The sequence below is a fragment of the Gigantopelta aegis genome, chromosome 4 (assembly GCF_016097555.1).
Source record: "Gigantopelta aegis isolate Gae_Host chromosome 4, Gae_host_genome, whole genome shotgun sequence".
NCBI classification, from domain to species: Eukaryota; Metazoa; Mollusca; class Gastropoda; order Neomphalida; family Peltospiridae; genus Gigantopelta; species Gigantopelta aegis.
In genome coordinates, this window is record NC_054702.1 from 94106889 (window position 1) to 94251067 (window position 144179).

The following is a 144179-nucleotide window of genomic DNA, read 5'->3' on the forward strand; positions in this document are numbered from 1 at the left end:
GGCCAACGGGCAACGATGTTAGTAAACTTCATGTCATGGGAACATATTCCTTGAACATTGATCGCATGATACAACTTGCGGCATACATATGCGTCTTCATTATAAGATGGCATTTTTTTATTCCCTGGCACAAGGGTACTTCCACCAGTCTAAACATCCCAAGCGCAAATTTTGGAAGAGTCCTTCAAAATCTGTGTGGTCATTTTGATAAAAAACCTTCCTTCATTACATCTTGAGCTTGACGATTTTTTGGAAAGACTACAAACATTTTGGATTTTGTCCATTTTGATAAAAAACCTTCCTTCATTACATCTTGAGTTTGACGTTTTTTTGAAATACAATTATTTGCCACTCGTGTCACAATTCTTGAAACTGATGGCTGGCTGATACCATACAAGTCTGCAGTCACTTGTTGGAAATTTCCCGTTGCAAAATATCTCAATGCACAAAACAGTTGCAGTGGGGCGGGTATAGCTTGTGACCTTTGTGTTGGGTGCACCAAGTCACCTTCAATCAAGTCTATCACTTGTAGAATAACATGTCGAGGCATTCGGAATCTTTTTAGCAGTTCTAGGTCATCGTACCTATCCAGTGGGTTAAAACGGTCGCGAAATATTCGCTGACGACGGATAGCTCGCCTATATATCGCCTGTTGTATAATAAAAATTGCCGCCATTGTGTCCCAGATAAGTGCACGCAATCTGTTGCGGGAGGTCTAGAACCTGCCGCAAGTTTACGTGTACTTTACGGGTGCGCGTAGAATTGCGAGTGCTTCGTGAATAGGGCGTAAATCTTAAGTGGAGCTTACGACTGACTTACATGGACGTAAACAGCTAAGTGTGCTTTGTGAATAAGGCCTCTGGACGGAGGAGCCGGCCGAGGTCAGCACAGACGTGCGCAACAACAGCTTGCTCTGAATGTGCACGTTAAACACTCTTGACCTGACTTGACCTAACCCAGTGGAAAAACGTTGCGGGTTTCCTCTCTAAGGCTATATCAGAATTAACAAATGTTTGACATCCAATAGCCGATGGTAAATAAATCAATGTGCTCTAGTATTGTCGTTAAACAAAATAAATGGTTTTAATCGGTTTTGACGATCATGGAAGCATGCAACACAGAACCGCTTTTACACTGTGTAACTGGCGTAGCGCTTTATAACTTCAAGCGTATAACTATTCCATCAATATTACAATACTATATTAAAAATACCTATCAAACAACAATCAAAATATTTCTGCAGGAAATTAATACACGACACGGGAGTAATCCCCATTCTACGGTTCGTTTTTCCCGTCAGTAGCTGAACGAAGGAACTGTCATATTTATACAACAAAGTTTATTTACTTATTTGGGTTTTTAAAAAATATGTCTGTATATTCCTTCATAATATCAACAAACAATAACATTTACTGATTCAGCTTTAATAGATAACGTAAAAAGTACTGAGTCAAATTAAAAACTTCACAATCTAAAATTTGAATAAAGTCAATGAGTGTTGAAATCAGATATTTTTCAGGAATAAATATTGTAATGGCAATGTCGACACTCCATTTGAAGCCCATCACAGCCCACGTGACCCGATCCATAGCACGTGCACAGCACCATCGAGGCAAACGTGGTTTTGCACGTGCCACAGGTCACGTGACTACAACAGCACACGTGTTTTCATCGTTACTTGCTGACAGTAGTCTGACACAAAGAAAAGGCACATTAAAACGATATTTGTTACGACCTGTTTCGGTGCCACGCCTCACAATTGTGCAGCGTGAACGTGCCGTCGGCATGTGGCACGCTGGAACGTCAGTAGCTGACGTTGCAAGGACGTTGGGTTGCAGTCGACGGGCAGTTTATGATCTGCGGAAACGAGTACAACAAACGGGCACCACAGCTGATCATCCCTGACCGGGTAGACCACAGGGAGATGACCGTCATATTGTGTTACGCAACCTCCGCAGCCAACCTTTTCATGACAGCTACAGCGAACCGCTCACCTCCACGCACGGCGCCCATAATATTATGTTGGACCCATTTTGATCCAATTTCATCGACGTCATCGTCAACTTTGGGCACAATGCCACTTGCTATGGACTCGGAGGGAATGGAATAGAGTCGTGTTTAGCGATGAATCAAGATTCACACAGCGATTTGCCGATGACAGGCAGAGGGTTTGGAGAGGACGTGGTGAACATCTTGCTCAGTGTCGTGTCAGTGAAGTTGACAGATTCGCTCAACGCTCCTGCATACCACAACCAGATGCAGGCCCAGGAACTTGTGCCCTTCGTAGCAGCTCACGGTCCAAGCCTGATCTTTCAGCATGATAACGCCAGACCCCACACGGCCATCTTGACAAGGGATTACCCGAGGAACGCGGGCATCAATGTCGTGGATTTCAAGGTCGCCCGATCGAGGACGTCTGGAATATGCTGGGAAGACGCCTGCGCACTTTCGTGAACCATCCACAGACTTTGCAGGAACTTGGTGTCTCATTAGTGGAACAATGGCGCCGTATCCCTAATGCCGTCTTTACACGCATCAGGCAGTCAATGAGGATATGTTGCTTTGCAGTTGTGGATACACATGGAGGGCATACGCGCTACTGAACCTGTGATTTTATCAGACGACCCTGCTTGTGAATTACCATTTTGACTGTGGTTTTGACGAATGCTGTGGGCGCATCGAACAGATTTTTGACTCAACATTTATTCCAATTCTTTCTTTGGACGTCATACAATAAAAAAAAATTCCTTATTTAACACGTTCTTCTGTCATATTTGCTAATTAGCCAAGATGAAACGGTTGTCAAGTTTTAATTTGACTCAGTATATTTTTTTTTTTTTTTTTTTTAAAGTATTGTCGAAAGTATTGCAAAATAAAGGTTTATACAATTATGAACGTCGGTTGTCTTAAAGGCATATGGTAAAATATTATTTACAGATTGGAATTGTTTAAAATGTAATGCAGCAAAAACATCACCAACTGAGGTGGTGAAAACAGTACCAACTGTAGTAGTGGGATCCCGAAGTGCGATGAATCGAAATATCAAATACCCCCCGCCACCCACACGTCGATATCAGTGTGGCGTGGTTATAACTCTCCGACTGATAATATGTGTATTAAATGTCAGGTGCCACACTTTTATACATGCATTGCCCAGAAGCCTTCACGAACTCCTTATATAATGTTTAAATGTCAACATTGTCGACAATAACAATTTATAATATTTACAAGGCTTAAACCAACAATCCATCTTCCATTTGACAACTGTCATATATTTGAATCTAATAGTCGCTAATTAAGCGATATGCACGAGATGCCATTACAAAAAGCATTCGTTTCTTTTAATTTCAAAGGATGGGACGTAGTCCAGAGGTGAAGTGCTTGCTTGATGCGTGGTGGGTCTTGAATCGATCCCCGTTGGTGGACTCATTGGGCTATTTATCGTTCCAGCCAGTGCACCACGACTAGTATATCAAAGGCCGTGTTGTGCGCTCTCTTGTGTGTGGGATGGTGCATATAAAATATGACTTGCTCCAAATGGAACAACGTAGCGAGTTTCCTCTCAAAGAATATATGTAAAAATTACCAAAGGTATGATATCCAATAGCCGATGATTAATAAATCAATGTGCTCTAGCGGTGGCGTTAAACTTTTCATATCTTTCCATGTCTACTTTCACTACTATACATGCACACTTTTCTTTCGATGTCCGCTCAGGGCGGACATACCACAACAGAGTACACTCATTTGTTTTTAACCTGATTACACGAACGACACAATCAAAATATGACTGCGTACCATAAAAAATAAGCAAACATATTGTTTATTGCCTTCGCGTGATATCTTGTCATGTTGCTATTAATGTGTCTATAATCTCGAGGGCGTCATTTGAATGACATACGCCAGGGTGTCCTCTTGTACCATACTCAACTGGGTTTGTCAAAATGAAATGTAACGTACTAACTTACAATGTACATGTACATGTCATTTTTAGAAGACAGATTGATGTATTCCAGATTTTATAGTTAGTCTCTGTTCCCCATCAGATGCTTTAATAAACTTGTCTGCTATGTTTGTTTGATTGCTTTTGGGGTTTTTTATAAAAAAAAAAATTGTTATCGGCGTAAACTGTGTTTAATCCATTTGTTTACAAGAAAAATGTTAACTTGTATAACAAAACCATAATACTTGAACACGTGTACAGGATTTATTGCAGACATAAAACGACTTCCCGAAACGGCTTGTTCATTGTCACTATTTCACGCCACTAATAATAGTCTGGACTGGGTCGTTACAAACACGCACACAACCTTCTCGCAGCACACGTTACCTAGAACAATAATACGAAAGAGTAAATATGAATGTATATGACAGTGTATTTGTATTAAGCCTTCCGACGCATAGACACAATACATTACGCGGCCGTGCCTCGTGAGAGTAGACGGCAGCAATTGATCACCCTTCAGAAATATATAGAGAAAGTGGTGGTTTTTGGTGTCTTTTTTAAAGCGGCCTTTTTAAAAATCCAATTGGGAAACTCCTTGATACGGATCTTGTCTTTTTGCCATATTTTTGTTCATGTCCATACATTAATGAACTTTGAAGATAAAACCTTACAAAATGTTTTATATATTAAAATGTTTTTGCTGCTTGACTGTGCACTTCTGGGTGACTGGAAACTTAAACAAATGGTAGTTAGCTTATGACAAATCAAATGGCGCGACTTAACAGGGTGCAAGTATACTACTACTACTACTAGTAGAGCAGCTAATGGCAACTTTTGCATTGAATTGTGCGTTTGGTGACACAAGCATGAAACTTGGCAAGTAGAAACTACATAGGTAACTTAACAACAAAATACTCTTAGCTACTTAAAAATCCAAGATGGCGGCTTTTTTTCAAAATGGCCACCACATCACAGTCTAACGTACCAAAATCACAATGTTTGCTCATATTAAATTATTTATGTACAACTTAAGAATATTATATTTGTTTATATAATCAAAAAGAATGAAACAATGATATATAAAACTTATTTTACCCACAGGTGGTCTATATAGGCGGTATGAGACTACCTTAAAACATGCTTGATGGAAATATAACTGAGAAAATAATGTGCATGCTATGAATTGCGTAGTTATTAAACTATCCAAGCCTTGTGTTGGGGTGTATGGGGTGTAGTAGTAGAGGTAGTACCTTTGTTAGCAGTCAGTCACATCCTGGAGATGACAATTACTGCCCCTTTTCGTACCTATGGCTCGGACACAAGTACATGTAGTTGTCTGTACATGACAACGGCAACACCCTGGTATACCTTGTTCACTCAAGGGCAAAACTAAGTGAGGGTAACATACAATTATTGTATGTAAAATATGTCTAATTCTCCAATGAAATGCACATTAGTGTCAACAGTGAAATACGCATTAGTACACATACTTCTATACAAGTGAGTTTATTGCAAGTGTAGAGAAAGCAGCGGGTAACTGGAAGAGTGCTATCAATGTACTATCAGAGCACACTGATGATATCACTGCTGTGAAATTCGGCAATGAGTCCAATACCCGCAAAGAAAGAACTTTAGTGACCCAAATTTAACTATTTAACTAAACCCCATAAAATGTTGGGTAGCCGCGCCTGAATTAACAGGCTGTGCCAGCGCTGGAGAGCCGAACCAAGGATAACGTGGTTTAGGTTATCTCAATGGTGTACAGATTGCACAGGAATTAAATAGAATTGGATGAACAATCGTACCGCATATGCAACAGTGCCTACTGTATAAGGTGGTTAAAGGATAGACCATCGACCTTATATTACAATAAAAAATCTAAAATTGACAAGCCACTACGACAGACTGACTGGAGTAAATGTTGCATCTTTCTATAACAGAACAGGACATGGTGGTTATAGGAATATTACGGATAATGTTCCTCTTTTTTATGTCATAAACATACTTCCAATACTTCTGGCCCCATCCAGATTTAATGATGGTGATGTACGTAGAAGGAATCAATCATTGTACCAGCAAACATGCAGACTGTTGTTTAACAACACGAAGCTTGAATAAGTCCTAAAAAGAAAAGCCAGAATTAAAACAGATATAGAAGAAACTCCTAGTACGTTTAAAAGAACCAAATATAAGCATAAAGAGCCAATGTGTTTCTTATGCAATAAAATGGTAAGCTCTTAACAGTTGCTAGTGGTACAGCTGCTGTGACGCAGGAATTGAAATACCACCCTACTTACCTTGTAGCTCTTTATAATAGAGATGGAACATATGTAAACACAAAACAATATGACGAACATTTTAAGGCTATGAACAATAAATATGCATATTAAACAAACCTTTCTTAAACGTGCAACATACATCACAAAAAGTAGATATTATGCTAACGATCCTGAAACATTTCACTTTATAAGCAGAGACTTGTGCAACCAGGACATAACTCACCAACTGTACATTCCACCAGGTTAAAATAACAGCTAATTTCCTATCTACCTGAGCTAGAAGCACACAAAAAGGACGAAATGTTGTAATTGCCTTCAGGGAAGATGTAAGTTCAATTCTGTCTGAAACATATGAATACAGTGATGCAAGTTGCTTCACTGGTGGAGCACGGTCAGACTTTGCCCATGCACAACTTCTGCAGTACAATAGTCATGCTAAGTTTACAAAAGAATAAACAAATCATAGACACTCAAAAGATCGTGAGATGCCATTCCCTATATACGTAGCACTGAACGTATTTGGGAAGACTAGAAAACGACAGTTGAGAGATGTTCCATGAAAATGGAATCTGTATATTCTATGATAGAGTTTTAGAAATATCAACAGAATTTGGCAATGCAGTAGTAATTAAGTATGTAGAAGGAAATGTTTTAGTTAACGACGCACTCAACACTAAGTATGTAGAAGATGTGGTATGTATGTCCTCCAGTTTTCAGAATATATAACTAGACTATATAAACAAATCCCTGTCAACATTCCCAGTTTTTTTAAAAATATATTTGTTTAAGTTAGGCTAAATTCCGATTTTACAATGACGAGCATACGAAAAGTAACACCCATGTTTCCATCTATACTAAAGTCGATGGAAACCACTGCTATTGGTTTCTAAGTATCACACTAAGTGTATAACTAGAATATATATAAATTCCTGTTAACCTTCCCAGTTGTTTTTAGATAGACTTCTTTTACTTATGCAGAAATTGTGAATGTACAGTGCCGAGGATAACTTTGATCCCCACGTTTTTTGTCTATACTAAAGTCAAGGAAATTAATTGCTATGCTGTTTCATTTTTATTTATTACAGCGAGTATATAACTAGAATATAGAGAAATGCCCTTTATGTTTCCCGAAGTTAGAAAAATAAAGCAACATTTCCTAGCATACCAGCAGTGATCTGCATGTTTTTATTTATACTTAAGTCAATGGAGACCACTGTTTGGTCTGCAGACATACAAGTAAACAAGCATCTCGATACTGTTTATGATGCATGTAACATCATGTTTCATGTAAGTTTCAACATTTTGTTAAATGTTAATTATTTTTTTCAACTTTCAGTGCAAATCAGATGTGCCTGCTCTTATATTTCCATACAGACATATGGTAATTGACATTAAGTTCGGATATAATTTTTCGGATAAGAGTAATAACAACTCACCTGAGGATGTCGATGTTGTCTTGAAACAGGATAAGATTGAATGTGTTAGTACATGCTTTCCTCCTTTCTCTGCGTTTTGCTTACATAATCAGAAGTTGACATTTTTTCATCCACATGACATGGCCATTAAATTGTTCTACAGAGAAATAATGTTTATGGTACATTTGTCATGATTCAAGTGAATTTCAACATTGTGTTAAATGCTAATTCCATTCTTCCACTTTCAGTGCAAATCAGATGTGCCTGCTCTCATATTTCCATACAAACATACGGACATTGACAATGAGTTCGGATATGATTTGTTGGATAAGAGTACTGTTGGTGCTGACTTGAAACATTGAATGTGTATGTACCTTTTTTGGCCCTTTTTTCTACATGCCATTTCTTTAAGTTAAGCTCAAAATCATAGTTGAACAATGCTGATCATACAAATGGTTATCCCCATATTTTCATCCACACTAAAATTAATGTTAAAGACTGCTATTTTGTTTTAATGGTGAAATAGGATAAATAGCTTCAATATATCAATTAATCCCTGTCAATATAATACATACACTATTATAGGAACTCTTATCTCCTAATGTCTCTAAATGATCACATGTTGACATTTTTTCATCCACATATGAAATGGTCATTAAAGTGTTTTACAGATTAATGCTGTTTATGATGCATATTATCATCGTGATTCATGTGAGTTTCAACATTTTGTTAATTAATTTTTTTCACTTTCAGTGCAAATCAGAGGTGCCTGCTCTCATATTTCGATACAGACATATGGTAATTGACATTAAGTTCGGATATGATTTGTCGAATAATAATAACAACTCGCCTGAGGATGTTGCTGTTGACTTGAAACAGGATAAGATTGAGTGTGTTAGTGCATGCTTTCCTTTTTTCTTACCATAGTTTGACACCCAATAGCCGATGTAGTTTTCGTGCTGGGGTGTCGTTAAACATTCATTCATTCTTTTATTCCTTTTTTCTGCCTATTTTGTTTTTTTCTTTCTTTTGTCCTGCCTTTTTTTCTTCCATTTTCTGCGTTTTGCTTTATTTTTTCATTCTATTTATTTTATATTATTGTATTTCTGTCTTATTAATATTAAGGAATTTGTAGTTTCTAATTTTATTCTTTAGGAAAAGAAACAAGTCTGTCCATGTTAAAAGGATAGGAACATGGAGGTCTGGAAGAAGAAACTGTTCAAGAAAGAGTTTTCTAACACAGCAAAGGGTATGTCAATTCAAGAAAACGGGTAGTGAAACACTTGTCGTAAGGACACCACAATTATCTCTCTTTTACTAGTTTAGGTTTGTGTGGTTCCTTTTTGCAGTTAACATAACATGTAAATTATTTACGTAATGCAGTAATTTTAGAAATTATTTATCATTAATCATCACTCATTGTGAGGTATTGTCATAATGTGCCTTAGGAGTGGATTAATTAATTTGTGTTAAATAATGCATATAATAATTTCCAACTTGAAAACTTCATGACTACATTCTATGACAATTCATTGTAGGATATATATATATATTTCTGGTTGCTAGCCAATTCATACTATGGTCATTTTGTACTATCGTAATTTTGGACCTAATTTGGTCGTTTCATTCTGTCGTCATTTCGTACCATTAAAAAAGTCATTTTATATTAAAGTCGTTTACCCCATTGTCAATATATCGTTGCAAAAAGTCATTTCGTACCATCATTGAAAGTCATTTTGTACCATAACATAAAAATTATATTTATTTTGTGATTATATCTTGCCAATATATAATAATATAGTGATTGCAGGATAAATTGTGAGATCAAGAAATGTATTTATTTATTGCAATTATAAACTTTCTTGGTCTGGTATATTATTTTTCTTTTCTTTTTTTACTGTTAACACAAAGAACAATTTCAGAATTTTAAAAAGTAATAAATAGAAAGCATTTTTTTTTTGTTATTCAGTTTGTATTGTTTTGTTGTTTTTCACAGTTACAATTCTTCAGAAAGGTTATTTATTTAGCAACAAAGGTTGATTCCACCCACCCATTTCTGACAGGCTTATTTGTCATTAAAATACCTAATTGTTACACTTTCAGTGGGAAAAAATTATTTACAAAACTTCAGTTAAGTATTATTTTTACTTTGAAAGAATCAAAATATCCAGATTTTGTTGACTTCTAAAGGGTATATTGTTTCAGTTTTTCATGATTATTGTTCAGATTGCTTCAGTTTCTTATAATTGTTGATCAGATATTGTTTTGTTTATCGCATATAGTGTGTCGATGTATTGTTTTCTAACCATGTGGTTGTCTAACAAGGCTGTAATGTGAGCTTCAGTTTTGGTTTTTATGTTAAATGTTCTCGCTGGTCCATTTGAGGAGGCACTGCACCCCTCTTTTGCGTTTTCCTGCCTCCCCTACCCCCTTTAGTGTTTTGCATTTCTTTCTCTTTTTTTTCTTCGTTTTTTGCATACTCAACATCAGAAGAAACAAGCCTCTATCACGTTTCCCCAAGCCAAACACGCCATATATCTCTGTGTATTAGTTGACATTTTAAGCCTTTAAATACCATCATGGAAAAAAAGGTCGGCTAATGCACAGTAAAGAAAATGTCTGAGAAGATACAATGATATAATAGCCGTTTATGAAAATGCATGAATGAAAACAATGGAAAGGGTAGTGTTCATCATTACAATTATTGTCTTGTGTGCTAAATAATATGTACACTATTATAAACATTAAACTATATTTATCAGCTAGTGATATCAATGTGATCGATTCATTTTAAAAAGATAAAAATGTTAAAAAATCTAAAATTTTATCCCACATTAGGGGATGACATTAAAACCAAAGCAAATACCCATGAATGACAGACCAAAATCTCAATAGTCAGCGGTTCAACATGAGAAATTGGGTCATCTTATACATCGTACAAGTAAGCTAAAAGATATTGATAGGCATAATAAGGGGTCAGCTTATGCACAGACTTGGCTACTATACAACCATATATGTTACCAAAACTTTCAAATGTTTGATCTTTCTTTGTTTTGGTTTTGGTCGGACATGGGTTGCACCCAATAGAGCATCTTTGGGATTACCTTGGTCTTATGTCGTCCACAAATGAATAACCTTAGAAAACTGGAAAACACAGGAGTGGAATGCTATCCCCCCCAGAAGACTATTCGCAGACTTATCGGGTCGATGAGAAGACGTTGCATGGCCTGTGTTGCTGCAGATGATTTTCATTCTGACCCCACATGCCTTCCATACCTAGATGAATTAAAACTAATCAATGATTTTGCATCCTTTTTCGTTTATTGTCATTATCAATCATCCATCTATTGCTGTTCACAACAAAAACATTTATTGCTGAAGTATTCTTTTCGAAATTCAAAAAAAATTTCATGGTGCGTTTTCAATGCTGTTCAGTATATTTTGTTTTCCAATGTTTGTTTCTGACTAAACAAGAATTGACTCTATTTTGACATTTGTAGTGTTATTAAGCATGTTTCCTTGTACTACATATGTCTGTTCATTGGTTGTGACTTCATATCTCCAAATAATGGTAGGAACCACAGGTTTTGTTTTCTTTCATTCTGGTAATGACAGTTAATTGAAGTCAATTGTATAAATCTAAATGCATTGCTTGTTCTCCCCTTCCAGCTAGATAAAGATAAGATAAGATAAACTTTATTGCATATAAACATTCCACATTTGGCACTGGATGCAAAACATGTAATATTTGTAGCTATGTTGTTTATTGACATTTCACAACCCAATATATGGACGGTGTCTAAAGGTGCATATAAATAATAGTAAGCCAAAGATTTCTGTTTGGTATAGCCAACCTTGGGTCCTGTATTGGATGCCCTGGGCCTCATTCCACAAAGAACTCTTAGCATTATCATCATAAATACCTAACATCTCGACGGTAACCTTTCCCTATGATCGCCAGCCTGTTCCACGGCACAGCGTAGTGTACTGTCGTCGTACATTATGGTACCAGGCAGTTGTAAGCCACTAACGTCAAATGGCAGTTAGATGATGATTTGATGATTTCCAATAAAGGATAGAAACTCCTTGTGTAAAAAAAAGGATTTAATATCCACATACCTTTTATAAAACTCAGCGTTCATTGAAAAACATTCTAGGACATATAACCTTCTAACTAAAATATGGGGGATTACTATAATATATGTATTATGCATTCTGCAATTATCGATTAGCAAATAAATGGGCAAAGCTACATTATGGGTATCCGATACCGAACTGTTCTAAATAGTCGGTAACAAATGTATTAACTAATTCGCACTTCTTCATACATGTGACGGAACATGCTCTTAATTTGTTTTCGCCTGTGGCGATATTAATTGTTTTAGAAGGCCGTGTGCAGTTCCAAATGCACTTAGCTAGATGGGCGATTGTTACGTAATACCTCCGCGCGACCGTACACTCTTAGCCAGGTGTGGAGGCCATGTGGCGAGTAGTTACGTAATACCTCTGCGAGTTTTTACAACCGTGATTTGGCGACGATGGCGTCAGTAAGTCTGGAGATCAAAGAGAAAAATGCGTCTCTGGGAGAGGTGGAATATCAGATGATAGGGGGAGGACCGCCTTGTACCCCCAGGCGATTTCTGATTTTATAATAAATAGCTAGTTTTTTTTAGATATCGGCGAGAAACATTTGGAAGGCGTCCAGGGGGAACGTTAGTCCGTTAGGACTTGGTAAATATCATTTCTGCTCTGTTGTATAACCTTGATGTGATTGATGTGAATTTTAAATATTTTAATACTGTATTATACCAATATTCTTTAGACAGTGTCTTCGGTCATCTGACGAAGTAAATCGTAGACTTTTTGTTCTAACATTATATGAGTATTTGGTAATATAAAGCTTAGCCAGTCATCCTAGAAGACCTAGGTAAACTGTAGGTTATTGTCTTTATTGTGATAGGTACCAGTATTAATTCTGTGTTACAAGGTTACTGAACGAGTAGTAAGGGTTAATTAAAAATTAACCAGTTAGGAATAGTGCTGTAATTCCTTTATTAATTAAGTTCTCCTGGCAGCGTTTCTCAATTATCACACGTGTGGGTGTTGTGTCACGGTGAAGTGATTCGCATATTGTGTAAACTAGACACCTAGAGATTAACTAATTACGTTTTCAGTTCTGGGTTGTTATTATTGTTGTTATTTAATTAACTACTACGGCTGTACATTTGTCAGCGTAGGTTAATACAGATTCCAAAGTGTATTGTGTTTTTGTTGTGTTTTCTAGTGAACTAAACGTGCTATAATAATATATACTTTATATAAGATCGTATCTCTGATCATACCTAGAGACGAGCCAACGCGGGTATATACTGCCTGTTACAGAGAGATCTAATAGATATACAGTTAGGAGAGATATTTGGACAATCGTGTTTTATTCAGTTACGGGTTTTATAGAATCCCCGTGACAAGAGTAGAAAATTGGGGCGCTCGTCCCGGATCTGAAACGGGACACGCATATTTAAAAAAAAGTATTGTTTGTAAATGGGGGCTTTATAAATTAATTTTACAAATTAACTAGAAGTAGCAACGTTGTTCACTAGAAAATTAATTAATAATAAGTGCGTCATATCTAAACATGGATAAGAATTTGCTGGATAGGCCTACGCTCAGTGTAGTGGAGATTAAGCGAGCACGTAAGGCCGAATTAGTTGAAATCGCAAGTGAGCGGGAAATTGATTTAACATCAGCTAAAACCTTAGGTGATATAAAGACAATTATTATCCAGGAAGTTTTTGGTGATAGGCCTGTTATGGAAGACAGTGAGATTGTTCCAGAGATAGAGATAAATGAGTTAAGTGTGGAACAACAATTAGCTTTTAAAAAGCTTGAGTACAAAAGAGAGGAACGTGCATTAGATAGAGAGAGAGAGAGAGAGAAAATAGAGAGGATAGAGAAGAGAGAGAGAGAGAGAGAGAGAGAGAGAGAGAGAGAGAGAGAGAGAGAGAGAGAGAGAGAGAGAGAGGGATAGAGAATTCCAGTTAGCAAAATTAAAAGTGGAACATGAGTTAAAGTTGAATACTGAAGAAGTTAGACGTGAGGCAGGAAATGGTTTTAACATGTCGGAGGCTTATAGATCAGTGCCTGTATTTGATGACCAGGAGGTAGATATGTTCTTCCAACTTTTTGAACGGGCCGCTAAGCAGCTAAATTGGGTGCAGTCTAAGTGGACATTGTTAGCCGTGTCTAAGTTTAAGGGGAAGGCTAGTGTAGCTTATAATTCAATGAGTGATGAGCGAGCAAGTCAGTACGACCTAGTTAAGGCTGCGGTGTTGAGGGCGTATGAATTACGACCTGAGGATTATCGTTTACGGTATAGCGAGTTGAGAAAAACGCAGGGTCAGTCTTATAGGGAGTTTGTGGCTAAGAAGGCAGGGATGTTTGATAAATGGGTTGTTTCTCATCAGGTAGAGTCATATACCGAGTTACGGGAGTTGTTGATCTTACAGAACATTAAAAATGGATTACCAGTTAGCTTACGTATTCATTTAGAGGATCGTGATGTGAAAAAGATAGAGGAGGCAGGCATAGTGGCAGATGATTACGTGTTAATACACAAAGCTCAGGCAGTACAGGGTAGCTCTTTACAACAGGGTGATAAGAAGAAATTTCAGCCAGGTTTTACCCGGGAAAGTAACTATCGGGGAGAGTTGGTCAGCTAGTCAGGCAAGGAATGCACCTGGTGGGCAAAGTAAGGATAGACCTGCATTATCAGCCAATGCACGAACTTTTCGTCCACATTGCTGTAAAAAGGATAACCATCTTCTCGGGGACTGTTTTAAAAGGAAACGCGATAATGCGCAAGTGGTCGGTTTAGTGAGGTCAGCTCCGTTAGCGAGAGAGTTAATGGTTAGTCCTATGGCAGAAAAAGTAAACCCGTATGTGTCCACTGGTATGGTTTGTGATGTGAAACAAGAATTGAGTCCTAAGGCAATATCAATCTATAGAGATACCGGGTGTTGATTGATTGATTGAATGTTTGTTTAACGACACCCCAGCACAAAAATACATATCGGCTATTGGGTGTCACAAATGGTAAGTATATGAACATATTTGTATAGACTCATGTAAAACCACAGTGTAAGGAGCTGTGGGGGGGGGGGGGGGGGGGGGGGAGTATAATACAATATATAAAATCAAGTTCAGTATATCTTAAAATTTTGTATAGAAGTCAAAGTGTTTTAAAAACTTTACAATTAACATTGGATGGAATTTAAACGATTCCAAAACATTTCTGTTGCCAAATATATCATTTCTTGTCGGCTTGAGATGATCACACTCCAACAAAATGTGCCGCACAGTCAGTGTACCCTGACAGTGTTCACACTGAGGAGGAGGGTCCTTCTTTAAAATAAATGAATGCGTCAAATATGTATGGCCGATGCGGGCACGGCATAAGACTACTTCATCCTTCCTGCATCGCCTGTAGGATGACTGCCACTCTCCCAGGACTGCCTTGACAGAATGAAGCTTATTCGCAACCGCACCGTCCCAATCATCTTGCCAAGTCGAAAAGATATATTGGTTAATATGAAATTTAAAATCACTGTAGGGGACACCAACATGGACACGGGGCAAGTTCAAAGCAGACTTGGCAGCAACATCTGCCTTTTCGTTACCCCTAATGCTAACATGGCTAGGTACCCAACACAGTATAACATCTTTATTGGCAATTGATAAAAAGACACACTTTCGTATCACCATCCCAACTAAGGGGTGCTCCAATTTCATGTACTGTAGAGCCTGAAGACACGAAAGTGAGTCTGTAAAAATAATATACTTGGATGCATATGAATCCTTAATCTGTTCCAGGGCTTTAATGATTGCCCAAATTTCAGCAGTAAACATTGATGCTGAATCGGGCAATCTCATGGAAATTATTGCGTCTGATGGAAACACTGTAGCACAAGCCACAGAATTCCCATCCCGTGATCCGTCTGTGTAAACAGGAATGTAATCACAGTACCGCTCTTGGATTTCCATGAAATGTTGTTTATAAATAACTGCATCTGTGCGATCTTTTTTTAGATGCACAAGATCGAATACAATTTTTGGTGGTTTGATACACCAAGGTGGCAAAATAAAATATGAAGGCGTTTCCAAAATGTCTGTTAAATCAATGTTGGAAACTGATAAAAAAAACTGCTTAATGCGAAGACCAAATATTCGAATCGCATTCGGTTTCGCATCAAATAACTTCATATATTTATTATTAAACACCGCATTGTGTGCAGGATGTTTTGGCATTGATTTAATCTTTGTAGCATACTGCAGAGAAAGCTTTGCACGTCTAGCACCCAAACTAGGTTCGTGTGCATCGACGTACAAGCTCTCCACAGGAGATGTTTTGAAAGCACCAAGACAAAGCCTAAGTCCCTGGTTGTGTATAGGATCTAGCATTTGCAAGTAAGACTTACGTGCTGACCCATACACAATGCACCCATAATCAAGTTTAGACCGAACTAAAGATCTATAAAGTCGGAGCATAACCTTTCGATCTGCTCCCCATTCAGTCTTACCAATAACCTTTAAGATATTGAGGGCCTTCAAGCCCTTCTTTTTTACATACTGTAAATGAGGAACAAAAGATAGCCTCCTGTCAAAAATAACCCCCAGAAATTTGGTCTCCTCCACAACTGGAACCGGAGTTTTGTCCAGAAACAGCTGTGGATCTAAATGGTGACCTCTTTTCTGGCAGATATGCATACAGACTGTTTTTGACTTTGAGAATCGAAATCCATTATCAGTTGCCCATTGTTGAAGTTTATTCAAACAAAGCTGCAACTGACGTTCAATGATACTCATACTCGACGACGTGTAGCAAATCTGAAAATCGTCGACATATAACGAGCTATCAACGCCAGGTTTTAAACACTGGATGATGCTGTTAATTTTCACGGAAAATAAAGTTACTGACAGGATGCTACCTTGAGGCACACCCATCTCTTGGGAGTGAGAATCGGATAACGTAGATCCCACTCGTACCTTGAAAGACCTATTCTGTAAGAAATTTGAGATAAAGCCAGGCATACGGCCTCTTAGGCCCATGCCATGGAGGTCTTTCAAAATCCCATACTTCCACGTGGTATCATAAGCTTTCTCTCGGTCAAAAAAGACCGATACCAAATGCTGGTTATGGATAAAAGCATCCCTACAAAACGTTTCAAATCTAACAAGATGATCGACCGTGCTACGTCTAGGCCTGAACCCACATTGCACGTTAGTAAGCAATTTGTGGGACTCAAGATACCAGACAAGTCTACGGTTGATCATTCTTTCCATGGTTTTACAAATGCAACTTGTCAAAGCAATAGGCCGATAACTGGTAGGATTTGTTGGATCCTTACCAGGCTTAGGAATAGGAATGACAATGGCTTTTCTCCAATCAGAAGGAAAGTCACCCGAATCCAGATTTTGGTAAACATATTTAATAGAACCATTAAGGATGATTCAGGTAAGTGTTTTAAGAGTTGATAATGTATTTCATCTGGTCCTACCGAAGTATCATGGGCTCTACGTAGAGCGTCCTGCAACTCCTCCAAAGAGAAGTGCCTGTTGTATACTTCAACATTTTCAGATGAAAAGTTAATAGGTTGCTTTTCAGCTCTATTTCTGACAGACGTAAAAGCATCTGTACTGAAAGAAGAAGAAGAGTTATGGGAGAAACTGCCTGCCAATGCACTGGCAATGTCACGATGAGACGTAACATCCGTGTCATTGACGGACAAATGGCGAACTGTATTATTGGATTCTTTTCCCTTGATTTTACGTATCCTATTTCAGACAGATTTCACAGATGTTTGAGAAGTCAACTTGGAGACATAATTTCTCCAAGATGATTTCTTAATCTGTCTGATAGTTTTACGAGCCTTTGCCCGAGCAATGCGATAACTATTCAGGTTATTCCCGGTAGGTTCGCGTTTGAACCTCTCGAGGGTCCTGTTTCGCTCTTTGATTGCATCTTTGCATGTCTCATTGAACCATGGTTTATTGAAACGCTTCGGTACTGCCGAAGTCTTAGGAATAGTTTCCTCTGCAATATCTTTCAAGATGGAGGTGAACAAAGACATGGGATCATCGGCACCAGTCATGGCAGTTTGTTGCAGTCGAGTGCTGCATAGATGCCGAAATTGATCCCAGTTTGCCCCTGTCAACCTCCATCTCTGAACTCTTTCAAGTGATGGAGGTCCATCATTCTCCAAAATAACTGGAAAGTGGTCACTACCACAAGGGTCTGGACAAACTTTCCATGAGAAATCAAGACAAAGTGATGGACTACAAAGGGTTAAATCAATGGATGTGAAAGAACCACTTGCAGGATGAAAGTATGTATGACTTTTATCATTAAGTAATATTAAGTCATTTTTGAGAATTAAGTCTTCTAATTGTTTAACTCTAGTGTTTATGTCATCGCATCCCCACAAAGTGTGGTGTGGTGTGCATTAAAATCTCCCATGATAATAAAGGGAGTAGGGAGTTGATCAAGAAGACCTTGAAAGTCCCTAGTGCTAAAATTGTAATTGTTTCGAGGGGGTAAATAAACTGAACAGAGAGTAATAGTTTTATGAGCCGTGACCTTTACGGCCACAGCTTGTAAAGTCGACTTTAATATGACTTCACTCTGGGGAATGTTTTCATTTACAATAATGCAAACGCCCCCAGACGCTCTGTTTTCACTCTGTTGACATTTATGGTAGAGAATGAATGAATGAATGAATGTTTAACGACACCCCAGCACGAAAAATACATCGGCTATTGGGTGTCAAACTATGGTAATGCAAATAAATAAAGTGATGATCAACATAAATATAAAAATTCAAGGTTTAAACAAAAACAGTGTAAAGAACTGTGCAAAAATACAAATACAAATATCACAGAATTTTACGGACACCGAATTTTACTCTAAACTTCAATTTGTGCTGTATTGGCCATTCTCAGATTAAATCCTCTGATGTTAATACTGTGAGTATCCTTCAGGAAAGTTTCCTGAAGACACACCGCAAGAGGATTATACTTTTGAATTAGAAGACTTAATTCATCAAAATTGGGCCTAAGCCCACGACAGTTCCACTGGATAACTTTATTTTCCATCGGGAGGAAGTATGGGTTTTATCTTTGGCTTTGCTGGTGGTCTTTGTGATCGGCAATGATCTGGAGATGAAATCTCCATATCATCATCACCGATATCAGCCAAAGTATCATACATATTGCTGATCGGGACCGAACGTAATTCGATCTTTTTCAGCCTACCAGACAGTACTTCTGTAGCTTTCTTTGGAGATTTCTTTGTGTCATTGCCTGTCTTAGGGAGACTAGTGCTCGACCTATTTGGTGAATTTTTAAAATCCAAGGACACTTGAGTTTCAATTTCCTTTTTCTGCGGTGTGATGTTTTGTTTTTGTGCTGCTTTTTGCACCTGTTTTTGCGTCTTCTCAATATCAGACAGTTTCTTGTATTTGGCTTCATCACAATGCCAAGTGAGGTCTGTGTTGACCGCAACACTTTTAGTGGCGACTTTGGCAGCAGCTGCAGCTGCATATGACTTGTCACCGACTGTAGGTGTTGCTGTCTCCACCAACCTCCTGGCATCCGTGAAGGACAGTTTATTTTGTACCTTCACCTGTTGAACTCTTTTTTCCAGCTTCCACCGCGGACACTCTCGCGAGTATGCACAGTGGTTTCCCTTGCAGTTGATACAAAGTGTATCGTTCTTACATGTCTTGCTGTCATGGTCAAATAGACCACAACGAGCGCATGTAAGTTTTCCACGACATGTGTTCTGACCATGGCCAAACCGCTGGCATTTGAAGCAACGCAAGGGGTTTGGAATAAAGGGTTCAACAGGAATATTAAGGTAACCGGCTTTGACAGATTGAGGAAGAAGGGTAGGGACGTTAAAGGTGAGGATACAAGTATTCGTCGGTAACAAGTCATTGTTTCGACGAACCTTTATCCTCCTCACCGCAGTAACACCCTGAGAACTTAAATTTTCGCAGATTTCTTCTTCAGTAACACCTTCCAAATCTCTGCATCCGATCACTCCCTTTGACGAGTTGAGGGAGGTATGCGGAGTTACCTTAATCGATACGTTACAAAAAACTGTCGACTTGAGGAGGCAAGTTGAATGCTTGTCGGTTGAACATTCAACCAACAGCCCATTTTTAATTTTTTTTAACTGATTTTGGCTCACCAGCCAAGCCAACAATTGCCTTTTGAATGGCAAACGGGGATAATTTGTTCAAGGCCCCATCATCAGTAGAACTGATGACAAGAAACCTTGGCCAATTTTGTGAAGAAATCACTTTGGATTTCTTCACACTTTTCTTTGATTTCATGGACTCCTCGTCCGAAGACAAGAAGTCCGAAACTTCGGTGTGGACCCTTTTCAGGGTCCCATCAGAATTTGTAATAAATTTTTTGTGATTAAATCCATATTTAATGAATAAAAGGTTCATGAACCATGCCCCCCACCCACCACCGAGTCCAACAAGGGAACATGGTGCTGCGGATAACCAGAAGACAGCCATGCCAGGGATACATGGTTGATATACTTGGGCATTAAGAAAACAAAATCACCCAATTGACCCTAGCCACCGCCCCAAGAGTAACAAATACATATGGTATATAAAACAATGTTTGCTCTTGACTAAATGTAAACAAAACAAAGATTGTGTGCTCTCGAGCTTGGCGTGACCAGCCGATTGATCAGGTCGGGCCTACCTGACCGCCCGTCTATTTGCACTCCGGGCCAAAGTGATGTATTGCCAGAAGTCATACCCGCAGGTATGCCCCAACTCAATCACCAGGATCCCATCATCCATTTTCACGGGTCGCACCTCACGGCAAACAAGGCGCCCCAAAAGGGGAGTTGTACTGTATTAGCCATTCTCAAGGAGAATGTTTCACCCCTGCACCACGGTGAGGTTACAGTACACGCAGGGGAGATACCGGGTGTAGTCAGAGATACCGGGTGTCGTCAGAGCCTGATCACGCAAGAGTTTTTAGCTGGTATTGAGAATTCAGATACTGGACGTAGTTTGGCTTTAACCTCGGTTACTGGAGAAAATATGGTTGTCAGGTTACATAAGGTTTTCTTGTGTTCGAAGTTTGTGACGGGACCAGTCATTATGGGTGTTGTGAAGGACTTGCCTTTTGAAAACATAGGAGTTTTGTTGGGTAATGATTTGACTAAATGTTGTCAGCCGCAATGTGACCAATTGTTAATTGAAGACAGCCCTTTACCCATAGAAGAGTGTGAGGTTGATGAGACTAGATATCCTGCGTGTGTAATGACTAGGGCTATGGCCAGTAGGTTAGCACGAGACCCAGAGGATATTTGTGATTTGTCTGATACGTGTGTGAGCCATGAAATTGGAGTGGATGAGGTTATCAGTAAAATGGTAGATAAGTCAACTGAGGAATTAAATGTGGTGGAACCTGTTGATCTCCCGCAGAGGGGAAATGAACCATTTGTGTTTGCAATAGACAAGAGTTAATCCTAGAGCAGGGGGCTGATCCAAGTTTGTTGGCAGCTCGCACTACATTGTTAACTGAGGGTGAGATGGAGGATCAGATGTCAGGGTATTATATGGACATGGGAGTGTTAATGAATAAGAGTGTGGAAAAGGTTGTGCCTGATAGTGAGGAATGTGTGACAAGATGTAGAATTGTGGTGCCCTCTAAGTACCGTCCGTCATTGTTATTGTTAGCACATGAGGACGTGTTTGCTGGCCACTTAGGGCGGAATAAAACTCATAGTAAACTTGCCTCAGAGTTTTATTGGAAGGCAATGTTTGCAGATGTCAGTAAGCATTGTATGTCATGTTATGTGTGTCAGGTTGTGGGCAAACCAAATCAGGTAATTCCTCCCTATCCCCTGCAGAAGGTTCCCATAGTTGGGGAAGCCTTTTCAAAAGTGTTGATAGATGTCGTGGGGCCATTGCCGAAAACGCGTTCAGGCAACCAATTCTTGTTAACAATTATGTGCTTAACTACGCGTTTTCCAGAGGCGATTCCCTTAAGGAAGGTTACTGCGTCGGTTGTAGCTAGTGCGCTGCTTAAGTACTTCACGTACACGGGTTTACCAGGTGAAATTCAAAGCGACCGGGGTACGAACTTTATGAGCAAGTTAATCCAGCAAGTACTGTTTATGTTTGATATACGACAGATTCGTTCTGCTGCATTCCACCCTGAGAGCCAGGGCGCCATAGAACGTTTCCACCAGAGCATGAAAATTATGCTCCGCTGCCATTGTTTCGACAATGGCACTGACGGACCAGTCAATTCCTTTCGTGTTGTTCGCAGCACGAGATGCTAAGCAAGAATCCTTAGGATTCACCCCATTTGAGTTGGTCTATGGGCATTCAGCCCTCTCAAATTGGTAAAAGATAGTTAGTTAGACGAGGATAATGCCGAAAACCTGCTGATTTATGTAGGGAGAGTTAGAGACAGGTTGTGGCAGGCGACCGAACTGGCTAGGAAGCATCTGAGCTATGCTCAGAGCAAAATAAAATCAATGTTTGATAGGAAGGCTAAGAGTCGGGAATTTAAACCAGGGGATAAAGTGATGCTATACCTTCCCATTAAACGGGGTTCATTACAGAACCGGTATTTCGGTCCCTATGTTGTGCACACACGGGTTAATGAGACAGGATATGTGATAAACACTCCTGATAGGGTTAGGAAAAGTAGGTATTGTCACATCAGTTTGCTAAAAGGTTATTTTGACAGACTACCGATAGTTCCAGTGTTGCCTGTCCAAATTGAGTGTCACTCAATTTCCTGTGATGACGTCAAGACTGCGGAGATCAAATTAACCAACAGCCAGATTCTAGCAGACTTGAGTTCCTATCTACAGCACCTTGACAGCCCGCAGCGAGCAAAGCTGACTACGTTGATACAAGATAATGTTTCCATTTGTCAGGACTTTCCAACGGTTACCAATACTTTAATCCAGGATGTGCGCTTGGAACCCAACGCTACACCGATTCGACAGCATGCCTATCGGATAAATCCTGTAAAACGTGCGGCACTAAAAAAAAGATATAGATTGCATGTTGGAACACGACATTCTGGAACCATCAAACAGTCAGTGGGCATCACCTGTTATACTGATTCAAAAGGGAGATAACAGTTTCCGGGTGTGCGCTGACCTACGTCGCGTGAATCAACTCATCAAGGCAGATGCCTACCCTCTACCCCGCCTTGACGATTGCATCGACCGAGTTGGACACGCGCAATACATCACCAAATTGGACCTACTGAAGGGTTTTTATGCCATTCCGTTAACGGAGGAAGCTAAGGACATTCTGGCGATCATCACACCTGACGGCCTCTTCCAATTCCGAGTGATGCGGTTTGGTTTGAAGAGACTGCCCCTGAATGCGAGAAGTCATTTAACCGTCTCAAGCAGATGCTCTCCTCGTCTCCCGTGATGGCAGCACCAGACTACCGAATGCCGTTCAAGCTAGCTGTGGATGCCAGTGACGTGGGAGCTGGAGCTGTGCTGTTCCAGGAAGACGAAAATGGACTGGACCATCCTGTAAGTTTCTTCTCGAAAAAGTTTGACAAACACCAGGTGAACTATTCCACTATAGAGAAGGAAGCTTTGGCCATGGTACAAGCTCTGAAGCATTTTCAGATCTACGTGAAATCGGCAGTGCACCAAGTGGTGGTCTTTACTGATCATAATCCGCTTACTTTCATTCACAGAATGAAAGCCACCAACCAGAGAGTTTTGAGGTGGAGTCTTCTTCTGCAAGAATACCCAATTGCCATTGAACATATCAAGGGCACATCCAATGTAATCGCTGATGCCCTGTCCCGAAGTTGAACGTTATGATAATGTGTTGACATTCTTGATTTCTGTTTTGTTTATATATATTTTATTTGTATACCAGGGACTCAGAGACTCAGTGTGATTACTGGTAGTCACCTTATTATTACATGTGTTATAAATGCCCGTATGCGTCGGTTAACGCACCTTTTTGTTTTAATGTAGTATATTTCCCTATTCCTAGAGTAGAGGAAATATCCTTTTTGAGGTGGGGGTGTGTGACGGAACATGCTCTTAATTTGTTTTCGCCTGTGGCAATATTAATTGTTTTAGAAGGCCGTGTGCAGTTCCAAATGCACTTAAGCCCAGATGGGCAACTTGTTACGTGATACCTTTGCGCGACGGTCGTCGAGCGTCTAATACACACCTAGCTGAGGTGTGGAGGCCATGTGGCCAGTAGTTACGTAATAACTCCGCTAGTGCTGTTTATGACCAGGGGATTGCTGGCGGAATGGCGACAGCCAGTCTGACGATCAGAGAAAAATATGCCGGTATGGTGACTGTGGAAAATCCACATGATACGTGAGGTACCGCCTTGTACCCCCAGGCGATATTCGCGGTCTCTGAGAGTTTTGAATCAATAGCTAGGATTTTAGATATATCGAGGAGAAACATTTTAAAGTATCCAGGGGAACGGACGTCGTCCACTGAACGATCTATATTAGTTCAGACGGGACTTTGGTAAATATATATATTTTCTGCTTTGTGTATAACCTTGATGTGATTGATGTGACTTTAAATATTTTAATACTGTATTATACCAATATTATTTAGACGGTGCTGCCGGTCATCTGACGCAGTAATCTGTAGGCTCACTGTCCTAAATAATTATAAAAAGCTTAACCGGTCATCCTAGAGGACCTAGGTAAACTGTAGGTTATTGTCTTTATTGTGATAGGTACCAGTATTAAGTCTGTATTACAAGGTTATTGAATGAGTAGTTAGGGTTAATTAAAAATTAACCAGTTAGGAATAGAGTTGTAATTCCTTTATTAATTAAGTTCCCCTGGCAGCGTTTCTCCATTATCACACGTGTGTATTAGCGTTTCTCAATTATCACGCGTGTGGGTGTTGTGTCACGGTGAAGTGATTAGCATATTGTGTAAACTAGACACCTAGAGATTAACTAATTAAGTGATCAGTTCTGGGTTGTTATTATTTGTTGTTGTTAATTAACTACTGCGGCAGTACATTTGTCAGCGTAGGTTAATACAGATTCCAAAGTGTATAGTGTTTTTGTTGTGTTTTCTAGTGAACTAAACGTGCTATATTACATATACTTTATATAAGATCGTATCTCTGATCATACCTAGACGAGCGACATTAGGGTATAACCGCCCGTTACATAGATAGCTAATAGATATACAGTTAGGAGAGATATTTGGACAATCGTGTTTCATTCAGTTACGGGTATTATAGGATCCCCGCGACACCTCTAAAAATAGATTAGACCTTGTCTGCTCAACGTTTTTTTCTCAGACGTGCGTGCGATTTATGAAATACGAAAAATGCATTTTGTGGTATTACAAAAACCAGGATTACCAAAAAACACTTCAGGTGAATGGAAATGTATATTCTAAATAACAAAAGGTAAGTAAAGTGCAATTTTATTTGTGAAAAAATGGGTTTAATAGCGAAAAACAACGCCGTAATGGAAAACAACGCCGTAATGGTTAACAACTAGCCGTAACTAAGGTGTGTCCCTTTAATGTTAAACATGTTTTACTACTACTTATCAGGACCAATACTAATCATAATCTGTGATTTTGTATTACAACAATTTTGGGTCTACTAACACCACCAGTGATTTGCATGTCTTACTATTGTTACTTTATGAACATTCACGAGTTCACTCTAACAGATACATTATCAAAACCAAATACACTTTGCTGAAACTAGCTGGTAGAACATATTAAAACATAAGTACAGTAAGCCAACTAAAACTAAAAATTGATTGTTTTGACTATTTTCGTTTGTGTATCCTTATTATTTGCCCTTTGTCAATTGTTAAGTACCTGAAAATCGATCTCTAATCCACCACACGTTTGTTAACACCATTTATGTGTTGTTTTAACACTGCATAATGCTTGCATTGACCTTTTCTGAAACTTCCATGTCCTGGTTAATCATAATCTTAGTACACCGACTTTAAAGATAACAATCAGTGGAAGTGTACATCATGTACTTATATTGTTTTTATGTTCATATAGAGTATGCAAGCTGGCGTAAACTAATAAATTCCATGTAATTTCTTGCTCATGTTTCAGGCTGGTTTTTCTCCAAATGAAGAATCAGCATGTGCTAGTCAAGACTCGCTTCTTCCCATATTCGGATATTCATATGGTGGGTACTACATAAATACCATTGTAATCAGATTTATCGTACAACTATTCTCACTGTGACCTGGTAACACTTGAAGTGTTATGTTTCTGCTAACACCTCCGTTGGCGTACTGTGTAACAGGCATATAAAAATTGCCAATATCAAAATGTAGTAACGTAATATAAGTATATATATAAGTATTGTTAATATTTTTAATAATGTCATTTAAATGTGAATTCTTGAATTTGTAAATAAAAATACAGGGTAAATCTTTTCAATTTCCCCCACTCTCTTGAATTAAGAAGGTGTGCCAGACTATAGAACATACTGTTCATTCCTTCAATCAAATTAATCACTTTATTTCTTCCATAATTATGTAAACATTTGTCACGGTACGAGGTTTTGTCTTTAGCTTCATGGTGGAGGAAAGCCATTACCAGATAAAGACATGACACAAAAGACAAGACAAGGAAAGAAATAACGACGACGATTAGATAATACCAAAATCAAGTCTTTAGTTCACAAATATGTTACCATAGAAACTAAAGGCAATTTGAAGGACAATAGCCCATTTGGCAAAATCTGCAAAGACATGAACTATCCAAACACAATAAAAATGAGAAAAACTGCAAACAATCATCAAGAACTATCACCTCATACAGAGGGAGGCTGATAAATCTGAATTACCTCGGACATCATCGGAAGTCAAATCAAGTAGAAAAACTGTCAATTCAGTATTACCAATAAAATCCGGAAAAACGTCGACAGACAAGACCAAACTTGTACATTGTACTAAAGGTCGGAATGTTGAAAGAACATCATTTGAATCACAGACAGTCAAAATTTGTACAGAACCTAATTCTTCTGACAGTAGACCCTATGTACCGGGCACTGGAAGTCGCTTTAGTGGATTTAATAAACAGAAGGCACATGAAGAATCAAAGGTGAAAAAATAAAACAAAAATAGCAAAAGTTTGTCATTGAAAATGACAGAAGCTAGATAACAATAAAAATTATACTAGCCATTGTTTTTGTAGTTGTAAAGATCTTTATGAAAGTGTTGATAAATCTTTCATGATTCAGTGTGAATGCTGTGGACAACGGTTTCACTGTTCCTGTTTAGGATTTCCCGTAATTCCGTTTCGAAGCAACCAGAAAGATATCACATTCAGATGTGGACAATTTAACTGTCCATCAAAATGTGTCTTTCAGTTGAAAGCAAGAAAGAAATGTTTTATTTAACGACGTACTCAACACATTTTATTTACGGTTATATGGCATCAGACATATGGTTATGGACCACACAGATTTTGTGAGGAAACCCGCTGTCGCCACTTCATGGGCTACTCTTTCCGATTAGCAGCAAGGGATCTTTTATTTGCGCTTCCCATAGACAGGATAGCACAAACCATGGCCTTTGTTGAACCAGTTATGGATCACTGGTCGGTGCAAGTGGTTTACACCTAGCCATTGAGCCTTGCGGAGCACTCGCTCAGGGTTTGGAGTCGGTATCTGGGTTTAAAATCCCATGCCTCGACTGGGATCCGAACCCAGTACCTACCAGCCTGTTTACCGATGGCCTAACCACGATGCCGGTTTCAGTTGAAAGGTGTGGATGTCAAAAAATTAGAAGTGATGATACAATGTTTACAACTAGTATGTATCAAAAAGTAAGTGATTATTTGTGTTCCACTCCCCTAAAACATCCTATAACTTTTGACAATATTAATGCATCCACCGAACAAACAAAGATGACTTCTGATTCTTAATGTACAGACAATGAAGACAATTATGAATATATGAAACAGTATGAACAGAAATCGTTATATAATTCTTCAACAAATTTTGAATATGACATTACAGACATTGGTAATTCCTCGAAAATGTTCAATCATGAGCAGAAAGAAGTATTAAGTAACACTGAAAAGTATATGAGTAATAAAGATTTCAATAGTTTAACCCTCACCCCAATAAGTGAAGAACCCAAAAATATGAATGTCAAAGATGATACATTAAATTTAGTTGAAAGTGTTTTGGACTGTACCATGCCTAAAGAATATTTTGTGTATGATGATTTACCGCAAACAGGCACTTTTCAAATTAATTCATCAGACTGGAGACGTTTGAAAAGCAACCAAATACATTTCAAGCAAGGACAGTGGCAGTATATATTTATAGAGGGAATTAAACAGTCTAATATATTTTGTTCCTTTGCATTTCGATATTATAGAGTTTCCACTTCTGTGAAAAGAAAATCACCAAAAGGTAGATTAACATTTTATGCGAAAGTATCATGCACTTTCAAAGACTGTCCAATTGTCGTTGAGTTGAATATGACGGACAACACAAATGTCAGTGTTTATTACCATGCAAATGTCAAACATCACATAACTGAAAAACGATCACGACATATTTCTGGTACAGACAGAAAGTCTATGAAATATAAATTTGCAGGTTGTATAAAGCCATATAAATGTTATCTTGAACATTTTGACAAAACTGATACACAAACAATGCTTTCAGGAAATTGTGATGGTTTTGGGAAAACACATGTTTTGCAGCAACATGGACGATTTGATAGTGATGTGGTATCGTTTAATACTGCAGATGAATGATATGAAGAACAGAGACCAATATGGATTCATTCAAAAAATATGTTGCTATCCCTATTACATTTTGTATTGGTCTCTCCACAGTGTAAAAGTATTTCACCATTTGGCTCCAAAACAAACACTATTCTGGGATACAACTGTTTTACGCAAAAATGTCAATGGTAAACATTTTTTTTATATTATGAACTGGCAGTTAAACATCCTGAAGGCAAAAGTGGAATTCCTATAGCTGCATTGCTTTCAAATGACCATAGTTTGCCTGTCATTTCCGATTGGATCGCTTGCTTTCGCCATGCGGATAAAAAGAAGTTTGGTCACAGTTCCTTGGTTCAGCCTAGAATGATTATAGATGATCAATCGATGGTCTTTATAGTGGCATCACTAAAAGAATTTAATAATGAAAATCTGCAATTTCTTCAAAGATCATTTGATATTGTCACTGGGCGAACTCTTAAAAACGACTGTCATAAAACTATTATTCACTTATGTGCTAGCCATTTTATGAAAAAAATATTAAAAAGTATATGAAGGAGAATTATAAAAGCAATATGAAATTTGGTATATATGCAGTTAGTATGTTAATGAATTGTCAAAACTCTGTGTGAAGCAGAAGGAATCCTCAAAGATATAAGCATAACATCACTTACGAAACCATCACCTCTTCCAACAAAACATATTTTGACAGACTTTGACACTCGTGTTTCTCAAGATCACAGCAACGAAGACCCACACACGTTTGATGCCTGTCATGGAACAAAAACTGTGCATCCTAGATATTACAGTGAGGAGGATTTCATAAATATTGCTACTGAGTCACCGTTAAAACAATAGGGTTTAGCCATTGTACAGTCAGTTCAGGAGAGATTGTTGTTTGAAAGCAGAACCCAATCTACCAATGAAAACATGAAAAATCCATTTCATTCCAAAATATTAATGAGGCGGATTACAGACAAATATATTCCAATATATCCTCTGTTGAGTTCACTTTTATTAGGTCAGATGTCAAAGCATTCCAGTAGTTATGACAATGTACCATCAACAGAAACAAAGGTAAGAACCAATAATACGATTGAATCAGGATTTAGAATTTTAAAAGACACTGGACTTGGTGGCAGAAAACAGAGTAGATTAGATGAATTCTCAGCTCAACTTCAAGACCAAATATGCTCTCTACAAAAGATTTCTATTCGAGATAGCTTCAAACTTGATAATACGGGAAAACCAAGGAAAAGAGAAAATAAACACTCTGAAAAATGGGTAAAGAAACAATCGCTAATGCAGACTTGTTAACAACATGGAAACATTTGAACAAAAAACAAAAATAAAATTTTCCAGTGTTGACAGTGTGTTCAACAAAAACACCTGTTAAGTCGAACCCAATAATTCATAATTTAATGCCGGTACTAACAAGTAACCAAGCAAAAACTGTTCCTTCTAAACTAGCACATAAAGCTAAAGAATCGACCTCTGCTCCGTGTGCGTTAAATTTGATATCCCCAAGCAGTTTTTGGCAAGCATATCCTATGCCAAATCTGAACAGTACAACATGTTGGTTCAATTCGATAATGCAGGCATTTTCAAATAGTGACTGATCTAGAACAATGCTTGAAATATTATCCAGGGAACCTATCTTCATTGACGTAAAACAAACTGACTTGCAAAATATCATAACCGACATTTTAAGAATATGGAAACATATGAATGATCATAAAGGAGTCGAACTACCAGATTTTTATATTCAAAAAGCTTTAACGAATGTTGCCAATTTTGGTGATGAGGCTATGGATATGTATCATCAAGAAGATCCTTGACTTTTATAACTTAGTCCTAGTACATTTAGCAGATTATAGATGAGAAGTTAATCATAGAGTAACAAATGTTTTGTTCATCTTGTGCATTTTCTAAAACATTGCAAGATAATAATGTACAATTACACCCCCCCCCCCTCCAAAAAACCCCCACCACTTTCAAACTATCTGGATAAAGTCTTTTCAAGTGATAGCTGAACATGTATGGAAATGCAAGAGCTGTCAGACACAAGGATCAAACCCAAATCCATATCCACTGATTGAAGTGGAAGATGTTAACACAAAGAATATTGCTTTAGGTGTAAAAGAATACAAAATTGTGGATCAAAATAGAAAGTGTAAGTGTCATGATGCATTTAAAGATATTTGTGTTGTATCTCTTCCAGCAACACTAATTATCTACGTTTCTCATGCCATGACAAAGTTAATTCTTATCAGTGTATGTGCCAGTACAAGGAACAAATATAATCTGTCATCCTATATAATAAAAGAGAGTAAAACATTTCGTGCTTATGATGGTTCGAAAAACCCCACAATTGACTCCTGTTTTATACCTACTGATGATGTATCATGTTATACCATTTTATTTTTTAATGTAATATCAGAGGTTTTTCATAAAACTTTTGTGCATATCGATCCTTCAATTTCGTTGGAAAATCCTCGTCTTAAATTGCAGTTGAAGTCTGCTATAGAGAAACAATTGCTGTCAACCATATTAACCCACTAAGGTGAAATGAATTTGAAAAAAGTTGTTGATGTAAACAACTGATTAAATAATATCAGTATCATTAATGTATATATGAATTACCTGGCAAGAACATTACCCAAAACAATTCATGTTGCTGACAGTGGCTTGTTTAGTCAAACATTATGCAAAAGAAACACTAATAATCCAAAGATACCAACATGCACAGTTCATTCAACAGAATCAAACATACATTGGTCAAAACAAGATTATGTTATTGTGCCCATGAATAACAGAAATTACCATTGGTCTATTATTATGTTGGACATGGAAAAACATATAGTGTATTATTGTGATTCCTTAGGCAAAAACTGTGACATACATGTAGCTGTTTATCAAATGTTGAGATATTTAACATTTGAATTTATGATACATGATCAAGAATACATAGACATTGAACAGTGGAGACTCTGTAACTACTGTTCCCTACAAAAATCCCATTGCAAAGAGATTTTTCAGCTGTGGACCGTACATTTGTTTCATCGCAAAAGCAATACTTTATAGAGGGAATTAAACAGTCTAATAGATTTTGTTCCTTTGCATTTCGATATTATAGAGTTTCCACTGCTGTGAAAAGAAAATCACCAAAAGGTAGATTGACATTTTATGCGAAAGCATCTTGCACTTTCAAAGACTGTCCAGTTGTTGTTGAGTTGAACATGATGGACAACACAAAGGTCAGTGTTTATTACCATGCAAATGTCAAACATCACATAACTGAAAAACAATCACGACATATTTGTGGTACAGACAGAAAGTCTATGAAAGATACATTTGCAGGTTGTATAAAACACATAAATGTTATCTTGAACTTTTTCACAACACTGATACACAAACAATGCTTTCGGGAAATTGTGATAGTTTTGGGAAAACACCCCTTGTTTTGCAGCAAATTACATCTGAAAGTAGGCAACATGGACGATTTGATAATGAAGTGGTATCAAGTTTAATACTGCAGACGAACAATATGAAGGAAAGAGAACAATATGGATTCATTCAAAAATATGTTGCTATCCCGCTTACATTTTATATTGCTCTCTCCACAGTGTGAAAGTATTTCACCATTTGCCTCCAGAACAAACACTATGTCATATGACCATAGTTTGTCTGTCATTTCCGATTGGATCAATTGCTTTCGACATGCGGAGAAAAAGAAGTTTGGTCACAGTTCCTTGGTTCAGCCTAGAATGATTATAGATGATCAATCGATGGTCTTTATAGTGGCATCACTAAAAGAATTTAATAATGAAAATCTGCAATTTCTTCAAAGATCATTTGATATTGTCACTGGGCGAACTCTTAAAAACGACTGTCATAAAACTATTATTCACTTATGTGCTAGCCATTTTATGAAAACATATTAAAAAGTATATGAAGGAGAATTACAAAAGCAATATGAAATTTGGTATATATGCAGTTAGTATGTTAATGAATTGTCAAACTCTGTGAAGCAGAAGGAATCCTCAAAGACATAAGTATAACATTACTTGCGGAAAACATCACCTCTTCCAACAAAACATATTTTAACAGACTTCGAAAAAAAAAAAAGAGACTGACACTAGTGTTTCTCAATATCACAGCAACGAAGACCCGCATAAGTTTGGTGACTCTCATGAAACAAAAACTGCATCCTGGATATTACAGTGAGGAGGATTTCATAAATTGTGCTACTGAGTCACCGTTTAAACAATAGGGTTTAACCATTGTACAGTCAGTTAAGGAGAGATTGTTGCTTGAAAGCAGAACCCAATCTACGAATGAAAACATGAAAAATCCATTTTTTAATGAGGCAGATTACAGACAAATATATTCCAATATATCCTCTGTTGAGTTCACTTTTAAAGCATTCCAGTAGTTACGACAATGTGCCATCAACAGAAACAAAGGTAAGAACCAATAGTACGGTTGAATCAAGATTTAGAATTTTAAAAGACATTGGACTTGGTGGCAGAAAACAGAGAAGATTGGATAAATTATCAGCTCAACTTCAAGAACAAATATGCTCTCTACAAAATATTGATATTGAAAACCAAGGAAAAAGAGAAAAGAAACACTCGGTGAAAAATGGGCAAAGAAACAACCGCTAATGCTGAGACTTGTTAACAACATGGGAACATTTCAACAAAAACAAAATTGTCCAGTGTTCACAGTGTGCTCAACAAAAGGTATGAGCAATCAACAAAAGCACCTGTTTAGTCGAACCCAATAATTCATAATTTAGTACCGGTACTAACAAGTAACCAAGCAAAAATTGTTCCTTATAAATTAGCACATAAAGCTAAAGAATCGACCTCTGCTCCTTGTGCATTACATTTGATATCCCCAAGCAGTTTTCGGCAAGCATGTCCTATACCAAATCTGAACAGTACAACATGTTGGTTCAATTCGATAATGCAAGCATTTTCAAATAGTGACTGATCTAGAACAATGCTTGAAATATTATCCAGGGAACCTGTCTTCATTGACGTAAAACAAACTGACTTGCAAAATATCATGACCGACATTTTAAGAATATGGAAACATATGAATGATCATAAAGGAGTCGAAGTACCAGATGTTTATATTCAAAAAGCTTTAACGAATGTTGCCAATTTTGGTGATGAGGCTATGGATATGTATCATCAACAAGACCCTTATGAATTCTATAACTTAGTCCCAGTACATTTAGCTGAGATTATAGATGAGAAGTTAATCAAAGTAACAAATGTTTTGTTCATCTTGTGCATTTTCTAAAACATTGCAAGATAATAATGTACAATATATCCTGTAGACTTACCAACTCAGAGTATCCAATAGAGTGGGGAGATCAGATGTTCAATTTTTACTTGATTCCTTTTTTGAAAATAATTCACAACCTTGCCTAAAATGTGGAAAATCTTAAACAGTTATTAAAAAGTGCTTGAAAACCCCACAAACACTATTAATTAATTAATTTGAAAAAGGTACACGTTTGATCCTGTTACTAAAAGTACAAACAAAATCATCCCATTGATTAAAGTTAATGAAGAAATTAATTTGACCCAACACTACAAACTGAAAGAGTTCTGTCAGTATACTTTAAAAAGTATTATACGTCATAAAGGAATGTCAACAGAATCAGGTCACTATATTACTTGTATTTCATAAGGCTCACCTCAGTTTGTTAAATGTGACGATCTAAATATAACAGGTCATGGATTTGAGTATGAATTTGAAAACTCGTGTGTTTTATTTATTTATTTATGACAAAATTAATTTTTCTATGCCTCCATTTGTTAAAATGACCCTCTTGTGTTTTGCACGGACATCTGGTTTGAGGAACATATGCACAATGTTGAAGGACATGAAATTACAAAGTAAAGATCAGTTTTACTCTCAAATAAGCATTATTAAAGATATTTTGTCACTTACATTGAATTCAGACAAAATGTCTCAAATTCTTAAACAACTTGAAATGGCCAAAGGCATAAATACAATGCCACTAGTATATTTTATAGCCAAGTTCAGTAAATATATTTCACCGAAAAATTAACACTTTCAAACTATCTGGATAGTCTTTTCAAGTAATAGTTGAAAATGTCTGGAAATGCAAGAGCTGTCAGACACAAGGATCAAACCCAAATCCATATCCACTGATTGAAGTGGAAGATGTTAACACAAAGAATATCGCTTTAGGTGTAAAAGAATACAAAATTTTGGATCAAAATAGAAAGTGTAAGTGTCATGATGCATTTAATGCATTATATCTCTTCCAGCAACACTAATTATCTACGTTTCTCATGCCATGACAGAAAGTGAATTCTTATTAGTGCATGTGCCAGTACAAAGAATAAATCGAATGAGCTTAACGACACCCCAGCACAAAAATACACATCGGCTATTGGGTGTCACAAATGGTAAGTATATGAAAATATTATATATATATATTTATGTAAAACCACATGTGTAAAAAGTATAATACAATACATAAAATCAAGATAAGTATATTTTAAAACTTTGTACAGAAGTCAAAGTGTTTTAAAAACTACATTTAATTCTGAATGGAATTTATAACATTCCAAAACATTTCTGTTGCCAAATATATCATTTCTCGTCGGCTTGAGATGATCACACTCCACCAAAATGTGGCGCAGTCAGTGTACACTGACAATGTTCACACTGAGGGGGAGGGTCCTTCTTTAAAATAAATGAATGCGTCAAATATGTAAGGCCGATGCGGGTACGGCACAAGACAACTTCATCCTTCCTGCATCGCCTGTAGGATGACTGCCACTCTTCCAAGATTGCGTTGACAGAACGAAGCTTGTTCGCAACCCCACCGTCCCAATCGTCTTGCCAAGTCGAAAAGATATATTGGTTAATATGAAATTTAAAATCACTGTAGGGAACACCAACATGGACACGGGGCAAGTTCAAAGCAGACTTGGCAGCAACATCTGCCTTTTCGTTACCCTTAATGCCAACATGGCTGGGTAACCAACAAAATATAACATCTTTATTGGCAATTGATAAAACGACACCTTTTCGAATCACCATCCCACCTAAGGGATGCTCCAATTTCATGTACTGTAAAGCCTGGAGACACGAAAGTGAGTGTAAAAATAATATATTTGGATGCACATAAATCCTTTATCTGTTCCAGGGCTTTAATGATTGCCCAAATTTCAGCAGTAAAGATTGATGCTGAATCGGGCCATCTCGTGGAAATTATTGCGTCTGATGGAAAAACTGTAACACAAGCCACAAAATTCCCATCCCGTGATCCGTCTGTGTAAACAGGAATGTAATCACAATACCTCTCTTGGATTTCCATGAAAGGTTGTTTGTAAATAACTGCATCTGTGCGATCTTTCTTTAGATGCACAAGATCGAATACAATTTTTGGTGGTTTGATACTCCCATGATAATAAAGGGAGTAGGGAGTTGATCAAGAAGACACTGGTTTTAAAATTGGAATTGTTTCGAGGAGGTAAATAAACTGAACAGAGAGTAATAGTTTTATGAGCCGTGTCCTTTACAACCACAGCTTGTAAATGTGACTTTAATATGACTTCACTCTGGGGAACGTTTTCATTTACAGTAATGGAAACGCCCCCAGATGCTCTATTTTCAGTTTCTTGACATTTATGGTAGAGATTAAATCCTCTGATGTTAATACTGTGAGTATCCTTCAGGAAGGTTTCCTGAAGACACACTGCAAGAGGGTTATAGTTTTGAATTACAAGACTTAATTCATCAAAATTGGGCCTAAGCCCATGACAGTTCCACTGGATAACTTTATTTTCCATCGGGAGAAAGTATGGGTTTTATCTTTGGCTTTGCTGGTAGTCTTTGTGATCGGCAATCATCTGGAGATGAAATCTCCATATCATCATCACCAATATCAGCCAAAGTTTCGTACATATTGCTGATCGGGACCGAACGTAGGTCAAAAAGACCACAACGAGCACATGTAAATTTACCACGACATGTGTTCTGACCATGGCAAAACCTCTGACATTTGAAGCAACGCAAGGGGTTTGGAATAAAGGGTTCAACAGGGATATTAAGGTAACCAGCTTTGACAGAGTGGGGAAGGGTAGGGACGTTAAAGGTGAGGATACAAGTATTCGTCGGTAACAAATCATTGTTTCGACGAACCTTTATCCTCCTCACAGCAGTAACACCTTGCGAACTTAAATTTTGGCATATTTCTTCCACACTTGCTCCTTCCAGAGGTAGGCGGAGTTAGCTTAATCGGCACATTGCAAAAAACTGTCGACTTGAGGAGGCAAGTTGAATGTCTTTTGGTTAAACACTCAACCAACAGCCCATTCTTAATTTTCTTAACAGATTTTGGCTCACCAGCCAAGCCAACAATTGCCTTTTGAATAGCAAAAGGTGAAAGTTTATTCAAGGCCCCACCATCAGTGGAACTGATGATGAGAAACCTTAGCCAATGTTGTGAAGAAATCACTTTGGATTTCTTCACATTAGATTTCATGGACTCCTCGTCCGAAGACAACAAGTCCGAAACGTCCCATCTAAGGTTGATAAATTTGTTTTACCCATATTAGGTTTAAAAGGTTCATCAACCATGTCCCCCACCCACCACCGAGTGCAACAAGGGGACATGGTGCTGCGGATAACCAGCAAACAGCCATGCTAGGGATACATGGTTGATATACTTGGGCAATAAGAATAACAAAACCACCCAATTGACCCTAGTCACCACCCCAAGAGCAACAAATTCATATGGTGCATAAAACAATGTTTGCTCTTAACTAATGTAAAGAAAACAAAGATTGTTTGCTCTGGAGCTTGGCGTGACCAGCCGATTGATCAGGTCGGGCCTACCTGACCGCCCGTCTATTTGAACTCCGGGCCAAAGTGATGTATTGTCAGAAGTAATACCCGCAGGTATGCCCCAACTCGGTCACAGGATCCCATCATCCATTTTCACGGATCGCACCTCACGGCAAACATTGGATGAATTATCAGCTCAACTTCAAGAACAAATATGCTCTTTACAAAATATTGATATTGAAAACCAAGAAAAAAGAGAAAAGAAACACTCGGTGAAAAATGGGCAAAGAAACAACCGCTAATGCTGAGACTTGTTAACAACATGGGAACATTTGAACAAAAACAAAATTGTCCAGTGTTCCAGTGTACTGTATTAGCCATTCTCAAGGAGAATGGTTCACCCCTGCACCACGGTGAGGATAACAGTACACGCAGGGGTGGATGCTTTAAATTTTTCCTTTTAAAAAATATTAATCAAAGTGTGCATATTTCACGAACATATATTTTATGATGTAGTGACTTTAAAATTCGAAAATAACGAGTGTTGTTAAATATCCGTTCATTCATTCATTCCAATAAATCGACCTGGTGTATTAAGGCTATGGCATCAGTCAAAAAATTGAATGCATTGAATGGAATGTCGCATAACACATCGCGTCTGTATTGGCGCAAACTACAAATCTTCACGGCGCCTGACTCGCCTAACCCAAAAATGATACTACCCAAACACACCTGTTTTTTCCGACCATCTTTTATGTTTACATAAATGTCGATCGTTAACACAACTTAGTAGTAGTACTTGTATAAAGATTAAAGGGACATTCCTGAGTTTGCTGCATTGTAAGATGTTTCCGACTAATGATGTGTTTCTACGATTAAACTTACATATTAAATATATTTTTCAGCATAAAATATCAGTGTCTGTATATTCAATGTGTTTCTGGTCGTCTTAATATTTGTAAGAAGCCCAAACTGGATACTGTCTTCAAATAATATTGTACGTAAGAAAAAAATAATCTATTTTAGGAAATAAAATAAAATGTAACCTTGTACAAATATTACAACGATGAGAAACACGTTTAATATACAGCCACTAATATTTTATGCAGAAAAATGTTATTACAATCTTTAAAAAGTCTCTGTTAGTCGATAACATCTTAAAAATTGCAGCAAACTCAGGAATGTCCATTTAATATGCAGTAATAGTAGTAATTCTGCAAGACAATGCGGTAATACGATTTCAGGGCCGTATCTCCGCATAATGCAGAATCGAATGGCTATTTGGCAAAATAGTGGTCGATTCCATGAATCTATGTCCATTGCCACTTCCAGACTAGTTTACTAAATCATAACTAGCACAGGACAGAGCTCATTAGAAGAAGTACAACCGTGATGTCATCCACCCATGAATCACTACTACTACTAATAGTAGTAGTAGTAGCAATTGGTGGTTCTGGTAATAGTATTAAGTCAGTCATTATTAAGAACTGACAAACAAGTGGGGGCGAACTCGTACACCTCTACCAGGACCCATCACTGACCAGATACAATGAAACAGCCAGACCATAACCCAGCTATTTAGTATATAAATCAGTTACAATGAAGCAAAACGCAAATCAATAAATTATATATCTGGTCTTTATTAGTTAAACTTGGTATTATACATTCATGCATGCAGTAATGAAAACATGGCTAATTCTCAACATTTCATATTTCCAATAAGGCTATTCAGAGTCACAAGTCAATACCACTGAGTTTTGAGGAAATGAATGTATTTTGTTTTTTATGCCAAACATAGGAAATCTTCATTGTAATCAGTGTTATTGTTTGATATTGCAAATAGTCCCAGTTATACGCGTGTAGATGTGTGTTTTTGGAGAGGAGAGTACATGAAAACAAGGTGACTACATTTCTAAAGAGTATGTGCCATTTTATTTTAAATTATATTGCACATTAGTCTTCTTTGGTCCTGGGTCTAAACAGTTTGTGTTACTTGAAAGACCTGCACAGTCCTGTAACAGAAAAATTAAAAACCTGTTATACACTATATATTTGATACATACAAATATGCATTTTATTCCTGTATCTATTATAAATATTTAGTTTTTAAAGTGTAAAATATTGTCTATTTTTATTATTAAGAAGATTGACACAGCATAACAATCGGAGAATGTGTCCAGAGGTGGTTCGGTCCTATGTGGGGATGGGTGGGTCAACTGGACTAACTCCTCGAAATATTTTCACAATGTATGTGTATATATATGATATATAGATGGTGAAAAGATTTCATTTTACTAAATTTATCCCAAGGAAGGAAAAGAAGAAGATTAAATTCATCCATACGGGATACATATTAATGAAAACAAATCCCCAAAACCGCAAACATCCTCCCCCCCCCCCCCCAAAAAAAAAAAAAAAAATAAATAGGGTCGGCCCTTTTTTTCTAGGTAGGGTCGGTTTTCCGGAAACACACAACGTGTATAATATTAAAGGGACATTCCTGAGTTTGCTGCATTGTAAGATGTTTTCGACTAATAAAATATTTCTACGATTAAACTTACATATTAAATATATTTTCTTGTTTAGAATATCAGTGTCTGTATATTGAATGCATTTCTGATCATCTCAATATTTGTAAGAAGCCCAAACTGGATTTTGTCTTCAAATAATTTCGTACGTACGAAAACATATTTTTTAGGAAATAAAATGAAATTGAACCTTATACAAATACTAGAACGATCAGAAACACGTTTAATATACACCAACTAATATTTTATGATGCAAAATATAGTTGATATATAATTACAATCGTTAAAAAGTCTCTGTTAGTAGATAGCATCTTAAAAATTGCAGCAAACTCAGGAATGTCCCTTTAAACCATTCAGTTGCTAGTAGTATCTTTGTGCTTGAAAAGTTATATTGTCTACACAAGGATGGTAACTGATGCGTAGTGAAATTTCGTTGCCTGTATAATACAAACGGCTGTTCAAAATATAAGATAAAACAAAATATCAACACAAACCTTTCTTTCCAAACTCATCAATACTCCCTGGTCTTCCTGAACAGTAATTACCGAATCCACAAGGGCAGGTCTGCACTACACCAGGAGGGGGTGTGGCCGTGTAGGGATCCCGTACATAACAAACTGAAACATAAAAAACGTTACCAATCAAATGAGATGTAACAATTCACATGCATGTTACAAAATACACAAATTAACGGTCACTATCCCAGTTGTAAACCGTTTGCCAGATGCGCTGTCGGTTTAGGATCGAGCCCCTCAGTGGGTCCATTTGCTTATTTATCGTTCCAGTCGGAAAGAGACCAAGAACTGGTGGCAACGGGTTTCCTTTCTCATTATGTGTGCCGTTCTTCACAATATGTCTAAAATAGGTCAAAACAACACAAACATTACACTTATTAACAACAAAATTGTCTTCATTCTTTGCACAATGACTGGTTTCAGAGCCGCGGGGCCTGTAGCACAAATAACAGCGGAATGGAATGAATGAATGTTTAACGACACCCCAGCACGAAACATACATCGGCTATTGGGTGTCAAACTATGGTAATGCAAACAAATAATGAATGAATGAATGAATGTTTAACGACACCCCAGCACGAAAAATACATCGGCTATTGGGTGTCAAACTATGGTAAATGGAAACAAAACTAAAGTGATGATCAACATCAATATAAAAATTCAAGACAAACAAAAACAGTGTAAAGAACTGTGCAAAAACACAAATATCACAGAATTTTACGGATACTGAATTTTACTCAAAACTTCAATTTTGTGCTGTATTGGCCATTCTCAAAGAGAATGTTACACCCCTGCACCACGGTGAGGTTACAGCACACGCTGGGGACAAAAAAATAAGGTGATGATCAACATCAATATAAAAATTCAAGATTTAAACAAAAACACAGTGTAAAGAACCGTGCAGAAACACAAATATCACAGATAGATACTGACTTTTATTCAAAATTTCAATTTGTGCTGTATTGGCCATTCTCAAAGAGAATGTTACACCCCTGCACCACGGTGAGGTTACAGCACGCGCAGAGGGTTCCCCTTCCCAGGTTTTATATATATATATATATATATATATATATATATATATATATATTGCAACCCCCCTTTATTACCCATATACGGTGTAATATTTGTCTGATCTCTGCCCAGTGTGAGATTGCTTCTAAAGCCAATACAGAAATTCACTTTATTCATATAATGTTTCCATTCAGGAGTCAGATTCCACACACGTTATACAATCTACAATGATTTACAGAAAATGTTTGACTCATTTGTTTTATAAACATAAAATGGTATATATATTTTTAAACAGTGGCTTTAAAGGGACATTCCCGAGTTTGCTGCATTGTAAGATGTTAGACTAATAAAATATTTCTACGATTAAACTTACATATTAAATATATTTTCTTGTTTAGAATATCAGTGTCTTTATATTCAATGTGTTTCTGGTCCTCTTAATATTTGTAAGAAGACCAAACTGGAGTTTGTTTTCAAATAATTTCGTACGTACAAAAAAATCTTTTTTTTTAGGAAATATAATAAAATTTAACCTAGTACAAATATTAAAATGATCAGAAACGACATCATGGCGCTGATGAAACGTTACTTTGTTTAACTAAGTGATTTAGTGTTGTTAAAAGTTACAAAATACAATGTGGAACTGAAAAAACTGTGTGGAACTTCGTTTCTTTATTGCGGTAACCTTTATGTAAATATTATTATAGTTCATGTAGGTTTTATTTCTTGATACGAGCTATTGGATCAACATCTTAATGCAACGGACATCGTTTTGAAATGGCGACGTCATATGCTACAAGTCATTAGCCATATAAGTTAGTTTGTTTGTTTTTTTTTTCTAAAGAAAACCATTTTTGGATTACCCAAAACTTTGCAAGAATATGTGCCTCTGTTAAACAGCTGGACCTAAACAGAGTTGCATAATGTAAGTGAACCCTCAACGCTGCTTGGCCATGATGGCCTTGGCTGTGTTGGACCCCCCTGGTAAGGCATGTTTATTGTCCGATCCTGCCACAGATGAGATAGTACCCACATGTAATAACAGTATACCACCAACAAAAACACAACACCAAGACACAAGAAACTATACACTTAAAGGGACACACCCTAGTTACGGCTAGTTGTTAACCATTACGGCGTTGTTTTTTGCTATTAAACCCATTTTTTCACAAATAAAATTGCACTTTACTTACCGTTTATTATTTAAAATATACATTTCCATTCACCTTAAGTGTTTTTTGGTAATCCTGGTTTTTGTAATGCCACAAAATGCATTTTTCGTATTTCATAAAATCGCACGCACGTCTGAGAAAAAACCGTTGAGCAGACGAGGTCTAATCTATTTTTAGAGGGGATATTTCCATTTCAATGTCACAGACGTTGGTATATCACGTGACCGTTATCATTTTGGTTCGGTTTGTTTTCTCGTGCATGGTTCGCGCAATCAACATCCGATTTGTTGTTGTTCATTTGTGAGATTTTACTTCACAGTTCGTGAACATTTTCAGTAACAATAAAGTTCAGACAAGTAAGTGTCTCAATACAAAACGTTACACACCCTTAAAACCAATAATTTTGCTAAGTCTTACGATATCTGGAGAGAGGATATAACCAGGACAGAACAGTTGGAACATGTCCAGAAGAGGTGAAAGAAACGCACACCAAGTCTGTGAAATTTGTCGTGACGTAGGCATTGTTGTGCTTCGAGCGACATTTGAATACTAACTTTCAAAATTATTTCAAGCAATTGGGACATGGGGATTCCCATGGTATTTATCGATATAAAACCTGCTTTTTCACTCCATTTGATAAAAACGTGATCTAAGTGTGTTACAGGTTTGTAGATTAACCAAATTATAATTTATTTTCGCTGGATGGAATTAGGGTGTGCGGCTTTAACAGAGAGAAAGCATTATCCAAAATAAAAAATACCCTGAATGTTTGTGATGTGAAAAACAATATTTCTGATTTCACTTGGAAAAATAACAATAAATGTGCAAGTGTGATTTTAAAACCTGACATTTTCCAATTGTATAGAGAAGCAATATTTCACCGATACTGGGGACAGAGTGAACATGACAATCAATTACGAATCACATGGACAGAAGTAACAGATGAAACCAAAACAACAATCACTGAAGACAAGATAGCTATAGCAACTGTGGATAGCCAAGGGAAACACATTAAGTGGGGAACTCTGCACGCATACAGAACCACATGCTATCTAATGTTTCAGGGGCAGGCACAGTTGTGGGTTGAGAACGAAGTTCCAAAACTGTCACAAATTGCCAAAAACATAACTATCGGAGAAATAAGTAAGAAAGATGTTGCCACATTAATGAAACTAGAGGACAGAAAAACTCTAGACACCACTGAACAAGATCTATCCACTTCTAACACCATGCAAACCAATATGCCTGTTCAAGTATCCATTGATAACTCGGATGACTATACTGTTACAACGCCTTGTATGGAATCGACAAGAAACTATTCTGAAGTTGATATGGACGATGAGGTCAATGACACCAGCTGTACTAAACCTAAAAAACTGTACAAAACAAAAAAAAACACCTGTAAAAGCTAACCATTCAAAACACACAACACGAAAAGGTAACCAGTGCGCTGGCTCCACATTAGATTTTAGCCAAAAGATTACAGACTTACGTGAAGCTTTCTGCTGGACGACCACATGAGGGACACGGAAGAAATGATCAACGACATAAGAGTGCAATTCTCAAATCGCATAAAGGAAATGCAAGAATCCCATAACAGATCTATAGAAAACTTACAACTTGACAATATCCAAATAAAAAAGGTCAATGAAACGCTAGAAAGAAAAATTGAACAACTTGAAAAGAAAAACAGAGCCCTATCTGCCAGTTTACAAGTATATGCAATAAATGTGGAGTTACTCCAAACTTCACAGAAATCAACAGTGGAGACTTTGATAGAAATTAAAGAGGGACAGTTTGAGGACAGATCAAATGTACCACTGACGTCGGCCGTTAAAGAAAACTGTTCTATGTCATGCATAAAAGAAACAAACAACCCCATAAACAACACAGATGAGCAATCAAGTACAGAAGAAGACAACGAAGAAAAGCAATTTATTCAGGTGAAAAAGAAACAGCAAAATGTAAAGACCATTCACAACACCAAACTTCAAACGGAAGGTAAATATGAGAACATTAGGCAGCCCCCCACCCCCCACCCCCAACACATGCATCAGTGATGAAGTAACATCACTTTTCCTAGGTGACTCGATTCTGCGTTTTATCGGTCAACACATTCCAAACCGTACGTCAAAGGTGTTGTTTTACCCAGGACATGGAGTGACCAAACTCAGTCAGATATTTTTACTACCATGGAGACAAAAAGAAATAACCGAGATAATATAACGAACAAATTTGGACAATCCCTCATATCACTAGCAATTGGAGATCACTTGGGACAGTTTACATGCCACAGGTACAATGGTCAGAGTGTTGTAGATTATGTTCTTGCATCTGAAGAACTCTACAGCCATGTGAAATATTTTAACATTAAACCACTTTCATGGACATCAGACCACTGTCAGCTCTCCCTAAAACTTAATATATCAGTTAGAAACAAAAAGTCACAGGAAAATCCCAAAAAATTCAGCCATAAATTCACGAAACGTAAACAAAGAAAATGGCAGAATAATAGCATGCCACGTGTATACTCAGCAGTAATGTCAGATGAAAACAAAGAGGCACTCAATAGGTTCATTTTGACACCACCACCAACGTCGGATGTAGACGCAAGCTGCTATGTCAACTTGTTTGAATCTATAGTAAATGCCATAAATATATATGCTACCAAAAATCAGAATCTAAATAGATCTCTGAAGAAAATCTTTGGTTTGACATAGAATGCAAAAATGCCAAATTGGCTATGGAATCTAATTTCAAGACATTTAATGCTAATAACACACAAGAAACAAAGCAAAATGCATTGCTGTCCAAAAAGAAATATAAGAGATTAACCCGTCATAAAAAAAGGTCTCATAAAAGTGATCTTGTTTCAAAACTTGTTAACAGTATTAAGGATAAAAAAAAACAAAAAACGAAGTGTTCCCTGATTCTCATGAATTAGTAGACCACTTTGAAAAGATCTACCAAGATCCAACAGTTAACTGTTCTTCTAATGATGTTGATTATACTAATCTGCAGGATAACCAAGTGATTATCAGCACTGGAAATTATAGCATGTATTGAAGATATTAAGCTGAAAAAGGCACAGGGTGTAGACAATGTCAGTAATGAGCTTATCAAATGTCTCTTTCCATTAATACTAGATCATGTTGTCAAACTTTTCAATGATATATTGTCAATAGTCAGTCAGTCAGTCAGTAAAGGTTTAACGTGCATATATGCCACGAAAGCTTAATGCACGCCTGTCATGGGCTTAATCTCTGACTTCGCCAGTGACTAAGTCCAGGGGGGGGGGGGGGGTAAGTTTGAAGTGGGCGGAATTTGGAATATAACCATTTAGTAAAGGTCCAGCGACTGCGCAGACCGACTAGTAGACACAAAGTAGGGCCATGCTGTGATTGGCTGAAGTTCGATTCCTTGGTTCTACCTGTCTAAAAAAATAGTCTACGGAGAATATCTGCATCCCAATCATGTCCGGACTAAGAAATTAAATCCAAAAGTAGTTTAAAAAGTTTTAAGGTGATTTGAGCAAGTGAACGGGCGCCAAAGAGAAGTGTGTTGGACTATTTATAAAAAAATAAACATACAAATTTTGAAGCTCGGCCGAAAATTGTTTAAAGTCCAACTAAGCCCAAAAAGGAGGATACCCGTCCTAGATAAGGTTGGCGTCTACGGGGAGGAGATGATGTAGTCCTCATTGGAGTGGGGCACCAACTTCCTGAAGTCGTGGGCCCATATGCATTACGCCAGTGGGAGGTACTGAGCGCCGGCGATGATCTTGATGATCCTGTGAATGGTGTAGTTGTCCATCTCGTTGTGGAGGATCCCCTGTCTAAACAAGCCGTCCCGACGCGAAGTGATGACAAGGACCTGCCCGACTCCCCGTAGATCCCCAGGGTGGATGGCGACCTGGTTGCCATCCGGAAAAGTTTTGAATTCTTCCTCTTTGATCCCGCCTGGCAGTTTGTAGGGATCCGATACGTCACCAACCAGGTACTTAGCGTACTGGCTCTTGATCTTTCGTTTCGCGAGCTGCCAGTAGGCTATTTTCCTCCAGAGTGGGCCCATTCAATAATTGTCCCTTTGCACAAAACAGACCCAAGTAACTATCGTGGAATCGCTCTAAGTAGTTGTATTGGTAAATTGTTTTGCAAAATAATAAACGAATTGTAGACTACCTACAACAAACCAACCAAATTGATATCTGTCAAGCTGGGTTCAGGCAAGGATTTAGAACAACAGATCACATATTTACACTAAAAAAACCCGATTGATAAATATAAATATAAAAAGAAAAAGGTGTATGCATGCTTTGTAGATCTCAAACGAGCATTCGATTATGTGGATAGAAGCAAATTATTTAATAAAATTGCTCTTATGGGGGTTACAGGTAATGTTTTAAAAATAATCGAATCTTTATATGTTAATGTTACTGTGACGGAACATGCTCTTATTTTTTTTCGCCTGTGGCGATATTAATTGTTTTAGAGGGCCGTGTGCAGTCCCAATATGCACTTAGACTAGGTGGGCACTTTGTTACGTAATACCTCCGCGCGACCGTACCCTCTAATACACACCCAGACCAAGTGTGGAGGCTATGTGGCCAGTAGTTACGTAATACCTCCGCGAGTTCTCTTTTACGACCTTGTTTTCCGAGCGGGTGGCGTCAGTAAGTCTGGCCATCTAAGGAAAAAAATGTCTTGGTCGCTGTGGAAAATTCACATGATAGGGGGAGGACCGCGATGTGCCCCCAGGCGATATTCGGTTTTTGTAATAAATAGCTTGGATTTAGATTTATCGGGGAAAAACATAGGAAGGCTTCCAGGGGGAACGTTGTCCGTCCGGACTGGTAAATATTTTATTTCTGCTCTGTTGTATAACCTTGATGTGATTTTAAATATTTTAATACTGTATTATACCAATATTATTTAGACGGTGCTGCCGGTAATCTGACGCAGTATACTGTAGGCTCACTGTTCTAAATATATATAAAGCTCAACCAGTCATCCTAGAGGACCTAGGTAAACTGTAGGTTATTGTCTTTATTGTGATAGGTACCAGTATTAATTCTGTATTACAAGGTTACTGAATTGAGTAGATAAGGGTTAATTAAAAATTAACCAGTTAGGAATAGAGTTGTAATTCCTTTATTAATTAAGTTCCCCTGGAAGCGTTTCTCAATTATCACACGTGTGGGTGTTGTGTCACGGTGAAGTGATTAGAATATTGTATAAACTAGACACCTAGTGATTAACTAATTAAGTGATCAGTTCTGGGTTGTTACTATTTGTTGTTGTTAATTAACTACTGCGGCAGTACATTTGTCAGCGTAGATTAATACAGATTCCAAAGTGTATTGTGTTTTTGTTGTGTTTTCTAGTGAACTAAACGTGCTATATTATATATACTTTATATAAGATCTTATGTCTGTTCATACCTAGAGACGAGCCACGCGGGTATATACTGCCCGATACAGAGAGATCTAATAGATATACAGTTAGGAGAGATATTTGGATAATCGTGTTTCATTCAGTTACGGGTATTATAGGATCCCCGTGACAGTTACATATAGTGTTCAGACTGATAAAGGCATATCACAACCATTCCAATCAAACATTGGTGTTCGCCAGGGCTGTATTTTATCTCAAACACTATTTACTATGTTTATTAATGACTTTCAAGAATATATATGTAACATTGGAGATAAAGTATCACTAGACACAATGCGCTTAAGCCATCTACTTTTTGCAGATGATCTTCTACTTTTATCAGAAACCCCACATGGTCTACAACAGCTCCTTGATCAACTAGATATATATTGTAATGACAACAATCTTACTATTAATTTAAATAAAACAAAAAGTGTTATTTTTGGTGGCCAAAGTACAACAAATAAGCTAACTTGGCATCTCTCGGGCAATAAAGTCCCAGTTGTAACAAAGTATACATATATATATATAGGGGTTGACTTTACTCAAAATGGAAATTTTAAAGAATGTTCCCGATCACTTTGGAGCAAAGGACTAGGTTGTTTTTACAAGATGCAGAAAGAATTCTCAAATGTTAACCTACCAGTAGACATTTCATGCCAGTTATTTAATTCTCTTGTTGAGCCTGTCCTTTTATATGCCAGTGAGGTTTGGGGTGCCCAGTTCATATCATTAAAATATTTGGAAACTTTCCTGCCAGAGAGAGTGCTTTTAAAATTTTGTAAATCAACACTACAGGTTAATAGTCGTACCCATAATTGAGCCTCTGGAGCTGAGCTAGGTTTGTACCCACTCCTGTTGTCTGTGGTAAAATGAATGCTACATTTTTACTCCCATATGCAAACTACGGACAACATTATTTTACAACATGCTTTCTCTGAATGCACAAGCCTTGAAAAGAAAAATATTGGTTGGCTTCAAAAATTATATTATTACATTGGTGAGTTGAATCAAAAACGAAGCACTGTTAATTATCCCATTCATCTTATAAATATAATTAAAACTAAGTATCACACTATTTTAAAAGAAAACCTTATAGCTCCAGCCAAAAGAGATGGATCCATTAATAAGATGCGTACGTACAAATTATATAAACACAATATTCAATTAGAGCCATATTTATTACACTGTATACACCCAGAACACCGTAAAACGTTTACTAAATTACGTCTCAGTGACCACAAATTAAAAATAGAGACTGGGCGCCATACAAAACCCTTCACTCCAGTGGAAGAACGTTTATGTGACCACTGCAATGTAATTGAAGATGAATACCATCATATCATAATATGTAAGAAATATAATAGTAAACGTGTCAAATTATATGCATATCTAACTTTCCATAATTACCTATTTAAAAGTATGAGTATATATATTATGCAAAACCAAAATCCAGCCTGTGCTAGTGCGGTATGCAAATTTCTTCACGATTATACATGTATTGCCCATAATTAGTCCTTCTTTAGTCATTTTGTTTGTTTCTTGTTTATGCATATGTTTTCCATCCAGTTCCGTATGTGGAATGTTTATATGCAATAAAGTTTTTATCTTTATCTTTTATACAGCCACTAATGTTTTATGCAGAAAAATATATTTGATATGTAATTACAGTCGTCAAAACGTCTCTGTTAGTAGATAACATCTTAAAGATTGCAGCAAAGTCAGGAATGTCCCTTTAATAGCATAGACAAAAAAGTATTTTCTAATACAACTAGTGTAGTGTCGTATTATTTTGTACTGTAAACATCTGGCTGTAAAAAGAACGTCGTTATGTCATGACGTCACTAACATTATGTAATGCACTGCCTGCAACTTGCGTAAGGTTATACGGCTGATATTAAAAATCAGTTAAATTTGACAATGGGTAATAAAGAGAATAACCAAATTGCTACGAGGAGTTACGAATTATCAGTGCCTCGTGAATGAATGTTGTAAAACCCGAGCCTCGGGTTTATAAAATTCATTCACTTGGGACAGATAATTCGTAATTCCTCGTAGCTAGTTATTCTTTAACTTTAAGTACACATCACCCCCCCCCCCCCCCCCCCCCCCGAAGCGCGTGTCCTGTAGCACGTGCTACTAGGATAAACCGGCTCTGATTGGTTTCAGTAAAACATCAACATGAAGTATATTCTTTATTAGTCCAAGGAAATCTTTTTTTTATCATAAATATGGCGAGGTATATTGAGAGTTGCTTCCCTTGCATTGCCCGTCAAGTTAACATTGATGAGTTGGGTTTCAAATCACAATGTTGGCAGTGTAAGAACTAACGAACAGCTGTATAACTAATCAGTTAGTTTGTTTTGTTTAACGACACCTGTCACGGGGATCCTATAATACCCGTAACTGAATGAAACACGATTGTCCAAATATCTCTCCTAACTGTTTATCTATTAGATCTCTCTGTAACAGGCAGTTATACCCGCTGTGGCTCGTCTAGGTATGATCAGAGATACGATCTTATATAAAGTATATATTATTATAGCACGTTTAGTTCACTAGAAAACACAACAAAACACAATACTCTTTGGAATCTGTATTAACCTACGCTGATAAATGTACTGCCGCAGTAGTTAATTAACAACAACAAATAATAACAACCCAGAACTGATCACTTAATTAGTTAATCTCTAGGTGTCTAGTTTACACAATATGCTAACCACTTCACCGTGACACAACACCCACACGTGTGATAATTGAGAAACGCTAACACACACACGTGTGATAATTGAGAAACGCTTCCAGGGGAACTTAATTAATAAAGGAATTACAGCTTTATTCCTAACTGGTTAATTTTTAATTAACCCTTACTACTCATTCAGTAACCTAGTAACACAGAATTAATACTGGTACAATAAAGACAATAACCTACAGTTTACCTAGGTCCTCTAGGATGACTGGTTAAGCTTTTTATAATTATTTAGGACAGTGAGCCAACAGATTACTGCGTCAGATGACCGGCAGCACCGTCTAAATAATATTGGTATAATACAGTATTAAAATATTTAAAGTCACATCAATCACATCAAGGTTATACACAGAGCAGAAAATATATATTTACCAAAGTCCCGCCTCAACTAATATAGATCGTTCAGTGGACGGACAGCGATCCCCTGGAGCCTTTCTATCTTTCTCCCAGATATCTCTAAACCCTAGCTATTTATTCAAAACTCTCAGAGACAGCGAATATCGCCTGGGGGCACAAGGCGGTACCTCACGTATCATCTGATATTTCCACCTCTCCCAGAGTCGGTATATTTTCTTAGATCGTCAGACTGGCTGTCGCCAGTTCGCCAGAAATCACGGTTGTAAAAAAACCGCACTCGCGGAGGTATTACGTAACTACTGGCCCCCTGGGCTGGGTGTGTATTAGACGACCGCCGCGCAAAGGTATCACGTAACAAGTTGCCCATCTGGGCTTAAGTGCAATTTGGAACTGCACACGGCCCTCCAAAATAATTAATATCGCCACAGGCGAAAACAAATTAAGAGCATGTTCCGTCACAACACCACTAGAGCACATTGATTTATTAATCATCGGCTATCGGATGTCAAACATTTGGCAATTTTTCAGGACCGGATTTAGACCGGGGGGTGCACTTCAGGTTCGGGGCCCCCTCGACATAGAAATTAAATTACATGACAAATAAAAAAAATTTTATTTTATTTTTATTTTTGTTCTTACGTCAAACCAAACTGAAATTATTTACAAAAAAACAACAACAACAAATTTTTAAAGAATGATGGGACGGACTGTAGCTCTCTTACAGTCAGAATATTCTGGCTACTTCCACTGATGCAATATTTGGGTACAATCATTATTCATTGTCCATAGTTGGTTTTATATATTGCCATTAAGATGTTATATTTGTTGGGTACTGAGCCATGTTGGCATTAGCTCGTGTCACCTCCAGCCTTCCTCTTATTGATATTGATATATCAATAAGGGGAGGGCTGGAGGTAACTCGAGCAAGTTGGCATTAAAGGCAATCAAAAGAGAAATGTTGCTGCCAAGTCTGCTTTGAATTTGCCCCGTGTTGGTGTCCCTACAGTGAATTTAAATATCATATTTAAGCAGTATATGCTTTCGACATGGCAAGATGACTGGGACGGTACGGTCGCTAACAAGCGTCATTCTGTCATCCTATAGGCGGTGCAGGAAGGATGAAGTCTTTGTGCCGTTCACGAATCGGCCATACATATTTGACAAATTCATTTGTTTCAAAGAAGGACCCGCCTCCTCAGTGTGTATTGTCAGTGTACACTGACTGCGCAACATTTTGGAGTGTGATCATCTGAAGCCGACGAGAAATTATGTATGTGGTAATAGACATTTTTGGGAATCTTTTAAATTCCACCCAGAGTTAGTTTTAACGTTTTTAAAGCACTTTGATTTCTATACAAAGTTTTAAAATATATTTACCCCGATATTTATGCTGTATTATATCCGCCCCCCCCCTCCCCCCCCCCCACACACAGCTCCTTACACTGTGGTTATAAATAATTATATAACTAAACTTTTCATACACTTCATATACCTTTTATGACACCCAATAGCCGATGAGTATTTTTGTGTTGGGTGTCGTTAAACATTCATCCAATGAATGAATGAATGAATGAATGAATGAATGTCTAACGACACCCCAGCACGAATGATCAACATGAATATAAAAATTCAACAGTTAAATAAAAACAGTGTAAAGGACTGTGTAAAAATACAAATATCACAGATAGATATAATTAAAATTTAGAATAAAACTCGGTGTCACGTAAAAATTGTAAAATACGTTCTGGATGGAATCGAAATGATTCCATCACATTACTTTGGCCAAAAATATCTTTTCGAGTTTCATGAAGATGCTTACACTCCACAAAAATGTGGTGTACCGTCAGAGTACACTGACAGTACTCACACTGAGGTGGAGGATCTTTCTTGAAGATAAATGAATGGGTCAAGTGAGTATGACCGATGCGGGCACGACACAAGACTACTTCATCCTTCCTGCACTGTCTATAGGAGGACTGCCACTCCCAAGACTGGCTTGACAGCATGAAGCTTGCTCGCAACCTCACCGTCCCAATCACGTTGCCAAGTCGAAAAGATAAATTGGTTGATATTATTTTTAAAATCAGTATAAGGTACACCAACCCTGGCATGAGGCAAATCCAAAGCAGACTTGGCAGCTGAATCTGCCTTTTCATTACCCCTGATGCCAACATGGCTGGGCACCCAACAAAATACAATGTCTTTATTCGCAATAGATAAAAAGACACACTTAAGTATCACCATGTCGGGCAGTCTCATGGAAAGTATTGTGTCTGATGGAAAGACTGTAGCACAAGCCACAGAATTTCCATCCCGTGATCCATCTGTATACACAGGAATGTAATTACGGTACTTGTCTTGAATTTCCATGAACAACTGTTTAAACACAACAGCATCTGTACGATCTTTCTTTAGGTGCGAAAGATCTAATACAATTTTAGGTGGTGTAATACACCATGGTGGTAAAACAAAAAATGAAGATGTTTCCAAAGTGTCTGATAAATCAATGTTGGAAAGCGATAAAAAAAACGCTTAATACGAAGACCAAATGTACGTATAGCATTTAGCCTTGCATCATACAAGTTCATATATTTGTTGTCAAACACCGCATCATGAGCTGGATGTGTTGGTAACGATTTAATCTTGGCAGCATACTGTAGAGAAAGCTTGGCACGTCTAGCACCCAAACAAGGTTCGTGTGCATCAACGTACAAGCTCTCTACAGGAGATGTTCTAAATGCACCAAGGACAAAGCCTAAGTTCCTGATTGTGTATAGGATCTAGCATCTGCAAGTAAGACTTGCGTGCCGACCCATACACAATGCATCCATAATCAACTTTTGATCTAACTAGAGATCTATACAGACGGAGCATAACCTTTCGGTCTGCTCCCTATTCCGTATTACCAATAACTTTTAAAATATTCAAAGCTTTTAAGCCCTTCTTTTTAACATATTTAAGATGGGGCACATTCAAAGTGTGCAAGACGATGAAGCTGATGTCACCTCCACCCATATCTCTAATAATTTTATACTGTGTAATTGGTGTAATAAGTCTGACACATAGTCTTCCGATGAAACCAACTACTTCACCACTGTATACATGACCACACATACCTCGGCTTTTGATATATCAATCATGGAAGGTTGAAAATGATGCTAACAGTTTCAGTTAAATATATATATTGTGTAATCTACGCAATAATATCATAATTAATTAAAATAAATTTTATATATCACTGGTTACCTGCATATATACGGGGCGGGACATGGCCAAATGGTAAAACGCTCGCTTAATACGCGGTCAGTTTGGAATCGATCCCCATCGGCGGGCCCACTGGGCTATTTGTCGTTCTAGCCAGTGCACTACGACTGGTATATCAAATGCCGTGGTATGTGCTATCATGTCTGTGGGATAGTACATATAAAAATCCCTTGCTATCAATGGAATCGTAGCGTGTTTCGTCTCTAGGACTATATGTCAAAATTACCAAATGATGATTAATAAATCAGTGTATTCTAGTAGTGTCGTTAAACAAAACAAACTTTTAATTTTCTTACCTGCCGACATACTTCCCATCTTCTGACAAACCCCGGAAGTAGCACCTGGTTGTCGGTTAACACAGCAATGGCTGGCAGGACAGTCTCTTGGGGATGAGCAGGAGTCATCCTGACCATGAAAGCAAACAAGACAACTGAATGTAGTTGGTAATACTTTATTCAGATCTTTTAAAAAACCCACTTTTATTATTAGTTTTTTTTACTTCATTTGCTATTCGTTTCACCTACATGTTAAAAAAAAAACCCAAACAATTAGGGTCGTCCATTTTTTCTCTAAGTAGGGTTGGGTTCCTGGAATAACTTTTTTTTTAGGTCACAGTAGTATAGTAGGACAATCATGACAATCCAGAATAATAAAACAACAACATAATAATGAATTGTTATCAAATGATCATTGATATCGGAGTAGTTGTGTTTGATAATAAGTTGAAACTATTCTAACAAGGCTGTAGATAAATATCCATACTTCCCCCTTCGTACCGGACTCAGCCACTGACAATGTCAGAAGTTGCGACCGGAGCGGACGTGCCTTAATATTAAATTGCTATTGGAACATTTATAGAATGCCTCTAGTTAACCTATAACCAATGGGGGTGGGAGTAAAAACTAATTTAACCTGAAATATAGTTTATTCGTTAGAATTTGCGCTGTTTGTGTGTGTTGCAACTATACCTGCCATCCACCCTCCTAGGTACTCATTCTATTTACTATAGCCATAAGAGACTCAAAATATATACTGTCGCCCCTTGTTCAGAAACCATGGCTGAATATTCTAACCTAACGACATTAGCGTGAAAAAGAAAATTCAATAAAAAGCTGAAATAAACCAAAAGCCAGTCAAACGTTATATATGTTATAGAACAGGTATACTGGATGTAAGTACGTTATATATGTTATAGAACAGGTATACTAACACGTTTACTTGGCAGTCCATCCGAGTTTACACACAGCTCTCCACATCCACCAGAGCAGCAGATTTCACCTGGAATGTAATTGTCCTCACATATAAAACTGTATCAAGACCACACACACACCTGTAATTAAGTTTGCTTCCATAACAACACTCGATTATTATTACCACGTATTACGTATTGACCACTGAACTAAGTTGTTTGTGCTAAGTAAATCCTTATCCTTAAGTGTATTCTAAAAGCAACACATACCTTAAAGGGTCATTCCCGAGTTTGCTGCATTGTAAGATGTTTCCGACTAATAAAATATTTCTACGATTAAACTTACATATTAAATATAATTTCTTGTTTAGAATATCAGTGTCTGTATATTTCATGTGTTTCTGGTGGTCTTAAGATTCGTAAGAAGCCCATACTGAATTTTGTCTTCAAATAATTTCGTACGTACGAAAAAATATAATTTAGGAAATAAAATGAAATTTAACCTAGTACAAATATTAGAACGATCAGAAACACGTTTTAGTATACAGACACTAATATATTATGCAGAAAAATATATTTGATATGTAATTACAATCGTTAAAAAGTCTCTGTTAGTCGATAACATCTTAAAAATTGCAGCAAACTCAGGAATGTCCCTTTAATCTCCACTGACAAGGCAAACACTGAAACCAATAGGCACCTCTTCACTAGTTACACACACTACTACATTGATGATGACGGTGGTTGTTGTTATGGTTGTGGCGATGACGATGATGGTGGTGATGATGATGAGTTAAAGGGTCAGTCCTGAGTTTGCTGCAATTTTAAAGACGTTATCGACTAATTACATATCAAATATATATTTTTTTTCTGCATAAAATATTAATGGCTGTATATTAAACGTATTTCTGATCGTTCTAGTACTTGTACTTGGTTAAATTTAATTGTATTTCCTATATTTCCGTACATACGAAATTATTTAAATCAAATCAAGTTCGGGCTTCTTACAAAACATTAAGACGACCAGAAACACATTGAATATAAAGACACGGATATTCTAAACAAGAAAATATATTTAATATGTAAGTTTAATCGTAGAAACATTTTATTAGTCGGAAACATCTTACAAATGCAGCAAACTCAGGAATGTCCCTTTAAAAGATTTCATTAATCGGATACATCTTACAATGCAGGACATTCAGGAATGTCCCTTTAATACAAACTTGACAGTATATAAAACTATACCTGCTAACAGAGCGCCTACCAGCACAACGAAAGTCAGACTGCCTCTTACAGCGTTCATTTTGAAGATATGCTTGCTTTCCCTTTGCTCTGGCCTATTATACGAAACCGTTTCACACTTAATCATACATTTATTACAAAAATGACAGAAAGTAAATAATTATTTCACCTAAATTAAATGACACGATTGTGAAATGTTAACTATCGCTTTAATAGATCTTAACCATCACCATCATGGTAACAGCTGGACATCTATATTAAAACAAAAAAACCCTCCATACTTTAGGAAACGCCCAACAGTTTCACGACATACGTGTACATGTAATTACTGATAACTTAATTAAACGATATTAGTGAAGGGCATTTCGTTAATAGTTGCAAAATTGCTACAAACTGAACTGATTATTTTAATGAGTTGCGTCCCTTGTTCTTTTCGAGGCGTTAATATTGTTTGACAAAACGGACATTCAGGTTAATGAGGTTTTGAGATGAAGTCAACGCCAGGTGACGCCACACGAAATAAGGGTCCTACGCGAAGACGGAAACCAGTCTAGCAAGTCGTTTTCGTACATTATTAAAAATAAATAACATCAAAATACGGCGTGTTCAACTTGCTTGAACTATAAAACAAAATAAAAATAAGTATAAACTGATGTGCAGATCGAATTTTAAATGTGTATTTTGACAACCAATAGCCAATGATTAATCTATGTGCTCCAGTGGTGTCGTTAAACAAAACAAACTAACTAACTAATTGTTTATTGTACCGTAAGCCTTATATACGTAGGTAGGGTGTATAAGTGATTTTCGTGAATAACTTTAATTCGGATCAATTGCAAAATGGGGTAAAATATTATTATTTATTTTTATACGCCCGTATATAATGGTATGGCGTTGTCCGTCCGGACCATATCTTGCATAGATATGCATGCAGCACCACCAAACCTGACATGTAGGAACAACTTGGGATGGCGGCGTGTAGCGTACTATTACTAGGTCACTGTGACCTACTGTTCACGGTCTACTGCACACAACAGTAAATCCTTCACCAGATCATATCTTGCATACAGGGCAATCAGACCTCACATGTAGGAACAACTTGGGATGGCGGCATGTCGCGTACTATTACTAGGTTACTGTGACCTACTTTTCACGGTCTACTGCACATAACAGTAAATCTTTCACCAGATCATATCTTGCATACAGGGCAATCAGACCTCACATGTAGGAACAACTTGGGATGGTGGTGTGTCACATACAATTACTAGGTCACTGTGATACAAATAAATTCAATAATTTCTCTATATTCTGAACATCATAGGAAAATCTTGTTTAGCCTTTGAAAACATTTTCCCTTTCTAATGAAGAACAGTAACTTCTTAATCAGACAGCACCTTCTCTAATGGATACAGTATCATCAGTAGTTGGTCCAAAAGAAACTGTTCATCCATCCCATTCTAAACATTTCACATAATTAGAATTGAATCATACCCGTAACATATTCATTAATATCGATGGTTTTCAATCAAACTCCTGACGGGCGTATCATGTACGTCACCGGTACGTTTGTTTTAGAAATTATGTTTTTGGAGTTTAATATATGTGAATTTACATAAAACTTTATTATCATTTTTTTTTTAAACAAAATATATTCTGAAAATTATCTTCAATGGTACCAGACTTTCTTTCCCAAGCCTTGTTCGCAGATGATTTATTTTTTGTAATGCGCACACGTGTGTGTGTGCTTATTTGCATTGATGATTGAGAACACGGAACACATCTAGTCTGTTAAATATTAAAATGTATAAATATATATTAACACCACAAATATATTTAATATGCCCATTTTACTAGTGGAATGAACAAATGAGCTCAATTCCAGTGATTAGTAATTAAGTCTCAGGAAGATAATCACCATCTGAAAACGCCTGTAACGATAGCAGTCAACTATTAAATCAATGCCAAAACATCCTGCACACAATGCGGTGTTTGATAACAAATATATGAAGTTATTTGATGCGAAACCGAATGCGATTCGAACATTTGGTCTTCGCATTAAGCAGTTTTTATGTTTCGAACATTGATTTAACAGACATTTTGGAAACGCCTTCATATTTTATTTTGCCAACTTGGTGTGTCAAACCACCAAAAATTGTATTTGATCTTGTGCATCTAAAAAAGGATCGCACAGATGCAGTTACTTATAAACAACATTTCATGGAAATCCAAGACAGGTACTGTGATTAATTACATTCCTGTTTACACAGATGGATCACGGGATGGAAATTCTGTGGCCTGTGCTACAGTTTTCCCATGAGACGCAATAATTTCCATGAGATTGCCCGATTCAGCATCAGTCTATAGAAGGATGAAATAGTCTTGTGTCGTGCTTGCATCGGCCATACTTACTTGTCCCATTCATTTCTTTTGAAGAAGGATCCTCCACCTCAGTGTGAGCACTGCCAGTGTAGTCTGACGGTATACCACATTTTGGTGGAGTGTCCTGATCTCAAAGAATTAGTTTTACAATTTGTATGTGATACTGACTTTTATTCTAAATTTTAATTGTCTCTATCTTTGTTATTTTTATTTTTGCACAGTTCTTTACACTGTTTTAATTTAACTGTTGAATTTTTATATTGATGTTGATCATCAATTTTTTTGCATTTGCCATACTTTGACACCCAATAGCCGGTGCTGCATATATATATATGCCGAACTTCTTCCCAGTTTGCCCCTGTCAACTCCTATCTCTAAGCTCTTTCAAGTGATGGAGGTCCATCATTGTTCAAAATAACTGGAAAGTGGTCACTACCACAAGGGTCTGGACAAACTTTCAAGGAGAAATCAAGACAAAGTGACGGACTACAAAGGGTTAAATCAATGGATGTGAAAGAACCACTTGCAGGATGAAAGTATGTATGACTTTTATCATTAAGTAATATTAAGTCATTTTTGAGAATTCAGTCTTCTAATTGTTTACCGCTATTATTTAAGTCATTGCATCCCCACAAAGTGTGGTGATCATTAAAATCTCCCATGATAATAAAGGCAGTAGGGGAGTTGATCAAGAACACCTTGAAAGTCCCTAGGGTTAAAACAGTAATTGTTGTCGGAGGTATGCGGAGTTACCTTAATCGGCACATTGCAAAAAACTGTTGAATGTTTTTCGGTGAATCACTCGACCAACGGCCCATTCTTAATTTTCTTAACAGATTTTGGCTCACCAGCCAAGCCAACAATTGCCCTTTAATGGCAAAAGGTGAAAGTTTATTCAAGGTTCCATCATCAGTGGAAGTGATGACAAGAAACCTTGGCCAATGTTGTGAAGAAATCACTTTGGATTTCTTCACATTTGTTTTAGATTTCATGGACTCCTCGTCCGAAGACAAGAAGTCCGAAACTTCGGTGTGGACCCTTTTAAGGGTCCCATCTAAGGTTGATAAATTTGTTTTACCCATAGGTTAAAAAAGGTTCATCAACCATGCCCACCACCGAGTCCAACAAGGGGACATGGTGCTGCGGATATCCAGCAGACAGCCATGCCAGGGATACATAGTTGATATACTTGGGCAATAAGAATAACAAAACCACCCAGTTGACCCTAGCCACTGCCCCAAGAGCAACAAATGCATATGGTGTATACAACTATATAAACAAAACAAAAATTGTTTGCTCTGGAGCTTGGCGTGACCAGCCGATTGATCAGGTCGGGCCTTCCTGACCGCCCGTCTGTTGTATTGTCAGAAGTCATAGCCGCAAGTATGCCCCAACTCAACCACCAGGATCCCATCGTCCATCTTCACGGGTCGCACCTCACGGCAAACAAGGTTCCCCAAAAGGGGAGTTGTACTGTATTAGCCATTCTCAAGGAGAATGTTTCAACCCTGCACAACGGCGAGGTTACAGTACACGCAGGGGAATTCACAAACCATGCCCCCACCCATCACAAGGGGACATGCAACTGCGAATAACCACCAGCCAGGGATACATGGTCAATATACTCAAGCAATAAATAAATTTAAAAAAATAAAATAATAATAATAATAAAACCCCCACCTGATTCAAGGAATGGTTATTCTTGGCAAATATAATTAAAAATGTTTGTTTGCTCTTGACCATGGCCACCCGTCTAGCTGAACTCCAGGCCAAAGTGGTGTGCTGCCAGAAAACATACCCGTATATATGTTACCAGGTCAACCACCAGGATCCCATCATCCAGCTTTACGGGATGCACCTCACGGCCAACAAGGTGCCCCAAAAGGGGAATTGTGCTGTATTGGTCATTCTGAAAGAGAATGTTGCACCACGCGCAGGGGCCGTATAGGTAGTGCAGAAAGGATGAATAGTCTTGTGTCGTGTTCGTATCGGTCATACTTACTTGATCCCATTCGTTTATCTTGAAGAAAGATCCTCCACCTCAGTGTGAGCACTGTCAGTGTCCTCTAACGGTACGCCACATTTTGGTGGAGTGTAAGCATCAGACACAAACTAGAAAATATATATTTGGCAAACGTAATGTCTGAATTCTTTACGTGATACTGACTTTTATTCTAAATTTTAATATTACCTTTATGTGATCTTTGCATTTTTACACTGTGTTTTTATATTGATGTTGACCATCACTAAGTTTTGCCTTTACCACAGTTTGACACCCAATAGCCAATGCATTTTTCGTGTTGGGGTATCGTTAAATATTCATTCATTCATTCTGTTGTAGCTGCTGACTATGTTTGCTGGAAGTATGGCAACCATTTTGAAACAAACGTTAATTTTGATAATACCTTCAACATGCTTTTAAATCCTAGTACATAAAAAGTCCCCAAAATGGCTAAAATCGAACAAAGTTGTTCTTATACATGCCAATAACGGAGAATCGTTGAAAAAATGGCAGCCATTTTGAAAAATTCTCGTAATATTGGCATTTCAAGTTGCTCACTGAACGAATTAGAAGAACTCACCAAAGAGATCATCTGTGCAAAGTTTCATACTTGTACCACCATTTCAAACGTCACATCTGTTGTCTGCTCTGCTCTGCCAATAGTCCCATCCTATATTTGCCACTCCCACCATCAGACGTTAAGTTTAGCATGTTTTAAAACATATAAAATGACTAACATCGAAGAACTATATTAAAATAACTCTAAATAATTAACGTTTGTATGACAGTATGGTGACCATTTTGAAAATTCAAGCGACAGTATCAACATCTGATTAGATGGACAGACAAGCCAGATAGCTGAGGTGGACGTGTGTAGCTGCAGTATCGTTCATTGTTACTGCTGGTATCGGTGTAATCGATCAAAAAGAAGAAGCCAAGGTTTGCAATTTTACTGCATTCATTGGATGTGACGAACACCCCATGGAGATCATCTGTGCCAAGTTTCATGTTTCTATCATCATTTCAAAGGTTCTCCCAATAGTGCTATTAGTAGTTGACCCTGGTTTGGGGAGGGGGTGACACGATGTTATCCTTCAGATTTGTGAAATAGATGACCTAAACAAGTATAATCACAAAAACAAAACAACCCTTAATACCCTAATTTGGGGTTTAGTGGTTCGCTGCCGGACTATATTAGCATGAAGCAACAGGAACGATAACTCGCGATGGCATGAATTGCGCCTGCGCAAAAACTGGCTCCAAATTTGTCTAATTTAATGGGTACAAACTCCGTCTGAAAGCTCTTTTCTGATGTGTTCTGACACGGGGAACATAGCCAATGAGAGAAGTTAATACATTAATCTGCTAAAACATTCTATTTTCAGTTAATTGCGCATGCATTTGTATAAAAATAATCCAGTTTGAAATGTTTGCTTACGGTAAAAATGTAGTTAGGATAGGTGTTCTACATCGTGGTTTGGTAATATGAACAATCATCCATACCTTTATTAGTGTAAATCAGAAACAAATACAGAAAATGGACGTACAATTGTTGAATTTGGAAGTTTAACAGCCCGATGTGACTGTTTCCGAGCGTTCACGGAAATCAACGGAAATTTCCGATCGAAATCCAAGATCACAATGCAATCAATTCTACATGGATTATTAAAAGTAATTTGAGGAAATATATCATATAATCAATGCCTCGTAACTTCGTCCTCATACCACTTCGTACCAGTTTCATACCTTGTTTTTTTTCCAAATATTATTGAGACGTTATAATCAAGGTACAAACATGATGTCAACTTCCTGTCAACTTCCCCAACCCATTAAAAATGTTGACAATGGTACATCCACTCCGGCTCTGCTCCATCGGCACCCGGACACGTCCATCATGGTAACAAACTTTACAAAGATTATTCCTAATCCTACAAAGTCGGTTCAGTATTTTGTTTGGTGATACCTGATGGTGTATTTTGTGGGATCTCTGACTGAAGGAAATATTTTATAGATTGTGATTGGTCTATATTTGTTACTGGCTTCAGAGGTCCTACAAAAGACACCACGTCACCAGCAAAAGTATTTCATGAAAAAAAAAGAGAAGAATTTTCAGACATTGGTGGGACATCTTTGATCATGACTATTCTCATTACTTACCCTAGTTCTGGACACGTTACTCTGCCGTAATATCCATAGCAGACACAGTACGGGAGGTTTTGCGGAGTTACGTGCCCACAACTATACATACCAGTTCATTTTTCACATGCATTCTATAATCATAATGCACTAACACGAACACTGAGCAAGAATAAACCAGCTGTTGATGGAATTTGATGAAACTTTTACTCTTGCATCAATCAGGGAAAGACTGGACAAAAAGGTATGTGCAGTTATGTGTTGCACTTGTTTAGCAACACGTCAATTTTGAATCATTTCCACATGTAATAATAAATAAAATTAAAACAAAAATAAAATAAATTAAAGACAGTGGAAGTTGTCATGGTATGAATATTTTTATAGAACACATTTTCCATCCCTCTGTTAAATTGAATAAGATTGTCCAAGTGATTCTGAATTTGGCGAAGGCACCTGAAACCAGATTATGTTATACTTTTACTGCTGCTGAATATCGTGTTGTAAATACAGCTTTGTTTTTTTTCAATCGGCGGTTATCAATAATATGAACAGCTTACACAACAAGACAGTTTTGATGGTGAAACGTGTCATATTACAACAGGTCTTTGACTCCGGGTATACATTGCTTATTAAAGCAGCAAGTGATCACCTGCTAGGCGGTTGTTTTGCAGATGTTGACAGCGACAAAACATTAGCCATGGAAACTATGTCAGTGCCCAGACACAACAAGTTCCCAGAAAGAGTGTGACGGTACATGCTCTTAAATTTGTTTCGCCTGTGGCGATTTTAATTGTGTTAGAGGGCCGTGTGCAGTTTCATTGCCCGTAGCCCAGGTGGGCAACTTGTTACGTAATACTTCGCGCGATCGGGCATTCCAATATGCACTTAGTCCAGCTGTGGAGGCCATGTGGCGAGTAGTTACGTAATACCTCTGCGAGTGCGGTTTCGACGACCGTGATTTGGCGACGATGGCGTCAGTAAGTCTGACGATCAGAGAGAAATATACCGACTCTAGTAGAGTTGGAATATGAGATGATACGTGAGGTACCGCCTTGTACCCCCAGGCAAAATCCTGATTTATAATAAATAGCTAGTGTTTTAGAGATATTGAGGAGAACGAATAGGAAGGCTCCGAGGGAACGTTAGTCCGTTTGGACTTTGGTAAATATCATTTCTGCTGTGTGTATAACCTTGATGTGATTGATGTGACCTTTAAATATTTTAATACTGTATTATACCAATATTCTTTAGACAGGGTCTTCGGTCATCTGACGAAGTAAATCGTAGACTTCTTGTTCTAACATTATATGAGTATTTGGTAAAATAAAGCTTAGCCAGTGATCCTAGACGACCTAGGTACACTGTAGGTTATTGTCTTTATTGTAATCGGTACCAGTATTAATTCTGTGTTACAAGGTTACTAAATGAGTAGTTAGGGGTAATATTAAATTAACCCGTTAGGAATAGAGCTGTAATTCCTTTATTAATTGAGTTCCCCTGGAAGCGTTCCTAAATTATCACACGTTACTGAACGAGTAGTAAGGGTTAATTAAAAATTAACCAGTTAGGAATGGTGTTGTAATTCCTTTATTAATTAACTTCTCCTGGAAGCGTTTCTCAATTATCACACGTGTGGGTGTGGTGTAACGGTGAAGTGATTCGCATATTGTGTAACTAGACACCTAGAGATTAACTAATTAAGTGATCAGTTCTGGGTTGTATTATTGCTGTTATTAATTAACTACTACGGCTGTACATTTGTCAGCGTAGATTAATACAGATTCCAAAGTGTATTGTGTTTTTGTTGTGTTTCTAGAGAACTAACGTGCTATATTAATATATACTTTATATAAGATCGTATCTCTGATCATACCTAGAGACGAGCCATACTAGGGTTTAACAGCCTGTTACAGAGAGATCTAATAGATATACAGTTAGGAGAGATATTTTGATAATCGTGTTTTATTCAGTTACGGGAATTATAGAATCCCCGTGACAAAGAGTGTTTGCACTTTTGGACACATTGACACGTTTTAGAACTGTTGCGTCAACGTTACATGTTTTCTCTTAACAAAACTGGAGAATGGCTAAACTCTCTCCCGCCTGAAAAAAGGGATGGAAAAGAAAGAAAAAAGTTTACCAAAGATATAGACGTAAATACTCTGTTTCGCTGAAAATGGTGACTTTTTGCTTGCATATATCGTTGTAAAACGATACTTAAAACCATTTTAATTCTGTTTCATATTATTTGTTTCCATTTTCAATCAGATTAGAGGTCATATTACATGTAAAAAGCAAAATAATCACCAGTTATTTGGATGATTGCCCTGTTACATTCAATATAGTGCTTGATACAGGTTTTTGGACAAAAAATTCAATTTATTTTTAAAGGTCCGTCAACCGGCCGTATAAACAAATTAGTTAAAAATTAATTTTTCACTAAAACAAAAAGCATTAATCTTCTAACCCCCCTGCGTGTACTGCAACCTCACCGTGGTGCAGGGGTGAAACATTCTTCTTGAGAATGGCTAATACAGTACAACTCCCCTTCTGGGGCGCCTTGTTTGCCGCGAAGTGCGACCCGTGAAGATGGCCTCAGACCACAATTAATTTCGCTATGTTTCTATATAGCCTTAGTGGCTATAACATTTTTATTAATATCAGCAGGCCCGTGAAGTTTTGTATGTACCTTTGCTTGCATGGGGGACACATACCCTGAAAAGGACAACCCCTGTTGTCCAGCTTTTTCTCCCAGCATATTGGTTTAAACAGACACACCTTCTAAACCAGGCCGGAGTACACCCATTTTACACAAAAAGCACTACTTTTGCATGGGCCGGAATTACCACAAACAAGTCTTCAATATCAACAAGTTACACATGTTTACAAACTACATGCTATCCCCTGTCACTTCAGTCAAACAGTTGCCACTTCATAGCTGTCTGCCATGAAATAATCACAGTCAAACAGCAGACTACTTGCGCGGTCACATTTCCGGATTTTGGACAACCAAATGGGAAGATGACTGTAATCTGAGGCCAGATGGATGATGGGATCCTGGTGGTTGAGTTGGGGCATACCTGCAGCTATGACTTCTGACAATACACCACTTTGGCCGGAGTTCAAATAGACGGGCGGTCAGGATTGATTGATTGATTGAATGTTTGTTTAACGATACCCCAGCACAGAAATACATATCGGCTATTGGGTGTCAAAAATGGTAAGTATATGAACATATTTATATAGACTCATGTAAAACCACAGTGTAAGGAGCTGTGGGGGGGGGGGGGGGGGGGGCGGAGTATAATACAATATATAAAATCAAGTTAAGTATATCTTAAAATTTTGTATAGAAGTCAAAGTGTTTTAAAAACTTTACAATTAACATTGGATGGAATTTAAACGATTCCAAAACATTTCTGTTGCCAAATATATCATTTCTTGTCGGCTTGAGATGATCACACTCCACCAAAATGTGCCGCACAGTCAGTGTACACTGACAGTGTTCACACTGATGAGGAGGGTCCTTCTTTAAAATAAATGAATGCGTCAAATATGTATGGCCGATGCGGGCACGGCATAAGACTACTTCATCCTTCCTGCATCGCCTGTAGGATGACTGCCACTCTCCCAGGACCGCGCCCTGACAGAATGAAGCTTATTCGCAACCGCACCGTCCCAATCATCTTGCCAAGTCGAAAAGATATATTGGTTAATATGAAATTTAAAATCACTGTAGGGGACACCAACATGGACACGGGGCAAGTTCAAAGCAGACTTGGCAGCAACATCTGCCTTTTCGTTACCCCTAATGCCAACATGGCTGGGTACCCAACACAGTATAACATCTTTATTGGCAATTGATAAAAAGACACACTTTCGTATCACCATCCCAACTAAGGGGTGCTCCAATTTCATGTACTGTAGAGCTTGAAGACACGAAAGTGAGTCTGTAAAAATAATATACTTGGATGCATATGAATCCTTAATCTGTTCCAGGGCTTTAATGATTGCCCAAATTTCAGCAGTAAAGATTGATGCTGAATCGGGCAATCTCATGGAAATTATTGTGTCTGATGGAAACACTGTAGCACAAGCCACCGAATTCCCATCCCGTGATCCGTCTGTGTAAACAGGAATGTAATCACAGTACCGCTCTTGGATTTCCATGAAATGTTGTTTATAAATAACTGCATCTGTGCGATCTTTTTTTAGATGCACAAGATCGAACACAATTTTTGGTGGTTTGATACACCAAGGTGGCAAAATAAAATATGAAGGCGTTTCCAAAATGTCTGTTAAATCAATGTTGGAAACTGATAAAAACTGCTTAATGCGAAGACCAAATGTTCGAATCGCATTCGGTTTCGCATCAAATAACTTCACATATTTATTATCGAACACCGCATTGTGTGCAGGATGTTTTGGCATTGATTTAATCTTTGTAGCATACTGCAGAGAAAGCTTTGCACGTCTAGCACCCAAACTAGGTTCGTGTGCATCGACGTACAAGCTCTCCACAGGAGATGTTTTGAAAGCACCAAGACAAAGCCTAAGTCCCTGGTTGTGTATAGGATCTAGCATTTGCAAGTAAGACTTACGTGCTGACCCATACACAATGCACCCATAATCAAGTTTAGACCGAACTAAAGATCTATAAAGTCGGAGCATAACCTTTCGATCTGCTCCCCATTCAGTCTTGCCAATAACCTTTAAGATATTGAGGGCCTTTAAGCCCTTCTTTTTCACATACTGTAAATGAGGAACAAAAGATAGCCTCCTGTCAAAAATAACCCCCAGAAATTTGGTCTCCTCCACAACTGGAACCGGAGTTTTGTCCAGAAACAGCTGTGGATCTAAATGGTGACCTCTTTTCAGCACTCGACTGCAACAAACTGCCATGGCTGGTGCCGATGATCCCATGTCTTTGTTCACATCCATATTGAAAGATATTGCAGAGAAAACTATTTCTAAGACTTCGGCAGTACCGAAACGTTTCAATAAACCACATGGTTCAATGAGACATGCAAAGATGCAATCAAAGAGCGAAACGAGAGCGAAACGGGACCCTACCGGGGATAACCTGAATAGTTATCGCATTTCTCGTGCAAAGGCTCGTAAAGCTATCCGAGAGAGTAAGAAATCATCTTGGAGAAATTATGTCTGTGAAATCTGTCTGGAATAGGATACGTAAAATCAAGGTAAAAGAATCCAATAATACAGTTCGCCATTTGTCTGTCAATGACACGGATGTGACGTCTCATCGTGACATTGCCAATGCATTGGCAGATAATTTCTAACATAACTCTTCCCGTGCAGGGTGTAACATTCTCTTTGAGAATGGCCAGTACAGGCACAAATTGAAATTTTGAATAAAAGTCAGTATCTATCTGTGATATTTGTGTTTTTGCACGGTTCTTTACACTGTGTTTTTATTTAAATCTTGAATTTTTATATTGATGTTGATCATCACCTTATTTGTTTGCATTACCATAGTTTGACACCCAATAGCCGAGGTATGTTCCGTGCTGGGGTGTCGTTAAACATTCATTCATTCATTCACTCACAACTCTTCTTCTTCTTTCAGTACAGATGCTTTTACATCTGTCAGAAATAAAGCTGAAAAGCAACCTATTAACTTTTCATCTGAAAATGCTGAAATATACAACAGGCACTTCTCTTTAGACGAATTGCAGGAAGCTCTACGTAGAGCTCATGCTACTTCAGTAGGACCAGATGAAATACATTATCAACTCTTTAAAACACTTACCTGAATCATCCTTAATGGTTCTATTAAATATCTTCAACAAAATCTGGATTTCGGGTGACTTTCCTTCTGATTGGAGAAAAGCCATTGTCATTCCTATTCCTATACCAGTTATCGCTCTATTGCTTGACAAGTTGTATTTGTAAAACCATGGAAAGAATGATCAACCGTAGACTTGTCTGGTATCTTGAGTCCCATAAATTGCTTACTAACGTGCAATGTGGGTTCAGGCCTAGACGTAGCACTGTCGATCATCTTGTTAGATTTGAAACGTTTAGTTGGGATGCTTTTATCCATAACCAGCATTTGGTATCGGTCTTTTGTGACCTCGAGAACGCTTATTATACCACGTGGAAGTATGGGATTTTGAAAGACCTCCATGACATGGGCCTAAGAGGCCGTATGCCCAACTTTATCTCAAATTTCTTATAGAATAGGTCTTTCAAGGTAAGAGTGGGATCTACGTTAACGGATTCTCACTCCCAAGAGATGGGTGTGCCTCAAGGTAGCCTGTCAGTAACTTTATTTTTCATGAAAATTAACAGCATCACCCATTGTTTAAAACCTGGCGTTGATCGCTCGTTATTATGTCGACGATTTTCAAATTTGCTACAGGTCGTCCATTATGAGTATCATTGAACGTCAGTTGCAGCTTTGTTTGAATAAACTTCAACAATGGGCAACTGACAATGGATTTCGATTCTCAAAGTCAAAAACCGTTTGTATGCTTATCTGCCAGAAAAGAGGTCACCATTTAGATCTGTGGGAAAGTTACTAAATGTCACAAGTACCAGATGTTTGACATCCAATATCCGATGACTAATCAATGTGCTCTAGCGGTGTCGTTACACAAAGAACTGGCTGCTATTTTAGTACACGAATATTTTTTATGTCCTTGTTATTTTTTGCATCATGAATCCTGTCGGTGACGACAATGAATTATTACTGTACATAGTTCTGCGCTACTTTTATTCCGTTATGCGCGGATTCAGTGGTAGGGTACTGTTGATTTTATATATTGTATTTTATCCAGCAATCACTGTATACATTGGCAAGATATGATGACTAGATAAATCTCTATATTTTCGGTCACTTGACATAAGCCCGACTCGATTCGAGTATTACAGAGTAGATTTTCAATAAACATACTCTTTAAATCATTTGTTTAAGTACAGTAAATACAAATAAAGTTTAGTTTTGCGATAACAATACAAAACTTGTATATTTATTTATGTGTTAAGAGATTAGAAACGCTTTTTTAATGTGACAGAATGTAGCTAGCTTATTACAAATAATGACGTCATGTATCTTGTATGAATGAATGAATGAATGTTTGTTTAACGACACCCCAGCACAAAAATACATATCGGCTATTGGGTGTCACAAATGGTAAGTATATGAACATATTTATATACACTCATGTAAAACCACAGTGTAAGGAGCTGTGTGTGTGTGGGGGGGGGGGGGGGAGAGAGTATAATACAGTATATAAAATCAAGTTAAGTATAGGAGACTACTAAAATATGAATTGTCCGCCCCTGCCGGAAGACTCTCATATATGCGAAAAGAGCAGAAAAAGCCACTTGCGATACTTCCGGTAAGTGCCACACACGATCAGCTGTTGATCACAAGGAAAATGCGATCGAAAGCAATTTATTGTTGTATTTGTTCGAATCACACTAACAAATGGATTGATGGAGAAAAGGTGACAATGCACCGATTCACGCTGAATCAAAATCTACAAAAGATTTGGTTAAGTCGATGTAAGTTAATAAGATCAGACTTTAGATTTACAAGTTACAATTCAACGAGAATATGTGGACATCACTTTGTTGGAAACAAAGGTCCGACGAAAATTGCTAATCTGCCATCTATTTTCCCAACAAGAATATTCAAGATAACGGTAAGTAATAGTAATATACATGTGCAATAATAAATTTAAAATAATAATAATTAACATAAAAGCGAGTTGCAATAACAGGGCAACAGGCTCGTTCAAAAAGATTTAGTTTTTATTTTAAAATCTTTACTCCATTTTAATGATAAAACATAGACACGGTTAAAACTATTATTTCTTTTTACTTATTCTCTATTTATTTTACTTTTTACTTCTCCTTTTCCCTTCAGATCAAAACTAGTGTAATGAGATACGTGATGGAGTTCTTACTGAAAATTATAGGTGTAATTATTATATGTTTATAATAATTTTGTCAATAGAGATATATCATATGTGCATAAAGAATAATCATATTGTAACCTTTATTGTAAAACAGTGATTATTTAGTAGACTTTAGACCACCATTTACATATCATAATGGTTTAATTTTAGCAATTAAAAAATATTATAAATTACCTATGTATAAAACATAACTAGTAACATTACAAATGCCAATAATTCCTAATTGTCTAGAAGAACTTCCTAAAGCAAATGTTTGTAATAGTTACAGGAAGAACCCACACAAAACAGTTAAAAATATGTAATAAATATATATTCTGTGGCAAAAAAGAAAGTTTATACCTCATTATTTATAAAATTAATTCTTGGGTTTTTATTGCAGCATTATTCACCAGATGTTTCAACTGCCGAGTTAGAAATTCCAGAGAATGCTGACATGCATGTACACAAAACTACTGAAGAGGATCTCATTGAAGGTGCTGTCAGTTCTAGTGGGAATGGATCAGATGAAGATGTAATGTGTTTGTCAACTGCAAAAGAGATTAGATACCTCCCTTTCAATGCACTGCTAAAGTGTCCTCGCTTTCTAAGTCATTAATTCTTCGAAGATTTAATTTTCTAACACCTTTTGAACTCACTATTAATGCTGCTTTGTTCCCCATAACTGGTTGACTGTGTCGCTTCAAATAACTTTTCAACAATCGATTTCTTCATCCGTAAAATGGTAGTGCTCGTCCATTGTTTGTGAAATGCACTTACCGGATGTATTACCTAACATTGCGCGCCTGCTGGCGGCAAAGGGAGCTAACCAACTTTGGGTACCTGGCCTCAGACCACAATTAATTTCACTATGTATTCTCATGTAGCCCCAGTGGCTGTAGCACTTTTATTAATTTCACCAGGCCATTAGCATTTCACGGGAAACATTACCTGCCTGGGCCCATTGAACACTCGAAAGGACGACATCTGTTGTCCAGCTCTTTTCCGCGTTATATCAATGTAAACAAACACACGTGGGCTAAGGGACCGAATCACACCCATTTCTCTGCATTTTACACAAATTTTGCATGACTTCAATGTGCTCTGGGGGACATTATGCAGTATCCAGTGTAAACCAAGTGCACATATTCACTAACTGCATCCTCTTACCTGTCAAACCCAGTGTAACAATCCAGTATACTAAGCAGCTCCCCAGCCATTAATCACATCACAAGAAAACTATATTTTCTCGAATTAGTTTCCGTATTTTGGACAACCAAATGGGTGAATAACTCTAGTCTGAGGCCACCTCCCTATAGACGGGTTTATTGGCCAGTGACGTCAAAGTACTGTGCGCGGCCATGTTTAGAATCACGTGATCGGTCCGCCATTAAGGGAGTGAAATTCGCACAATAATAACATGTGAAGGCATAGCATCTGGGTGCATTTTCAGTATTTATTACATTTTGTGAAAACAAAACCAGTATGTCGAATAATATGGAAGTGTATTAATAATTAAAAACGTAAATTTATAATAAAGCACTCGAAAATAAAAGCATAACGAATAATTTAAACTTATGCAAACAAATATAATTTCCCTGGACACTTGTATAGCCTAATATATTGAACTTTAAAACAATATTTTAGCCTCGGCAGACGAGGGTATCAGATGACACACCCGCCAGCCTAAGCTCCTGTTTTGTTTTGTCTAAGTGGTGCGTTTTGTAATTATCTAGCATATAGAGCATTTTATGACTAATTTTCGGGGTAATTTAGTGTTGTATATTGTGGATGATTAATTCCCCCCCCCCCCCCCCCCCCCCCCCCCCCAAGAAACAAAAGATAATAATTTTAAAAATATATATTATAATTATAAAATAATAATAAATAAATAAATATTTTATTTTATTTAATATTATTTATTAATTAATAATTAAAATAATATATTTTTTTTTTAATAATCATACAAGAATTCGACGAAATGGGTTTGGGTGCGATTTTTGGTGTGGCATGCATGCGTGTTACATCAGTACATTATTTATTTATCATTTTATCGCACACATTTAACATCATAATAACTCGTATGTATATATAAAAAATAAAAATAAATAAGATAAATATTTGGCAGTGTTAACTGCGCCCCACTTCAACCCCATGTGACCACATCTGGAATATCCCAGAGCTAATAATAGTAACAGCTAAACGTTGACATCTATTCTAGATCGAAGGTCAGTCTTTCTTTGTTTTTTTAAATGGTACACCATGTTTTCTACAAATGCACATAATTGAAATACTTTTCTATATTTTAGGCTGCATTCAGTAAAGTTTCACTTAATAACCATGTGACGGAACATGCTCTTGTTTTGTTTCGCCTGTGGCGATGATAATTGTTTCAGATAATTGTGTGCGGCGTGGTTACGTAATACCCCTGCGCGATGGCGGTCGAGCTGTTCCCAATATGCACTTAAGACCAGTTGGGAACCTTGTTACGTAATACCTCCGCGCGACCGTACCCCCCTAATACACACCCAGACCAGGTGTGGAGGCCATGTGGTCAGTAGTTACGTAATACCTCCGCGCGACCGTACGCCCCTAAAACACACCCAGACCAGGTGTGGAGGCCATGTGGCCAGTAGATACGTAATACCTCCGCGAGGTTTCCCAGCGGTTTGCCGACAAGTTAGTCTGACCATCTAAGAAAAAAGTGTCGTCTTGGTCTCTGTGGAAAATTTACATGATAGGGGGAGTACCGCGGTGTGTCCCCAGGCGATATTCGGATTTTTGTAATAAATAGATAGGATTTTAGAGATATCGGGGAGAAACATATTGGAAGGCTTCCGGGGAACGCGTCTGTTTGGACTTGGTAAATATATATTTCTGCTCTGTTGTATAACCTTGATGTGATTTTAAATATTTTAATACTGCATTATACCAATATTATTTAGACAGTGTTTCCGGTAAACTGACGAAGTAAACTGTAGGCTTAACTGTTCTAAAATTATTAAAGCTTAGCCAGTCATCCTAGAGGACCTAGGTAAACTGTAGGTTATTGTCTTTATTGTGATAGGTACCAGTATTAATTCTGTATTACAAGGTTACTGAATGAGTAGTTAAGGGTTAATTAAAAATTAACCAGTTAGGAATAGAATTGTAATTCCTTTATTCATTAAGTTACCTTGGCAGCGTTTCTCAATTATCACACGTGTGTGTGTTGTATCACGGTGAAGTGATTAGAATATTGTGTAAACTAGACACCTAGTGATTAACTAATTAAGTGATTAGTTCTGGGTTGTTATTATTATTATTGTTGTTGTAAGTAATTAACTGCGGCAAATATATTTGTCAGCGTGGTTAATACAGATTCCAAGTGTATTGTGTTTTCTAGTGAACTAACGTGCTATATTATATATACTTTATATAAGATCTATCTCTGATATACCTAGAGCCGAGCCACTCGGGTATCGAACTGCCCGATACAGAGAGATCTAATAGATATACAGTTAGGAGAGATATTTGGATAATCGTGTTTTATTCAGTTACGGGTATTATAGGATCCCCGTGACAAACCATCAAAATTATTTACACTTGCGTGTGTTTAATTTATTCGCTATGCTTTTTTATTGGCGTATATAGCTGCTTTATTATTTATGTTTTTAATCATTCACAGATTTCCACCGATATTTATATGAATATACAATCTTTGAATAAGGTTGAATTATCCGAGAGGCAGCTTTTGCAAAAAGTTCCAAAAAAGTCATAAAGACTGAAATTGCACCCAGCTGCAATGCCGTCACGTTATTGTTGCGTGATTTTCACTCCCTTAATGGCGGCCGTACGGTTACGCCATCTATCGGCAACGTCATAAACTGCTGGGCGACAATCGGAAAAACCCGTCTTATACCAACACATTTCTGTTGCCAAATATATCATTTCTTGTCGGCTTGAGATGATCACACTCCACCAAAATGTGACGCACAGTCAGTGTACACTGACTGTTCACACTGAGGAGGGGGGGAGGGGGTCCTTCTTTAAAATAAATTAATGCGTCAAATATGTATTGCCGATGCGGGCACGCATAAGACTACTTCATCCTTCCTTCATCGCCTGTAGGATGACTGCCACTCTCCCTTGACAGAATGAAGCTTATTCGCACCGTCCCAATCATCTTGCCAAGTCGAAAAGATATATTGGTTAATATGAAATTTAAAATCACTGTAGGGGACACCAACATGGACACGGGGCAAGTTCAAAGCAGACTTACCTCTAATGCCAACATGGCTGGATACCCAACAAAATATAACATCTTTATTGGCAATTGATAAAAAGACACTTTCGTATCACCATCCCAACTAAGGGATGCTCCAATTTCATGTATTGTAGAGCTTGGAGACACGAAAGACGTCATACGGTAAAAGCATTTGCTTGGTTGACAATACTCAATTTGCGTACACAAATAATCATTTGCCGAATATTTCTGTAGGATAAAAGAAATAACTGGTTACTGTCTTAAGATATCGGCTTTATCCTGCTCATGTCGAATGGCGAATGCTGCATTCGGAAAAAGCCGATATCTTAAGACAGTAACCAGTTATTCCCTATATACTCCCCCCCCCCCCCCCCCCCCCCCCCCCCCCCCCCCCCCCCCCCCCCCCCCCCCCCCCCCCCCCCCCCCCCACCCCCCCCCCCCCCCCCCACAGCTTCTTACACTGGTTTTACATAAATATATACTATTTTCAGACTTAACATGTGTGACACCCAATAGCCGATGTGTATTTTTGTGCTGGGGTGTCGTTAAACATTTAGTCATTCATTCTGTAGGTTATAATGGACCACAATGTCGACGAGTCGTGTAATGAAGCGACAGGTAAATAAATAAAAAAATGTCGGAGGGTGAGGTGATTGTCGAGCATTGCCCCTATTCCTCCAGCTACGCAAATTCTTATTAATCAAGAATAGGTTAATTCAGTTTGTTGCAAATATTAATACAGCATTGTCCATTGATAATGAAAAGCAGCTAATAACACTGATTAAATATATACTAGTATAGGGGAAACCATGCAGAGACATGTTAATATGTAAGTGTAGTATATACATACTCTTTATTATATTGATAATTATTATTACATTTTATATTGAATATTTTCATCACTTTCCTCCTTTTAATGATATATGTATTGTAATGCAATGCCTATTTACTGTATGTTAACGCTTAATAAAGCATAGTATAGCTTAAAGGGACATTCCTGAGTTTGCTGCAATTTTTAATTTGTTTTCGACCAACAGACACTTTTTAACGATTGTAATTACATATCAAATATATTTTTCTGCATAAAATATTAGTGTCTGTATATTAAAGGGACATTCCTGCATTTGCTGCAATTTTTAAGATGTTATCGACTAACCGATACTTTTTAACGATTGTAATTACATATCAAATATATTTTTATGCATAAAATAATTGTGGCTGTATATTAAGCGTGTTTCTGATCGTTCTAATATATGTACTAGGTTCAATTTCAAAAATATTGTTTTTGGTACGTACGGAATTATTTGAAGACAAAATCCAGTTTGGGCTTCTTTCAAATATTAAAGGGACATTCCTGAGTTTGCTGCATTTTTAAAGATGTTATCGACTAACAGAGACTGTTTAACGATTGTAATTACATATCAAATATATTTTTCTACTTAAATTATTAGTGTCTGTATTTTAAACGTGTTTCTGATCGTTCTAATATTTGTACTAGGTTAAATTTCATTTTATTTCCTAAAAAAAACCTTTTTTTTGTACGTACGAAATTATTTGAAGACAGAATCCAGTTTAGGCTCCATATAAATATTAAGACGTCGACATATTTTATTAGTCAGCTGAATCTTACAATTCAGCTAACTCAGGAATGTCCCTTTAATATGACTGTGGATGATTACTCACTGGCGTAGCAGCAGCGATAGTTTTTATATATTTATATGTGTGTTTGTGTGTGCACCCCCCCCCCCCTCCTTTGGCACCTTCCTACACCCGTGTTACTATACATATAATAATCTAGTTTACGATTGAATACTGCAGCTGCCCCTTTTAACCGTTGCACCCTCTACCTTAAAAAAATCCTGCATGTGTCCCTGCCTATATGACAATATTAAAACAACAACTAAATACCTTCCTCCACCACCCCGTTCTCGTTGTGACCCCTGATCGATTTCACGCTGGCGTCATAAATAAATAATAATAAACAAAATAACTAACATATAAAATAACCACAAAGTGCAAAACTACAAATATCACAGATAGATACTGACTTTTTTTTCAAGACTTTTTTTTCAAGATTTTAATTGTATCTCGAAGAAAACAAGGGGATTTGTGCTGTATTGGCCATTCTTAAGGAGAATGTTACACCCATGCACCACGGTGAGGTTACAGCACGCGCAGGGGTGGGTACGGTCGGTGGGAGGCGCCGGTGAGCACCGCACACTGCTTACGATTGAGGACGCCGGCAAATATCAAATTACCGCCGGTGTCGCGAAATATATTCGCCCCCCCTAGAAAATCGCCGGCCGGCGGATTTATTTCTCGCCCCCCCCCCCCCCTATATAATGTGTTATATATAGGACGATGATCTATTTCTACCATAGTCCATACGCATACAAATTATGTGCCGTCTTTAATAGTCATCGAAAAAAGAGAGAAATATCCTTATTTATTACATATCCATTCAATCTTAGTATAGTAATAAAGACCATTCCGATCCGTGCAATTAAAAAATCTTTTATTGAACATATGTCCAATAAAAGCCTGAACTATTTTTGGGGGAATCCCCCATATTATTGTTTGAGAGTTAGCTCCCTTGAATGTTTATTATTATTTTATTAATTTTAAAATAAATAAATAAACTAAAGAAGGTATGTAATAAATACAGAACTTCACATACGGTTTTTTCGTTCCTATTTATTGCACTTGTTTATTGTGCGCAAGAATATATACCACTCGACCGCTACGCGGTCTCGTGCTATATATTATTCTTGCGCACAATAAACTCGTGCAATAAATAGGAACGAAAAAAAACGTATGTGAAGTTCTGTGTATATATTACACTTTTTGGAAACAGTTCTCAAGCGAATTACTCTCTAATTATACAACATTACATTAGAAGAATACCCTCTATTTTACACTGTCTATGATTATAATTAATTTCTATCTATAGTATAGAGACTATAGACGATATTTTATTTCTTTATTTTATTTGTGAATGCAGTGCCCCGATTTCCTCCATAAGGTATTCATACGCCATGCATTTTAAAACATTTCAGAAAGACATTAATCCATCGATATGATTTGAATAAAAACATATACTCTCCGTCAAATATATAAAACTCAGATAATATGTTTCGCTTGTAGTGACGACTTCTATTGTAAACTGAATTATATAATTATAGGGGTCACTTTATTATCCATTATACAAGTGATTCTACTGATGTAGTGGCGTATATTTAGGAGAGTTTTGGGCTATCCTGGCAGTGTACTTATCTAATATGATGATGTATATACACACACACACAGGGTGAGCTTCTCTTGTTTCATTCTCCTGCTAGTGCACTATTATAATTTGCATAGTAGAGAAAGTTTGTTTTACTCCACCAGTAATATATTGGTCTACTATGATAATGTATTTAGCTCTCCGGTTAGTCTATATAATAAATAACTATGTGATAAATAGAATCTCACATCCGTGGACAGGAGTGTTCGTGGGTGTGAAATTGTATTTATTGTATCACGCTTTGGAGTCTGTACCTTTGATCTTACCCGTGGTGTATCCTATAGTTAAACGATGTGCGCGTCTAACCTATTTTTAACATTGTTTCAAAGTACGCTAGGAACTCATGAATGAAAAATAACATAGTAATACAAATCCCATTGAACATAACAAGGACATGAAATAGAACATTGCTTTTAAATGTAACAATGACACCGACATTGCACAACAATATAAATCGGTAAATGATTTATGTTTTAAAAAAACATTAAAACGCAAAACATTCGGTCAGATGAAATCCAAAATTAACGGTAAACGAAAGTTCAAGGTTTAATTATTACACTTCAAACATTGTATTCAAATGTGATACTCATTTCCTCCTGTGGGTGTTAGAAACCATTCTTATAGTTCTCATTTTTAATATGTACTTTTAGTGCGCTACATCTGACCTTAAACAATACTCATGGAATTATACTTATACATGTACGCTGTAAAATATCATCTAAGAACATCATTTTAGTAGCGTTATAACAGATATAAAATGTTTAGTACCACCACATTAAGACAGGTGTTTACTGTTTGCAGAAAGGAAACAAACAATTCTTGAAGAAGTATCTAGCTATAAACTTTCATTATATTTGCTTACAAATATTTGACAATTCAAATGCATAATTAATAGGCTACATTATTCCAGTAACTGAAGTTGGATGTGTGCGTGTGTTTATCTTTGCGAGGGTCTGTATCATATGTGTATATGTATGTATATGTGCGTGTGTGTGTCTATGTGTGTGTGTGTGCGCGTGTGTGGCATGCTCACGTGTATAAAACATAACAGTGATATAAATATGTTCAACAATAATTTACCTGAATATTGTTCATTAAATGACAGAATAACTAAAAATGAGTAAGGGGCGAATATTTTATGGGGGTGATTCTATTTCGTGGGTCGGGGCGATTCTATTTCAAGGGGGGAGGTTTTATTTCGAAATAGATTCGCCGGGGGGCCAAAATGTTACGGGGGCGATTCTATTTCGTGACACCGGCATGATATCACTGCGACATGGCTACGATGATATCCGCATACCACGGCTTACGGCTCTGCTATTCGTGACGACGATCAAAAACCGTAGCCCGCAAGGGCAATGTGTGGTTAGCTTAAGTTCACTATATAGTAGCGCACTATATGCACCTGCTTTTGGTCTTCTAGCCACCCAATTCCCTCACCTATACCGATTTGGGTTTTCTTTTGTTTTTCAGAAATAAACTAATTAAAATTAGTGCCTAGTCCTCATATAATGTTATTAACGCGAGAAGAAATCGTATGCAACAAAAAGGCCCTAAATATCAAATCGTTTCGATTTTTGTAAGGCCGCCTAATCCCATAATGACAACGCCGCGTTTGCGATGCGTAGAATTAAACATTATCGTGTGAACAAATATAAAGTTACCGGCGTAGTGGTTAGACCATCGGTCTACAGTCTGGTAGGTACTGGGTTCGGATCCCAGTCGAGGCATGGGATTTTTAATCCAGTGAATGAATGAATGAATGTTTAACGACACCCCAGCACGAAAAATACACCAGCTATTGGGTGTCAAACTATGGTAATGCAAAGAAATAAAGTGATGGTCAACATCAATATAAAAATGCAAGATTTAAATTAAAACACAGTGTAAAGAACGGTGCAAAAATACAAATATCACAAGTAGATACTGAATTTTTTTAATCCAGATACCGACTCCAAACCCTGAGTGCTCGGCAAGGCTCGATGAGTGGGTGTAAACCACTTGCACCGACCAGTGATCCATAACTGGTTCAACAAAGGCCATGGTTTGTGCTATCCTGCCTGTGGGAAGCGCAAATAAAAGATCCCTTGCTGCCTGTCGTAAAAGAGTAGCCTATGTGGCGACAGCGGGTTTTCTCTAAAAAAAAAAAAAAGCCTGTGTCAGAAATGACTATATGTTTGACGTCCAATAGCTGATAAGATAAATCAAATCAATGTGCTCTAGTGGCGCCGTTAAATAAAACAAACTTTACTTTTTTACAAATATAAAGAGAACAGTATCTCAACGTTAAAATGTAGGATTTAAATTAAACAAAATTTATTATTAAGGTTGGATTTTAATTGTGGGTTTGGTGTTTTGAACTCGTCTGCAGACGTGTCATCGGCGAAACTCTGAAAGTAATGACGTATTTCACCCGGCTCTCGAGGTATATAAGGCGATATCTAAGTCGCTTCCGGCAGATTCCGAAGACGGCAACAACAGACTGGAAACCAGGAGATTCTCATGGAAAGCATAGGACGAAGAGTGCACTTTGCGTTAGGAAACGCAGTAACCTACATTGCGTGGAGTGCATGTAGACAACGCAGTACCGTGCGTTTACTAAGTATGCATTGCATTAGGAAATTATGTGACCTGCATTGCGTCTTGTGTAGAGAACGTGCGTTTATTAAGTCGGTTATTATTGTAGGCAACCTGTTCAGTTCTGTTGTTTGGGTGCCGTGTCATAAGCCTATCCAGTTCGGTCTGCCGTCCATAAATTGGATCATCCCTTATTTGGGATAGTGAAATACGAAAGTGTGTCTTTTTATCATTTGCCAATAACGATGTTATATTTTGATGGATACCCAGCCATATTAGGGTAACGAAAAGGTCGATGCTGTTGCCAAGTCTGCTTTGAACTTGCCCCGTGTCAATGTTGGTGTCACCTACAGTGATTTTTACATTTAATATTGACCAATATATTTTGGCAAGATGATTGGAACGGTGAAGCCAGTCCTGGGAAAGTGGCAGTCATCCTTCAGGCGGTGCAGGAAGGATGAAGTAGTATTGTACATATTTGACGCATTCATTCGTTTTAAAGGACCCTCCTTAGTGTGAACATTGTTCGTGTACCCTGACTGCGCCAGATTTGGGTGGAGTGATCACCTCAAGCCGACGAGAAATGATATATTTGGTAACAAAAATGTTTTGAAATCTTTTAAATTCCATCCAGAATTAATTGCAAAGTTTTTACACACTTTGACTTTTTTCACTACAGCTCCTTACACTGGTTTTACGTAATTATATATAAATAATAATTTTATATACGCGGTACTTTACAATTGTGACACCCAATAGCTGAAAACGATGTGTATTTTTGTGATGGGGATGTTGTTAAACATTCATTCCATAGGTCGCAGAGGACAGGCGAGGTGAAGGCGTTTCTTTGTGTGATAGGAGAATATGATTGATCCAACGTCGGGTAGTGCAGGCCTCGAAATTCGGTGTTAAAAGGGAAGGCTATAATAGCCTTTAAAAATCTAGAAAATGAAGAGCACAAAGGCTACTTTCATACATTTTTAAAGGGCACCAAGGCAGTCTTTTTTAGGAAGTCAATTTAACCAGAAAAAAAAACTTTATCTGTAATTCTGTTAAATTGGTCATTCATCAATAAATCAAAGTATTGTAGTAGTGTCCTTAAAGACAATTTTGGTGGAGAGAGATTATGACTTATCTGGTCTCCTGGAACAAACATTGCTGCTGTTGCATCTCATTACAGCAGGTAATGGATCAGTCCACTGGTTTCGGACCATCTGAGCAGATGGAGTATGACTGAAAGAAAATTATATTTGAATGGCTGGACAGTTATGTTAAAGTCTTAACATTAAAGAAATAAAATATAATAAAAGTAGATATGTTAATAGTTTGTGAAGGTATCTCCAGAGAATCACTGTAGAATACAGGTACTAAGTTTCAGAATTAACCAATGAAGATTTCTATTTGAATTTTACAGTCTCATTAATTTAAAAAAAACAAAAACGTTTTTACAAGTTTAGACATCTTTATTATTTTGTGAAGACTACCAAGAGAATATGTGTATTACGTTTCGGAACAATAGAATCAAAGCTTTAGGAAAATGTTCAGTGTTAAATTATTTGAAATACAAATAAATAAATAAATAAATGTTCAAATCGTTTAGGTTTTTAAAAATTTAATCTTTATATTATTTTTGTTGTAAATTCTATATTTAACAATAATAAAAAAAATCCACCCTAATTTCAACTTTTTCTCCAACAAATATAATTGTAATAACAAGATTAATCAAATGACCCATTTAATTATAGAATTAAAAAATGTGGAGGGAAATCCCATTCTGTCATGTGACCGTATCCACAAAAACGTAAACATTGTCGGAGGACACCATGGCCTATGTTTTCAGCATTTACGGATTATTTTTAATGTGTGTTTGTTAAATAGGGGGGAGAGAGAGAGCAGCAGCGATGGTTTTTTATACACCCCCACACCCCTTTAGACATGCCTGGACGTTGAATGGATGAGCATAACTAATTTGTTTGAAATTGGAATCATTAACACGTGCTCTTATTAGGTACCACGGTAATTGGTGACACGAGATCGCATGACAGTACGGTAACGTGTGTGGCGATTAAACGGCTTTTATTACAAACTGCTAAATACTCTAGGCCTATAGAGGAAAATATATCGTATTATCTAACTCCAGTCATCTCATACATTGTAGGTTTATTTTCCAAAAACAACAACGTGCGATCTCAACAAACCAATCAAGGATTTCTCGATACCACACATGCACAGACTACAAATCATCGCGGGTTTTTTCCGCATGCAAAGGTCATTTGAAGAAGATGTGGTACAATTTTCGTTGTTGGCTACTGCTTATGCCGGGCTCAGACTACCAACTGCCACGACGGAGTTGGCCAACTCGACCGTTGCGTTGTATTTTGCCCAACTCGCCACTAACGACTGGTGCTCTCAGACTAACAACTAATCGTCGGCAATCCACCACGATCGTGATGTCATTTGTATGACGTTGCATGCACACGTGATCAATGTAGATGAAACAGATGAGAATGGATATTATGTATGGTCTAGCCGCGGTCGCCATTGTTAGACTTCGCAGAAAACGGAGACTGAGGAGAAATGGTTTCTACGGCCCTAAAATGGCATAATATTTACGTGGCCCTGCATTTGAAATGAAATTTTACAAAGAGTTGGATCATACACAATAAAACAGATTGAACAGTACGTACGGGTCGTTCCAAAATGTTGCGCAGTCTCCCAAATTGCTGCATGCTTTTGGTTTCTTTTAGAATAGTTCTTTGAAAATGTGTTGTATAACACAGGATAGGAACGCCACATTTCCTCTTTTAAGTTGTCCGCCATGTTTACTTTTTGTGGATGTTGTCAGATGGCCAACGTGCTGCGGTTGGTTGGTTGATTGCCGACGTCCCAGTTGAGTTGGGAATACGCTCAGACTGCCAACTGGCCGTCGGGTTGAGTTGTAGTTAGCGCTCAGACTACCAACTAAAGTTGGGCCCGATTCATTTTTGGAATCGGATAAAACTGCGTCGTAGGAGTTGTATACGACTAGAATCGAGTTGTAAGAGCGCTCAGACTTGCAACTGAAAAGTCGAAGAAGTCTTTAGCTCTCTGAGTTGGTAGTCTGAGCCCGGCATTAGGCTTAGTACCCAGAATTTGTTAAAGGGACATTCCCGAGTTTGTTGCATTGTAAGATGTTTCCGACTAATAAAATATTTCTACGATTAAACTTACATATTAAATATATTTTCTTGTTTAGAATATCAGTGTCTTTATATTCAATGTGTTTCTGGCCCTCTTAATATTTGTAAGAAGCCCAAACTGGAGTTTGTCTTCGAATAATTTCGTACGTACGAAAAAAATCCTTTTTTGGAAATAAAATGAAAATTAACCTAGTACAAATATTAGAACGATCAGAAACACGTTTAATATACAGCCACTAATATTTTATGCAAAAACATATATTTGATATGTAATTACAGTCGTCAAAAAGTATCCGTTAGTTGATAACATCTTAAACATTGCATCAAAGTCAGGAATGTCCCTTTAATATACACGGGTGTAGCCTGTAGAAAGATACCAAAACGTGGGGTGGTGTGGGTGGGCACACAGACACGCGTATAAAATTAATATATAAACTACGCCAGTGATGCATAGGTAATAATTAAATAAACGGAATATTCAAGAATAACCACAAAAATTAAACAGTTCACATTTATTTAAGTGTTTCAGTTAATTGGGAATAAATTAATTTCGGTGATTTTAGCATAGGTCCGTTCAATAAGCTAATAAACATTAAAACTACAAGTCCGTCCCACAGGGAACACCTTTTTTATTACTATGAAATTTACTACAAGTTATTCATTTCTATGCCGATTGATTTGTAAATTGCACACAAAATTAGTATTGTTTTGTTATTTCCAATACACTTTTACTTTTCTTGTTACTTCAAACAAAACTGAAATTAATAGCAAAAATAAATTTTTATAGAATGATGGGACACTTTTTTTTTTTTATATATATATATAATTTCAAAATTTGTTATGAAGAATATCGATAACAACAGCAAACGTTTGTCTAACGTTCGTGAACTATTTGATTGGTTCTGAACGTGGCCATTTGGTTTATTGTGAAGCGTATAAACCAGTCTAGCGGACGTTTTTCCGCTCGGTCAGGTTGAACACAGCTGACATTTAAATAGCTAATAATAATTTTTACCTGAAATGATGAAAACGTTTTGACAATTTTTGTCTTCTTTTTCGACTATTTACGTTTTTTTTTCGTAAATGTACGACGTTAAAACTTTCGGCAATTTACGGTGGGGTTTTTTTTCCCGTAACGCTGTACGTTTCAACCGTAATTTATCATTTGTTACGTTCGATGTGCAATTATAATACATGACCAAGAAACTGTATACAAACACTACCGAGGAACATCGAATTCGTGCATGTTTAATGTTTTAAAATAAAAGTTAGGGTTATACAAGTTTTAAAAAAACAAACATACACAAAAGGGCACGGTTATTCATAGCCGTAAAGTAAAGTATTTTTGAGGCAGTACGGCAAATGCCGTGGAGCCGTCGTGAATTTCGAAGCCTGGTAGTGTTCCATGGCGATCTTCTTCCTGGCTGAATCTCTGTCCGATAGTGGGGGTGGGGCTTCCTGCTGGTCCTTGTCGCAGTAAGTCGAATAGGAGTTCGTCGTGGATCCATTAATCGTAGAGATATTTTATGATTGATTGATTCAATGTTTGTTTAACGACACCCCAGCACAAAAATACATATCGGCTATTGGGTGTCACAAATGGTAAGTATATTTATATAGACTCATGTAAAACCACAGTGTAAGGAGCTGTGGGGGGAAAGTATATAATACAATATATAAAATCAAGTTAAGTATATCATTTCTTGTCGGCTTAAGATGATCACACTCCACCAAAATGTGCCGCACAGTCAGTGTACACTGACAGTGTTCACACTGAGGAGGAGGGTCCTTCTTTAAAATAAATGAATGCGTCAAATATGTATGACCGATGCGGGCACGGCATAAGACTACTTCATCCTTCCTGCATCACCTGTAGGATGACTGCCACTCTCCCAGGACTGCCTTGACAGAATGAAGCTTATTCGCAACCGCACCGTCCCAATCATCTTGCCAAGTCGAAAAGATATATTGGTTAATATGAAATTTAAAATCACTGTAGGGGACACCAACATGGACACGGGGCAAGTTCAAAGCAGACTTAGCAGCAACATCTGCCTTTTCGTTACCCCTAATGCCAACGTGGCTAGGTACCCAACACAGTATAACATCTTTATTGGCAATTGATAAAAAGACACACTTTCGTATCACCATTCCAACTAAGGGGTGCTCCAATTTCATGTACTGTAGAGCTTGAAGACACGAAAGTGAGTCTGTAAAAATAATATACTTTGATGCATAAGTCTGAAACATCTTACAATGCCGCAAACTCAGGAATGTCCCCTTTAATCGTTGGTAGCTTATCCTAGTTGTTTTGTTATGTCTGTACCGGTTATGTTGCCGGTCAAATGCTTGATTAATGTGTAATGGCAGTGCAACGGTTGCAAACAAGTTTCATTTTGTCAAGCCAGTCCTGGGAGAGTGGCAGTCATCCTAAAGTTGGTGCAGGAAGGATGAATCAATCTTGTGCCGCGCCCGCATCGGCCATACATATTTGACGCATTCATTTATTTTTAAAAAGGACCATCCTCCTCGGTGTGAACATTGTCAATGTACACTGACTGTGCGCCGCATTTAGGTGTAGTGTGATCATCTCAAGCCGACGAGAAATAATATATTTGGCAACAGAAATGTTTTGTCCATTAAGAATTAATTGTCAAATGTAAGTGTAATCGTGGAAACATTTTACAATGCAGTAAACTCAGGAATGTCCCTTTAAAACTTATGATTATTGTCAGTCTGAAGTACATAAATCAAATGATAAACTTTGCTGGTGCATGGATAGTAATATTAGGTGGAAGGCTATTTGTTTCCATGTTTTGATACAACCCAAATTAGCCAGAGTTTGTAATGTCAACTCCTTGTTACTTCATTTTCTACTCATTCTCCCTGTGTGTATATTGTAAACTTTGTCACAATGGACTTTTCATGTACTGCTTTGAAAGATTAATTATGTACTAGTTACAGCTGCCTCATTAGTGTTTTGGTAACTAATTGGGTGCGACTGTAATGTTATGCAGATTATTTTTCTGATTTTGTGGTTCACTCAGGGTACCCTATATACAGTACACACACGTGTGTCACATTATTCAGCTGTGCTAAATACTAGACCAGGACAAAGCCTGATATACCTCATTCACATGTATACTTATTGTATTGTGTATCCATTTTGGTATGTACATTTGAAGAGGCTGCACTCTGCTGGCAATTTCATTTCATCCTAGGTACATAAGACAATAACCTTCTTAAAAATATATGATTGAACCATTTTCATTGTCGGTTGTAATGTTCCAAATCACATGATTCCGAGGTCAGAGTTCGAGACCGTCTACTGGCCGAGTGATTTGAAACAGTGCTTATGTTAGTTTTATTAATAAGTGTTACTATGGTCGTCAGTAGGAATTTATTTGGTCTAATGGATCCTTGTATACCCCAACAACCGGGTGAATTCCGTCAACGAACTACACTCCGACGCCATATAAAAGTAAATAAAATGTGTCGAGTGCGTCGTTAAATAAAACATTTCCTTCAACGAACTACACTGACTGTGCGCCACATTTTGGTGGAGTGTGATCATCACAAGCCGACGAGAAATGATATATTTGGCAACAGAAATGTTTTGCAATCTTATAAATTACATCCAGAATTAGTTGTAAAGTTTTTTTTAAACACTTTGACTTCTATACAAAGTTTTAAAATGTACTTACCTTGATTTTATGTCTTGTATTATACTTTTCACCCACAGCTCCTTACACTGGTTTTACATCAATATATATATAAATAATATTTTCATATACTTACCAATTGTGACACCCAATAGCCGATGTGTATGTTTGTGCTGGGGTGTCGTTAAACATGCATTCATTCATTCCCAATAGCCGATGTATTTTTCGTGCTGGGGTGTCGTTAAACATTCATTAATTAATTTTTTTGATTAAAATAACTATACATTTACACACAATACCTTAACAATAATGGTGAAAGAAAGTAACACGCCCAGGTCAAAATGTAGTACCTCCACCCTGAATAGTTTCAGGTGATGACTATTCAATAACGTATAGAAACCTTCTGCAGCTTTCCATGTCAGCAATACCTAACAAAAAGAGGGTTTTTATAATCTTACATAATTATAAATGCAATATAAAATGTTTATTTTGATATATAGCTTATGTTTGAAGTGTGTGTGTAAAGACAAACGTTTAGCAATTTAGTACTAGTGCATTGTACTTTAAAACTAAAGCATGTCCAATGATTTGACGATTATGCAGCTTATGATACCACGTGGACGTATGGGATTTTGAAAGACCTCCATGGCATGGGCTTAAGAGGCCGTATGCCTGACTTTATCTCAAATTTCTTACAGAATTCAAGGTACGAGTGGGATCTACGTTATCCGATTCTCACTCCCAAGAGATGGGTGTGCCTCAAGGTAGCATCCTGTCAGTAACTTTATTTTCCGTGAAAATTAACAGCATCACCCAGTGTTTAAAACCAGGCGTTGATAGCTCGTTATATGTCGACGATTTTCAGATTTGCTACAGGTCGTCAAGTATGAGTATCATTGAACGTCAGTTGCAGCTTTGTTTGAATAAACTTCAACAATGGACAACTGACAATGGATTTCGATTCTCAAAGTCAAAAACCGTCTGTATGCATATCTGCCAGAAAAGAGGTCACCATTTAGATCCTCGGCTGTTTCTGCACAAAACTCCAGTTCCAGTTGTGGAGGAGACCAAATTTCTGGGGGTTATTTTTGACAGGAGGCTATCTTTTGTTCCTCATTTCCAGTATGTGAAAAAGAAGGGCTTAAAGGCCCTCAATATCTTAAAGGTTATTGGCAAGACTGAATGGGGTGCAGATCGAAAGGTTATGCTCCGACTTTATAGATCTTTGTTACTTGCAAATGCTAGATCCTATACACAACCAGGGACTTAGGCTTTGTCTTGGTGCTTGATTATTGGTGCATTGTGTATGGGTCAGCACGTAAGTGTTACTTGCAAATGCTAGATCCTATAAACCAGGGGCTTTGTCTTGGTGCTTTCAAAACATCTCCTGTGGAGAGCTTGTACGTCGATGCACACGAACCTAGTTTGGGTGCTAGACGTGCAAAGCTTTCTCTGCAGTATCCTACAAAGATTAAATCAATGCGGTGTTTGATAATAAATATATGAAGTTATTTGATGCGAAACTGAAAGCAGTTTTTATCAGTTTCCAATATTGATTTAACAGACATTTTGGAAACGCCTTCATATTTTATTTTGCCACCTTGGTGTATCAAACCACCCATAATTGTATTCGATCTTGTGCATCTGAAAAAATAATCGCACAGATGCAATTATTTATAAACAACATTTCATGGAAATCCAAGAGCGGTACTGTGATTACATTCCTGTTTACACAGACGGATCACGGGATGGGAATTCTGTGGCTTGTGCTATAGTGTTTCCATCAGACGCAATAATTTCCATGAGATTGAGGATGTGCATCCACGTATATTATTTTTACAGACTCGCTTTCGTGTCTCCAAGCTCTATAATACATGAAATTGGAGCATCCCTTAGTTGGGATGGTGATACGAAAGTGTCTTTTTATCAATTGCCAATAAAGATGTTATATTTTGTTGGGTAACTAAAAGGCAAGATGCTGCTGCCAAGTCTGCTTTCAACTTGCCCCGTGTCCCCTACAGTGATTTCATATTAACCAATATATATATCTTTTCGACTTGGCAAGACGATTGGGACGGTGCGGTTGCGAACAAGCTTCATTCTGTCAAGGCAGTCATCCTACAGGCGATGCAGGAAGGATGAAGTAGTCTTATGCCGTGCCCGCATCGGCCATACATATTTGACGCATTCATTTATTTTAAAGAAGGACCCTCCTCCTGTGTGAACATTGTCAGTGTACGCTGACTGTGCGCCACAAAATATATTCTGAAAATTATCTTCAATGGTACCAGACTTTCTTTCCCAATCTAGTTCGCAGATGATTTATTTTTTGTAATGCGCACACGTGTGTGTGTGCTTGTTTGCACTGATGATTGAGAACACGGAACACATCTAGTCTGTTAAATATTAAAATGTATAAATATATATTAACACCACAAATATCATATTTAATATGCCCTTTTTACTAGTGGGATAAACAAATGAGCTCAATTCCGGTGATTAGTAATTAAGTCTCGAAGATAACCACCGTCAACTATTAAACTAAATCAATACCAAAACATCCTGCACACAATGCGGTGTTTGATAACAAATATATGAAGTTATTTGATGCGAAACCGATTGGTCTTCGCATTAAGCAGTTTTTATGTTTCCAACATTGATTTAACAGACATTTTGGAAACGTCTTCATATTTTATTTTGCCACCTTGGTGTATCAAACCACCAAAAATATATTATTTTTACACACTCGCTTTCGTGTCTCCAAGGTCTACAGTATATGAAATTGGAGCACCCGTTAGTTGGAATGGTGATACGAAAGTCTGTCTTTTTATCAATTGCCAATAAAGATGTATTTGTTGGGTACCCAGCCATGTTGGCATTAAGGGTAACGAAAAGGCAGATGTTGCTGCCACCTCTGCTTTGAACTTGTCCCGTGTCCCTTACAGTGATTTTAAATTTCATATTAACCAATATATTTTTTCGACTTGGCAAGATGATTGGGACGGTACGGTACGGTTGCGAACAAGCTTCATTCTGTCAAGCCACTCCTGGGAGAGTGGCAGTCATCTTACAGGCGGTGCATGAATGATGAAGTAGCATTTGTGCCGTGCCCACATCGGCCATACATTTTTGACACACTCATTTTATTTTAAAGAAGGACCCTCGTCAGTGTGAACACTGTCAGTGTACGCTAACTGTGTGCCACATTTTGGTGGAGTGTGATCATCTCAAGCCGACGAGAAATGATATATTTGGTAACAGAAAGTCTTGGAATCTTTTAAATTCCATCCAGAATTAATAGTAAAGTTTTTAAAAACACTGATTTCTATACAGTTTTAAAATGTACTTTGATTTTATGTATTGTATTATACTTTTCACCCACAGCTCCTTACACTGTGGTTTTACATAAATATATATCTAAATAATATTTCCATATACTTAACATTTGTGACACCCAATAGCCGATGTGTTTTTGTGCTGGGGTTTCGTTAAACATTCATTCATTCATTTTGTAATGAAAGTCTGCTGTTATTTCAACTGACGCAAATTTTTTGGGTTTTTTAAGCACATTTACCAAATTGCTAAACCTGTTTTAGTATATGCATGTATACCGACAGATAGACTGTGAAACGTCTAGTTTTAAGGGATATCTAGTTTACAAAGGTTATGTTTCTATACTGATATTTAAATAGGGACTAACTTTTCCTAATGCATGGTCGGTCTATGATTAATCCCCGTTATTCTAACCAGTGTTCCACGACTGGTGTGGAATACTGCACATAAAAAAGAAAAGAAAAAAAAGACTCCTTGCTGCAAATCATAAAATGTAACCTATTGTGTGGCAGCAGGTTTCCTCTCTCTGGAAACACCATATAAGCGTAATTAAAATATGTTGATGTCATCGTTAAATGAAAACATTCCTAAACAAAGTTTCATCTGTAATAATTTGTCTTTATTATTTGTGTTTCTTATGCCAGTTATAAAAAATAAAATATACAATCACAAGTACAAAAAATAAAATATACAATCACAAGTACAGTCATTTTAAAAATTGCATTGTCACAAACTTGATAGCTATGCATATATTAATAATAACAATTAATTGTGGAACATTTAATTTGTGAAATGAATAAAAATTTCGGAAGTATTGGCTACTCAACTGATTCAAGATTAGTTTATAACTGATGATGTGGAATAAGATTTGATATCAATAAAATGTGCTCTGAACTCGCTTAAACTGTATATGTATCAGTAGAAATTGGTAAAAGGTTACAAGACTTAAATCTTATATGGAAACTAGCTGACTGTAATAAGAAACTGTAAATTAATCCAAACAGTTACACTGAAAGCAGTAAAGTATTATATGTATGATGACAGCATTTTTCCATTTGTCATTTGAAATTCTATCTAAGAAAAGTAAAAAGGATAAATGATTAGTATTAGGATCAAATGTTAATGTAATTCAAGACAACAGATTAATATTCTTGGGGTGGGAATTTTTTCAGGTATTAGTCTGTATATTTGTCTTACATAAGACTACTTAGTGAATTTCTTGGTTATAAACAATACTTGAAAGCAAGCAGAAATACGTATACATGAAAAAAAATCTACATTATAATAATTGTCGTTATCTTACATAATTTCGTTAAACATTCATTTTGGAAGAAGTAGATAAAAAACCCAAAAAAACCTTGAAAGTATAAAATGGAACAAATACTGCAACAATGGTAAGAAAATAATTGCTATTAAGCACAATTTGTGATTCATGACATAACATTGTATATAAATATGGATTTACCACAAACATGTAGAACTTTAAAAAAGTATGCAGATTTTTATGTCTTCATATTTTAAAGGTCAAACGACTGGCAAGATATTCCAACAACAAAGCATCAGTTTTAATCATGGGGTGTCGTTAAACATTCATTCAATTTTAATCATCTTTTTAAATGGAACGAAACTAACAAAACTTAAGTGTCTCATGCAAGTCATATTCATTAACTAAGCATATGCATGGATATTGTGGGTTTTTTTTTTTGGTTTTTTTTTTTAAAATGCCCGATGATTGCACCATTCGAACAATTCAGATATTTCACTCATCTTAAAGTAGAACAGGCATAGACATCAAATAATCACTGCTGATAGGGGAAGTGTGGTGTTTTTCTCAGAGGAATATGTCACAAAGAACTGGCTGTAGTAATGTCGTCGTGGTACAGGTTAGAGATATGCAGATACCAACACCAAACAGTCACATTGATGGTGTGGGGTGGGATTTCTGATCACTACAGGAAGACATCCATGGAAACATGACAGGTATCGGGCATAGGGATGACATTTTGCAGACAAATTAACCCTAGTGTCATTTTCAAAGACCACAATTCCTCCAAGTTGAGTTGCAGGCTCTTCTTTTGGTGTTTGATAACATTGTTGACCATTGAGAGATGGTGATGTGTGCGACTTTCGCTTTTGACTTCTGTGTACTCAATAGTCTTAACATTTTCCTCATGTCTCCAGTGCTTATTTGCATGCCTTTGTTACACAGAATTGACCAAACATTGATGATATGATTTTCCATTGATTAACAAACTGTTTGCAAAACTGACATTAAATTATATGACCCATAACTTGTTCTGAGTAGTATACATATGCATTATGCTATTTTACAACAAGACCATATGTATGCTTACTGCACCTATTATTTACGTTATAAACTGTTCTTGTCGCGCAGCTAGCCGCTTAGTAATTTGTATGGAAATGGCTTACACATTTCCAATGATGCAGATGCTCCATGTAAAATAATTTCAATCCATGGATTTTCCTTGAGTGAGTGCTCCGCAAGGCTCAGTGGGTAGGTGTAAACCACTTGCACCGACCAGTGATCCATAACTGGTTCAACAAAGGCCATGGTTTGTGCTATCCTGTCTGTGAGAAGCGCAAATAAAAGATCCCTTGCTGCTAATCGGAAAGAGTAGCCTATGTAGTGGCGACAGCGAGTTTCCTCTCAAAATCTATGTGGTCTTATCCATATGTCTGACACCATATAACCGTAACTAAAATGTGTCGAGTGCGTCGTTAAATAAAACATTTTTTTTTCTTTTTTTCCGAACATCTAAGAACAATCGGTGCATTGCAAAATGTAACTTCTAAGAAATAAACAAAAAGCATTTTTTTCCACCACTTGTAACACCTGTGGCCTGTCTACACCACCTATGTACTTTGTGTACAATTCCGATAGCCTTTGGTTTCTCAACATCTCGGTGGAAGTTTGGGTGCGTCTCACGCGTTTCAAAAAACAAGGACAATTGTGAACTATACTCAGAACATTTACTTGTCCCTTACCAGTCCATGTGAGAAATAACATTTTGTCATGCCTAACAACCTTAACCAGGTAACCCTTTTTGAAGACCTCCTTCTCAGTGTGAACACTGTCAGTGTAGACTGACTGACTGCGTCACATTTTGGTGGAGTGTGATCATCTCAAGCCGACAAGAAATGATATATTTGGCAACAGAAATGTTTTGGAATCGTTTAAATTCCATCCAGTGTTAATTGTAAAGTTTTCTATAAAAAAAAATTAAGATATACGTAACTTGATTTTATATATTGTATTACACTTTTCCCCCACAGCTCCTTACACTGGTTTTACATAAATATATATAAATAATATATGTTCATATACTTACCATTTGTGACACCCAATAGGCGATATGTATTTTTTGTGCTGGGGTGTCGTTAAACAAACATTCATTCATTCATTCATTCCTTTTTGACCTTACACTCTTTCCCCTCATTAGGGACACCGCGTCGATTTACCCGCAGGGTACCACAGACTCCCATCTGGTTGTTGGCAGGAGAGGTAAATAAACTTGTCCATGTACACATGTTGGGCAGTGTTATACAAAGGCCGACACAAAGATGTAACAACAGAATGAGTAAGACCGTGGTCACGTACAGCATTTTCCTTACCGCAGTACACTTGCCAGTTGTATACGTAACCCGTCTTGGCGTCGGCCAACACCCGAGCCTTCATTCCCCACTTGTTTGACATATGCTGCATGAAATTTGTCCTACCTTTGAACGAAATCATGCTTTCATCAACACTCACCTATCCGTCAGGATGAAAATATTTTTGGAAACTGGCAATATTTTTGGAAACTGGCAATGAGAAGGTCAATAAAAGAAACATTACAAATGCATTTATGTATCAAATTGTTGTATATGACTATATAACATTATTATACAACAAATTAGATATATGTACTTGTATATAAATTATATTACTTTGATGTAATTCAAGGCTCCCCAACCTTGACATGGTCAGAATGGACTGGGGGAAATAAATATTAAAAAAAAATAATAATTAAAAAAATGCCTCACCTTGAATAATTTGTCATGGTTCTAGTTGTCCCTCGGCACATCTCTCGAGTTGCCAATGAGGTGGGGGGAAAAAAGAAGCAAAATTTGTAAAAAAAACCCTGTCTTTTGACATGATCTCTCGGAATCCAGGCATCTAAAATACTTTAGTAAGATGAATAGCTGTGACGTTTGGTGACACCCATGGCTAACAAAATTGATAAAAATGCCCTGATCTCGCCTGATGAAACGTTTTTTCACTGCCGAAAATTTGAAAATTGTTTCAGGTTTTCATTCCCACCAACTAAAGCTAAATACTGGTCGGCAAATGTATTGGTTTGTGTGACCATCAAATTGATCATTTCATCATTGAAAAACAAACGAAAGATATCGTACTCGCTTGCATTTTCCGGTATTTTTTTGTGGTCCCGAATTCTGTCTAAAATGAAAAAAAGCCAGCCGTGATCGTACGCATTTTGCATTGGGTCGCTGATGTTACACCCTCGCTTTCCTCCTCACTCAATTCGTCACCATTCATTCCTTCTGTCATTCTCCCTAACGCTTGCCAATATTCGACATCGGTAAAATCTTGAAACTCGCCATCACTTTCGCTGTCAGAATTGCAGAAGAATTCATTCAAATCAAAACAAAAAAAATAATTTTACAAACACAAATTACCGATCGATATTCAATTCTGACAGTTCAAGTCTTCCGCCATATGCAAACCAGAATGTTCCCTAAATGTAACTGACACGTCATTTCCTCCCAAAATACATTAGAAACCGCGGGAAATACGATTTATTAAAGCAGGTCCCAATGGCTAGATATCTCGCCTGCAGCCCCTGCGTGTGCATTAACCTCGCCGTGGTGCAGGGGTGAACATTCTTTTATAGAATGGCCAATAAATGCACAACTCCTCGTATCCGTGAGGTGCGACCCGTGAAGTGGATGATGGGATCCTGGTGGTTGAGTTATGGTTAATGTCTGCAACCGAGTATATTGTCATTGACAATACACCACTTTGGCCCGGTGTACAATTCATGTAGACGGGAGGTCAGAAATGGCCCGACCTGATTTGTGAAGTGTTAGATAGCTATTAAAGTTATTATCTTAATAGTTCCACTAATTATATTTGTGTACATGTTTCACATGTTATTTTGCACTAAACACAGAGTTGAATACCGTTGAAATTAAAACTTGTTTCAATGGGCTTTTCACTATATTGTCTGGACCACACTGCAGCAACAAACATCTGAAAGTACCAGCATTATTAGGATATGGTAGGTGTTCATGTGTGCATTCAACCCATAGTATCACTCTGTTTACACTGATTCACAAGTGTTTACCAGCATAGCAGTATGTATTCCAGTGGGTTCTCTCCTATGCACGTTTGGGGTTTTTAAGCTAGTTTTGGGAGAGATGACGCATCGTATTACGGATCTCCTAGGGGAGTTTGCGGTCCTCCTAAGGACTTTGCCTAATGTCCTTTCGACTCTGCATTGTGCAGATATAGGACTTTGATCATGGAATATAGTTTTGTCATTCACATTTAGGAACGAATACGTAATTACATTGTTTAATGTGTGCGGGTTGGATGTTGACATTAATTCCACACTCACTGGTGATGTTTTATGCTGAAAGAGACATTCCAGAGTTTGCAGCATTGCAAGATGTTTCCGACTAATAATATATTTCTACGATTAAAATTACATATTAAATATATTTTCTTGTTTAGAATATTAGTGTCTGTATATTCCATGTGTTTCTGGTCGTCTTAATATTTGTAAGAAGCCCAAACTGGATTTTGTCTTCAAATAATTTCGTACGTACGAAAAAATAATAGTCGATAACATCTTAAACATTGCAGCAAACTCGAGAATGTCGCTTGAAAGACAGCGAGTTGATAAGACTCCGGCTGGAAACAATATTGTTAATCGAGGTCACGCCACTAGGTTTATTGATATTTAAGCAAACGTACTAGAGTGACCCTCCATAATTGGCGTTTGTATTCATAGTCATCAAATAAAAACATTTCAATAACAATAGCTGTCCAGTGTTCAAAAAACAAAACACGTTATGCACTATGTCACGGGGATCCTATAATAACAACCCAGAACTGATCACTTAATTAGTTAATCTCTAGGTGTCTAGTTTACACAATATGCTAATCACTTCACCGTGACACAACACCCGCACGTGTGATAATTGAGAAACGCTAACACACACACACGTGTGATAATGGAGAAACGCTTCCAGGGGAACTTAATTAATAAAGGAATTACAACTCTATTCCTAACTGGTTAATTTTTAATTAACCCTAACTACTCATTCAATAACCTTGTAATACAGACTTAATACTGGTACCTATCACAATAAAGACAATAACCTACCGTTTACCTAGGTCCTCTAGGATGACTGGTTAAGCTTTTTATAATTATTTAGGACAGTGAGCCTACAGATTACTGCGTCAGATGACCGGCAGCACCGTCTAAATAATATTGGTATAATACAGTATTAAAATATTTAAAGTCGCATCAATTACATCAAGGTTATACAACAGAGCAGAAAATATATATTTACCAAAGTCCCGTCTGAACTAATATAGACCGTTCCCTGGAAGCCTTCCTATGTTTCTCCCCGATATCTCTAAAATCCTAGCTATTTATTCAAAACTCTCAGAGACAGCGAATATCGCCTGGGGGTACAAGGCGGTACCTCATGTATCATGTGGATTTTTCCACAGCCACCATATTTTTCTCTGATCGTCAGACTGGCTGTCGCCATTCCGCGAGCAATCCCCTGGTCATAAACAGCACTTGCGGAGTTATTACGTAACTACTGGCCACATGGCCTCCACACCTGCGCTAGGTGTGTATTAGAAAAGCTCGATGACCGTCGCGCAAAGGTATCGCGTAACAAGTTGCCCATCTGGGCTTAAGTGCAATTTGGAACTGCACACGGCCCTCTAAAACAATTAATATCGCCACAGGCGAAAACAAAATTAAGAGCATGTTCCGTCACACACTAGTTTATTTTGATGTAAGGACATCCAAAATGATATCATTCGAGTTTGACGTCATGTCCATTCAAAACGACACCGCGTCACATATTCTTACGTCTTTTGAATATCTAGTAATGGCGGACTGGAATTAAAGTTGCGTGTTCAGTTTACAAAAACATATTGCATTAAACTTGAGATTATATGATAAAGAGATTTACCTCGTGTATTTCGGTATCGTCATGAGGCTTGCATAATACAATTTTCATTCCTAATTTATGACATTGACGATATCCAAAAACACTGGTGTGAATTCAGTTCAAACATGATGTTTCAAATCGATTTTACTAGTCATCGTGGGAGGAGTTACACACGTACACCAGAATGTGGCTGACAGCATTACACATAAAAGGTGGAATTGCAAATCAAGGTGTACTTTCAGTGTTGGTCACGTTGTACAGGTAACCGCATGATGTTCATCTTACGTTGTATCATTGTGGTTGTTTCTCACACTTGTAAGTAAGGTATATACCTCTTCAATATTCAAATTCCAATGTCCTATAGTCTAAAAACCTGCTATGTTAGGCACATTGTCAGAAAATGCGTGCTGGAACCCGTACTGGATGTAAGTACTGGTTAACTGTTGGTAAATCAGCGTTTTTACTCCTTTGGCTGCAGTCGTCTGTAATGGCCTTCCAAGTTACATTTTTTTTTTTTTTTTTTAACGACACCACTAAAGCACATTGATTAATTAATCATATCACTACACAATAAGTACTGGTATATACTAAAAGGATATAAAATATTTAAAATCATAACAAACACCCGTTGTAGGTAATAGAGTTTATGACAAAAAGCGATTTTATCGCACACATTCATTAAAGGGTCATTCCTGAGTTTGCTGCATTGTAAGATGTTTCCGACTAATAAAATATTTCTACGATTAAACTTCCATATTAAATATATGTATATATATATTTTTTTTTTTTTAGAATATCAGTATCTGTGTATTCAATGTGTTGTCTGGTCGTCTTAATATTTCTAAGAAGCCCAAACTGGATTTTGTCCTCAAATAATTTCGAACGTACGAAAAAACATTTTAGGAAATAAAATGAAATTTAACCTAGTACAAATATTAGAACGATCAAAAACATGTTTAATATACAGCCACTGATATTTTATTCAGAAAAATATGTTTGATATGTAATTACAATCGTTAAAATGTCTCGGTTAGTCGATAACATTTTAAAATATGCAGCAAACTCAGGAATGCCCCTTTAATTGATTCTAGCCTTCCAAATCTCAGGCGAACATTTCTGTCACGTCTTCAAGACAATTCATACATTTTGCGGTAGAACCTAGAGTGGTTTTGTTTAACTTGGAAGGCTGGCGGGTGTTTTCGTTCCAACCAGTGCACTGGTCAACGGCCGTGGTATGTGCTTTCCTGTCTGTGGAAAAGTGCATATAAAAGATACCTTACTGCAAATGGAAAAATGTAGCAGGTTTCCTTTGATGACTACGAGTGAAAATTATCGAATAGTGTTGAAATTATCGTCGTGCGACCATTCGACCACGTTTTAATTGCGAGATCTCAAAATGCAACAGCTAAAAGGAGGAACGAGACTAGTAATCTTCTGACTAGCCAATCTGCACACAAACACGTTTGTCATTAACGTTATTTCTAGCAGACGAGATAATAGATTTTCATTTTTATTCTGTATTTAAGACCTATGGATCTGGTAGTGTCTGTGGCTTATCACGCAGGTCGTCCATTCTTTCACTTCATTCTACAAGACAAAGTAATGTAATGCGTGATGTTACGCAACACTGTCAATAAAGTGTGCTTATATCTAAAGGGGGAGAGGGTAGTGATTGTTAGTGAGAGAGAAGTCCGGGTAGTGGCATTACACCTGCGAACCCAGTACCCATCAGTCTTACATCCAATGATTTAACCACTACACCACCGAGTCCGATAATAATGTGGGGTGTTTTAACCATAGATTTAAATACATCTTAAGCAATGTTAGGACATGTCTTGTGGGTGTTTTCCCTGACGTCACACACTACACCGCGGATTTTCTTTGTTCACCATCCACAGCTGCAGAAGTCATTAACCCTGTTAAAAGGACGCTTAGAGGTGATCGTCCCCACGCATTGACGTCAGGTAGGCTGTTATTGACACCTTTGTTCGGATACCCACGCTGACAGCTGCGAAACCCATTACCCTGTTGAAAGCGACACCAGGCTTAGAGGTCGACGTCATTACGCCACGCCCCCACGCTTATAGGTCAGCCAATCAGAAGCGTCCACGATACCTAGCTCATTTGCATATTTTGGCGCTCAATAAGCCCGCTTGCTTTTGGATGTCAAACATTTGTTAATTTTGACATATACGCTTAGAGAGAAAACCCGCTACATTGTTTTCCCATTATTAACGAGAAAACTTTTATATGCACCATCCCACAGACAGGATAGCACATATCACGGCATTATCTGTACCAATTGTGTTGCACTGGCTGGAACGGAAAATAGCCCAATGTGCCCACCGACGGGGATCCAGCCTAGATGAATATTATTGGGTACAGGTGTGTCAGGATTAAATGTAACTGGTATTGTTATTCTGTTACTGTAGTATGGTACCATGCATTACAAGGATATATTTTTTTACATCCAGTAGCCGATTATTAATTAATCAATGTATTCTAGTGGTGTCGTTAACCAAAACAAACTGTTACAATGATTTGGTTTTGAGGGATTTTGTTTTTGCAAGAGTGAACAGGACCGTTGTCCTATGCAATTGTTAGTTTTGAAAACTAACTCTTTCATCCAGAATCCTATAAATCCATACACCCGGGCTATTGCCGTGCTCTCGATACGACACTGAAAGAAAATACCCGTCACGTGATTAGACATAAATTATATACTAAGACAAACAAAAAAGTATCAGTTTTGTACTACTGCATTTTACTTTAACCCCCAAGCTACATTCAATGACGTGACAGTTATGTATTTCATTCTGTATCGGTCTTCAAGCTCTACAGTACATGAAATTGGAGCACCCCTTAGTTGGGATGGTGATACGAAAGTGTGTCTTTTTAATCAATTGCCAATAAAGATGTTATACTGTGTTGGATACCCAGCCATGTTGGCATTAGGGGTAACGAAAAGGCAGATGTTGCTGCCAAGTCTGCTTTGAACTTGCCCCGTGTCCATGTTGGTGTCCCCTACAGTGATTTTAAATTTCATATTAACCAATATATCTTTTCGACTTGGCAAGATGATTGGGACGGTGCGGTTGCGAATAAGCTTCATTCTGTCAAGGCAGTCCTGGGAGAGTGGCAGTCATCCAACAGGCGATGCAGGAAGGATGAAGTAGTCTTATGCCGTGCCCGCATCGGCCATACATATTTGACGCATTCATTTATTTTAAAGAAGGACCCTCCTCCTCAGTGTGAACACTGTCAGGGTACACTGACTGTGCGGCACATTTTGTTGGAGTGTGATCATCTCACGCCGACAAGAAATGATATATTTGGCAACAGAAATGTTTTGGAATCGTTTAAATTCCATCCAATGTTAATTGTAAAGTTTTTAAAACACTCTGACTTCTATACAAAATTTTAAGATGTACTTAACTTGATTTTATATATTGTATTATACTTCCCCCCCCCCCCCCTACACAGCTCCTTACACTGTGGTTTTACATGAGTGTATATAAATATGTTCATATACTTAACATTTGTGACACCCAATAGCCGATATGTATTTTTGTGCTGGGGTGTCGTTAAACAAACATTCAATCAATTGTCTGTCAATGACACAAACGTCACATCTCAACGTGACATCGCCAATGCACTGGCAGACAACTTTTCTCATAACTCCTCTTCTGCTTTCAGCTCAGATGCTTTTACATCTGTCCGTACTACAGCTGAAAAGCAACCTATTAATTTTTCATCTGAGAATGCTGAAGTATACAACAGGCCCTTCTCTTCGGAGGAGTTGCAGGATGCTCTTCGAAAAGCCCATGATACTTCGGTGGGACCAGATGAAATACATTACCAACTACTAAAACACTTACCCAAATCTTCTCTTTTAGTTCTTTTGAACATCTTTAATAAAATCTGGAGTTCTGGTGACTTTCCTTCTGATTGGAGGAAGGCTATTATAATTCCTATTCCAAAGCCTGGCAAGGATCCTACTGACCCTACCAGTTACCGCCCCATCGCTCTCACAAGCTGCATCTGCAAAACTATGGAACGAATGATCAATCGTAGACTTGTCTGGTTTCTCGAGTCCCACAAATTGCTTACTAACGTGCAATGTGGGTTCAGATCCAGTCGATCATCTCGTTCGATTTGAAACGTTTTGTCGCGAGGCCTTCGTCAATAATCAACACCTGGTTTCAGTGTTCATTGATTTGGAAAAGGCCTACGATACTACATGGAAGTATGGGATTTTAAAAGACCTCCATGACCTCCAATTTTAAAAGATAGAATTTTTAAAGTGCGAGTGGGATACACGTTTTCAGATTCCCACTCACAAGACATGGGGGGGTGCCCCAAGGTAGCATCCTGTCGGTTACCCTATTCTTAATTAAAATTAACAGCATCGCCCAGTGTTTAAAACCTGGTGTCGATTGCTCACTATACGTTGACGATTTTCAGATTTGTTACAGGTCGTCCAATATGAGTATCATTGAGCGTCAGTTGCAGCTTTGTTTGAATAAGCTTCAACAATGGACAACTGACAATGGCTTTCGATTCTCAAAGTCAAAAACGGTCTGTATGCACTTCTGCCAGAAAAGAGGTCACCACCTAGACCCTCAGCTGTTTCTGGACAAAAGCCCGAAAAGTTCTGGGAATTATATTTGACAGGAAGCTATCTTTCATACCTCATTTAATATATGTTAAAAAGAAAGGGCTAAAGGTCCTAAATATTCTCAAAGTTATTGCCAGCACAGAGTGAGGAGCAGACCGTAAGGTTATGCTCCGACTGTATCGATCTTTGATTAGATCTAAACTAGATTACGGCTCTATTGTGTATGGGTCGGCACGCAAGACTTACTTGCAGATGCTTCATCCCATACACAACCAGGGACTTAGGCTTTGTCTTGGTGCTTTCAGAACATCTCCTGTGGAAAGTTTGTACGTCGATGCACACGAACCTAGTTTGGGTGCTAGACGTGCAAAGCTGTCTCTGCAGTATGCTACCAAGATAAAGTCAATGCCAAAACACCCCACCCATAACGCTATCTTTGACAACCGATTTATGAACTTGTTTGATGCGAAGCCAAATGCAATCTGCACATTTGGTCTTCGCATTAGGCAGCTTTTATCTGCTTCCAACATTGATCTTTCAGACATTTTGGAAACACCTTCATATTTTGTTTTGCCACCTTGGTGTATAAAACCACCTAAAATTGTGTTGGATCTCGTGCATCTGAAGAAAGATCGCACGGATCCAATTATTTATAACCAATATTTTATGGAAATAAAAGAGAAATACTGTGACTACATCCCTATTTACACGGATGGGTCACGGGATGGGAATTCTGTGGCTTGTGCCACAGTTTTTCCATCAGACAAAATAATCTCTATGAGATTGCCTGATTTGGCATCTATATTTAGTGCCGAAACTTGGGCAATTATTAAAGCCCTAGAGAAAAAAAAAAAACTCTAGCTCCTCTAAATTTATAATCTATACCGACTCACTTTCGTGTCTCCAGTCTTTACAATATATGAAGCTGGAACATCCCTTAATTGGGATGCTGATACGAAAGTGTGTCTTTTTATCTATTAACAATAAGAATATTGTGTTTTGTTGGGTACCCAGCCATGTTGGCATTAGAGGCAATGAAAGGGCAGATTGTGCTGCCAAGTCTGCTTTGACTTTGCCACGTGCCAATGCTGGTATTCCCTATAGTGATCTCAAACATCACGTAAATAATTATATCTTTTCTACTTGGCAAGATGATTGGAACGGTGCGGTCGCGAACAAGCTTCATTCTGTTACGCCAGTCCGGAGAGAGTGGCAGTCATCCTATAGGCGGTACAGAAGGGATGAAATAGTCTTGTGTCGTGCTCGCATCGGACATATTTACATTACCCATTCATTTATTCTCAAGAAGGATCCTCCACCTCAGTGTGAGCATTGTCAGTGTACACTGACGGTGCACTATATTTTGGTGGAGTGTAATCATCTGATCCAGACTAGAAACGATATATTCGAAGCAAGGGATGTGTTTGAATCCTTTAGATTCCACCTTGAACTTGTACTAAAGTTTTTGAAAGAAACTGGATTTTATTCCAAATTTATATTTACTTTTGTGTAATATTTGATTTGTAACATGAATTTTACCTTTATAACAAATGTGATATGTATTATTTTGTACAGCTTTACACTGTCTTTGACGTAACATTTCAAATTTCATGTACCACCGCACAGCTCTATACATTGTTTTTAACCTAACCTTTTATTTTTACCATTGTATGACACCCAATAGCCGATGTATTATTTGTGCTGGGGTGTCGTTAAACATCCATTCAATTCCAATTTGTATGCCGACATGCGCCCGTTTACGGCGAGTGCTCCCTGGCGTTTAAAGTATAAACCTTTGCGCTGGCGAACGCCGGCTGCTAGCGTCTTACGGCGGGTGACTGCGTCAAAAGTATAAATCCAGCTTTATAATACTTCACGCCGGTCTCTAGTAACCACCGATGTATTCTAATTATGGCTATGTAGTCCATGGGCCAGATACCGAAACCCTCTCTCTCTCTCTCCCCCCCCCCCCCCCCCCCCGGGAATTTTGGAGACAAATATGTTTAGATACCTCATTATATATGAATTTAATATCTGCTTGCCTGCAGCAAAAATGGTGGTGGATTAAAAAAATATCGCCATTTGAAGGGGGGGGGGGGGGTACCGTTGCACATTTTGTGTCACAAAAACACTACATTGAAAAATTAAATATATTGATAAAGTTGTCATCCATATAAATTTTTAACGGATATAAGGCCAAAATGAATGATATTAATCCTATACTAGATGCTAATAGTAACAAACCAAATAACAATGCAATATGTGGTATGAATAATGATATACTTATCGGCAAAAGTTAAGCAATGCCTGAAATGCATTATTTTCTATATTTACACATATTTTAACCTATTAAAATATTAATATATTGAGGCAGCATATTTCAAATATGGTTCAGTATATCTGCCTATACTATACTCAACAAAATTAATTAAGGTCCAATAGATATTTTAGCATTTTCCTTTAAATATGGGGGAAAATACAATTTCTTCCGTTGAAATTTGTCAGCATTGTGGCATGTTCTTAAACTTAATGACTTAAATAACAATTTTGAGGGAAAACAATGACAAAAAACATTCTGAACAAATGTGTAACAAATACTTGCCTAATGCTCATTTCAATGTTTTTCATAAGTATGTGAAATACCTAGTGTTTTTTGCGTGTATAACCAGTAAAAGTTTACTGAAACAATGTATAGAAGCTATATATATGACCAAAACATGCTAAAATAATATGACAGTAACAAAGAATTATATTATAATATAAGAAAGTTTACTAGCCCTTAATTAATTGTGTTGAGTATACATGTATGTGCATCAATATTATGAATATGTCCCTCTTTACTAACACCAGTGTTAAAAATTTAAATCATCAGTTTTGTGTACCTACCATAATTTCTTTTGCATTACATGTACAAGTCATTTATCTGACAGAAGTTCATCTTATACTAGTCTGTGTTTGTAATATTCTTCGATTTGCCTTTATATTTACATTGTGCTTAACGTATGCTCAGATGTATATAATTAGTTTCTACATCAAATATTGTCTAGGAAAGTTTTGACTTCCTTTCATATTCCTTTGCATTTTCATGCAATTAAAATATGTCTGCCATGTTCACAATTTCTGGTATTCTCCTTCTCCAGGATCTGCTCTGGTAACCCCCCCCCCCCCCCCCCCCCCCCCCCCCACATCAGTAAGTCCATCAGCTCTCATGGTATCATATCACTATTTCATCTCTAGTGTGCCTTCTAAAATTTCTCAGCCATATGACAATTTGGTTGGGGAATAGCCTGGACAGCCTGGCATGACTGATACCAAATGACAACTTGGCAATTTGTTCTCTTTGCGTGCATTATCATCCTTGGTTTGGCAACAAACATTTCCAGACATTTCTCAAGTTATGATGTGTTTGTATGTTATTCGCACCTGCACTCCCATAGAGAAGGTATATGAAATGATCTGCTTCTTAAATATATAAACATAATTTTTTGCTGAACTTCATTGAGCTAACAACATTTCAAGGAAGTCTTGGTGTTGCTTGGTAATATTCAAAACTTCCAGTTTTCCATTCTGCATAAAAGCACTGTTGGTATCATAGCCAGTAATGGCAAGCACAGCTGGAATTACTAGTTGGTGTCTTCCCTGCATCCTTAATGATGCTGTGCACATCTATAAGATGCCTCTTGTTGCCAAATTGAGTGTATACAAAGTCCGTATCTGGGATGGTGAACTGGCAGCAATGTACAGACATTGAAGTATAATCTTTGTTTCTGCATCTTCTTGTGCACTTTACAACACTCTCAGACAAAGTTTGCCTTTGAAACATGTACTTTGTCTCACAAATAGAACCCTCTTCCCAAGAAGCTGAGGGCAGAGTTTTCTTTTTGTTCATTTAAAAGGTCTTCCAGTCTCTTGAGACCTTTGTAGGGATTCCTTAGATCAAATGTGGCTTGGAAGAACCCCTTTCACATGAGAAATTTAGTGCCAAACCACGAATGCTGTTATTATGCTACTGTGGATTAGTTGCAAACCTTCCATCCAGTAGATATTCCCTGAAAATATGCTGTACCAATGGAGCAAATTGCCATGGTCTCGTATGGTATTAGTCATATCACAAAGTCCAGGATATTCCTCAACTACATAGAAATGGCTGAGACATGTCCAAAGAAATACTGAAGCTGAAGTGGATGGCTTGTGATCTGATAATGCAAGAGCTGTTGACAAATTGAGGGAGGAACAAGAGCAAAGGCCCAGAGGACAAAATAAGAAATTACAGATATTGTGAACATAGTAGACATTATATTTAAGTCAGATGATAAGACTGAAATAGGAAAGAAAGTCAAGTACTAGATATGCCTGATGACTATATCTGATGTCAATTATATAAACCTAAGCACAAATTAAGCACAATTTAAATACAAATATGTTTTTAAAAATAATACAAGCTTCTGTGAGATCGATGAATTGTAAATGTTTTAACACACATGCCAAGGAAAGGTACTTATAATTGGTTGGTACTAAGAACAGGGACATCTTCATAAATTTGTGAACATAGTATATAAACTCCATATACTTAACCATGTTTGAATAATGAAGCCTCAATATGTTATAGAAAAAAGCAGGTCAATTTGTTTTTTTAATAATAAAAGCTTCAGGCAATCCTAAATATGTGTATACATAGAAATTAATACATTTCTGGCATTGCTTACTAGTAACTTATTTTGAGAAGTATATAATTATTCATACCTCATATTATATTGTTTTATAATTGTTATTAACATCTACTTAATAGAATAAAAGGAAGGATGTAGAAATAGAAAATTGTAAACTTCACATATATCATATTTGTGTCGCATAAAATGATTGAGAATTGGGAATGAAAGTTAGATTTTTATAGTGCTAGATATTTGCCTGATGACAATATTCTATGTAGATATCAATTATATACACCAAAACATAAGTTAAGCATAATATAAATAGAACTGCAATTATAAAATATTACAAAAAGCAACAAAAAAAACTAGCTATTGTAAGATGAACTGTTGTGAGATAGATAAATTGTATATGTAATGCAGACTTGCCTAGAATAGTATGTAAATTCACTTTTTATGTTTGTAAGACGTGTGTAATATAAAAATATTTAAAAATTGATCTCAATTATTTTTTGGTTCATGCAAGTATGAACCGAAAAAACGATGTGCACGTTGTATGAGTCCGCGTGAACCAAAAAATAATTGCGTCAAACCTTATAATTAAATTTATATGCATACTTTAACAATACATAACTGAATTTATGTACGCCTGTATTATTGTTTGTGTAAACTTCATTGATACTTATGTCGCGTAAGAATGCGAACGTTCATTCACTATCATTTGAATCAGGTGATTTTGTTTTTGTAAATGACGTCATTTCCTCTAGCTGCTGTGCATTTTTACGGATCGTTTAGTTATATTGGAAGGAATTGTCCTGTTCATGTTTAGTTTATATTTTATGAAAGTGAACGAAGAGAACGTGTCTAACAGTTATGCTGTTGGTGGAACCGTTTAATTTTCGCCAACAGCTGTAGAACATTAGTTACAGAAGTGAAGTTTCCTACATGATTTCTTTGGCCACCGACCGAGTCTCATGTCTTGATTAGCGAAGAGGTTGAGGTTTTGGGGTGTTTTAAAATAAAAAAATCAATGCGTATATATCTACATGTCTACTCTGCTACAGCATTTTCCATTAATTTATCGTATACATTTTTTGTAGCTTTCACGTGTGTTTTCTTCAAAATATCTAAATATGATTGCCAGAATAATCCAGCTTGTTGCGCAAAAGTAGTGCGAGCCAGTGTGTGTGTGTGAGGGGGGGGGGGGGGGGGGGTAGTAGGCGTGGTTTAAAAAATTTCGGTTCATCGAGATATGAACGAAAAAAAGTAAGCACCTCTGGACCAATGAGATTGCCGTAAAGTGTATAGACGCAAAGAAAATTTAATTATTTCAAAATATCCGTGTAAATGGTTTAGACAGCATGTACTGCACCATATTTAAATAATGCTGCCTTCAGATATTAAATACAATACAATAATAAAAGGATCAGAATGTTTTAGGTACGGTATGTATATATACACATGTACATAGAGAATTACGTATATCGGGAACTGTGTAACTTTTGCTGGTGAGTATACCCCCGGTACTATATCCATACCACATATATTGCATTGCTTTGTAGTTTGTTGTTATGAACATGCAATTTAGCATGAATAGCATTCATACTTTGGTCTTAAACCTGTTCAAAAATATGTCTGGATGTTAACTTGAACATTGCCATGCAGTTTTTTCATATACTATGTTTGTAATACTCGGGACATTTCAAATTCATTGACTCACTATGCTTAGTCAGATGCCAAAAATGTATTAATTTTTGGTGGAATACATTCACCAGTAACCCAGCTTTAAAGTAAAAGCAGTGATATAGTCCAGAATTATTTTCAAATATTTTTGAAAATTATGTGGAACATTCACCTTGATCAGAAATTTGCCCTGTTAAAAATAAATAGGGTGCCTACACTCAAACGTGCCCTACAGGCACACCCACCAACAGATTGCCTGCAGACAAGCTGATTTGAATATGTCTATGTATAGGCTTCAAAGATATACTCATCTTGAAAAATCCCTATATGGGGGGGGGGGGGGGGGTTTCTAGTGGGCCCACGGTCTAATGCACCAACAATTCAATTGCCAGTGCATACTCGAATATCGATAACAAGTGGAGCATGACAGGTACATGCATATGTATGTAGTTCAGGGGCACCATTAACTTTGCAGCAAATGGGTGTTTTTTTTGTCCGTTTAGTAGGCAACACTGTGCCTTTAAATTCTGTCAACATTACATATATATTCAAATAAAATATATATTTATAACTGGGATTTTATGTATGCAGATTTGCCTATAATTCAAACATCATTATTATTCTTTTTCTTTGTTTTGTTTTGGCTATTTTTGTTTGTTTGTGGGTTGTTGGGTTTAATTCGCAGCACGTGGCAGTCGTAAAGTAGCCTTATTGATGACTACTATATGTATTCATATGTTGCTGTTTTTTACGTTCGCAGCAGTTACCGGCAAACTGGCGTACGATTGTTTCCACTACAAAACGCCATTATCCTGCGAGACAGAGGAAACGCAAGCCTTTTCAAATTGCTGTCACGACTTGGACTGCGGCACAGGTAAATTCAGATAGATTACTGTATGAGTGATATACGGAATTTATGAAACTAGTTTGGGAATTATTTTATTCCCCGAGCAAAAGCGAGGGGTGTAAAACAATTCTCAAACGAGTTTCATAAATTCCGTATTGCATTCCAGCGAATGTCATAATTTGTTTATTGTCCACAAAGTATGATTCTGAACAAAATTTTGTTAAATATGATTGTAATCGCTTCACAATCTGCGTTAATAACAAGTCATGTCAATTACAGTGACATGGATTGATGTCAGTTTCAGAAACGTCGACTGTCGCAAGATTGCAGATGCAAAGGCGACAATCTGATTAACATTAGCTCTATTGTTCTACCAGTAGATCGAACAGCATTGTGTGGACTCCCATGTCCAGGTGACATTTCATCTATAATTAACAATTTAAATATCGACCAGTTACATTTCGCCTTTTATAGCGTTATTCGGGACATTCTAAAAATATCGGGCGAGACTATGCAATAGGCGAACTTGTTGGTCTATTTCAACATTGAAAAAACAGGGGTAAAAGTGCAGTAATAAACTCTGGATTGTATACTAGTATAAACAGATTTTATGGCGACACCATCGCGGGATTTTTTCTTCTTGAAACAAATTTTATATAAAATAATGTATTGAAATTAGTTTCCGGCATACTTCGTAATACACCTGAATCATTTCGTATACCCTCGGCATAAACCCGAATATTTTCAAATCACTATCATGATTTTGCAAGTAAGGTTTTGATGGTCGAATGAAAGGTCAACTGGACATGAGCTCCAACGGGCTGCTGTTAGATCCACATGTAATAGTAGAGCTAATTTTAATTAGATTGCAAAGGCGACTCGTGACGTCAGTAGTATGCTATATATAGAATATCAGATTAATACGTTTTGATATCGTGGTTATTTGGCGAGGTTTAGATAACGCTGTAACAGGCGAGCTTCAGCTCGCTTGTTACACCGTTATCGAACAAAACCAAATAACCACGATATCAAAACGTAGTAACCTGATATTTTTTATCATGCAACCCCTTTCAAGTTATATCTTTGTAATATGTTTCAGTCAAAAGCAGTATAGAAATTATTAGTTTTATCGTGTAGAAACTACTCCAGGAAGTCGGACAATAGCAGGTGCCCAAAAGCATCTTGGGAATGGCATAGCCAACCTGAAAGGTTATGTGTTTCCAAATTTTAAATAAAATATTTTGATTATATTTCAAAGTCTGTTGTGTCACATTACAATTTTTGTAAATTTTTCTGTGAAAATAAACTCAAGTTTATATGTGACCTGAAGATCAACATCAATGGCTGCTAGTGACGTCAGACGCTGTTCCCAATGTAAACATTCTTTGTAGGAAGATACTTGCGTTTTTGTTTCAAAATGTTTAATTAAAAACACTGGCTAGTTCCGAATCGAAGGGAATAAAGAAGAATTTAAATATAAAAGGTAATTTGATGTTACAGTAAGTGTAAATGTTATATTTATATATGAAGTTCAACAATTATTGCTGTAAATGGATGTTTGAAAAAATAAAAAATGGTCTATCTGAAAATTGAGCGCACAACTCATTTCCTAGTGACATGATAACACTTCGAATTATCAGGTAGCGGTTATCAAGTCAATAGGAAGCATGGTTGCATGATAAATAGAGAATAATACATGAGTGGTCGTTAAGATACCATTTATCTCACAACGAGTTGTTTTAAAACGTATCTAACAAGCGAAAGCGAGTTTGATACGTTTTTAAACGAGTTGTGAGATAAATGGTATCTAACGGACACGAATGTATTCTATTTCTTACATATCCTCAAAAACCAGGTTTTAATATTTTTCGACTAAAAGTTATTTACAGCTGTTGCATTTGTAGCTAACTTGCGCGTCAGGAGCACATCGATTAATTAATCATCGGCTATTAGATGTCAAAAATTTGGTAATTCTGACTCGTAGTCATTAGAGGAAACCCGCTACGTGTTTTCTAATGCAGCAAGGGATCTTTTATATGCACTTTCCCACAGACATAAAAACACATACCACGGCCTTTGTCCAATTGTGACCGGCCTCGGTGGCGTAGTGGTTAGGCCATCGGTCTACAGGCATGGGATTTTTAATGGGTAGGTGTAAACCACTTGCACCGACCAGTGATCCATAACTGGTTCAACAAAGGTCATGGTTTGTGCTATCCTGCCTGTGGGAAGCGCAAATAAAAGATCCCTTGCTGCTAATCGGAAAGAAATGTGTGTGGTCTGACGCCATATAACCGTAAATAAAATGTGTTGAGTGCGTCGTTAAATATTTCTTTCTTTTTTGTCCAATTGTGGTGCACTGGTTGGAACGAGAAAAAAACCAATCAGCTGAATGGATCCACCGAGGTGGTTCGATCCTGTGACGCAAGCTCCTCAAGCAAGCACTCAACCGACTGAGCTAAATCCCGCCTCTCTCTCTTCGAATAGGGCAGGTGACTGACAATAAAATATGGGCCTACATAACATGAAATATTAACTAATTTTGATATATTTCATGTTATAACTTGTGGTTTCAGATATGAGGTGCTGTTTAAACGGTTCTTGTATCAGAGATTGTTACGACGTTCGCACGGTAAGTACAAAGAAAAGAAGAGTTTGTTTATCAATACTTCAGAATACCTATGACACGTGGCCCAGATAATACGCCCGCTTAATGCGAGGTCGGTCAAGAATCGACCCCCGTTGTTTGGTGGCTATATCTCGTTTCAGCCACTGCACCACGACTGGTTTGTCAAATGGCGTGGTATGTGGGATGGTGCATATAAGTGATACCTTGCTATTAATGGGAAAATATAGCGGGTTTCCTCTCTAAGACAATAATGCCAGAATTACCAAATGTTTCACATCCAAAAGCCGATGAGTCATAAATCAATGTGCCCTAGTGGTGTCGTTAAACAAAACACACTAAGCTATAACGTTTTAATTATTAGAAAAGTAACCCACTTTATAGCCATTTCATTACTTTCAAATAGAATCAGAATCTCAGATTCGTTAACTGTTTTGTTGTTGTTTTGTTTGTTTTGTTTTGTTGTTGTTTTGTTTAATAACATTAATTAAACTAAATTTCATTATCTAGGAATTGTGAAGCAAAGCGTAGTTTATCCGGGAATCCTGACAAAAAGTTATGACGTACTTCTTATTACAGCAAGCTTTGTTCCATTCCATTATTCCATTATATTCTCCTAAACATATCTTATTTTTCCCTTTGTGGACAAGATGAGTGCTGTGTGAATGTGGTAGGAATAAAAATAACTTCTGTTTTGCAAATTCTATTCACATATTTGACATAGAGAATACTAAATGAGACCGTTCTCACACGGGAACGAGTATAGTATTTTACTTATTACACCGTACATCAATGAACAAAAATTGCACCGAACTAAACAGAAAATAACTAAACAGGACATGAAAATTAATAGATTAAAGACCGGGAAAATGACGTCATTTAGCAAAATGGCGTCATGTTGTGGTCACTTCATTTAGCTATTTATCAACGAAACATTGCATTTCTACGCCACACACATATCAACGAAGTTTATACAAACAATATTATAAACAAATTCAAGGCTAAACAAATTATTAAAATATATTTTTTTGTTAAATTATCCTGCTAACATGAATTATAAGCATTGACAGTAAGTATTTGTTATTTAAAAATTTGAATAACGAATGGTGTTCCAGACCTTCGTTTTTGAAAAACCCAGGAGTGCTAAAAATCGCACTCCTCAAAATGCTTACGAGGGGAGTAGAAATAACACTCCTCAAAATGCAGAGGAGAGGAAAATCGCACTCCGCAAAATAATCAGAATTAGAGGTAAGAGACCGAGAGGAATTGCACCCATGAACATGATTAAGTTTGAGGAGTAATGATTTTAGTTAGGGGCATTGTATCATGATATATCGTCCCGTAGGCACTAAATGATTAGAACATCCCACCTGTTTAGATACCTTCTATACATCTTAAAGAACAAGAAAAACCATGATGGCAAAGTTTGGGGGGGGGGGGGGGGGGGGGGGGTGGGGGGGGGGGTGGGGGGGGGGGCGGCCGGGGTTCTGCGGGGGGGGGGGTGGGGGGGGGGGGGGGGGGGGGGGGGGGCGGACGAGGTGTGTCGGTAGGGGGGGTCTGAGGGCGGCCATCTTGGTTTTCAAAATGGCCACCATTTGTGAATATTTTTTACCATAACTACAGTTGTGGATGTCGTATGAAGTTAATTCTGGCGGCTACATCCAGATTTTCAATGCCAAAAATGTTTTAAAACACAATTTTAATTCAACCATAGCAATATTGTGACTCAAAACCATCTTGGTTTTCAAAATGGTCGCCATACGTCAACTTAACGACAATTCGGTACCACTAAATATAGCTTTGATGTTGTGCAGCACCCACATAGTTACTGAAGTGTTTTTGAGTCGTTTCATTTGACTCGTTTCAGGAAATGACTCATTTCACTGTTTGGATAGTAGCCAACTTAACCCTTTGACCTTGGGAAACGTTTTGGTAACATTTCTTTTATTCTCATTGCCAAGGAAATAAAAATAAAACTGGCAACATTTTGTGTCTCATACATAGACAATAGTGGGCTAGATTTGTGTTGGATTGAAGTGGACTTACATGGTTCAGCTACCGTGAAACAGATTCTCGAGGGGGTTATTGCAGCACATTTAACTACCCTACAGGCTTTGTTCACACTCTATGCAGAAGCTTTCTTTAAAGACAACACAGATTTTCTCCGTGCATGTGCTAGTAAGGTGGACCATCTCAACCAGGCTTGCAAAAATGGTAATGTTGAAGACATACAGAAAGCCCATGCAGATATGATGCATACCATTGTATCACTGGATATTGTGAACCAGATGAGCAGATTTGATGAACATGTCACAAACAATCCACTAGCCAGAGCCATTCGTCAGTATATGCAGATGGTATTAGAAATGCTCATGTACATCAGAGCTGTACGGACTGGTGATTGGAAGCTTCATCTGGACACCACAGAAGTCTTTGTAAAATACTTATTTGCTCACGACAAGTTGAATTATGCACGCCTTACTCCTGTGTACTTGGGAGATATGAAAGTCTTAGCTCAAACAGATACCGAGGTATGGGAAGAGTTTATGGAAGGCAACTGGGTCGTCAACAAGAATATGGTACCTTTCTGTGCTATTGGACCAGATCATGCCTGGGAGCAATTAAATCGGATGATGAAAGTAGCTGGAGGCCTTATTGGCATCACGCTAAATCCATATGCCCGCACCAACTTCTTCCTGGTTGCACTCGAGCTTGCACGTCTTGCAGAGGAAGCAAGGAACATGGCTGATCTACCCAAGACCAAAGCGAAACATCATCATGAGCTCACAGAAGCAAAGGTCAAGTAACGGGAGAAGAATGTTATGGATCTTAAACACACCATTGACAAATTCACCAATCCCTTTGCAGATGGATGTGACCAGCTGATAAACATGGTTACCAAAGCAGATATCAACAAGAGGATCGAGATTGGAGAGGAGAGATTTGTACAGTTTGTGTCAGAGAGAATCGTGACAAATAATGTGAATCTGTGGGCTCCATTGAAGAAACTTAAGCTACAGATGTGGTCATCGGCAGGGAAGAAGGTTACCCTAAAAGATGGGGACAAAATTGTGGATCTCAAGGAAGATAGAGTACTCTTTGCCCGCAAGCTTGTAGTCTCCAAAGCTAGAGATACTGATCTTAAGCAAGTTGTTGGAACCTATGAATTATCTGTCGTACCACGAGCACTGTTTGCAGCAGACGGTTCTATGCTCCATGCCACATCAAAGAGTGATTTGATGTCGATTCTTGAGGGCCTGCCAAAGGACATACAAGTGTCAGAGAGAGAGATCCAAAATATACTACTCGAGCTGACTCCATTTGCAAACGTGTCGCAGTTGTCGATGGAATGGCTGATCTGCAATCACTAAACAAGCCAGAAGGGATATCCAACTGCTCTGATCTAGCAAACCACTTCATTGATAAACATTGGCAGAGATACAGCGAATATGACGAAGTTCATTTGGTGTTTGACAGGTATGACATTGGTGAATCACTGAAAACAAACAACACAAGCGTGATTTGTTCAATTTAGGGGCGCGTTATTTCGCGCCCGTCAGATTCAGTTGACGGGGGTTCACGGGCATGATAGCGCTCGCGCCCGTCAAAAATGAAGGTCTGGTGTTCTCAACAACGGGTGTATAAGAAAAACCTATATCGTATTGTTACATAACTCACTGATTATACTGAGAGGCATAAATAACGCAAATGGGTATTTCACTGAATAAACTCGTAGAAATATAATTTGGGTAAGCGGACAAATGACATATTGGTGACAACTAAGTGAAAACGGATAAAATGAGTGTCCAGCAAAACACAAAACTTGGGTGTTTATTGCAACAACACAGCATTACATATGAAAATATGTTTTGCGCGTACATTGCCTGCTCTCGTCTCCCTATAACAGCAACCGGGTTTCGGTTTTTTCTGTCTTTTTTTAATATGGCACATATTTTAAAAAAATGCTGCTTTATTGAAGAAAAAAAACAACAGCTACCGATTTGAACAATATCTTCATTCAGTTACAGTTGTTACCAACAGGTAATTTGTCTGCATGCTTAATATAGATGACAACATTTCTATAAGAAAATATCCGCGAAATACCCAAATGCGTTATTTATGCCTCTCATTATATATATTTATGTTTAGCTCGCAGGATACTGTCAATCCCAGAAAGACTGCCAAGCCAGCTATTGTTGTGTTAACCGAGATTATGAAAACGGTGCCAAGTTTGGATTTTGTCAGAAAATGGGAAGTATATCAGACGGTAACTTGACGTTCCTATTGGAAATTACACAATGAACACCCACTGACTATGACGTTAATACGATTGATGTAATGACGCATGTCATAACATTAATTTGCATAACGGAAAGATGGATTGATGGACATGCATATGGCTGGCTGGATGGATGAATGAATGTTTTGTTTGCGAACTCGGTGCCTACCAGCCTTTTGTCCGGTGGCTTAACCACGACACCATCGAGGCCAGTGCAATTACGTTAATACGCCTATATAGACCAAGGGAAGTCAATAATTAGTTATTCATCATTATTAATAGTCGTTCAAAACAGTCATTTTGTTCGTTGAAGAAAAATAATAGTTGTGAAGATGTTTGAATGGATACATAGGTGAATGAACAAACCCATGTATGAATGAATGCACTAATGAATGCATGAACGAACGAGGTAACCAATTAACTTACTAATTAATTAATCTTTAGAAACGGAATGTAATTTATGTGTTTTCGGCTAGCGTACATATTATAATTAGTACAATTTTGTTTTTAATTGAAACATTTATTTAATGTTTCAGGCGGGGCGTAGCAGTGTCGGTCTAGGATCGATCCCCGTCGGTGGGCCCACTGGACTACATTTAGCAGTAACTTTATTTAATGTTTCAGACTGTTATGTTAGCGATCCCTACACAGCCACGCCTCCTGCCGGTATAGTGAAAACATGTCCCTGTGGATTCGGGAACTATTGCGCAGGAATTGCAGGAAAATTCGATCAGTTTGGACAGATGGGTTTGTATTTCTGTAACGTTAAAATGTGTATCTTAACTCCTAGAGTAATATAAGCTAGTACTGGCAGTGAACATATTTTGAAACCGTACTGAAAAAAAATAAGGCTCTAACGTGTTTTAATGTAAGCCGTATTTTGGTCCAGAGGAATCGGGAACATATACAAGCGGATTTCTAATCTAATGGGAGTATGTACGGTATTTCCTTATAGTCGTAATTTATGACGCTTAACTTGGTATTTTTTAAAAATACGTATTTATGAGAAAGATGTATGCATTAATTATAAAGACACATGTAGCTAAAATAACCTTAGCCCATGTCTGTAGGATGTCCAACGTCCAGAGTTAAACAAAGTTCAATGATTATAAAACTTCAAAGCCATGAGTATAGTCTGGATTTTAAAATTGTATAAGGACAGGGGCTAGCATTAGTGTCTACTATTATTTAAGGTCATTATTCATATGGTTTAAACTGAATAGTGTTATAAATATAGCATTCATTACGAGTGCTATACCCCGATATGACTTCGAAGAGATTTATGAAAATGACTTGTATACCAGGCTGGTGCTTATAAAACCTTTAGAGTCTAGACTCAATACTTTGATAATGCCATGACAACGTCATACAAATTGTATACATGTGACATCATTAGAGATTGAGTCTGCACTCTAAAAGTTGTATAAGCATGGGGCCCTGAGGTGTTGAAAGGGTTTACGACAAATTCCAACGTTCATACATACATATGCGATATAATTAGACATTTCGTGTTTACTGGCTGAACAAGCTGGATTTAGAATTGCATTATTTTCTATGATCTTGAACGTGTAAGACAATTCGCAAATGGAATTAATAGTTTTCGTAAATAACATGCATTCGTGTATTAATCTCTAGGTATTAAAGGTGTTGGTTAGTCTCAAGTGTCGATGAAATAATTGACGATTGTTTCGGTTTTCAGGTCACTGCAGATCATTTTAGTCAACATGGAGAGTATAACTAGTTTCAGAACCAAAGATGAATATCGGAGTTTTGTCTACACATGTATTCAACACTGAGTGCTGCTTATATAGAGATATGAACAAAAATGATCGAGAAATGGATTGAGAAAAAATTGGGGTTGTTGTTGTTTGTTTTATTTTATGTACTGTGCACACGACATTTTAATATAGTATGCAACTTGACGTTTATGCAGATGGCCTGTACATACCAACCTTTGATATGCCAGTCGTGGTGTACTGGCTGGAACGAGAAATAGCTCAATGGGCCCACCGATGGGGATCGATCCCAGAGCGACTGCGCATCGAGCGAGCGCTTTACCACTGGTCCTATGACTCGGACGACGCACTACAGACCGAGTTGAGTCTTAACAAATTGTTGCCTGATTCTGCGAAAGGTAGCTGTGAAGTGAATGCGATGATAAAAAGTAGAATATATTTGTTTTGTTTAACGAAACTACTAGAGCACATTGATTTATTAATCATAGTCAATTGGATGTCATACATTTTGTCCATTAGTAGCAAGGGATCTTTTATATGCACCATTCCACCGACAGGATAGCACATACCACGGCCTTTGATATACCAATCGTGGTGCACTGGCTGGAACGAGAAATAGCTCGATGAAAAAAAGTAGAATATATTGTCATTCCTAACGACAAGAGGTTTGTGGTGAAATGTTATGTACTGGAACGGAGTAACACTTCGCACATTTGTAAACTATCTTATTTTAAAGTCGGTTTTGTTTAATGATACCACTAGAGCGCATTGAAAAAAATTATCATTGCCTGTTGGATGTGAAACACTCGGTAATTCTGACTCTTAGTATGAACATGAAACCTGCTACATTTTCCCATTAGCATCAAGAGATATGCACTGTCCCGCAAACAGAACAGCACATACCACGGCCTTTGATATACCCGTCATGGGGCACTGGCATATTGTCTTAGAGAGAAAACCTGCTATTTGTTTCCATTAGTAGCAAAGGATCTTTTATATACACCAGGGGCGGGACGTAGCCCAGTGGTAAAGCGCCCGTTCGATGCGCGGTCGGTCTGGGATCGATCCCCGTCGGTGGGCCCATTGGGCTATTTCTCGTTCCAGCCAGTGCACCATGACTGGTATATCAAAGGTCGCTATCTGTGGAATGGTGCATATAAAATACCCCTTGCTAATAATCGAAAGGAATAGCCCATGAAGTGGCGACTGCGAGTGTCCTTTCTCAGTATCCGTGTGGTCTTTAACCATATGGCTAACGCCATATAACCGTAAATGAAAATGTGTTGAGTGCGTCGTTAACTAGAATATTTCCTTTCTATACACCATCCCTCAGACAGGATAGCATATACCACGGTCTTTGGTATAGTGGTGCACTGGCTGGAATGAGACAGCCCAATGGACCAACCAACAAGGACAATAATTCAAGGGATATTTAAACAAGTTTTGTTTCTGTTCATCGTGAGAGTGAATGTTGTGATACCTCGTCTTGCTGTTAAAACCTTCTTGACATTAGGTTTTTACATTTATTTTTAACATTTTCATTAATGTATGCTCCTGTTAAAAACCATGCACAAAGCGATTAAATACATGAAGACAACTCACATATTTTATTTTACAATTGAATATGCATGTACGTATTAAAATACATAACTGTCATATACATATGAAAACAGTATTAAATCAATATACTAGAAATGAAAATGCATGTTTTTATGTAATGCAATACAGAAATCATTATTCTGAAAATATAAATATGTACATTTTATAAACTGCTCGAATTTGACACGTTTTAAATATTGAGCAAATAAAAAGTAAAGAGTTTCTGACACTAACCCGTTTTGAATATAAACAGTGGATCTCGCTATTTAATCTAGATTTATAATTTGCTAAAATGTATTTATTATCTTGTTTGTATGCCTCACATGAATAAATCAATTGTTGGCATTTTTTCAATAATAATATGATGATTAATTAATCATTGGCTATTGGATGTCAAACATTTGGTAATTCTGACACGTAGTAATCAGAGGAAACCCACTACGTTTTTTCCTAATGCAGTAAGGGATCTTTTATATGCACTTTCCCATAGGCAGGAGAGCATATACCATGGCATTTATCCAGCTGTAGTGCACTGGTTGGAACGAGAAAAAGACGCAAGCACCTCTTTATGCGGATTGTCACGGGGATCCTATAATACCCGTAACTGAATAAAACACGATTATCCAAATATCTCTTCTAACTGTATATCTATTAGATCTCTCTGTATCGGGCAGTCCAATACCCGAGTGGCTCGGCTCTAGGTATAATCAGAGATACGATCTTACATAAATATATATATTTTATAGCACGTTAGTTCACTAGAAAACACAACAAAACACAATACACTTTGGAATCTGTATTAACCTTAAGCTGACAAATATATTTGCCGCAGTTAATTAGTTAACAACAACAACAATAATAATAACAACCCAGAACTAATCACTTAATTAGTTAATCACTAGGTGTCTAGTTTACACAATAGTCTAATCACTTCACCGTGATACAACACACACACGTGTGATAATTGAGAAACGCTGCCAGGGGAACTTAATTAATAAAGGAATTACAACTCTATTCCTAACTGGTTAACTTTTAATTAACCCATAACTACTGATTCAGTAACCTTGTAATACAGAAATAATACTGGTACATATCACCATAAAGACAATAACCTACAGTTTACCTAGGTCCTCTAGGATGACTGGTTAAGCTTTAATAATTTTAGAACAGTGAAGCCTACAGTTTACTTCGTCAGATTACCGGAAACACTGTCTAAATAATATTGGTATAATACAGTATTAAAATATTTAAAGTCACATCAAGGTTATACAACAGAGCAGAAATATAATATTTACCAGTCCGGACGGACAACGTTCCCCTGCAGCCTTCCTTTTGTTTCTCCCCGATATCTCTAAAATCCTATCTATTTATTCAAAAAATCTCAGAGACAGCGAATATCGCCTGGGGGCACAACGTGGTCCCTCACCTATCATGTGAATTTCCACCACTCCCAGAGTCGATATATACTCTTCAAAAGAAGAAACGCAAAACCACATTGTCGTAACATTTGGAGAATTGATTTAATTGTTGAATGGTGAGTCCGATAATTACCAAATGTTGCAGGATTGTTCACAATTCACTCTAGTCCATTGTGAGTAAGTGATAGAACACACCACCAAGGTCAAGGTCATCTGGAGTCAATACCGGGTGTGGCCTCCGCGTGTGTTGACAACTGCCTGGCACCGCCTGCCCATTGAAGCAACCAGAGTACGGATGACGTCCCGGGGGATGGTGGCCCACTCGGCCTGCAAGGCTGCTGCCAGCTCGGGCAGGGTCTGGGGCTGTGGTTGTCGCTGTCGGAGGCGTCGGTCCAACTCGTCCCATAGATGCTCAATTGGGTTCAAATCCGGTGATGTCGATGGCCAAGGAAGGACATTAATGTTGTTGTTCTGTAGGAAAGCCGTTGTGAGACGTGCTGTGTGAGGCCTGGCGTTGTCATGTTGGAACACTGCGTTGGCGTTGGCCATAACTGGAACGATGTGTGGCCGGAGGATCTGGTCAATGTAGCCCTGTGCATTCAGGTTGCCCTGCACGTGGACCAGGTCAGTTCTGCCAGTGTGTGAGATGGCTGCCCACACCATGACACTACCCCCGCCGAATCTGTCCACTTCCTGCACGCAGTTTGCCGCATAACGTTCACCACGATGCCTATACACGCGGCATCTTCCATCATGACGTCGGAGCAGAAATCGGGACTCGTCACTGAACCACACCTGTCTCCATCGCAGTTGAGGCCATTGTCCATGAATCTGGCACCACTGTAGTCGGAGTCGACGGTGTTGTGGTGTTAAGATGACACCTCGAACTGGACGTCTGGCACGAATTCCTACCTCACGTTGGCGGTTCCGTACGGTCTGGTCGGATATCCTGCGCAAACCTGATATTGCTGCGGCTGTGGAGGTGGCAGTAGTCAATCGTTCCCGAAGGTGGCGTACCCGGATGTAGCGGTCCTGCCCGGGGGTAGTGACCCGTGGTCGACCGGATCTAGGGAGGTCACGTGTTGATCCATGTTGCTGGTAACGGTCCCACAGTCTGGAGATGGTGCTTGGGGACACATGGAATGCCCTGGCAAGGGCCGTTCTGGATTCGCCTGCGTCTAGTCGGCCGATGGCATTGTTTCTCTGCGGTTCACTGAGACGTGGCATGTCCTGGATTGTCAACTGTCGGCCAGATACAGAGGCCAGGCAAGCGAACACCCTGCACTTTTATACTGTCGGTGTTCATGTTGCACGTGCAGACAACGCACGTGCAGTGGTGACATGGTTTGCACGTGGCTGCGTTTTTGCGAATATTCACATTTTGGAACTTTATTGTACAGTAGCTGCGTTTTATCGAATGTAACCGTGGGAATGTGTTTGGGACATGCAATGACCTTATATTCACAAAGCATGAACCGGTAGGAAACATAAAATCGGAGTTATAACCCATTTGTACCCTTTTGCGTTTCTTTTTTTGAAGAGTATATTTTCTTAGATGACCAGACATACTGTCGCCAGTTCGCCAGAAATACCCCGGTCATAAACCGTTCTACCGGAGTTATTACGTAACTACTGGCCACATGGCCTCCGCAACTGGTCTAAGTGTGTATTAGGGGATACGGTCGCGCGGAGGTATTACGTAACCATGCCGCACACGGCCCTCTGAAACAATTAACATCGCCACAGGCGAAAAAGATAAGAGCATGTTCCGTCACATGGATCTAAACAAGTGCGCCTCTTTGAAAAATTGTTTAAAGTTTCACCGAATGTTTCTTTTCAGGGAGTTGGACCATGTGCCCTTTGCCTTTCGTGTACCTAAGATATGTCCTGGGCCAGGCCCTGAATCATTTCATGTAATTCATGGAGCGGTTACCATACTGTTACTGGCGGAATGGGAAGTCGTGTAGTAGTAATGTTGCCTAGGTTACATTATATTATTTGTTTAACAACACCCCAGCACGAACAATATGTTGTCTAGGATTCGTATTGTCCCAAAAGGAAATAAAAGTAGCAAAGGACTATGTAGAATGCGAAGAAATGTATTTTACTCATAGGTAGGTTTTAGTAATTTCGTACATGTAGCACGACGTGGTATTTCTGGAACCATCTTGGAGTACATGTACATCAATCCTGTCGGTCACAGACGAAGGATTGCATAGTCTTCAGCTACTTGTATTTCCTGTTGAGACGATACGAATCCTGGGCAACATTACTGCCACGCCACTTCGCATGCCGCCACTCTCTCGATACGAATGTAAACTACGGCTAACTTGTGATTATAGCAGCATGTCTCACTTCAGTACGATTCTTTTTTACAACGAAAGAGGTGGAACATGTATTCCACGTATATGCACCTTCTCGCCAGTACCTCCACGAACTCACATTATAATAATGACACAGACAGATAGATATATAAGTTTATTAACGTGTTACATTATGAACATCACATATAAACAAAAAAACAACAAATATGAAAACCATGTTGAAAAGAAATTAATCTAAAAAGTAACAACGTAGCCCGAAAATCTCCCAGTGCTGCCGAATCCTGTTGCATTTTACCCGCCAGTATCTCGACATTAAAACGTGCTTCTGTCAGGTAATAATAAACAACGTAAAACACAACAAACACGTTTATATTATGTTTCAACAGAATATACTATATGTACAAGTACTAAACATAAACATAAATCTCCCGTTTTAAAAAAAAAAAAACCTCTTATAAATCGCATCTGCAGCATTACAATATTCTTAACACAATTTCATATAATTCCAAACACTTGACATATATTAACATATAATATCTAACCAATATATTGCCCCAAGTAAATATTTCAAACAACTAAATTTAACAAATAATCATTTGCACCACTGAAGTATCTGCATAATCCAAGTATCACACACTAAATGTCAAACTACATTAAACTGAAAACGTGAAAATCGGTTCTTTCTCAATCCATTTCTCGATCCTTCCTTTTCATATCTGAATATAACCAACACTCAGTGTTTGAATACATGTGTAGATAACACTCCGATATCCCTCTTTGGTTCTTGAAACAAGGCAAAATGTCCCATGTTGACTAAAATGATCTGCAGTGACCTGAAAACCGAAACACTCATCAATTATTTCATAAACACCTTTAATACCTAGAGATTAATACACAAAATTTAATGTATGTTATTTACGAAAACTATTAAATACGTTTGCGGATTTCCTTACACGTTCAAGATCATAGAAAATAATACAATTCTAAATCCAGTTTGTTCAACCAGTAAACACGAAAGTTCGATAACGGATTAATAATTAGAGCGCATATGTCATAGGTACAAACAAACCCTTCCAACACCTCTGATACTCATGGTAATTTCATAAAAATGTATGAAGTCATATTGAGATATAGCAAGCATTTAATGCTTGCTATATTTATAGAACCATTACGTTTATACCATATGAATAATGACCGCAAATGGTAGTAAACACTACTGCTGTATAATAATGCATTTAAAGTCAAGACTAGACTCAAGCCTTTGAGAGTTTACAGACATGTAACTTAGTTAAACTGCATGTTAAACATCATACAAGCACGGACCAAGATTATGTTTTAGCTATGTGTTTTTTATAATTAAAGGGACGTTTGCTGCAATTTGTAAGATGTTATCGACTAACACAGACTTTTAAACGATTGTAATTACATATCAAAAATATTGTTCTGCATAAAATATTAGTGGCTGTATATTCAACGTATTTCTTAACGTTATTGTATTTGTACTAGGTTCAGTTTCATTTTATTTTATTTATTTTATATACTTTTTTCGTACGTATGAAAGTATTTGAAGACAAAATCCAGTTGGGCCTTCTTACAAATATTAAGACGACCAAAAACACATTGAATATACAGACACTGATAATCGAAATAAGAAGATATATTTAATATGTAAATTTAATCGTAGGAATATTTTATTAGTCGGAAACATCTTACAATGCAGCAAACTCAGGAATGTCCCTTTAAATGCATACAGTGTCTCATAAATATGTATTAAAACATATATCATGTTAACTGTCATAAATAAGGGTTATATGCAAATATCGTACATACTCTATCAGATTAGAAGTATATCTCTATATTTTCCAGATACTTATAGAACCCAACTAATTGCCTAATACCTCTCTTATATTAAAATACGTTACAGCATTATACCAAACTTCAAAACGTATCATTACGTTTAGATCCGGATAAGAAAGGAAATGTTTTATTTGTAATTACGGATATATGGCGTCAGATATATGGTCAAGGACCACAGATATTGAGAGAGAAAACCCGCTGTCGCCACTTCATGGGCTACTCTTTTCGATTAGCAGCAAGGGATTTTTTATATGCACCAGCCCACAGACAGGGTAGTACATACCACGGCCTTTGATATGCCAGTCGTGGTGCACTGGCTGCAGCAAATACGGCTACCAAACCGTATCAATCCATTTTGGTCTCAATTCCCACATATGTGGACTGAGGAGCAAGCTTATGGGTCAGTACAGTTTTGGATTCTGATGTGCCAACTGTACATTGGCAAATACGGTTCAGTTCAGGTCGTGTAGATCACATGGTGCAAGTCATGTGACATTCCATTTGCAAATCCCCTTTTGGGGCGCCTTGTTTGCCGTGAGGTGCGACCCGTGAAAATGGATGATGGGATCCTGGTGATTGAGTTGGGGCATACCTGCGGGTATGACTTCTGGCAATACATCACTTTGGCCCGGAGTTCAAATAGCTTCATATATTTATTATTAAACACCGCATTGTGTGCAGGATGTTTTGGCATTGATTTAATCTTTGTAGCATACTGCAGAGAAAGCTTTGCACGTCTAGCACCCAAACTAGGTTCGTGTGCATCGACGTACAAGCTCTCCACAGGAGATGTTTCGAAACCGAATGCGATTCGAACATTTGGTCTTCGCATTAAGCAGTTTTTATCAGTTTCCAACATTGATTTAACAGACATTTTGGAAACGCCTTCATATTTTATTTTGCCACCTTGGTGTATCAAACCACCAAAAATTGTATTCGATCTTGTGCATCTAAAAAAAGATCGCACAGATGCAGTTATTTATAAACAACATTTCATGGAAATCCAAGAGCGGTACTGTGATTACATTCCTGTTTACACAGACGGATCACGGGATGGGAATTCTGTGGCTTGTGCTACAGTGTTTCCATCAGACACAATAATTTCCATGAGATTGCCCGATTCAGCATCAATCTTTACTGCTGAAATTTGGGCAATCATTAAAGCCCTGGAACAGATTAAGGATTCATATGCATCCAAGTATATTATTTTTACAGACTCACTTTCGTGTCTTCAAGCTCTACAGTACATGAAATTGGAGCACCCCTTAGTTGGGATGGTGATACGAAAGTGTGTCTTTTTATCAATTGCCAATAAAGATGTTATACTGTGTTGGGTACCTAGCCATGTTGGCATTAGGGGTAATGAAAAGGCAGATGTTGCTGCCAAGTCTGCTTTGAACTTGCCCCGTGTCCATGTTGGTGTCCCCTACAGTGATTTTAAATTTCATATTAACCAATATATCTTTTCGACTTGGCAAGATGATTGGGACGGTGCGGTTGCGAATAAGCTTCATTCTGTCAAGGCAGTCCTGGGAGAGTGGCAGTCATCCAACAGGCGATGCAGGAAGGATGAAGTAGTCTTATGCCGTGCCCGCATCGGCCATACATATTTGACGCATTCATTTATTTTAAAGAAGGACCCTCCTCCTCAGTGTGAACACTGTCAGTGTACACTGACTGTGCGGCACATTTTGGTGGAGTGTGATCATCTCAAGCCGACAAGAAATGATATATTTGGCAACAGAAATGTTTTGGAATCGTTTAAATTCCATCCAATGTTAATTGTAAAGTTTTTAAAACACTGACTTCTATACAAAATTTTAAGATATACTTAACTTGATTTTATATATTGTATTATACTCCCCCCCCCCCCCCCCCCCCCCCCCCCCCAGCTCCTTACACTGTGGTTTTACATGAGTCTATATAAATATGTTCATATACTTACAATTTGTGACACCCAATAGCCGATATGTATTTTTGTGCTGGGGTGTCGTTAAATAAACATTCAGTCAATCAATTCCATTTGCAAAATGACGGCGTTATGTGAAATGAAAAATTGCTGTATTTTTTTTTCACATAATAATGCCACAAGGAAGCGACACATCGAGCACATAAAAAAAACTTTAGAAGGAAGGAAATGTTTTATTTAACGATGCACTCAACACATTTTATTTACGGTTATATGACGTGAGGCATATGGTTAAGGACCACACAGGTATTGAGAGAGGAAACCCGCTGTCGCCACTTCATGGGCTACTCTTTTTCGATTAGCAGCATGGTATCTTTTATATGCACCATCCCACAGACATGATAGTACATACCACGGCCTTTGTTACATCAGTTGTGGAGCACTGGCTGGAACAAAGACATGCTTGTACGCGACGACGAACACTAGTGTTCTTGATGATGGAACTGTTGTCGACATGCTCGATTTGGACAGTGCCTCGTCTCGTTTTGTTTTTGGAGCGAGAAGGAACTCCCCAGTTTCCCATAACACATGTATGAGGTCATTTATTGGAATTCCCCACAACAGGGCCTCTCGCAAGCGTATTTGGTTTGCCTCGATCCAAAACAGACTGATCCGTATTCATCTGCATTGAGTGGTGGGTTTGTTAACGGCGATTCATAATGCGCAACACTACGCATGGACACGCATTGACACGCATTGGACTATTTGGTGTGTCAACGGTATTACTGTTTTCAGTGCTGTTTCAAAATATGTTAACTGCCAGTACTAGCTTACTCTCGCAGTTAAAATAGACAGTTTAACGTTAATACTACAGAATTACAAACCCATTTGTCCAAGCTGATCGGATTTTCCTGGAATCTCAACGCAGTAGTTCCCGAATCCACAGGGACATGTTTGCACTACACCGGCAGGAGGCGTCGCTGTGTAGGGATCGCTAACATAACAGTCTGAAACAATAAATAAAGCTATCATGGTTCCCTTTGAATAAAAGATGACCCTGCCAAACAAAAACAGGTCATATAGTTTTACTATTATTATTATTATTATTATATGCAGGTACTGTACAAAAACAACAACAAAAGTTTGTTTTTTGTTTAACGACACCACAAGAGCACATTGATTTATTAACAATCGCTTATTGGATGTGAAACATTTGGTAATTCTGACATATATTCTTGGAGAGAAAACTAGCTACATTTTCTCATTAGTAGCAAGGAATGTTTTATATGCACCATCCTGCAGACTCTGATATACAAATCGTGGTGCACTGGCCTTAGCGAGAAAAGCCCAATGGGCCTACAGACGCGGATCGATCACAGACAGACCACGCATCAAGCTAGCTCTTTACCACTGGGCTACGCCCCGCCTGAACCATTAAATAAATGTTTCGGTTAAAACACAAATATACTGATTATAATACGCACGCTAGCCTAACATTAAGTTTCTATAGATTAATCAATTAATAAGTTAATTGGTTAGTTAGTTCGTTCATTCATTCATCCATCAATGCCTTTTTCCATTCACCTATGTATCCATTCAAATATCTTCGCAACTATTTTCTCTTAACGAACGAAATGACTGATTTATATGACTAATAATAAGGATGATGACATAACTAATTATTATCTTCAACAATTGATAGTTTGAAAGACTATTTTATCAGTATGACCAATTGTAATAAGAGTTGCGTCCCGTTCTTTTGGTATTTATAAGTTTCAACGACCAAAGTATTTGCTATTTCATTTGTTAAAAGGTGTTACCAAAACCGTCCTTCTCTGGGCAAGTTGTACCTCATCTTCGCTACCTTGGCTTGCCGAGATTGTTGTACCTTAAACAATATTCCACAGTTGTCAAACAATTCCTTATGTTATAGAAACAGATCACCATGAATAGTTACGACTTTTTTCTTTGATAACGTATAATTCAGGCGCGTGTGCAGGAGGAGGGTTTCGGCGGTCGAAATCCCTCCCTTATCAAGCACATTTTCTTTTTTTCCAAATATATTTTCCAAGAGTGTGTGATTCGACCGCCATATAATCTTCGGTCGCCAAAATTTGGACACCAACCCCGGCTATCATGCCATCACACGTGCCTGTAATTTCAATATGTATGACGTGTTACCTGCCGACATACTTCTCATCTTCTGACAAACTCCTGACATAGCACCTGGTTGTCGGTTGACACAGCAATGGCTGGCAGGGCAGTCGCTTGGGGAGGTGCATGAGTTTCCACTACGGAAGGGAGAAGCCTGTGTACAAATATGATACGTCATCGTAATATAAAGAATGTCCACTGTTTACCAGGATTAAATATTTCTGTGTAAAATTTTATGGAACTTGGAGAAAAAATAGATATCCCCCCAAAAAACAAAACAAAACTATTAAAAAAAAACTCTAACCACTTTAAAAAAACAAAACAAAGCGAAAACAATCCCAAAACAAACAATAAAAATAACTCCACTATTTTGCTTCATCTCGCTAGATTTTAGTTTAGTTTTTCCCAAGAATATTTAATATTTTATTTAACTTATTGTTAAATTATTTAATGAACATACTATATTAACTTCTTGCTAGAATATTAAATATTTGTTTACGGACTTGCTACAATATTAAACGTTTTACTTAACTCATAAGTTATTAGAAACTGATATGTATACATTTATAATGAAATCGTTAATGCATTAAACTAGGTGTCTAAACGTTTAACTGAAGGCAACAGTGATACTCACAAAAATGTGCCTAGGTGGAGAAACTATTACTTCGATCAGCAGCACATTCGCTATAGACAAGATTCGAAGCTAACACAATCGAGCTACTTGCATGCCTGTGATGTACATGTGTACATCTAATCCGTATACGTAAATCTCTACTGTATAGTACGTTATCAATTGTGTATTAGAATGCACAAGTCTATGTATTCCATAGATCACTTATCTAAAGTTTATTTTGTTTAACGACACCACTAGAGCACATTGGTTTATATCACCGGGTATTGGATGTCAAACGTATGGACAGTTTTGACATATAGTCAAGGCTCATATGGATTTGGATGTAGCACGTATATGTATATATATAATGTATATAATGTACTCATCTGATGCAACCGGATGGTGGCTTTGAGTGAAATAAAGTTCTGTTCTGTTCTGTTCTGCTGTCCGGCTAAATATTTCAATGAGAGTGTCTAGACTGGATGGATGCGATGTGTGCGTATAAAAACACATGCGGCCAGCCGCAATGAAATACTTCTAGTATGTATCCCCACAATACAAGCGGGAGACGTAACAGTCGGACCATACGCACTCGCCACATCTTGTCTATATGAGCATTTAGAGGAAACCCGCTACTTTTTCCATTAGAAGCAGGGGATCTATTATGTGCACTTCTCCACAGACAGGACAGCACATAACACGGTCTTTGATGTACAGTTCGTAGGGCACTGGCCCAATTTCACAAAGCATCGTAAGCCTAGTTTTGCACGTAAACGTAAATCTACGACTAAACCACAATTTTTACTACCACTATAGTACAACAAATATAGTTAAAGTACACGTATGTCGTTTTCTTTTGTCCTTAAAATACTCCATCTTCTGTAATGATGTGATTTTCTGCGTGGAATAGATGCCAAACACGTGTAAACGTATGGCTGGTATAACTGCTAGTGGCAGACGTAAACTTACGATGTTTTGTAAAATAAGACCCCTGGTTGGGAAGTGAAACATCCAATAAGAGCATAGGTCCACAGAGGTGGTTCGATCCTGCGGCACAAGGAGCTCAGCCGAGCGCTCTACCAACGTATAAGCGTTTAAAATCGACCTTCGTTCATAGTTATTAAAATATTATATAATTATATATATATATTGCTTTTATTATTCATACCTACCATGTTTAGTTTTATACACCGCTTTATACACCACATTAATGTACAGCACTTAGAACCTAAAATGGATCCAAAAACAAAATATTGCAATATTATCTTTGTTACTATGAATCTGGTTTCAGTCAATGTCCATACTAAATACCGTTATAGAAACAATTACAAGGAGTGAATGAATGAATAAATGAATGAATGTTTAACGACACCCCAGCACAAAAAAATATATATGAAAATATTATCTATACAATTATGTAAAAAACGCAGTGTATAGAGCTGTGTGGAAAATACAATACAATACAAATATCAAGGAAAGTATATTATAAAATTTGCTATAGAAATCTGTGTTTTAAAGACTTTAAAATTAATTCAGGGTGAAATTTAAAATATTCCAAAACATTTCTGTTACCAAATATATCATATCCCGTCGGCTTTAGATGATTACACTCCACAAAAATGTGGCGCACAGTCAGTGTACACTAACAATGTTCACACTGAGGAGGAGGGTCCTTCGTAAGGAGATGGAAGAAAGGAAGGAAGAAATAATATATTTAACGACACAGCACATTTTTATTAGTTATATGGCGTCAGACATGGTTAAAAACCACTGTCACGGGGATCCTATAATACCCGTAACTGAATAAAACACGATTATCCAAATATCTCTCCTAACTATATTTATTAGATCTCTCTGTATCGGGCAGTCCAATACCCGAGTGGCTCGGCTCTAGGTAATCAGAGATAGATCTTATATAAAGTATGTATATATATATAGCATGTTTAGTTCACTAGAAAACACAACAAAACACAATACACTTTGGAATCTGTATTAACCTTACGCTGACAAATATATTTGCCGCAGTGGTTAATTCAGAACAATATAATAACAATCCAGAGCTACTGACTTAATTAGTTAATCTCTAGGTGTCTAGTTTACACAATATTCTAATCACAGTAGTATACAGGCCTGTATGGGGTCATGACCTACTTTCCCGTGATCACGTGACCTTGGTAGGAGACAATGGGCTTTTGTGTAGGAAACAATGGCCTTTGTAGAGGTGGGGTGCAGGTGTCTGACCTTGGTAGGAAACAATGGCCTTTGTATAGAAAACAATGACACAATGGTCTTTGTGTAGGAAACAATGACAATGGCTTTTGTATAGGAAACAATGGCTTTTGTATAGGTGGGTGCAGGTGTATGGTCTTTGTGTAGGAAACAATGGCCTGGGTACAGGTGTGCGTCCTTGGACTGAGCTGGGGGTGCCTCCCTCGAGTATAAAAAGGGTGCTTTTGGTTTCATTGCCATTCGTTCGCCGAAAAGTCTACAGATCTACGTTCATGTTTGTTGAAAGAAAATAGGCTCGTAGTTGGATATAAAAAGGGGTGTGTTGTTAGTAGCGTCATTTGCTTGCCGAAAGTTCTGTGAAGGAGATCTATTTTTGCTTTTGGAGTTTGAAAATATTCTGAAAGAAGACGATGGCATCGGGATATTCGAGCAGTGTTAGTAGCAGCAGCAGTAGCGACGAGGACGACGTCTTGGTCTGCAAATGTTCAGAAAGACATACAATCAAATGTAAAGGAGTGACTACCAAACAAGATGAGAAGAAGACGAGTATTCATTATACGGATCAAACGGATGCTACACGTGAAATTGGGGTTGGAACTGAAGATGGCGAACTCGTGGATGAACCCACAGATCAGACGGATGCTGCCTGTGAGGAAGACTGCTATTCGAGACGTTACTTGTTCTGTCATCGTCCCGAAATGAGACATTTCTATGCCCGGATGCTGACGTATGCTCGGTGGCCCATACAATTACGTCAAAAACCAAAAGAACTTGCCAAGGCCGGTTTCTATTACACGGGAGACCACGATGCCATCACCTGTTACTGTTGCGGACTTCGCATCTACCGATGGAAGAAGACAGACGACCCAGTGATGGAACATTACTCTCTCTCTCCAAGATGTCACTATGTGAACAACATGTTCAGACATTAAATATTTCAGACACTTGTGTGCTATGTTTTCATGTTGTATGTTGTGAATAAAACCGTGAATAACATGTTTTGCTTTCTTAGTTATGTCCTGCGTCCATGAGTGTGTCTCTGGACGTGTCCCTATGGTAGTTGTTTAGAACGTTGCTATACATTAATAACTGACACAAGACGTTGAGAACTGAACATCAAATTTATGTAACCTTTTAACAGGTCAGCGGCCACGATGGAAGAGTGCTGGGCGGAAGTCACGTCAGACGCCCCTGTCTTTCTAATTACCGTAATGTCTCTAATAGTCCGTAGTAGGCTGACACTACATCCCCCTTTCTCAGTCTGATAATATCAGATCTTTCCATGCTACATTTAGTGTGTATAATTATTCAGTACATCTATGGCCGCATTACAATACAATTGTATTCGTTTCATTAACTTCTAAAATATTTATAAAAATGAAAATAAATGAAAATACTGAAATGAATTATGGAATATAGAAATATTTGCCACTTCAATGTTTTTGTTTTTCCTAACAGTTCGTTTCTTTTGTCAGTTCTTAGGATGAATATTTAACTATCACATATTTTAATTACTACTAGTATTTTGATATTAACAACATTTCTACAAGTCCAGTCTTTTAGGTTGGACCGACATTCTGCCATATCTAGTTTTAACACCATTAGAATGACCAACATCATTAGTATTCTCGTGAGGTTTCTGTCCATCTGCCAGACTGTTAGTATTTGGAGACACATCAGATCTGTTTGGAAATGCAGCAATATTTTGCGGACTCTGAGACCTGGACAAGACGTCTTCTGTTTCGTCGAAGAACAGAGTTTGGCGTTTGAACGAAATATGATCTGGGTGTATCTGCACGTTTTAGAACTCGTGCTTTTATAGTAGTGGTATTATCTCTCACAAGCACACTTTCTCCTCCTCGAAGAACAGGTAGGTTGTGTGAACGATGACGCAAATCAAAGTTTTGTTTTTGAGTAATCCTTTGGGTCGTCTCAGCATTGTGGAGTACTGCTGGATCTGGTAGATTTGGTGTAAGCACAGAAGGATGAACTGGTAAGTTACTCCGGAGTTGTCTCCCCATAAGTAGCTGTGATGGAGAGTATCCATTCTGAAGTGGTGTTGTTCTGTAAGATAACAAAGAGAGGTAAGGGTCTTTAGATTTTTTCATCAGTTGTTTGATTGTCTGAACTGCACGTTCTGCTTCCCCATTACTCTGTGGATACCGCGGGCTACTTGTAATGTGAGTGAACGAATACTTTTCAGCGAATTCCTTGAAAGATTGAGAAGCATATTGCGGACCATTATCTGATACTATGATATCTGGTATTCCATGACGGGAAAAGATAGACTTCAAATGATTAATGACAGCCCCTGAAGTGGTGTCATTGTTGAGTCTTGCAAGTTCGATGTATCGAGAATAATAGTCAACGACTAATAAGTAGGTTTCTCCATTTAACTCAAATAAGTCTGTTCCAACTTTTTTCCATGGGCGAGATGGAAACTCGGTTGTGATCAGAGGTTCGCGTGGTAAAGAACGGAAGTTTGCACAAGTGCGACAATTTTGAACAACATGTTCTAGTTGGCTGTTTAGACCTGGCCACCAAACTGAATTTTTCGCACGTGCACGACACTTATTAATTCCCTGGTGAGCTGCATGTAAAGCTTCAAGAATGTCTAGCTGCATAGCTGAAGGAATTACGAGTTGTGACCCTTTTAAAAGTAGTCCATCAATAACAGTCAATTCATCCCGATGCGGCCAATATGCTCTAATACAATTGGGAACTCTGTCATATTCTGGCCAGCCATCACAACAAAATGACATAAGATGCAAGCACACCGGATCAATTTGTAAATTGAATCGGATTTCATCCAGACGCTTTTCTGTTGCAGGTAAGCTTGCAAGTACAGAAGCAATATAGATGTTTGTGTCTTCAAGAAGATCTTTGTCACTTTTGGTTGGTTGAGAGTTTACTGGAGCTCTAGAAAGTGCATCCGCAGAGGAAAGACGTTTCCCTGGAACATGCGAAATTGTGTACTTATAGGACATAAGTCTCATGCGAAATCGCTGGATTCTGGGAGGTAACTGTTCAAGGTTTTTCGAACCAAGCAGTGAAATCAATGGCTTGTGATCTGTTTCAATATGGAATTCCAGTCCAAGTATGAAATCACGGAATCTCTCACAGGACCAAGTAATAGCAAGTGCTTCCTTTTCAATTTGAGCATATCTTTGTTCGGTTTCACTCAGAGTCCGTGAAGCATAAGCTACTGGTTTTAAATTGCCGTCAGATTGTTTCTGAAGAAGAACTCCCCCAAGTCCATATGATGATGCATTAGAAGAAATAACTGTTTTAGCATTTGGATTGTAATGTACGAGAACTGGAGCTGAACTGATGTCATTTTTTATTTTGACAAAAGCAGATTGCTGTGGCTCACCCCATATCCAATCACTGTCTTTGACAAGCAAGTCTCTGAGAGGTTTTGTTTTGTCTGCCAAATTTTGAAGAAATTTGGCCAGCTGATTAACCATTCCCAGGAATCTACGGACTTCCGAAACATTTGTAGGTGGAGTCATTTGTGTTTATTGCAGATATTTTATTTGGATCTACATGTACACCACTCGAGTCAACAACGTGACCTAGAAAGGTAATGCTGCTCTTTGAAAATACACATTTTTCATTTAGTGTAATGCCTGCCTTTTCCAGTGTTTGTAAAACGGCTTCCAGTCTTTTATCATGTTCCTGCTGAGTAGCCCCAAATATGAGAATATCATCAATTTGACATAAGGTACCCTCGAGACCTTCAAGAATTTTCTGCATTCTCTTTTGAAAGTGTTCAGGAGCGGAACTTATCCCGAAAGGTAGTCGATTGAAGCAGTATCTCCCAAAAGGAGTAATGAATGTTGTTAGTTTTGAAGACTGTGGTGACAAAGGTATTTGATAGAATCCAGAATTTGCATCCAATTTGGTAAAAACCTTTGCTCCATCCATTTGACTTAAGTGTCTGATCGACTGATGGAAGAGGATGAATCTCTCTGCAAACACTGTCATTGAGTTTTGTTAGGTCGACACAAATCCTAACATTTCCATTTGGTTTAGGGACTACAACCATTCCTGCGCACCAGTCTGTCGGTTCATCTACTCGTGAAATAACACCAGTGTTTTCCATTTTTAAAAGTTCAGCTTTTACTTTGTTCATCAGTGGTAAAGCGACACGTCTTGGTGTATATAATGCAAAGGGAACTGCATTTTCCTTCAGTTTAATAGTATACTCCCCCTGGAGTTTACCTAAACCTGTGAACAGTTTGGGAAATCTTTTTCTCCAATAGCTGTCAGTGTCTGTTTCAATGTTGTCTACTTTCTGGACCAAGTTCAGATCTATGATTGCAGGTCTACCAAGTAAACATGAAGTAAGGCCTTTTGCAACATATATTTCTTGAACTGTAATAGAATGTTCTTTTGGAAGTTTTAGTCTGCAAACAAATTTTCCCATCACTTTAATCTCAGTATTAGCTGGACCAAACAATATGCGTTTTGGTTTTGAAAGTTTTGGTGAATTTATTTCCTGATATACCGCATCAGATATCACTGTAACATCTGCCCCTGTGTCTATTTTGAATTTGATAGCTTTAGATGTTTCCCCTAATTCTAAATGTACTGTCCATGGTTCTGAATTTTCTGAATGAACTGTGCCAAGGTAGGCATATGTATTTTCTGTTTTATGATCGCTATTAGTGTCACTTGAAGACATATTTTGCTGATCATTTTCAACATGAGCAATTCTTGCAGGTTTACTTCGACAAACTGTATCCCAGTGTCCTTTTTTCTTGCATTTTCTACAAACAGAATGAATAGCTGGACAGGTTTCTCTTGGATGTGCATTCCTACCGCATCTGCCACATGTAGGTTTTGGGTGCGGTTGTTTTACATACGGTTTACGGTAATGTTTACTCGTACCTTTGTTCTGAGGTGGTGGTGAAAATTTCTTCTTTTGAATGAAATTACTGTGAGCTACATTTTCTACCTTTAATGTTGGCACTTCATCTCTTAGTAGTGATTGTTGTTTCTTGATAGCTTCGGACTGACGAACATAGTTTATTGCTAATTCAAGGGTTAAATTTGAGTCGTGTTGTAATTTTTCTGAGAGTTTCTCATCAAGGATTCCCACAACAATTCTGTCTCTAATCATTTGATCATGCAATGCTCCGTATTCACAGTGTTCACAAAGTGAGTACAACGACGTAATAAAGGAATCAACAGGCTCGTTCAGTTCTTGTTTTCTTTTATTGAATTGTGCACGTTCAAAAATTACGTTCTTTCGAACCATAAAATAATTGTCAAACTGCCTTTTAACAACTTCATATTCGGCTCTGTCCTCCGAAGAAAGTGTAAAAGTAGTAAGAATGTCATCGGCGGTGTCCCCCATACTGTATATTAATGTGGACACTTGAAGATCGTCTGGTTTTTGGTCTAAACCGGACGCTATGCGGAATCGTTCGAATCGGCGAATCCATTTAGGCCATTCTTCTGGTTTGGTGAATGTAAACAATTCTGGAGGCTTAACTTGAAAAGATGCCATTATTTAGTTATATTGTGTATGGGCAGTAAAATATTACGTCAATATTCAATTCGACTTGTCCGGGCATTTTTAAAATGGCGCCAACTGTATGTTTGACCACATGCTCCAAAAGTTCATTTTTGCAGTTTTTTCTTAATTATTGTGACTTCGTCTTGTACGTAGGCCTACCTTATTTCGAAAAATCCGAAAGAATTCGCCACTTCTGACACCATGTTTAGAACGTTGCTATACATTAATAACTGACACAAGACGTTGAGAACTGAACATCAAATTTATGTAACCTTTTAACAGGTCAGCGGCCACGATGCAAGAGTGCTGGGCGGAAGTCACGTCAGACGCCCCTGTCTTTCTAATTACCGTAATGTCTCTAATAGTCCGTAGTAGGCTGACACTACAGTAGTGACACTGGTAAAGGGTAATATGTTGGTAACGATGTTTTTTGGGGAGCTTGCACGACGAGATTCGTGTTTGGGAGAAGGGGCACTGGTCATACGTATCACACACATTCAAACATTCCTGTACCATATCTTTATACGTCATAAGGTATATATGTAAAATAGTTTTGGAAAACTCGTCATTTGAGGTAAAACCTTCAGAGGAGCAACATGTCAGACCAGTACAAGTTATATGTACCCGACGTGGATAAGAGGACCCGTTTCTATAAACTGCAGGCAGAAGGTAAACTTCAACCTCATTTTCCAGTGCAACGTGGTGGGAAAAGTCAGATGATGTACAGAAGAAAGAAGTGTTTTATTTAACGACGAACTCAACACATTTTATTTACGGTTATATGGCGTTAGATATATGGTTAAGAACCACACAGATTTTGAGAGGAAACCCGCTGTCGCCACTACATGGGCTACTCTTTCGATTAGCAGCAAGGGATCTTTTATTTGCGCTTCCCACAGGCAGGATAGCACAAACCATGGCCTTTGTTGAACCATTTATGGATCACTGGTCGGTGCAAGTGGTTTACACCTACCCATTGAGCCTTGCGGAGCACTCACTCAGGGTTTGGAGTCGGTATCTGGATTAAAAATCCCATGCCTCGACTGGGATCCGAACCCAGTACCTACCAGCTTATAGACCGATGGCCTGCCACGACGCCACCGAGGCCGGTATGTTGTACAGTGTAGATCGATGTCTAGAACTGTATGACCCTACATAGAAAAAAGAAAGAAAAAGAGGAACAGAACAAGCCTCCGACACCCAAAGTCGTCATGGTGTCCCCAACACAACAGGTGGTAGAGCAAGCCAAGGCCGAGCAGAAACGGAAACGTCAAGAGAGTGGCGTGGAACAGAAACGACGAGAGCAGACTGGGCAAAAACGGCACAAGCATTTTTGAGAAGACTATAAAAGGGGGCATGGCAATTTCAACATCGTCAGTTCACGTCGAACACTTCAATAGTCAACATCATGAATCAGAATTGGTTTATTCCGGAACATGTCATGAACAAAAGATCGTGTCCCGTATGTCCAAAGACTTTTTCAAAACCATCAAATATGCTACGTCATTGGAAGACCTTCCATTCAGCTCAACTCCAGGCTCCTATGGCTCCTATAGCTCCTGCTCCGGCTCCTATAGCTCCTGCTCCGGCAGCTCCTGCTCCTCTGGCTCCTATAGCTCCTGTTCCGGCTCCTCTAGCTCGTATGGCTCCTATAGCTCTGGCTCCTATAGCTCCTGCTCCTCTGGCTCCTATTGCTGATGCTCCGGCTCCTCTAGCTCGTATAGCTCTTGCTCTGGCTCCTAGGGCTCATATAGCTCCTCTGGCTCATATAGCTCCTCTGGCTTATATAGCTCCTGCTCCTAGGGCTCCTATAGCTCTGGCTCCTATAGCTCCTGCTCCTCTGGCTCCTCTAGCTCATATAGCTCCTGCTCCTCTGGCTCCTATAGCTCCTGCTCCTCTGGCTCCTATAGCTCCTGCTCCGCTGCAGCAGCAGCCCCTAAGATTGTTACATCCGTTCACCATGATCGTGTCGGGACCACGTCGTGTGGAAAAACATTTTTGTTGTACAAACTGCTAAGGGATGGTAAAATCCACCCGCCTCCTCAGCGCATCATCTGGCTCTACAAACGATGGCAACCTCTCTATGATACGATCAAAATGGTTTCTCGAGTAAAATTTGTTCAAGGTATACCTGCGAATTTGGAAAAGGATCGTTATTTAGATCCAGGAGTCAGAAATCTCATCGTGTTGGACGACCTGATGTCTACAGCTGGAAAAGACCCTCGCATCACGACCTGTTCACGGAAGGAAGTCACCACAGAAACCTCTCTGTGATTGCCATCAACCAGAACCTCTATAACAGCAAGGACCCGACACAAAGAAGAAACTGTCATTACCTGGCAATGTTCAACAACCCCATCGACAAGCAGCAAGTCCTAACCTTGGCACAGCAGATGTATCCTGGAAATACTCGTCATTTCATGCAGCGGTTTGAGGAAGCTACCCACAGGCCCTACGGACATCTCTTGGTGGACTTGAAACCGACCACGCCCGAACATTGGCGCCTTCGACCTAATGGTTTAGAGACGGGGCCGTCCGAATGGTATACGCGAATGTCTCAGAAGAGTTTCAACCACCGTCGGAGAAAGAGCTCTACGTGCAAATCATGCAAAGAAACGCATTCAAGAGAAAACTACCAGGCATACCCGCCTACGAAAGTGACGACGACGAAGAAGAAGATGAGGTAGAGCCCTATCTGAAAAAAGGTCAAGAGGATGCAGTCTTGCGATACGTGCGGTCTGGTCTTTAAAGACGGGAGTGACTTGCAGCGACACGTGAAAACGTGCGAGGAGGGAAATGAAGAGCCGTCGTCCGATCTGGAAAACGAAGGCGTACGTCTGATGATCGAGCGTGAATTCGACATCAATCGTGACTATTTCGAAAGCAAGAGGAAACGCTACGAAGAAAAAAACATGTCCCAAGATGCCATCGAAAGAAACATGAAGACACTGCAATGGAAGTTATTTAAAGACACGTACTCTCGCTTTCTGACGTATATGCATTACTTTGACAAAGGCCCCAACACGAGAAAAATTCTACAGTTTGTGAATCCAGACAGAGATCTCAGACCTCAGATTCGTTTTAAATTAAATCAGTATCGTTCATGGATTGGCGAATATTTGGACGAACAAGACGACGACGATACCGACGATGAGGAGGACGACGAAGATGAAGAGAAATGAACACTCATATTATTCACGTGTCACCCTTAAGGCCTCTCGATGTAACCCAATGTGTGTCCATTGCATGTGTAGTTGTCTATAGTGATTGTAATTTAGAAATAAAAAATGAAAAACCAAACCATTGGTTTTTGTGGTGTTTTTTACTCTATGACTAGATTTGTGATTGGATACTTTATAGTAGCAAGAGCTGTATGTATAGGACAGCACATACCACTGCCTTTGATATACCAGACATAATGCACTGGTTGGCTATAGACTATTTGGCCATCGATGGGGATCGATGCTAGATCGATCACTGTATTTACCCATTTGGTAATTAAAAAGTTCTGTACGAAGGCTAGTACTCTAGAGAACTTTTCTGTTTAAAAATGCAGCTATTTCCCTTTGGTTAACACGTATTACTTGTTAAACCCATGGCGGCGCGCGTGTCGCCGACTTATACCAATGGATTAATCACGTGTGACATCTCCCTCCCTCTCCCCCTCTCCCCCCTCCCTCTCTCCCCCCCCCCCTCCCCCTCCCCTTCTCTCTCTCTCCCTCTCTCTCTCTCTCTCTCTCTCTCTCTCTCTCTCTCTCCCTCTCTCTCTCTCTCCCTCTCTCTCCCTCTCTCTCTCCCCCCTCTCTCTCTCTCTCTCTCTCTCTCTCTCTCTCTCTCTCTCTCTCTCTCTCTCTCTCTCTCTCTCTCTCTCTCTCTCTCTCTCTCTCTCTCTCTCTCTCTCTCAACCATTGCGTTTGTTTTTTGTGTATTCTACTCTATAACTAGATTTGTGATTGAATATTTCTGCCGCTACTTTATAGTAGCAAGAGTTGTGTGTACAGGACAGCACATACCACGGCCTTTGATATACCAGACATAATACACTGGTTGTCTATAAAGGCTTGTACTCTTGGGAAATACTCGTGTTTAAAATGTAGTTAAAAGAGCATAGGTTAGGTTGGAGCGTTGAGTTGCAGTCACACGTTCTTTGTTCATAGGAATGGGCTGTAGTGTTTCACACACACACACACACGCACGCACGCACACACGCACACACAAAACGTTTGTGTTTAATTATGAAATACTGGCCCCATAAGGGGTATGAGATTGTGTATATAAAAGATCCCTTGCTACTCATGGAAAAAATGTAGTGGGTTTCCTCTCTAAAACTGTCAAAATTATGTTTTTTCATCCAATAACCGATGATTCATAAATCAATGTCCACTAGTGATGTCGCTAAACACAAACAAACTTTGACGGTCAGTGGGCATACCATAACAAATTTATTCTGCTACTTAAGACGGGCACGCGTCGGTATGTCTTTTGCAGTTCACCTGGTTTCATAAACACTCGGAGAGGCGTAATAAAATGCCTTTGTATGAGGGCTGATGAAGAGGTCTGATAAGCGAATGAATGGCTCAATGATCCTCCGAGCACAAAAGAAAACGTCGACAATGTGCTAAAGAAATACAAATGAATGAAAATCATCACACACGCATTTTGTCTGGCGACATGAAAGCCTCACTTTAAACCAAACAGTCAGCAAACAGTTACAGTCCTTCACCACGAGACATATTTTAACGGCTATTATTTTGGGTGTCTAGAATAAAACACTGTGAAAAAACATCCACGTGTATGTCCACTGTCAATACAAAAAAACAAAACACAATAGACGTTATACAATGAAGCCAAAACCAACGTCAGACTTACACCTGGCCTGTACATATTGTTATTATTAATTGTTGTTGTTTCTTTGCTTTTATTTGTTTGCTGACACCAGTTTGTTTGGTAATATGCAATACATTGAATTGAATACACCATGATCGCACACCTGCACAGAGGCCATTGTCTCTTACCATGATCGCACACCTACACAGAGGCCATTGTCTCTTACCATGGTCGCATACCTTTCCAAGGCCATTGTTTCCTACCGAGACCATACACCTGCACCTCCCTATACAAAGGCCATTGTTTCCTACACAAAGGCCATTATTTCCTACCGAGGTCAGACACCTGCACCCCCCTCTACAAAGGCCATTGCTTCCTATACAAAAGCCATTGTCTCATTGTTTCCTACACAAAGACCATTGTGTCATTGTTTTCTACACAAAGGCCATTGTTTCCTACCGAGGTCAGACACCTGCACCCCCCCTACACAAAAGCCATTGTTTCCTACACAAAGGCCATTGTTTCCTACACAAAGACCATTGTGTCATTGTTTTCTACACAAAAGCCATTATTTCCTACCGAGGTCAGACACCTGCACCCCCCTATAC

The 144179-nt window shown here is 38.0% G+C and overlaps 4 protein-coding genes across 5 annotated transcripts in view; 2 read left to right on the top strand and 2 right to left on the bottom strand.

Moving 5' to 3' along the window:
• Window positions 1–38903: 38903 nt before the first annotated feature.
• LOC121372385 lies at window positions 38904–56824 on the bottom strand. The gene is made up of 5 exons (XM_041498688.1): window positions 56746–56824; window positions 55522–55589; window positions 54608–54716; window positions 40306–40428; window positions 38904–39295 (listed from the first exon to the last, which is right to left on the bottom strand). Exons 1-5 carry the CDS (start codon window positions 56801–56803, stop codon window positions 39273–39275), a joined length of 381 nt encoding a protein of 126 aa, XP_041354622.1. The 5' UTR covers window positions 56804–56824; the 3' UTR covers window positions 38904–39272.
• Window positions 56825–70640: 13816 nt separating this feature from the next.
• LOC121370080 lies at window positions 70641–81225 on the top strand. The gene is made up of 3 exons (XM_041495181.1): window positions 70641–70929; window positions 71585–71716; window positions 81082–81225. Exons 1-3 carry the CDS (start codon window positions 70663–70665, stop codon window positions 81223–81225), a joined length of 543 nt encoding a protein of 180 aa, XP_041351115.1. The 5' UTR covers window positions 70641–70662.
• A 17715-nt stretch (window positions 81226–98940) lies between these two features.
• Window positions 98941–119226, top strand: LOC121372547. Its single transcript, XM_041498938.1, has 6 exons — window positions 98941–98994; window positions 110390–110503; window positions 113053–113108; window positions 117252–117369; window positions 118006–118128; window positions 119081–119226. The coding sequence occupies exons 1-6, from the start codon at window positions 98949–98951 to the stop codon at window positions 119098–119100; spliced, it is 477 nt and encodes a 158-aa protein (XP_041354872.1). The 5' UTR covers window positions 98941–98948; the 3' UTR covers window positions 119101–119226.
• A 5371-nt stretch (window positions 119227–124597) lies between these two features.
• The window catches only part of LOC121371460, a 57209-nt gene continuing 37627 nt past the window's right edge, over window positions 124598–144179 (bottom strand). For both annotated transcript variants that reach the window (XM_041497364.1, XM_041497363.1), the window contains exons 3-6: window positions 132164–132219; window positions 130406–130532; window positions 129109–129231; window positions 124598–125291 (exon numbers count right to left, since the gene is read on the bottom strand). In XM_041497364.1, the coding sequence (XP_041353298.1) occupies window positions 125272–125291; window positions 129109–129231; window positions 130406–130532; window positions 132164–132219 (326 nt within the window). In that variant the 3' untranslated portion in view covers window positions 124598–125271. The remainder of the gene's footprint in view (window positions 125292–129108; window positions 129232–130405; window positions 130533–132163; window positions 132220–144179) is intronic.

Bases quoted from the DNA above. Each gene is read 5' to 3' on its own strand.
- LOC121372385 (XM_041498688.1), bottom strand. From the start codon at position 56,803: ATGAACGCTGTAAGAGGCAGTCTGACTTTCGTTGTGCTGGTAGGCGCT. The intron at 55,590-56,745 runs GTATAGTTTTAT...ATTACATTCCAG, and splicing joins GGTAGGCGCTCTGTTAGCAG to GTGAAATCTGCTGCTCTGGT. The intron at 39,296-40,305 runs GTTTGTGTTGAT...TTTCTGTTACAG, and splicing joins TGATGAGTTTGGAAAGAAAG to GACTGTGCAGGTCTTTCAAG.
- LOC121370080 (XM_041495181.1), top strand. From the start codon at position 70,663: ATGCGATCGAAAGCAATTTATTGTTGTATTTGTTCGAATCACACTAAC. The intron at 70,930-71,584 runs GTAAGTAATAGT...TTTTTATTGCAG, and splicing joins CAAGAATATTCAAGATAACG to CATTATTCACCAGATGTTTC. The intron at 71,717-81,081 runs GTAATGTGTTTG...ACTCGTCTGCAG, and splicing joins GGAATGGATCAGATGAAGAT to ACGTGTCATCGGCGAAACTC.
- LOC121372547 (XM_041498938.1), top strand. From the start codon at position 98,949: ATGATGTTCATCTTACGTTGTATCATTGTGGTTGTTTCTCACACTT. The intron at 110,504-113,052 runs GTAAATTCAGAT...TTGTGGTTTCAG, and splicing joins CGACTTGGACTGCGGCACAG to ATATGAGGTGCTGTTTAAAC. The intron at 113,109-117,251 runs GTAAGTACAAAG...ATTTATGTTTAG, and splicing joins ATTGTTACGACGTTCGCACG to CTCGCAGGATACTGTCAATC.